The following is a 121,896-nucleotide window of genomic DNA, read 5'->3' as shown; positions in this document are numbered from 1 at the left end:
AAATCCTGACTCTGCCATTAGCATGACGCAACAGGAACCGAGATTCATCGGGCCAGGCGATGTTTTCCACTCCTCAATTGTCCAGCTTGCATGATACCTGACATTCTCTTTTGACGTTTCATCAACGAGCTGTTTTCACCCTAAAGTACTGCCACTGATTGGATGCTTTTTGTTTGTCGCAACATTCCCCTTGCTGACAGGTGTATAAAATCGAGCAAGCAACCACGCAATCTCCATAGACAAACGTTGGCAGAAGAATTGCCTTACAGAAGAGCTCAGTGACCTTCAATGTGGCACCTTCATAGGAAGCCACCTTTTCAACAAGTCAGTTTGTAAAAAGTCTGCCAGGAGAACGCTAACTGCCCGAATGCATAGTGCCAACTGTAAAGTTCGTTGGAGGAATAACGGTCTGGTGCTGTTCATGGTTCGGGCTAGGCCCCTTAATTCCAGTGATAAACAATCTTAACGGTGCTGCATACAATGACATTGTAGACAATTCTGTGCTTCCAACTTGTGGCATCAGTTTGGGGAAGGCACTATCCTGTTTCAGCATGACAATCCCCCCGTGCAGGTTTATCGAGATTGGTGTGGAAGAACTTGACTGGCCTGCACAGAGCCCTGACCTCAACCCCATTCAATACTTTTGGAATGAATTGTAACTCCAACTGTGAGCCAGGCCTAATCGCCTAAAATCAGTGCCTGACCTCTAATGCTCATGGCTGAATGGAAGCATGTCCCCGCAGCAATGTTCCAACATCTAGTGCAAAGCCTTCCCAGAAGAGTGGAGGCTGTTATAGCAAAAACAGGCCCAACTCAATGATTTTGGAATGAGATGTTTGACAAGCAGGTGTCCACATACTTCTGGTCATGTGGTGTGTGTTTTAGTTAGCAAATTATAGGCTGAACATTTCCTTACCCCTCAAGTTATTAATTCCCCTTCACCTAGGGCAATGATGTGAATCACCCATACTTTCATGCTAGCTAATACTGTACTAACCATGTTCATTTTCTGGCAAGTTGCCTCCAAATACTGGCATGAACATTAAGTACCCTAACAATGATTAGATTAGTCTGGCCCCAAAAGATCAGAAGGAAGCAAATGTAACAAAACCAGGAGATTTGAACCATATTTCATCAAGTCATCCTACAAGTTCTAATACAACATTTACTCATGTAAAGACCAAGAGCATGTACTTTATTTTACAGGATGATATAATGCATGAAGCAAACAATGGAATGATTTAGTGAAATGTGAAGATGTAGATTCAGTAAAGGGGTCTTTCATCCCTCTGTGGCCTGGAACAATTCTTCAGCCTCAGAGTAGCATGGTTCTGACTGTGGACTCTGTATATATTGGAATGACATTTTGATGTCTATGGAGGACCAAAGCTGCCATAGAGTTAAATGAATATATAAAGAGAAATCCACAAAAAAAGGAAATACTGACAGATTTGATTCCACAGTCAACGTCCTGCAATCAGAGTTAGGATGCTAATATTTGTAAACTCTTTCAGTTGTTTTCTGTGGGTGTCACTGAGTAACCTGATGCCCCATATCATGGACCCTAAGATCATAGGAGTAAAAAAAACAACCTTGCCTGTGCACGTGACTAACCCCACAACCCACTTCTAAACTGTCCATCTTTCTGATTTCCACCAATCAGAGTTAATGTCAGAGTGATTAGAGGGACAATAGAGTGCTGAGTACCAGGCAGTTAGCAAGTGTGGTAGGCTACTAATGACCATCACCAGCATCAGAGCTTGGAGAAGCCTAATTACTAAATGGTCACGTGGAATTTGACTGCCTTCATGTCCTGTAACCACCGGTGTGTGGGGGTAATACAGTCACCATAACAGCCCTACTCCTTCCTCCATTTCCCAGAACTGGACTGGTTCAGATAAATTGTTCAGCATATCACACCAACAATAAAGAAGCAAATCATCAACAGTTAAATCTCTGGATTTCTTTATTTATTTGTATGGAATGTGAATCAGTTCCTGTAGTACAGTAAAGAAAACTGTCAAAGTCTTTTCAACGTCTTCGTTCCAACATTTTTGTCTACGGCCACAGCTACAATTACAGACAAAAACAACAACAACATAAACATTAACATCCAGCTGCAAAGAAATAACATTTAGTGAATGAGTGAGAGTGTGTGTGTGTTTGTTTCTTTGTGTGTATATACACCTTGCTGGAACAGTTGCTAGCAGTTGATAGCAGTGCCTGGTGGGGTCTCCGTACCCTGGATCTTCTTTCCAGTACTGGTCACACACCAACAGTAACCTACCAGAAAAAGCCATGTTAAAAACCTGTTACAAATACAATATTTACACATTTTACTGTAACACATTGAATTGTCACATTCAACTGAATTGGAGAATTTACTGTGTGCTTCTGTGTATGTGCGTCAGTGGTAACCTGTAGAGCTCCAACATTGCTCAGGGGTGTATTGTCCATCGTCATCACAAGTCGGGATAAAGGCTCCAATTGGGCCATTTATCACGGCATCTCTAGCACGCTCACAGCGAGTCTTGTGTCGTATCATACCATCTGGATAAACAGGTAACATACATTGTAATGTTGACATAACATTGCTGGACATACATTCTGGATGCTTGGGCTGTCAATCTCAATCTTATACATCTCTGGATCAAGAGAAGTGGCAGGCGGTTAGAGAGTTGGGCCAGTTACTGAAAGATTGCTAGTTTGAATCCCTGAGATGAGAAGTTGAAATATCTGTCTATGTGCCCTTGAGCAAGGCACAACCTTAATTTATAGTGTCACAGCTGACCTTTTTAACCTCTCTAGGGTAAGTGGGATGAAATCGTCTATTCAACAGCCAGTGAAAAATCAGCGCACCACATTTAAAACCACAAAATGTCATAATTCAAAGTTCTCAAACATAGGACTAATTTACACCATTTTATAGATACACTTCTCCTGAATCGAACCACGTTGTCCGATTTCCAAAAGGCTTTACAGCGAAAGCAAAACATTAGATTATGTTAGGAGAGTACATCGACACAATAACCACACAGCCATTTTCTAAGCAACTAGCATGCATCACAAATACCCAAACCACAGCTAAATGAAGCACTAACCTTTGACGATCTTCATCAGATGACACTCCTAGGACATTATGTTATACAATACATGCATTTTTTTGTTCGATAAAGTTCATATTTATATATATAAAATCAGCATTTTACAGTGGCGCGTGACGTTCAGAAAATATTTTCCCTCCAATACTGTCGGTGAATCAACATCACTATGTACAAAAATACACGTCATAAACTTTGGTAAAATATTATACTATCATTCAAAGAATTATAGAATTAACATCTCGTGAATGCAACTGCATTGCCAGAATTCAAAATAACTTTACTGGGAAATCATGCTTTGCAATAATCTGAGCACTGCGCCCAGAAAAATACACTAGGCGATACAGATAGCCGCCATGTTGGAGTCATCTAAATTCATAAATAGTGTTAGAAATATTCACTTACCTTTGATGATCTTCATCAGAAGGCACTTCCATGAATCCCAGATACTCAACAAATGTTGTTTTGTTCGATAAAATCCATAATTTATGTGCAAATAGCTCCTTGTGGTTCGCGTGTTCAGTAGGCTACTCAAAATGTACGAAGCGCGCGGAAAATGTCACGACGAAAAGTAAAAACAAAATCTATTTACGTTCGTTCAAACATGTCAAACGTTGTATAGCATAAATCTTTAGGGCCTTTTTCAATCAGAACTTCAACAATATTCGAACCGGACCATTGCATTGTCTTATAAAACGCACGTCTATGTAGTGATGGCCCTCCCGTTGTAACCAACTTTCCAGGCTTCTCCTTTGGTCTGTGTTTACCGAAGAAGACTCAAAATGAACCCTAACTCACTGTGTGTTCGATTGGCAATGACTTGAAAGGACTACAAGCACCAGAATTCTCACTTTCTGCTTAGATTTTCTCAGGTTTTTGCCTGCCATATGACTTCTGTTATACTCAGACATCATTCAAATAGTTTTAGAAACTTCAGAGTGTTTTCTATCCAAATCTACTAATAATATGCATATTCTAGTTCCTGGGCCCGAGTAGTAGGCCGTTTAATTTGGGTACATTTTTCATCCGCCCGTGAAAATACTGCCCCCTACCCTAGTGAGGTTAAATATACTGAAGTATCAACATTAAATGTAATTGATCAAATATACTTAACCTGTTGGGGCTAGGGGGCAGTATTTGCACGGCCGGATAAAAAACGTACCCGATTTAAACTGTTTACTACTCTTGCCCAGAAACGAGAATATGCATATAATTAGTAGATTTGGATAGAAAACACTCTAAAGTTTCTAAAACTGTTTGAATGGTGTCTGTGAGTATAACAGAACTCATATGGCAGTCAAAACCCTGAGACAAATCCTAACAGGAAGTGGAAATCTGATGTGTGGAATCACATTCAAGCCTTTGCCTATGAAACACACAGGGACTGGTTACTCATTTAGCACTTCCTAAGGCTTCCACTCGATGTCAACAGTCTTTACAAAGTGGTTTGAGTCTTCTACGGTAAAAACTGACCAAACTAGAAGCCTGGAAACTTGGTCACAAGCGGAAGGCCATTACTACTATGGCGCGCATGCATGTGGGGACTGTTTTGTTCCGAAACGTTTTATAAGACAATGCAATTGTCCGCTTTGAATATTATTGAAGTTCTGATTGAAAAAGGCCCTAAAGATTTATGCTATACAATGTTTGACATGTTTGAACGAACGTAAATAGATTTTTTTTGTACTTTTAGTGGCGACATGTTCCGCGTGCTTCGTACATTTGGAGTAGCCTACAGAACGCGGAAACAACAAGGAGCTATTTCGACAAACCACCAGACCGAGCCTCCACTCCATTACGAGTTGGCTGAAGGTTTGACCATGCATTCCTCTTACTGAACTTTAACCTCTCTTGGGCAGGTGGCACCAAATCGTCCCACCTACGTAACAGCAAGTTGAATCCTGTGGCGCGATTTTCAAATACCTTAGAAATGCTATTATTTCAATTTCTCAAACATATGACTATTTTACAGCTATTTAAAGACAAGACTCTCATTAATCTAACCACACTGTCCGATTTCAAAAAGGCTTTACAACGAAAGCAAAACATTAGATTATGTCAGCAGAGTACCCAGCCAGAAATAATCAGACACCCATTTTTCAAGCTAGCATATAATGTCACAAAAACCCAGAAGACAGCTAAATGCAGCACTAACCTTTGATGATCTTCATCAGATGACACACCTAGGACATTATGTTATACAATACATGCATGTTTTGTTCAATCAAGTTCATATTTATATCAAAAACCAGCTATTACATTAGCATGTGACGTTCAGAACTAGCATACCCCCGCAAACTTCCGATGAATTTACTAACAATTTACTAAATTACTCACGATAAACGTTCACAAAAAGCATAACAATTATTTTAAGAATTATAGATACAGAACTCCTCTATGCACTCGATATGTCCGATTTTAAAATAGCTTTTCGGTGAAAGCACATTTTGCAATATTCTAAGTAGATAGCCCGGCATCACAGGGCTAGCTATTTAGACACCCACCAAGTTTAGCACTCACCAAAATCAGATTTACTATTAGAAAAGTTTGATTACCTTTCCTGTTCTTCGTCAGAATGCACTCCCAGGACTTCTACTTCAACAACAAATGTAGGTTTGGTCCCAAATAATCCATCTTTATATCCAAACAGCGGCGTTTTGTTTGTGCGTTCTAGACACTATCCCAATGGTAAATAAGGGTTACGCGCATGGCGCATAACGTGACAAAAAAAATCGAAATATTCCATTACCGTACTTCGAAGCATGTCAACCGCTGTTTAAAATCAATTTTTATGCAATTTATCTCGTAACAAAGCGATAATATTCCGACCGGGAATCTGTGTTTCGGTAAAAAGAGGGAAAAACAGAAAGGCGGGGGCGGCCAGTGCACGAGCATGAAGCCCTTTGTCCTCTGATAGACCACTTAGACCACTTGTGTTTCAGCCAGGGCTTTGAATTACGTCATTCAGGTTTTTCCCGGGCTCTGAGAGCCCATTGGAGCCGTAGGAAGTGTCACGTAACAGCAGAGGTCCTTTGTAATGAATAGAGATGACAAAGAAAGCCGATAAATGGTCAGACAGGGTACTTCCTGTACAGAATCTTCTCACGTTGTGGCCTGCCAAATGAGTTCTGTTATACTCACAGACACCATTCAAACAGTTTTAGAAACTTTGGAGTGTTTTCTCTCCAAAGCTAATAATTATATGCATATTCTAGTTTCTGTGCAGGACTAATAATCAGATTAAATCGGGTACGTTTTTTATCCAGCCGTAAAAATACTGCCCCCTAGCCATAAGAGGTTAACGTATGTAAACTTCTGACCCACTGGAATTGTGATATAATTCAGTGTAAGTGAAATAATCTGTCTGTAATAATATTTGGAATAATTACCTGTGTCATGCACGAAGTAGATGTCCTAACCGACTTGCCAAAACTATAGTTTGTTATCAAGAAATTTGTGGAGGGGTTGCAAAACGAGTTTTAATGACTCCGACATAAGTGTATGTAAACTTCCAACTTCAACTGTCAGTGTGAGGTATGTCACTCTTACCTATGGGAGCAAAGGTGTCTCCCAGAGCAAAAGCTGTGCTGACAAGCAGAATGATGGTCAATGCCACCATGGTGATAGTCTGGAGAGAGAGAGAGAGAGAGAGAGAAGTTGAGCATTCGAATCAGCTGTGCTTGTACTGGAATACTCCAAATCAGTGGAATGGCTGTGGGTACTAGAGGAGACGTTAGGAAATCCTGTGTTAGGTACATAACCTACTGTACAGCTGGGGGTACTAGAGGAGAGGTTAGGAAATCCTGTGTTAGGTACATAACATACTGTACAGCTGGGGGTACTAGAGGAGAGTGTCACGTTGTTATCAAGGAGACAGGAATGCATAATAGTTTTTTATTTATTTACCCAAATTACAGAGTACCATTTAAAGGCACGAGGACGAAGACCTAACAAACACGAATACAAAACACAGGGCTGAAACCCAAACAGAAGAGCGAGGTGTACCTTGAATAAATACACAGGACGAGACCAGATAACAAAAGCGCACAATCATACAACACGGGACAAGACCCGTAATCATCAGTGCACAAAACAAGCGGCACGAAAGCCAACACAACAAGGCACAGGTACTCACACGACCAACAACCAACGGACATTGGGACAATAATCGACAGCCCAATTGAGAACAAAGGGCACACTTATACAATTACTATTCAGGTGTGGGTAATGACACAGTTCAGTTCCTAGAGGCCGGTGACGTAGACCTTTGAAACTGGTGCACGGAAAGTGCAACAGTACCGGGGGGGTCCGTGACTGAGAGGTTAAGGAAACCCTGTGTTAGCTACAAAAATGATGCAACTGCTAAGGCAGCATTTTCTCAACTCGGTCCTGGTGATCCCAGGTATCATCTCTTCAACTACATACAATAGATTCACCTAGCACACAGGAACATGGATGCTTCCCAAATGGCTTCTTATCCCCTATGTAGTGCACTACTTTGGACCAGGGCCCACAGTGAACTAAATAGAGAATAGCTCAGGGCCACAAAGGTAATATGGACCCTTGTCTAAAGTAGCTCACTACATAAGGAATAGGAGGTCAGTTGGGACGCAGACAGGGACAGTATTAGATGAAGAGATGTAAAAATCTCACCTTCTGAAGTCTTCAGTTGTAGCTTTACTTCTTCAGAGATCTTCAAAGGTCTTCACTGGGTCTCTCTCTGTCCTGCCTGTGAGTTGAGTTCTATCTCTCCCTCCTCTCCTTTTTAAGGACCCGTCCAGTCAGACCCCTCCCTCTATTTTTCTCAATCTATCTCTCATCCTTCAAACCTCTGCATACTTTCTGTCCAGCCCAACACCTGCTGGACCTGTCCAACATCTACCGGTTTGACAGGGTTGGGGTCAATTCAAGGTGAAGGTATGCAACTTTTGTAACACATTCATGTGTTGCATATTGGGTCACAAGATGGTTATGAAGATTATCTTGAACACTGATGTCCTACTGAATGTTCTACTTAATTCTACCTAATTGAAGCTGATGAAGATGTAGTCTGAAGTGCATTATAATGTCTTGGAAACACAAATGACATTTCAGAAGGAGATAAATAATGAGGAGGAAAACCTTTTGTCATCATTGTGATGTCAGCAGATAGACTTTAGATGCAGCATAACGTTAACTATAAGCTCTGGAATGTTACATTCATTTTAATTAACTGCCAACCCTGCTGTCTGTCTTATTGACCTTTTGCCCCAGAATGTTGGGCATCTGATCGTAGAGCTCCAATGAATAGCAACTGTCGTCAAGTCCAACACCTTGGACAAGCTCATGTTTAAAACGCATGAAATCCATTGAGATGATTACAAAAAGGTAGAGTTTTCATTGAAAAATAAATAGTTCAAAATGGCTAAATATTTCAACAGTGCACCGGGGATACTTACTTCTGTGATTCCTGAAATGCCGTAGGACCAGCAGCATTCCTTTGTGAGGAGGAGAGAAGGTGGGAGAGGGTGAATAGCTAGCGTGCCTTTTCTTTGTGAGGGTCAAGCCGCTCTTTCACCAAACCTTGTCATCAAGGTGACTTTCTGTATTTCTGGAAGAACAGGACAATGGAATAGATGGATGAGTTGTGTCCCAAATAGAACCCTGTTCCCTATATAGTGGACTAGTTGTGACCCTATAGGCCCTGGTTAAAAGCAGTGTACTATGTAGGGAATATCTTGCAATAGGATTATTGTGAAAGATGGTTCCTATTGTACCCCTGTAGCAAAATATGTTGTCTTAAAAGGTTAATTTAAAGGGATGTTCAGTATTTCACATCAGTCATGTGTTGCCGTTTAAGAAAGTATCACCTTTAAGGTAATGTAAAGGAGCTGATTTCAACTGCACTGTTCAACTGCACTGCATCAAGGTGACTTTCTGTATTTCTGGAAGAACACGACAATGGATGACGTATGTCCCAAATAGAACCCTGTTCCCTACATAGTGGACTAGTTGTGACCCTATAGGCCCTGGTCAAAAGAAGTGTACTATGTAGGGTATATCTTGCAATAGGATTATTTTGTAAGATGGTTCTTATTGTACCCCTGTTGCAAAATATGTTGTCTTAAAAGGTTATTTGAAAGAGTCCTACTCCTTCCTTCATTTCCCAGAAATGGATAGGTTCAGATAAATTGTTCAGCATATCAAACCGACAATAATGATGTCACGTCCTGACCAGTAAAGGGGTTATTTGTTATTATAGTTGGGTCAGGACTTGGCAGAGGGTATTTGTTTAGAGTGTTTAGGGGTTTATTAGATTATGTGTTTTTGTAGAGGGTATTTGTTTAGAGTGTTTCGGGGTTTGATGGTTTATGTGTCTAAGTAGAGAGGGTATTGGTTTAGAGTGTTTCGGTGTTGTCGGGTTGTGTGTAGGTTGGATCTAGGTGATATAGTTCTATGTGCAGTTTTGATTTGACCTTCAATTGGAGGCAGCTGTTCCTCATTGCCTCTGATTGAAGGTCCAATGTATAGGGGTAATTTAGAATGGGGTATTGTGGGTAGTTGTGGTTGCATAGCTTTGTGTTTAGCCTGCAATCCTGTTTGTCCATACGGTTTCTTGTTTTGTAAAGTGTTTGTGGTTTTTTGTAATAAAACGTAAAAATGAGCGCTCAACCCGCTGCGCTTTGGTCCACTATCTATGACGGTCGTGATGAAATGGACAGGTTAATCTCTGGATTTCTTCATTTATTTTAATGGAATGTGAATCAGTTCCTGTAGTACAGTAAAGACAACTGTCAGTCTTCTCAACATCTTCGTTCCAACGGTTTTCATCTACGCTCACATCTACAATTACAGACAGAAACAGCATTCAGAATCTGCAGTAAAGAATTAACATTTAGTGAATGAGTGAGTGTGTCTGTGTACTTAGGTGAAACAGTTGATCTTGGTGGAGTATTATTACCCTGGATCTTCTGTCCAGTAGTGTTCACACACGAACAGTAACCTACCAGAAATGGACATGTTAAAAACATGTTACATATAAACTCAGCAAAAAAAGAAACGTTCTCTCACTGTCAAATGCGTTTATTTTCAGCAAACTCAACATGTGTAAATATTTGTATGAACATAAGATTCAACAACAGAGACATAAACGGAACAAGTTCCACAGACATGTGACTAGCAGAAATGGAATAATGTGTCCCTGAACAAATGGGGGGGTGGGGGTCAAAATCAAAAGAAACAGTCAGTATCTGGTGTGGCCACCAGCTGCATTAAGAAATGCAGTGCATCTCCTCCTCATGGACTGCACCAGATTTGCTCGTACTTGCTGTGAGATATTACCCCACTCTTCCACCAAAGCACTTGCAAGATTCCGGACATTTCTGGTGGGAACGGCCCTAGCCCTCACCCTCCGATCCAACAGGTCCCAGACGTGCTCGATAGGATTGAGACCCGGGCTCTTCGCTGGCCATGGCAGAATACTGACATGTGATTGAATCCCAAATAGCCCTCTATTCCCTATGAAATGCACTACTTTTGACCAGAGCCCATAGTGAATTTGTTGCCCTGGACAAATGTAGTGCACTTGTTTTAAAGGCTAATGCTAATTCCACAAACTCCCAATTACCCTCTGGACACACCCCTCTCCTGCTAACTCACCACACCTGAACTCACTCTGCTAATCACCAATTCCTCTTCCATTCCTTTGGTATATAAGCAGCTTGTTCTACCTGGGTTTGTTCTGCATTTGTGGTGTCCCAGTTCCTTTATTGGTTCTGTTGTTGGTTGGCTAAAGTACCTTCCTGCTATTGAAACATTTAAAGGGTTTTAATTTCCTGCATTGTGGCATAATATCCTGTTCATCCTAGCTTGTGTAGCATTATGGTGTTGCTAGCCCAGTATTAGACCTTTAATTTAACTGTAAGGGACTTGTTACAGCTTGTGAGATGAGACATGGTCCAATGATGGTACCTGCTAGCAGAATGTCTCTTACATCTATAATCCTGTAGACTGTTCTGCTCGGTTGCCCTTTGCACTGAGTCTCAGTGAACAAGAAACTATGAAATGCTGTTTTTTTTACCCCCCCCCACCCTCAAATTCAAACAGATTCATTCCATGTTTGCTCAGCTGTCTTGCTAACCCCCCTCACAACACGAGTTATTGATCACAGCTCAGTGCTGTAACTGGTGACTTACCAGAACCATCTAGCGTATTAAGGATGGATCTTCAGAGGTGGGACCCATGCTGCCAGCAGGTACCTCATTTAACATCTCCTGAATGCAAACGCTTTGACAGATTTCCAAATAACTTTACAGGGAGAGCACACTTTGCAACAATCTGAGTTATCACAGACTTTCCTGATGGCCATTTCACCTTACCTACAGGTGTTACAAGCCACTAAGCCTTACCTGCCAGCCTTTAATATTATGCTTTTATTTTTTGTTGGACAATAAAAGAACCAGAACTGAATATGGTTCAACCATAATGCCTGCATTCTGACAGATTTGGAAATAGCCAAAGCTGCAGGGCATTTCTACATTTGGGAACTAGGCTTCTGATTCTCAGTGCTGCCTTTGCTCTAGGAGATGCAAGTAAGAGTCCACTTTTCTTCACTCATTCTGTATTTTTATTGTAGAATAGGTGACTGACTGATCTTCAAATAACATTGTAGCTGTGATTTGTACACTGGCCTTTAAAGCCACATGTAACTTCTCCTTACAGATTCAATTCTAGAAGAAGACTTGTGTCCTTCCGGTTGGACCAAATATGGATCAAGCTGCTAAATGTTTGTAAAGACTACAAGGAGCTGGCCTGAAGCAGAGGTTTCGCCCTTACCATCTACTGTGAATTTGGAGGGACAGTGCAGTTGAAATTAGCTCCTTTTACATTACCTTAAAGGTGATACTTTCTTAAACGGCAACACATGACTGATGTGAAATACTGAACATCCCTTTAAATTAACCTTTTAAGACAACATATTTTGCTACAGGGGTACAATAGGAACCATCTTTCACAGTAATCCTATTGCAAGATATTCCCTACATAGTACACTGCTTTTAACCAGGGCCTATAGGGTCACAGCTAGTCCACTATATAGGGAACAGGGTTCTATTTGGGACACAACTCATCCATCTATTCCATTGTCTCTGTTCTTCCAGAAATACAGAAAGTCACCTTGATGACAAGGTTTGGTGAAAGAGAGGCTTGACCCTCACAAAGAAAAGGCACGCTAGCTATTCACCCTCTCCCACCTTCTCTGCTCCTCACAAAAGAATGCTGCTCGTCTTTAGCCTTAAGACATTGATCTATCACCTCTCATCTTGCAGACTGTTTTAAATTAAATCACACTGAGATTGTGGTATTTCTTGCACAATACTTTTGCACTACGATGATGTAAAAACGTACTACAAACGTCTGCTAACATTAGCCACCGCTAGCTGAGAATCATTGGGAGCGGTGGGGCAGGCTGTGCCGGTCCTCTTTTCTTTTCTTTTTTTTTCAACGGTCTGAAAGATGCTGGAAATTAATATCTTCTTAATGCAAAGACCAGGAAACTCTGGAAAAAATACACGGCGATTTATATAAATTAATGGCTCTGAATGCACTGTCAGCATGCAGCCAAAAGTTACCAACCACTTTTGGAGCTAACTAGCTAGTGCTCTCAAATGGAATCCTTATGTCGACAGCAGATGAGACTTGTGTTCATAACATGGCTAACTTACCTAGCTAACAAAACAAGTTATATTAACAGGATAGATAGCTGGCCATCAGCAACATTGGGTTGTCAATGAGACAGAGCTCGCTAACCAGCTGAGCCAGCAAACAAAATAATCATTTCGTATTTGAAAAAATACCCAACAGACTCTGCATTTCAGGAATCACAGTAGCAAGTATCCCTGGTGCGCTGTTGAAATATTTAGCCATTTGAAACTATTTGTTTTTCAATGAAAACTCTACCTTTTTGTAATCATCTCAATGGATTTCATGTGTTTTAAACATGAGCTTGTCCAAGGTGTTGGACTTGACGACAGTTGCTATTCATTGGAGCTCTACGATCAGATGCCCAACATTCTGGGGCAAAAGGTCAATAAGACAGACAGCAGGGTTGGCAGTTAATTAAAATGAATGTAACATTCCAGAGCTTATAGTTAACGTTATGCTGCGTCTAAAGTCTATCTGCTGACATCACAATGATGACAAAAGGTTTTCCTGCTCATTATTTATCTCATTCTGAAATGTCATTGTGTTTCCAAGACATTATAATGCACTTCAGACTACATCTTCCTCAGCTTCAATTAGGTAGAATTAAGTATCTTCATAACCATATTGTGACCCAATATGCAAGACATGAATGTGTTACAAAAGTTGAATACCTTCACTTTGAATTGACCCCAACCCTGTCAAACAGGTAGATATCGGACATGTCTAGCAGGTTTTGGGCTGGACAGAAAGTATGCGGAGGTTTGAAGGATGAGAGATAGATTGAGAAAAATAGAGGGAGGGGTCTGACTGGACGGGTCCTTAAAAAGGAGAGGAGGGAGAGGTAGAACTCAACTCACGGGCAGGACAGAGAGAGACACTAGAACTCAACTCAACTCAACTCACAGGCAGGACAGAGAGAGAGAGAGACCCAGTGAAGACCTTTGAAGATCTCTGAAGAAGTGAAGCTACAACTGAAGACTTCAGAAGGTGAGATTCCAACATCTGTTCATCTAATACTGTCCCTGTCTGCGTCCCAACTGACCTCCTATTCCCTATGTAGTGAGCTACTTTAGACAAGGGCCCATATTACCTTTGTGGCCCTGAGCTATTCTCTATTTAGTTCACTGTGGGTCCTGGTCCAAAGTACTGCACTACATAGCGGATAAGAAGCCTTTTGGGAAGCATCCATGTTCCTGTGTGCTAGGTGAATCTATTGTATGTAGTTGAAGAGATGATACCTGGGATGACCAGGACCGAGTTGAGAAAATGCTGCCTTAGCAGTTGCATCATTTTTGTAGCTAACACAGGGTTTCCTTAACCTCTCTGTCACGGATCCCTCCGGTACTGTTGCTCTTTCCGTGCACCAGTTTCGGAGGTCTAAGTCACCGGCCTCTAGGAACTGAACTGTGTCATTACCCACACATGGTCCCCATATTCTCCCCTGATTAATAAACGTTTAAGTGTGCCCTTTGTTCTCAATCGATGTATTGTTCCAATGTCCATTGGTAGTTGGTGGTGTGAAAACCTGTGCCTTGTTGTGTTGGCGTTCGTGCCGCTTGCATTGTGCATAGATGATTACGAGTCTCGTCCCGTGTATTTATTCAAGGTACTCTTCGCTCTTTTGAATGGGTTTCAGCCCTGTGTTTTGTATAAGTGTTTGTTTGATTATAAAAAAAATTGCATGCAGTGGGCATAATAAAGTTAAAATAAAAAACTTTGCTTTTATAATTAAAATATTGAAGCTTTATAGTTACGTGATGACATCACGTACTCCAACAAACAACGATTAATCAGACTCATTTTCCACAACAATTTGAAACCCTTTGTTCCATTCTTGGACTTCACTGTTCTCCATTCATCTTTTTCGCAAACTGTACTCAACTTGCTTTCAACTTCAAACGACACTTTTGATTCCGCCGTCTCCACCAACCTCCTCACAAAACTCGAGAGGGAGGGGTCTGACTGGATCTGTCCATAAAATAGAGAGGAGGGAGACTTAGAACTCAACTCACAGGCAGGATTTCAGAAAGTGAGATTTCAACAACTGTTCATCTAATACTGTATGTGAATGTATCCCAAATAGCCCTCTATTCCCTATGAAGTGCACTACTTTTGACCAGAGCCCATAGTGAATATGTTGCTCTGGACAATGTAGTGTACTTGTTTTGAAGGATAATGCTTATTCCACAAACTCCCAATTACCTTCTGGACACGCCCCTCTCCTGCTAGCTCACCACACCTGAACTCACTCTGCTAATCACCAATTACTCTTCCATTCCTTTGTATAAAAGCAGCTTGTTCTACCTGGGTTTGTTCAGTATTTGTAGTGTCCCAGTTCCTTTACTGGTCCTGTTGTTGGTTGGCTAAAGTAAGTTCCTGCTTTTGAAACATTATGTTTTTAATTTCCTGTGTTGTGGCATAATGTCCTCTTCATCCTAGCTTGTGTATTGTTATGGTGTTGCTAGCCCAGTATTAGACCTTTAATTTAACTGTAAGGGACTTGTTACAGCTTGTGAGATGAGACATGGTCCAATGATGGTACCTGCTAGCAGAATGTGTCTTACATCAATGTTCTGGTTGGTTGCCTTTTGCACTGTCTCAGTGAACAAGAAACTATGAAATGCTAATTTACTTTCACCCCCCCCCCCCCCCCCCCCCAAAAAAAACAAACATGGATTCCATGTTGTGCTCAGCTGTCTAGCTAATCCACCTCACCATATGGGCACCATGTTGGGCCATACTGAAGAAACATGGACGTGCAAAGCCAGAACACAACATTGGCAGCCATATTTGGATTGGTAGTGTATAAACTAGATTTAGTTATTGAACAGTGCTGTAAATGGTGATTTATCAGAACCATGTGTATTATGGATGGTTCTATAGAGGTGGAACCCATGCTGCTAGCAGGTACCTCATTGAACCATGTTGTCTAGCAAGCTGTTGCTATGGAATGTCCTTAGACCTTGCTTCATTAATTAATAGGTCTAATATTGGGCTGTGGTGTAACTTACTGGTCAGTCGTATGTTAATGTGTGTATTCCATCCAGCACCACATGTTATCACAGCCTTTCCTGATGGCCATTTCACCCTACCTACTGGTGTTACAAGCCACTAAGCCTTACCTGCCAGCCTTTAATATTATGCTTTTATTTTTTGTTGGACAATAAAAGAACCAGAACTGAATATGGTTCAACCATAATGCCTGCATTCTGACAGATTTGTCAATAGCCAAAGCTGCAGGGCATTTCTACAGTTGGGAACTAGGCCTGTTTTACCCCAGTGTGAGTGGAGAGAAATACCTGCCCAGAAGTTCTCCTCAGCCCTGCTTAGGGAATAGGTTGGCATTTAGGAGAGCAGATATATTCCTCTTCTAATCTACTGTATGTGGAGTTGAATCTGGTTTTGATGGCTTCACTCTTTATTCTCTCAGGAGACTCCATGACCATGTTGACCAGTCTTCTGATTCTCAGTGCTGCCTTTGCTCTAGGAGATGCATGTAAGAGTCCACTTTCCTTGACTCATTCTGTATTTTTATTGTAACATAGGTGACTGACTGATCTCCAAGTAATATTGTACCTGTGATTTGTACACTGGCGTTTAAAGCCACATGTAACTTCTCCTTACAGATTCAATTCTAGAAGAAGACTTGTGTCCTTCCGGTTGGACCAAATATGGATCACGCTGCTTAATGTTTGTAAAGACTACAAGGAGCTGGCCTGAAGCAGAGGTATAACCCTTACCATCTAGTGTGAATTTGAAGTGGAAGTGTAGTTGAAATTAGCTCTTTGACATTACCTTAACGGTAATACTTTCTTAAATGGCAACACATGACTGATGTGAAATACTTAACTTCCCTTTAAGATGGGAATTTTCTATACATATTTAATGTGGAGTCGTGCCTCCTGTATACTAGAAGCCACAGGACATGGTTTAAGACGGAGGTGAACTAATATCTTTTTAAGAGAATATTTTTAAAAGGTTATTAGTTGTGATGGTCAAGTCCAGAAGACAAATTCTCAGCAACACTGGCTTATACATGAAATGTCTTTGTTCCCATCTACTGCTTGGCTGTTGCTGTAGATAATGTTTTTTAATTGACTTGCCTAGTTAAATAAATACTTTCTTCTCTAGCGGAACTGTGTGTCCCTTGGTGATAAACTGGTGTCTGTACCCAACGTTGTGAAGTACCTTGGCGCAAACCTGTCATCTGTGCACAGCTCCGCGGAGGAGGAGTTTCTACAGGCTTTGGTCTTGGTCAAGACTGTTGGTTTCCCTCCTACCTGGATTGGTGGATTTTATTCTGTTAAGGTGGGACCATTAAGCACAGTGTTCTATAGAGCATTACTGCAAGGAACTCCGTTCCATCTCATATTGCTCAAGTGAAGAGCAGACCTGGATTAAAAAAATAAACGTGAGGTGTGGCATGTTGGCACCTGTAATTATTTTTAGTAATTCTATCTGAGTTGTGTAATGCTATATTGTGTGGACCCCAGGAAGAGTAGCTGCTGCTTGTTAACAGCTACTGTACTGGGTTCCACATAAAATATCAAGAGTACTTAGGTAGCCTAGCCGTTAAGACCATGGGGCCAATAAAGGCAAGGCTGGTAGTTTGAATCCCAGAGCTCACTCCGTGAAATCTGACGTGCCCTTGAGCAACGCCCTTAACCTAATTGATCCTGTAAGTCCTAGATGAGAGAGAATCTACTAAATTACATTTAACTGTCAACTTAAGTAGGAGGCTTTTATACAGATGTGAAACGGTTCTAGGTAAGTATAAATGTTCTTGTAAACATGTGTATGGTCTTTGAAATGCATATGGATGATTGCAGATGTGAGGATTAGACTCCACGTTGTTCTTTACACAAGCAACAGTCCCAGTCGGAGGGTTTTGAAGTAGTGGTAGCTTTAACTGTTTTGTTGTTTCAGGTGGTAGAGGAACGACTACATTTAGTTTGTATTCTGAATCCCACTTTCCCCCCTCAGGACAGGCGGTGGTTCTGGAGCGATGGCTCTGACTTTGATCACCAGAACTGGGCAAAAGGAAGGCCCGGCAATGTTGGTGCCGGAGAGACTTGTATTCATATCAACTTTGGAGGTACAGTAATCCCAGTATCATTCATTGATCCAGTCATCAAATTAAACTTTATTCCCAGTTCATTTAACAATTGACTCTCATGTACACTTTCCTACTGTTGTGTGTCTTGTGTACAGCTGAATATTTTGGTTCTGTGTTTCGTCTTCAGGTCAAAAGCGCTGGAACAATGCTTTATGTGGAAGGAGCTTGCCCTCGGTGTGCTCCCTGAGACTCCTGCCGCTTCGCCAGACTATACATTAAAAGCAGCAATGCTATTCCGTAGTGTCTGCATCCTCAATACTTCATGGTAACGTCAAATACTTTGCTGCTAAATGACGTTTCAGTTACTACACAAATGTTGAGGAGTTGTTTGCAGCCAATAAAACGTGTACACTATTTTGTCTCATGAGTCATTGAACATGAATGATGCGTTGTAGTTAGTACTTTCTCTTACTGGTCCCCTGTGGGACTCAAACCCACAACCCCAATGTTGCAAGTGCCATGCTTGACTGCGCCACCAGGACTTAACTTTATGTTAATGTAGACCTGTGAAATGCCGCAATATGTTTAGGATACTGACGGTTGAAAAGACATGTTTAACCTGTCATGAAGTTCTTTTGATTATAAATGTTTCTTAAGTTGTGTGTTAAAGAACTGAGAAGGTCATTAAGCGTTATGCCTGTCCTTTGTCACCACTCTAAAAACAGGTGGTTTTTATTCACCTAGGCAAGTCCACTTGTTTACCATGACAACCTACTCTGGACGGCGCTACGCCAATTGTGCGCCGCCCTATAGGACTCCGAATCACGACTGAATGTGCTACAGCCTGGAGATGAACCAGGTACTGTAGTGACTCCTCTTGCACTGAGATGCAGTGCCTTTGACATCTGTGCTGCGCAGGTTCCTGGAGTATCCTTTAGGGGTTCCCCCTAGTTACAATTTTAAAGAAACCCCATGTTCAAAGAACCCCTTTATAAGTGATCCTTGAAGAGAAAATAAAATCCTGAGGTGACATGCAAGGTCATCATTTGATATCTGGGGTGTTGCTGTTCTCTATCCATAGCCAGAATGTTCACCGTTGCCCTCTTTGAGCACAGTTGATCCCCTTGCACCATCTCCCTACCCAGGCCCTGTGAAGGCGGTCGTAAATTCCATAGGAAATGTCCTGCCTAACCGGCCACAGTTGAGACAGAGGGGTTTCATAGAGAGACAAAGAATTCTTCCAACTCACAGAATTGGAGAACCGAACGACCATTTATGTTCTGGAGAAGGTATAAAAGATCGGTGAAGGGTCCAGCTACGAACTGGTCCGCTTGGTACAATTTTGTGATACCCATTGGAGACAATAGTACCATACTAAGGTTTATATAATAGCCCCAGATATGGGACTTGCATCTAAATGGTTGTATTAATAAGGATAAAGCTTTTTGGAATACGTTGAGATGCTATGTAGTGATAATGTGAGAACATATTTCTGATCAAAGCTTAACCTGTCTAGGACCGGCGGGACGAATTTGTCCCACCTACGTAACAGCCAGTTGAATCCTGTGGCGCGATTTTCAAAACCTTTGAAATGCTGTTACTTCAATTTCTCAAACATATGACTATTTTACAGCTATTTAAAGACAAGACTCTCGTTAATCTCACCACACTGTCCGATTTCAAAAAGGCTTTACAACGAAAGCAAAACATTAGATTATGTCAGCAGAGTACCCAGCCAGAAATAATCAGACACCCATTTTTCAAGCTAGCATATGTCACAAAAACCCAGAAGACAGCTAAATGCAGCACTAACCTTTGATCTTCATCAGATGACACACCTAGGACATGTTATACAATGCATGCATGTTTTGTTCAATCAAGTTCATATTCATATCAAAAACTAGCTTTTTACATTAGCATGTGATGTTCAGAACTAGCATACCCCCCCAACTTCCGGGGAATTTACTAACAATTTACTAAATTACTCACGATAAACGTTCACAAAAAGAATAACAATTATTTTAAGAATTATAGATATATTACTCCTCTATGCACTCGATATGTCCGATTTTAAAATAGCTTTTCGGATGAAGCACATTTTGCAATATTCTGAGTAGATAGCCCGGCATCACAGGGCTAGCTATTTAGACACCCACCAAGTTTAGCCTTCACCAAAATCACATTTACTATTAGAAAAGTTTGATTACCTTTCCTGTTCTTTGTCAGAATGCACTCCCAGGACTTCTACTTAAATAACAAATGTAGGTTTGGTCCAAAATAATCCATAGTTATGTTCCAACAGCGATGTTTTGTTCGTGCGTTCTAGACACTATCCCAATGGTAAATAACGGTCATGCGCACGGCGCATTTCGTGACAAAAGATTTCTAAATATTTCATTACCGTACTTCGAAGCATGTCAACCGCTGTTTAAAATCAATTTTTATGCCATTTTTCTCGTAAAAAAGCGATAATATTTCGACCGGGAATCTGCAATTAGGTAAACAGCCGAAAGAAAATAGTGCACGGGGTCGAATCGGGCACGCGCCAAATTCCATTCTCCTCTGATAGATCACTTGGCAAAGGCGATTATGTCTTTCAGCCTGAGGCTGCCTCGTCATCGTTCAGGTTTTTCCCGGGCTCTGAGAGCCTATTGGAGCCGTAGGAAGTGTCAAGTTACAGCTAAGATCCTGACTCTTCAATAAACAGAAGCAAGAACAACACCTTGTCAGACAGGCCACTTCCTGCATGAAATCTTATCAGGTTTTTGCCTGCCATAGGAGTTCTGTTATACTCACAGACACCATTCAAACAGTTTTAGAAACTTTAGGGTGTTTTCTATCCAAAGCCAATAATTATATGCATATTCTAGTTACTGGGCAGAAGTAGTAACCAGATTAAATCGGGTACGATTTTAATTTGATGTGAAAATACTGCCCCCTATCCCAAAGAAGTTAAATCGGTCATTGGCACGCCCCCCCAGGGACACAGACAGGACCAGGCGTCATGTGACAAGCCTGTTCTATGTTCACGTATAAAACCCCCACCCTGATTTTCTTTCATCAGACCAGGCCTCCACTCCATGACGAGTTGGCCAATAGGTTTGACCATCCAATTCCTCTACTGAAAGTTAACTACACCACGTGGTTAACTTTTAGACTATCGATACCGACAGAATAAGAAGTCTATATTATTAGTCTGCAGCTAAGTACTCGATATCATCGAACGCGAAGACAGACGAAACACCCATTCTATAACGACATTAATGAATGTCGCTTTGAAAGACCCTTTCTAACGAAGAGAGAGAGAACTCCAACAGAACGACCTTTCCAACGAAGATCGACGACACACTGAGTGTAAATATATATATTGATCGCAATTGTTTCCGAATGAGTGAGCATTCACGTGCAAAGGATTAGCATATCAATTGTTAATATTTATCAACTCTGTAGTGTCTTCTCAGCTGCCCTTTATGACCCTTTGTTTTAAGACACCAGCCATGCCGGTTTAGCCCACTAGGGCACATTACTCCACCAATGCTTTGTAACGATAACCAACTGTTTGTATGCTTTCTGTGAATTACTTAGTTTAGTAAATCAATTATTTTAAGACAATTGATGTATGGATGACTTTTAGTAAAGGCTGGATTTGTGCAGATACAACAATTTACGACGTTTGGAATGAGACTGGACGCGAGGTAAAATACACCATTTAAACCAGAAGATAATCGGCCTATACTGTAATATAATATATGTTATAATATAGGAAAGTTATATTAGCAAAATTATAACTTTGTAATCTGAATATTTTCCTTGGTGCCCCGATCTCCTAGTTAATTACAGTTAAACGATTAATCAGTTTAAACGCGTAATAATAATAACAGGGAGTTATTTTGATAAACATGTCTTCAGTTAATGGTGCCCAAAGACACGACACCGTGCACTGCAGAACAGGATTCCCGTTATATTCAGCGGTGTAGGCAGGTCAAAGTCTGAACCCTGAACATTATTATACAGATTAACAAGCACACGACAGAATTCATGCCTTGATTTTTGTGGTGACAGAACTTTTGCTAATAGCTTTCATACCTTGTCCATAATGTAGAGTCCTATGTGGTATTCATTGAGTTAATCTAACCACGTTGTCCGATTTCAAAAAGGCTTTACGGCGAAAGCATAAAGTTAGATTATGTTAGGAGAGTACATTGACAATAGCTGTGTGTAATGTTTTGTCAATTCAAAGACAGGCATCACCAAAAGCAGAAAACCAGCTAAAATTATGCACTAACCTTTGACAATCTCCATCAGATGACACTCCTAGGACATTATGTTAGACAATACATGCATTTTTAGTTCTATCAAGTTCATATTTATATCCAAAAACAGCGTTTTACTATGGCGTTGATGTTCAGGAAGTCATTTGCCTCCAATAACCGCCAGTCAAATCAGCACAACAAATTAAATAATTACTATTCGAAAACATTGGTAAAATATTATATTGTCATTCAAAGAATTATAGATTTACATCTCTTGAACGCAACCGGATTGCCAGATTTAAAAATAACCTTACTGGGAAATCACACTTTGCAATAATCTGAGCACTGCGCCCAGAAAAATACGCTTTGCGATACAGACTAACCGCCATGTTGGAGAGATCTAAAATCGAAAATACTATGTAAATAATCCATTACCTTTGATTCTCTTCATCAGATGTCACTTCCAGGAATCCCAGGTCCATAACGAATGTAGTTTTGTTTGAAAAAGCTCATAATTTATGTCCAAAAAGCTCCGTGTTGTTAGCACATGATCTATGCCCGCCGGACTTTACTTCATGAACGAGGGGGAAAAAAATATTTACGTTCGTTCAAACATGTCAAACGTTGTATAGCATAAATCATTAGTGCCTTTTTTAACCAGAACATGAATAATAAAGGCGGACGATTGGAACGAGTACCCAACATGAACTCGCGCGCCAGAGTCTAATCGGCCACCACCGTTCCAAGGCTCTTGTTCGGTCAGATCTCACAGTATAAGACTCAAAACACTTTGTAAAGACTGGTGACATCTAGTGGAAGCCATAGGAAGTGCTCAACGATTAATAAGCCCCTGTGTGTTTCAATGGCATAGGCTTAAAGGTAATTCAACACATCAGGTATCCACTTCCTGTCAGAATTTGTCTCAGGGTTTTGACTGCCATATGAGTTCTGTTAAACTTAGACACCATTCAAACAGTTTTAGAAAATTCAGTGTTTTCTATCCAAACCTGAACAATATGCATATTCTAGCTTCTGAGTTGGTGTAGGAGGCAGTTAAAAATGGGCACATATTTTTTTCAAAATTCTCAATACTGCCCCCTAGCCCTAAGAAGTTAAAGGATGGTAAATGTGCTCTACATAACATTTGACATGCCTGATCTGTATACCTGCAGACAAGTCTTCTGCACGCAATACAGCTAACCTTATGATTATCCATTGAATTGTGTCCATTCTCTGTTTAACATGAACACACAGGAAAATAGATGGTATCAAACTATATTTAGATCATACAAGGGACAAACCTCACCTTGATCTTTCCATTTCAGTTAAGCGCCTGCTACTGTCCATTTAAATGTTTGTTGGGCAGGTAGGTTCCTTGATGAACCCCATCTTCTATGGGGTTCTTGGATTAACCTTCTAGGCCATTTTCAGTGCCAAGAACCGTAAGGTTCTTCAAAGAACTGCGGACCTTAGAACTCTAGTTAAACCCCACATTTTTATTGTACTCCGACTAGGATTCAAAAGGCACTCGCACATCTCTTTGTCTCATGGTTTTAGTTGCATAAGATGAGGAAGATCACCGTACATGCTAGTCTCACTGCTCTAAAGCTGTACGTATCGGCCTCGTTAGATCTTTCAGTGTTCACAACCTGCACCTCTATGTAGACTGCTCCAAACACAGCCGTTCAATGCAGCCAATGGGGTTGGAGTATGAGAGAATATAAGTGTTACCCAAAAATAACAATGTGCATGAGTATTCTAATAAAGTGTGTGCATAACGTGTCAAACAAGACATCGACCTATCAAGTAAGTTGTCATTAATCATTGGGTTCTGTACAAGAATAAAACATGAGTAGACTAAAGTGGCAGCATTAATTCATGTTCACATTTACAACATAAATAGGCATTTCATCATTAAGACCTTTTGGGAATAATGAGGGTGAAAATCCCAGAACATTCTTCAAAAGACACTGATATGACCCCACCATCAAAAGACACCAATAGCAAAAGACAAAATAGCAATTCTTTTGCTTTTCACACAAGCCTCATCTGAAGGTAGACAAGTTTAAATAATGAAGACATACAGTTTATTAGAGCATGTACTTTATTTTACAGGATGATATAATGCATGAAGCAAACAATGGAATGATTTAGTGAAATGTGAAGATGTAGATTCAGTAAAGGGGTCTTTCATCCCTCTGTGGCCTGGAACAATTCTTCAGCCTCAGAGTAGCATGGTTCTGACTGTGGACTCTGTATATATTGGAATGACATTTTGATGTCTATGGAGGACCAAAGCTGCCATAGAGTTAAATGAATATATAAAGAGAAATCCACAAAAAAGGAAATACTGACAGATTTGATTCCACAGTCCAAGTCCTGCAATCAGAGTTAGGATGCTAATATTTGTAAACTCTTTCAGTTTTGTTCTGTGGGTGTCACCGAGTAGGCTGACACCCCATATCATGGACCCAAGAGCCATAGGCATTAATAAGGCCTTGCCTGTGCACGTGACTAAACCCCACGACCCCCTTCTAAGCTGTCCATCTTTCTGATTTCCACCAATTAGAGTTGATGAGGGACAATAGAGTGCTGAGTACCAGGCAGTTAGCAAGTGTGGTAGGCTACTAATGACCATCACCAGCATCAGAGCTTGGAGAAGCCTAACTACTACATGGTCACATGGAATTTGACTGCCTTCATGTCCTGTAACCACAAGTGTATTGGCAATACAGTCCTACTCCTTCCTCTATTTCCCAGAAATGGACTGGTTCAGATAATCACACCAACAATAAAGTAAGTAAATCAACAGTTTAATCTCTGGATTCCTTCTTGTATTGAATGTGAATCAGTTCCTGTAGTACAGTAAAGACAACTGTCAGTCTTCTACATCTTAGTTCCAACACCTTTCATCTACAATTAGACACATCAAGAACCAGCTGCAAGAAGAAACATTTAGTGAATGAGTATGTATATACACACGCACCTTGCTGGAACAGTTGCTAGCAGTTGATAGCAGTTCCTGGTGGGGTCTCTGTACCCTGGATCTTCTGTCCAGTACTGGTCACACACCAACAGTAACCTACCAGAAATAGACATGTTGCATATAAACACATTGAATTGTCACATTCAACTGAATTGGAGAATTTAGTGTGCGTCAGTGTTAACCTGTAGAGCCCGAACATTGCTTAGGGGTGTATTGTCCATGGTGGTCACACGTGGGGATGTAGGCGCCATTTATAGCAGCATCTCTAGCATCCTCACAGGGGGTCTTGGGTCGTATCACCGCGCCATCTATAGCATCCTCACAGGGGGTCCTGGGTCGTATTATAGCATCTGGACACAGGTAACATACATTGTAATGTGGACATACAATAACACTGCAGGACAATGTAAGGGCAGAATATATATTAGCCAGAATAGAGTTCCATTTCAGATGCAACCTACGTACTTCCTGGCTAAATATTGAAGTTCAGCTACATGTTTATATTGCCTATGTAGTCAAAATTCAGTGTGTCTTTCATATAACAGCTGATGAAACTAAGACTGAAAGTGGGGGTAAATTGTAGTTATTGCCTGATGATTGGATTGTCTAGCAACTATACATCCAGTTCAAAGATCAAGCCATTCATATCAGAACACCTCAGTCCAGCATCTAGACACCAATATACATCTCTGGAACTAGACGAGTGGCAGGTAGCCTAGCAGTTAGAGATAAGGCCAGAAGTTCAAGTCAGTGAGCTGACAAGTTGATATATCCATCTATGTGCCCTTCAGCAAGGCACAACCTTCATTTCTCCAGTGTCACGGTTGATAATGGCTGACCCCTCAGAGGGTGTCCATTGGAGAACCGGGTATGAATAGAAACACATGTCCAATTCACACCTGCGTATTAATACCTACATGTGTGTGAAGTAGGACGGAGCAACACCAACAGATGTTTTTATTAAAGTGTTGGTGAGTAGGTGTGCGGTATGTCACGCTTACCTCCCAGAGCAAAAGCTGTGCTGACAAGCAGAATGATGGTCAATATTGCCATGGTGAAAGTCTCCTGAGAGAGAGAACAAGAGTGAGATTAGTTGAGCATTTTAAATCATCTGGAATGGCTGTGGGTACTAGAGGAGAGGTTAAGGAAACACTGTAAGTACAAACCTTAAATAACTGCCAAAGCAGCAATTTCTAAACCCAGTCCTGAGGACCCCAAGAACCAAGTAGTCGCAACACAGTGCTACTAGTCTTCTGACAGCCGCAAGTATCATTTCTTCAACCACATAGTAGATTAGCCTTGCACACAGGAATATGTATCCTTCCCAAATGACTCCTCACTCCTTATGTAGTGAACTACCTTTGACGAGGGCCTACAATGCACTACATAAGGAATGGGAAGCATTATAGATATTGTCAGAGACTACCCATTTACTGCAAAGGTACGGATTAGTCTACGCTATTAAATCCAGGGGGCCGCTCCACAAAATGTACCAAGTATATAGTGCACTACGTTTGACCAGGCCACATAACATTAAGGTACCATTTGAGATGCAGCTGAATAATGATGCACGCTCACCTTCTGCAGTCTTCCAAGGGATTCACTGGTTGTCTCTCTGTTGTCTGTGAGTTATGGTCTACATCTTCCACCTCTCCTTTTAAAGGACCTGTCACAGGTGTGACTAGTTGCCTCATTAACCCAACGAGAGATCCCGATGTTGGCCATTAGCTGGTGGTGTAAACAACTTAAGTAGAAATACTTTAAAGTAGTACTTAAGTCGTTTTTGGGGGGTAACTTTACTTTACTATTTATATTTTTGACAACTTTCACTTAACTACATTCCTAAAGAAAATAATGTACTTTTAACTCCATACATTTTCCCTGACACCCAAAAGTATTCGTTACATTTTGAATGATTAGCAGGACAGAAAAATGGTCAAATTCACACACTTATCAAGAGAATGTCCATGGTCATCCCTGCTGCCTCTGACCTGTCAGACTCACTAAACACAAATGCTTTGTTTGTAGATTGTGACTGAGTGTTGGAGTATGCCCCTGGCTATCCATAATTATATTTAAAAAAAACAAGAAAAGGAATTTGAAATGATTTATACTTTTGCTTTGATACTTAAGTATATTTGATCAATGACATTTAATATTGATACTTCAGTATATTTAAAACGGAATAATTTTAAACCTTTGCTCAAGTAATATTTTACTGGGTGATTTTAACTTTTACTTGAGAAATTTTCTCTGAAGGTATCTTCATAGGCAGTAAAGAGAGTAGTAGAGGAAGATGGCTCCAGTATCGAGGGATCCTGAGAGGCTCCTTGTGAGTATGCCGTTCCCAATAGAGAGTGATAGGAATAACGTGTTTCAGTAAGGTTGGTTTCTTAGCATTCATAGCCATGGTGATCAACTGTACCGCAGATTAGAACATAAATCACAGAAAATGTATGTTGTGGTGGCAGCTGCATAAAACTCCTTGGGTTACGAGATTTTACAGCAGAACAGTTACAAGGTGTGATGAACGATAGTGTCCCGTTCTCCCAGGCTGCCGGCCTGCTGTAGGATAAGATAGACCCAAGTAGTGGAATAGTGGTGAGGTTTTAATGGGTCTAGAATCAGATAGGGCCAATTAGTGGAATAGTGATGAGGTTATAATGGGTCTAGTATCAGATAGGGTCATGTAGTGGAACAGTGGTGAGGTTTTAATGGGTCTAGAATCAGATAGGGCCAAGTAGTGGAATAGTGGTGAGGTTATAATTGGTCTAGTATCAGATAGGGTCATGTAGTGGAATAGTGGTGAGGTTTTAATGGGTCTATAGTCAGATAGGGTCATGTAGTGGAATAGTGGTGAGGTTTTAATGGGTCTATGGTCAGATAGGGTCAAGTAGTGCAATAGTGGTGAGATTTTAATGGGTCTATAGTCAGATAGGTTCAGGTAGTGGAATAGTGGGAGGTTTTAATGGGTCTATGTTCAGACAGGTTCAGGTACTGGAATAGTGGTGATGTTTTAATGTGTGTATGGTTAGTTGGTAGGGCAATTTTTGTTTTCTGTTTTTTTTTCTATCCCTTTCCCCATTCTTTTATACCCTCCCCTTTTTTGTGTCACAAAATGTCATGAATTCACTCTCCAGAACAGGACACAGCCCACACGTTATAACTCAGTCCACGTAAACTTGCATCTCAGCCCATGTAGACTTGCGTCTTCAGAGCGTAGCTGGATTGTGCATCACTTGCAATCAATCAAATCAATCAAATGTATTTTTAAAGCCCTTCTTACATCAGCTGATGTCACAAAGTGATGTACAGAAACCCAGTCTAAAACCCCAAACAGCAAGCAATGCAGGTGTAGAAGCACGGTGGATAGGAAAAACTCCCTAGAAAGGCCAGAACCAAGGAAGAAACCTAGAGAGGAACCAGGCTATGAGGGGTGGCCAGTCCTCTTCTGGCTGTGCCGGGTGGCGATTAAAACAGAACATGGCCAAGATGTTCAAATGTTCATAGATGACCAGCAGGGTCAAATAATAATAATCACAGTGGTTGTCGAGGGTGCAACAGGTCAACAAGTCAGTAAATGTCAGTTGGCTTTTCATAGCCGATCATTCCGAGTATCTCTATCGCTCCTGCTGTCTCTAGAGAGTTGAAAACAGCAGGTCTGGGACAGGTAGCATGTGCGGTGAACAGGTCAAGGCTCCATAGCCGCAGGCAGAACTGTTGAAACTGGAGCTTCAGCACGGCCAGGAGGACTTGGGACGACACATATCTTGATGCTGGGGACCACCACCCATAAAAAAAAACGTTTCTGGCTAAAGAGACAAGACTAACAAGGGAAATCCATGAACTAATAGTACAGGTAGATAGCAATAAAAATGATACTACAGAGATACAAAATAAGTTAGAGGAAAAACAAAAAGAACTTGAGGAACTTATTCAAGAACGATCTAATGTAATCTATTACAAAAATAAAGCAAACTGGATGGAATATGGAGAAAAATGCACCAAATTCTTCCTGAATCTCCAATACAGGAACACTAACAAAAATAATTTGCAGAAACTCGTTACTGAAGACGGAGTCGTCTATGATTCTCCGAATTATCTTTTAAAAGAGGAAGTTAATTATTTTAGGCAGATGTTCACATTAGTAGCTTTGGATAGAAAACACTCAAAAGTTTCTAAAACTGTTTGAATGGTGTCTGTGAGTATAACAGAACTCAAATGGCAAGCCAAAACCTGAGAAGATTCTGTACAGGAAGTACCCTGTCTGACCATTTCTTGGGCTTCTTTGTCATCTCTATCCAAAACAAATGATCTCTGCTGTAACGTGACATTTTCTAACGCTCCCATAGGCTCTCAGAAGGCGCCAGAACGTTAAATGATGACTTTGCAGTCTCTGGCTGAAAAACAGTAGCGCACTTGGTAAGTGGTCGATCTGAGAACAATGAGACGGGCTTGCGCGTGCACGAGACGACTCCATTTTCAACTTTGAGACCTTTGAACGAAAACAGGGTTTCCCGGTCAAAATATTATCGCTATTTTACGAGAAAAATCGCATAAAAATTGATTTTAAACAGCGTTTGACAAGCTTCGAAGTACGGTAATGGAATATTTTGAATTTTTTTGTCACGATACGCGTCACCCTTCGTCACCCTTCGGATAGTGTCTTGAATGCCCGAACAAAACGCCGCTATTTGGATATAACTATGGATTATTTGGAACCAAACCAACATTTGTTATTGAAGTAGAAGTCCTGGGAGTGCATTCTGATGAACAGCAAAGGTAATCCAATGTTTCTTTTGGTAAATCTGAGTTTGGTGAGTACCAAACTTGGTGGGTGTCAAATTAGCTAGCTCGTGATGGCGAGCTATCTACTCAGAATATTGCAAACTGTGCTTTCACCGAAAAGCTATTTTAAAATCGGACACCGCGATTGCATAAAGGGGTTCTGTATCTATAATTCTTTAAAAAAAAATTATGTTTTTGTGAACGTTTATTGTGAGTAATTTAGTAAATTCACCGGAAGTGTTCGGTGGGAATACTAGTTCTGAACGTCACATGCTAATGTAAAAAGCTGGTTTTTGATATAAATATGTACTTGATTGAACAAAACATGCATGTATTGTATAACATAATGTCCTAGGAGTGTCATCTGACGAAGATCATCAAAGGTTAGTGCTGCATTTAGCTGTGGTTTTGGTTTTTGTGACATTACATGCTAGCTTGAAAAATGGGTGTCTGATTATTTCTGGCTGGGTACTCTGCTGACATAATCTAATGTTTTGCTTTTGTTGTAAAGCCTTTTTGAAATCGGACAGTGTGGTTAGATAAAGGAGAGTCTTGTCTTTTAAATGGTGTAAAATTGTCATATGTTTGAAAAATGGAAGTTTTCGGATTTTCGAGGAGTTTGTATTTCGCGCCACGCCCAATCATTGGATATTGGAGTGGTGTTCCGCTAGCGGAACGTCTAGATGTAAGAGGTTTTAAGAAAGTTGATGAGCTTAGAGCAAGGATTTCTTTCCAGAGAGACATCGGGTCCTGTAACATACTTTGTTTCACGGAAACATGGCTCTCTCGGGATACTCTGTCGGAGTCGGTAAAGCCAGCTGGATTCTCAGTACATCGCGCACACAGGAAAATATATCTCTCGGGGAAGCAGAAGGGCGTGTTTCACGATTAATGACTCATGGTGTAATTCTAGGAACATACAGGAACTCAAGTCATTTTGTTCAACCGACCTAGAACACACAATTAATTGCCAACCATATTATCTCCCAAGAAAATTCTCCTCCGTCTTCGCCACGTCCGTTTCCTTGCCACCTCAAGCCGAAACCGACGGCCGTCAAAAGAACTTGATTGGACTTTATGCAAACTGGAAACCACATATCCTGAGGCTGCATTTATTGTAGCTGGGGACTTTAACAAAGCAAATGTAAGGACTACGCTGCCGAAGTTCTATCAACATATTGACTGTCCAACTCGCGCTGCTAAGACAGTCGACCATTGCTATTTAAACTTCCGGGATGCTTACAAGGCCCTCCCCCGCCCTCCTTTCAGCAATTCTGACCACGACTCCATCTTGCTCCTCCTGTCCTATAGGCAGAAACTCAAACAGGAAGTGCCCGTGCTTCGTACTATTCAATACCCTAACCAGAAACTGTGGATAGATGGTAGCATTCGCACGAACCACCGCATTTAATAATCATTAAGCTCGAGGCCCTGAACCACACCCTGTGCAACTGGGTCTTGGACTTAGATACAGGCCGCCCCCAGGTGCTGAAGGTAGGAAACATCACCTCCACTCCGCTGATTCTCAATACTGCAGTCGCACAAGGGTGAGTGCTAAGCCCCCTCCTGTACTCCCTGTTCACCCATGACCGCGTGGCCAAGCACGCCTCCAACACAATCAAGTTTGCAGACAACCCTAAAAGGCTTGATTACCAATGATGAGACAGCCTACAGGGAGGGCGGCTCTGGGAGTGTAGTGCCTGGTTAACAACCTCTCACTCAATGTCAACAAAAGGAGATGATCGTGCACTTCAGGAAACAGCAGAGGGTACACCCCCTTATCTACATTGACAGGACCACAGTGGAGAAGGTGGAAAGCTTCAAGTTCCTTGGCGTACACGTCACTGACAGACAAATGAACCACCCACACAGTGTGGTGAAGGCACAACAGAGCCTCGTCAACCTTGTGGCTAAAGAAATTTGGCTGGTCACCTAAAACCCACACATTTTTACAGATACACAGTTGAAAGCATCCTGTCAGGCTGTATTGCCGCCAACGCTCGTCAGAGGGTGGTGCGGTCTGCCCAAGGAATTACCGGGGGCAAATTATCCCCCCTCCAGGAAACCTACAGCACCCAATGTCACCGACAGGCAAAAAAGATCAAGGGCAACCACCCGAGCCACTGCCTGTTCACCCCACTATCATCTAGAAGGAAAAGTCAGTACAGGTGCATCCAAGCCAGAACCGAGAGACTTAATAGCTACTCTCTCAAGGCCATCACTAGCACTTTAGAGGCTGCTGCCTATAGGAAGCGGCTAGGTCACTGGCCACGTCAATACTATTTACATATCTGCCATTCCTCATCTCATATGTATATACACTGTATCTTAAGACATTCCGCTCTGACTTCTTCTATAGGTTTATAGTCTTTATTCATTCCTACTTAAGTGTATACACGTTGTGTAATTTGTTAGATATTACTGCACTGTCGGAGCTAGAAGCACAAGCATTTTGCTACACCCACAACATCTGCTATTAACCTGCATGTGACCAATAGTTGATTTGCAATTACATTGATGTCAGTGATTAGAGGGATATAAAGTGCTGAGTACCAGGCAGTTATCAAGTATAGTAGGCTACTAATGACCATCAGCAGCATCATAGCTTGGAAAAGCCTAATTACCATGACTAAGTGGTCACATGGAAGTGACTGCCTTCATGACCACAGGTGTGGTGGTAATACGGTCACCATAGCCTTATTCCTTCCATTTCCCAGAAATGGACTGGTTCAGCATATCACACCAACAATAAAGAAATTGAAGCAACAATTTTAGATCTGGATTTATTCATATAGAATGTGAATCAACGCCCATAGTACTGTAAAGACAAGCATCAAAGTAATGCCAATGTTTTTGCAAAGTCTTCTCAACGGCTTGGTTCCACTGCCTCTCATCTGCGAGAACCACTATAATTAAACAAAAACAAATATTAACACTCAGAACAAGCTGCAAAGAATGAACATTTAGTGAGTGAGTGTACCTGCATGCACATTTGACAGAAGCAGTGCCTGGTGGAGTCTCAGTACCCAGGATCTTTTGTCCAGTTCTGGTAACACACCAAGAGGAACCTACCAGAAGTGGACATGTTAAAAAGCTGTTGCATAAGTCCCCACAAGAAAAGTAAACAAACATGTGACATTTTGTTAGTCCCCATGAGGTCAAATGCTATTTCCAAGGGGGTTAAGGTTAGAATTAAGGTACGGTTTTTGTGTTAAGGGTAGGGGAAATAGGATTTTAAATGGGACTGAATTGTGTGTCCCCACAAGGTTAGCTGTACAAGACTGAGTGAGCGGTAACCTGTAGATCCCCAGTGTTGCTCAGGGGTGTATTCTCCCTGGCAGTCACACGTGGGGACGTAGACTCCAGGCGGGCCATTTATCACAGCATCTCTAGCACGCTCACAAGGGGTCTTGGGTCGTTTCATTGCATCTGGACACACAGGTAACATACATTGTAACGTAGACATAACATTCTGGAAGCTTGGGCTGCATCCCGTGTGGGACCCTACTCCCCTATGGGCCCTGGTCAGAAGTAGTTTATACGGAACAGGGTTCCATTTCAGATGCAACCTAGGGACTTCCTGGCTAAAAAAATAGAAATTCTGCTACTTGTTTAAAGGGCCCATGCAGTCAAAATTCAGTTTCTGTGTTTTGTATAACTGCTGATGACACTAAGACTGTAAAAGTGGGGGTAAATTGTTCAGTGTCATTTCTTGATAGTTGCTAGACAAGCCAGTCATACATACAGTTGAATGATTAAACTATTCATATCAGAATACCTCAGTCCAGCATCTAGACACCGATATACATGTCTGGAACTAGAAAAGTGGCAGGTAGCCTAGCGGTTAGAGAGTTGGGCCAGTAGTTCATGTCAGTGAACCGACAAGTTGGTATATCCATCTATGTTCCCTTCAGCAAGGCACAACCTTCATTATTCCAGTGTCAGAGGGTGTCCCATGGAGAAGCGGTTATGAAAACATTTCCAATTCACACCTGCATGTGTGAAATAGGACAGAGCAACACCCACTAATGTTAATTAAAATGCAGGTGTGAGGCATGTAACTCTTACCTCCGAGAGCAAAAACCGTGCTGATAAGCAGAATGATGGTCAATGTCGCCATGATGATAGGTCTCCTAAAAGAGAGGATTAGATGAGAATTTTAATCAGCTGTGATAGTACTGGAATATTACAAGTCAGTGGAGTGGCTGGTGGAACTAGAGGAGAGGTTAAGGAAACCCTGTGTTAATTACAACACTTAAGCAACTGCTAAGGCAGCATTTTCTAAACCCAGTCCTGAGGACCCCAAGAACCGAGTATTGGCAACACGGTGCTACTAGTCTTCTGTCAAAACTCAGGTATCATCTCTTCAACCACATACAATAGATAAGCCTGGCACACAGGAATATGCATCCTTCACAGATGGCTCCTCATTTCTTATGTAGTGAACCATCTTTGGCAAGGGCCCATAATGCACTACATAGGGATTGGGAAGCAGCCTAGATGTAGTCAGAGACTACCCAGTTACTGCAAAGGTAACTATTAGTCTATGCTCTTAAATGCAGGGGGTCACTCCACAAAATGGCACCCTATATAGTGCACTACATTTGACCAGGGCCACATAAGATTAAGGTGCCATTTGAGATGCAGATAGTCTATTAAATAATGATACAATCTCACCTTCTGCACTCTTCCAAGGGATTCACTGGTCTTCTCTCTGTTGTCTGTGAGTTATGGTCTACTCTTCCACCTCTCCTTTTAAAGGATCTGTCACAGGTGTGACTAGTTGCCTCATTAACCCAACGAGAGATCCCGATGTCCGCCATTAGCCAATGATGTAAAGTACTTAAGTAAAAATACTTCAAAGAAATACTAATTTGTTTTTTTTGGGTATCTTTACTTTACTATTTATGTTTTTGACAACTTCACTACATTCCTAAAGAAAATAATGTACTTTTTACTCCGTACATTTTCCCTGACACCCAAAAGTAATCATTACATTTTGAATGATTAGCAGAACAGAAAAATGGTCCAATTCACACACTTAAAAGAGAACATCCCTGGTCATCCATACTGCCTCTGATCTGGCAGACTCCCTAAACACAAACGCTTTCTTTGTAAATTATGTCTGAGTGTTGGAGTGTGACACTGGCTATCTGTAATTAAATTAAAAACAACAAGAAAATGGTGCCGTCTGGTTTGCTTAGTATAAGGAATTTATATAAGGAATAGTATAAGGAATTTGAAATGATTTATACTTTTATTTTTGATACTTTAGTATATTTAAAACCGAATACTTTTCTCAAGTAATATTTTACTGGGTGACTTTCACTTTTAATTGAGTCATTTTCTATGAAGGAATCTTCATAGGCATTGAAGAGAGTAGTAGAGGAAGATGGGTCCAGTTTCGAGGGATCCTGAGAGGCTCCCTGTGAGTATGCCGAGGCCAATAGAGAGTGATAGGAATAACATGTGTTTCAGTAAGGCTCTATTTTTATGTCTGTTTTTTTCTAAACCATTTCCCCATTCTTTTTTACCTTCCCCTTTGTGTCACAAATTGTAATGAATTCACAAACCAGAACAGGACAGCCCATGCTGTAGGACTCAGCCAACGCAGTGCGACTCAGCCCACAAAGTATTTATTAAGTTATACGTTTTAAAAACATTACCATATATTCATTACAGATTTCACAACATATTAAGTGTGTGCCCTCAGGCCCCTGCTCTACTATCACATATCTATATCACAAAATCCAAGCAAGTGTACATGGGTGTAGTGTGTATGTTATCGTGTGTTTGTATACATGTGTCCATGTTTATGTTACTTCAGTCTCCACTGTTCTTTAGGGTGTATTTTTATCTGTTTTTTAAATACAATTCTACTGCTGGCATGAGTTTCTTGATGTGGAATAGATTTCCATGTCGTCATGGCTCTATGTAGTACTGTGCGCCTCCCATTGTCTGTTCTGGACATGGGGAATGTGAAGAGACTTCTTGTACCATGTCTTGTGGGGTATGTATATATATACTGCTCAAAAAAATAAAGGGAACACTTAAACCACACATCCTAGATCTGAATGAAAGAAATAATCTTATTAAATACTTTTTTCTTTACATAGTTGAATGTGCTGACAACAAAATCACACAAAAATAATCAATGGAAATCCAATTTATCAACCCATGGAGGTCTGGATTTGGAGTCACACTCAAAATTAAAGTGGAAAACCACACTACAGGCTGATCCAACTTTGATGTAATGTCCTTAAAACAAGTCAAAATGAGGCTCAGTAGTTTGTGTGGCCTCCACGTGCCTGTATGACCTCCCTACAATGCCTGGGCATGCTCCTGATGAGGTGGCGGATGGTCTCCTGAGGGATCTCCTCCCAGACCTGGACTAAAGCATCCGCCAACTCCTGGACAGTCTGTGGTGCAACGTGGCATTGGTGGATGGAGCGAGACATGATGTCCCAGATGTGCTCAATTGGATTCAGGTCTGGGGAACGGGCGGGCCAGTCCATAGCATCAATGCCTTCCTCTTGCAGGAACTGCTGACACACTCCAGCCACATGAGATCTAGCATTGTCTTGCATTAGGAGGAACCCAGGGCCAACCGCACCAGCATATGGTCTCACAAGGGGTCTGAGGATCTCATCTCGGTACCTAATGGCAGTCAGGCTACCTCTGGCGAGCACATGGAGGGCTGTGCGGCCCCCCAAAGAAATGCCACCCCACACCATGACTGACCCACCACCAAACCGGTCATGCTGGAGGATGTTGCAAGCAGCAGAACGTTCTCCACGGCGTCTCCAGACTCTGTCACGTCTGTCACCTGCTCAGTGTGAACCTGCTTTCATCTGTGAAGAGCACAGGGCGCCAGTGGCGAATTTGCCAATCTTGGTGTTCTCTGGCAAATGCCAAACGTCCTGCACGGTGTTGGGCTGTAAGCACAACCCCCACCTGTGGACGTCGGGCCCTCATACTACCCTCATGGAGTCTGTTTCTGACCGTTTGAGCAGACACATGCACATTTGTGGCCTGCTGGAGTTCATTTTGCAGGGCTCTGGCAGTGCTTCTCCTGCTCCTCCTTGCACAAAGGCGGAGGTAGCGGTCCTGCTGCTGGGTTGTTGCCCTCCTATGGCCTCCTCCACGTCTCCTGATGTACTGGCCTGTCTCCTGGTAGCGCCTCCATGCTCTGGACACTACGCTGATAGACACAGCAAACCTTCTTGCCACAGCTCACATTGATGTGCCATCCTGAATGAGCTGCACTACCTGAGCCACTTGTGTGGGTTGTAGACTCCGTCTCATGCTACCACTAGAGTGAAAGCACCGCCAGCATTCAAAAGTGACCAAAACATCAGCCAGGAAGCATAGGAACTGAGAAGTGGTCTGTGGTCCCCACCTGCAGAACCACTCCTTTATTGGGGGTGTCTTGCTAATTGCCTATAATTTCCACCTGTTGTCTATTCCATTTGCACAACAGCATGTGAAATTTATTGTCAATCACTGTTGCTTCGTAAGTGGACAGTTTGATTTCACAGAAGTGTGATTGACTTGGAGTTACATTGTGTTGTTTAAGTGTTCCCTTTATTTTTTTGAGCAGTGTATATATATTATGTATAGGTGTCTGAGCTCTGTGCCAGTAGTTCAGACAGATTGGTGCATTCAACACCTCTCACAAATACAAGTAGTGATGAAGTCAATCTCTCCTCCACCTTGAGCCAGGAGAGATTGACATGTATTTTATTAATGTTAGCTCTTTGGATATCCAAGTGCCAACCGTGCTGCCCTGTTCTGAGCCAATTGCAATTTTCCTAAGTCCCTCTTTGTGGCACCTGACCACACGACTGAACAGTAGTCCAGGTGCGACAGAACGAAAGGCTGTCGACCTGCCTTGTTAGTGCTGATAGTGCTTCAAGCTGTGTAAGGGCTATTTGACCAAGAAGGAGAGTGATGGAGTGCTGCATCAGATGACCTGGCCTCCACAATCACCCGACCTCAACCCAATTGAGATGGTTTGGGATGAGTTGGACTGCAGAGTCAAGGAAAAGCAGCCAACAAGTACTCAACATTTGGAAACTCCTTCAAGACTGTTGGAAAAGCATTCCACGTGAAGCTGTTTGAGAGAATGCCACAAGTGTGCAAAGCTGTCAAGGGAAAGGGTGGCTACTTTGAATAATCTCAAATATATTTTTTGTTTAATACATGATTCCATACGTGTTATGTCATAACTATTATTCTACAATGTAGAAAACATATATTTTATTTCACAAGTTCTCATTTACAATTGCGACCAGAATTGGATGTAGTCTATCACAGTGCTATCCGTTTTGTCACCAAAGCCCCATATACTGCGACCTGTATGCTCTCGTTGGATGGCCCTCGCTTCATACGCGTCGCCAAACCCACTGGCTCCATGTCATCTGCAAGTCTTTGCTAGGTAAAGCCCGCCTTAACTCGGCTCACTGGTCACCATAGCAGCACCCACCTGTAGCACGCACTCCAGCAGGTATATTTCATTGGTCACCCCCAAAGCGAATTCCTCGTTTGGCCGCCTTTCCAAACTCCAAGAATCACTGAAGCCTCATATCTCCCTCACTAACTTTAAGCAAACCCGTTGTCAGAGCAGCTCACTGCACATAGCCCATACTGTATTTATTTAGCCCCTTTGCACCCCAGTATCTCTACTTGCACAGCTATAGCTCGTGTTTAATTGCTATAATGTAATTACTTTGCCACTATGGCGTATTTATTGCCTTACCTCACCTGATTTGCATACACTGTATATAGACTTTCTCTACTGTATATTTGTTCCATGTGTAACTCTGTGTTGAACATTTGCTTTATCAAATGAGAACTTGTTCTCAACTAGCCTACCTGGTTAAATATATATTTTTAAAACACAACTGTGACCTGTTCAAATGCATCACTGGTACTGTAGATATTGTAGTGCTAGCATATAGAAAGCTGATGGGATTCTCCTGTTTTTCAAAGAAGCCATCATGCTGGTCTCACGCAATTGCATAGGTTATAGAAATGTTGCGCAACATGAGCTCATTAAGTAATTTCGATTTTCAAATGCCATTTGCATTGATGTCAGAGTGATTAGAGGGACAATACAGTGTTGAGTACCAGGCAGTTAGCAAGTGTGGTAGACTACTAACGACCATCACCAGCATCAGAGCTTGGAGTAGCCTAATTCCTACATGGTCACGTGGAATTTGACTGCCTTCATGTCCTGTAACCACCGGTGTGGTGGTAATACAGTCACCATAACAGTCCAACCCCTTCCTCCATTTCCCAGAAATGGACTAATTCAGATAAATTGTTCAGCATATCACACCAACAATAAAGTAAGTAAATCAACAGGTTAATCTCTGGATTCCTTCATGTATTTATTTGTATGGAATGTGAATCAGTTCCTGTAGAACAGTAAAGACTACTGTCAGTCTTCTACATCTTTAGTTCCAATGCCTTTCATCTACAATTAAACAAAAAAACCATCAAGAACCAGCTGCAAAGTAATAACATTTAGTGAATGATATATACACACACACACCTTGGTGAAACAGTTGCTAGCAGTTGATAGCAGTGCCTGGTGGAGTCTCGGTACCCTGGATCTTCTGTCCGTAGCTGGTCACACACCAACAGTAACCTACCAGAAAGACATGTTGCATATACAATATATACACATTGAATTATCACATTCGATTTTAGTGTGTGTATGTGCGTCCGTGTTAACCTGTAGAGCCCGAACATTGCTTAGGGGTGTATTGTCCATTGTCGTCACACGTGGGGATGTAGGCTCCAATTGGGCCATGTATAGCGGCATCTCTAGCATCCTCACAGGGTCGTATCATAGCATCTGGACACAGGTAACATACATTGTAATGTGGACATAACATTGCAGGAAAATTTATGGACAGAATATACATGTCTGGAATCTTGGGTTGTGTCCCATATGGGCCCTGGTCAGAAGTAGTTTATACGGAATAGGGTTCCGTTTCAGATGCAACCTAGGTAACCCCCCCCCCCCCTAAAGATTTAGATGCACTATTGTAAAGTGGTTGTTCCACTGGAGATCATAAGGTGAATGCACCAATTTGTAAGTCGCTCTGGATAAGAGCGTCTGCTAAATGACTTAAATGTAAAATGTAAATGTCTAAATATTGAAATTCTGCTACTTGTTTAAAAGCCCTGTGCAGTCAAAATTCTGTTTCCCGTATAACAGCTGATGAAACTAAGACTGGAAATTGTATCAGTGTTATTTCCTGATAGTTGCTAGACAAACCGATCGTAATTCCAGTTGAATGATCAAACCATTCATATCAGAATACCTCACTCAGTCCAGCATCTAGACACCAAAATACATCTCTGGAACTAGAGGAGTGGCAGGTAGCCTAGCGGTTAGAGAGTTGGGCCAGTACCGTAATTTCCGGACTATTAAGCGCACCTGAATATAAGCCGCACCCACTGAATTTTAAAAAATATATTATTTTGAACATAAATAAGCCGCACATGTCTATAAGCCACAGGTACATTGAAACAAATTAACTTTACACAGGCTTTAACGAAACACAGCTTGTAACAAAAAATTATAAGTAAGCTTTAGTTGTCTTTTTGCACCGAGTCAATACCTCACGCTGCCGATTCCAACGTCTTATCATCGACTCAATAAGACCAAGCTCCCGTGCAGCAGCTCTATTTCCTTTTCCAACAGCCAGATCAATTGACTTCAACTTGAAAGCTGCATCATATGCATTTCTCCGCGCCTTTGCCATGATGAGGGTGATAAAATGACTACCGTGATCAGAATGATGGGAAGTTTGAGAGCGCTCGATTTAATCTAAACAGTAAACCAAAAAGTTGTTTGACCTTAACCCGGTCGGCAATTTCGTTGGTCTAATGAAAGCTTCATGCAGTAAAAAAAAAAAACTGAGCACGTCACAGAATGTGTTTTTTTTTTAAACTTGAAAGCTGGAAAAATCCATATATTCGCCACGTCATTGTTTAAGCCGCGAGGCTCAAAGCCTGGGAAAAACAGTTGCGGCTTATAGTCCGGAAATTACGGTAGTTCAAATCAGTGAGCTGATATATCCGTCTATGTGCCATTCAGCAAGGCACAACCTTCATTTCTCCAGTGTCAAGGTTGATAATGGCTGACCCATGGAGAACCGGTTATGAATAGAAACACATGTCCAATTCACACCTGCGTATTAATACCTACATGTGTGTAAAGTAGGACAGAGCAACACCAAATAAGGTTTTTATTAAAATGTGGTGAGTAGGTGTGAGGTTTGTCACTCTTACCTCCCAGAGCAAAAGCTGTGCTGACAAGCAGAATGATGGTAAATGTCGCCATGGTGATCGTCTCCTGAGAGAGAGAACAAGAGTGAGATTAGTTGAGCATTTTAAATAATCTGGTACGGCTGTGGGTACTAGAGGAGAGGTTAAGGAAACCCACTGTTAGGTACAGAACTTACTCATCTGCCAAAGCAGCATTTTCTAAACCTAGTACTGAGGACCCCAAGAACCAAGTATGGGCAACACAGTGCTACTAGTCTTCTGCCAAAACTCAGGTATCATTTCTTCAACCACATACAATGGATTAGCCTGGCACACAGGAATATGCATCTTCCCAAATGGCTCCTCATTCCTTATGTAGTGAACTACCTTTGATGAGGGCCTACAATGTGCTACATAGGGAATGGGAAGCATTATAGATATTGTCAGAGACTACCCATTTACTGCAAAGGTAACTATTAGTCTATGTGATTAAATGCAAGGGGGGTGGGGTCACTCCACAAAATGGCACCCTATTTAGTGCACTACATTGACCTGTGCCATTTGAGATGCAGGTAGTCTATTAAATAATGATACAATCTCACCTTCTGCACTCTTCCAAGGGATTCACTGGTCTTCTCTTTGTTGTCTGTGAGTTATGGTCTACATCTTCTACCTCTCCTTTTAAAGGATCTGTCACAGGTGTGACTAGTTGCCTCATTAACCCAACGAGAGATCCCGATGTCCGCCAGAAGACAGTGGTGTAAAGTACTTAAGTAAAAATACTTCAAATAAATACTAATTCGGTTTTTTGGGGTATCTTTACTTTACTATTTATGTTTTGACAACTTCACTACATTCCTAAAGAAAATAATGTACTTTTTACTCCGTACATTTTCCCTGACACCCAAATGTACTCATTACATTTTGAATGATTAGTAGAACAGAAAAATTGTCCAATTCACACACTTAAAAGAGAACATCCCTGGTCATCCCTGCTGCCTCTGATCTGGCAGACTCCCTAAACACAAACGCTTTCTTTGTAAATGATGTCTGAGTGTTGGACTGTGACACTGGCTATCAGTAATTAAATTAAAAACAACAAGAAAATGGTGCCGTCTGGTTTGCTTAGTATAAGGAATTTATATAAGAAATAGTATAAGGAATTTGAAATGATTTATACCTTTATTTTTGATACTTTAGTATATTTACAACCGAATACTTTTCTCAAGTAATATTTTACTGGGTGACTTTCACTTTCTATGAAGGAATCTTCATAGGCAGTGAAGAGAGTAGTAGAGGAAGATGGGTCCAGTTTCGAGGGATCCAGAGAGGCTCCCTGTGAGTATGCCGTTCCCAATAGAGAGTGATAGGAATAACATGTGTTTCAGTAAGGCTGGTTTCTTAGCATTCATAGCCATGGTGATCAACTGTACCACAGAAATGGAACATAAATCACAGAAAATAGATGTTGTGGTGGTAGCTGCAGAGAACTCCTTGGGTTACGAAATTTTACAGCAGAATAGTTACAAGGTGTGATGAACGATAGTGTCCCGTTCTCCCAGGCTTCTGGCCTGCTGTAGGATCAGATTGGGCCAAGTGGTGGAATAGTGGTGAGGTTTTGATGGGTCTAGGATCACACAAAAGCACGAGTGCAAGCACGCACACACACACACACACACACACACACACACACACACACACACACACACACACACATACTAAATTATCCAATTTTAGTTAACCTCGGGATCGGTGTCCCCCATGCGGGGCGGTTGAGCTAACGTAGTCTTATGTGATTAGCATGAGGTTGTAAGTAACAAGAACATTTCCCAGGACATAGACATGTCTTATTTGGTCAGATAACTTAACTTCTTGTTCATCAAACTGCACTGTCCAATTTACAGTAGCTATTACAGTGAAAAAATGCCATGCTATTGTTTGAGGAGAGTGTACAGTTATCTATTTGAAAATGTATATATTGATCAATTAGGCACATTCGAGCAGACTTGAAACAACATTTTGAATAGAAATGTAAAACTTGCCATCTAGTAGCCAAAATATAAATTGCGCCTAGAGTCCTAAGTCAGATAATCTTCATTAATAAACACATTTGTTGATGCAACATTTTCAACAGAAATTAAATGGTTCATTGGATCAGCGTAAAACTTTGCACATACACTGCTCCCATCTAGCCAAATTCTAAATTCACCTGGGCAGGAATAATACATTATGGCCCCTGATTCGAGACAGGTGTATTACAATTGTCCATTGTAAATCAAAACAAATTTCATACATTTAGTATCTTTACAAGATTAAATCAAGAATAGTCTGATGGGTGACAATATTACCCTATAAACTGTGAATGATATATTATCACTTATGTCCAGTGTAATTCAAGAAACAGCACATAACTTTTTTTTGGCTACTTTTTCAAATCAAAGTGTAATTTAATGTTTTTATTTTACTTTAATTTAACTAGGCAAGTCAGTTAAGAACAAATTCTTATTTTCAATGACCGCCTAGGAACAGTGGGTTAACTGCCTTGTTCAGGGGGAGAACAACAGATTTGTACCTTGTCAGCTCGTGGATTCGATCTTGCAACTAGTCCAATGCTCTAACCACTAGGCTACCCTGCCGCCCGATATGTTTTGATAAGGTTTGTGTCACTACTAAAGTGGCCAAATAACTTCTTAAAAATGAAACACATTAATCCACTTTATAATGGGTGTAGAGCCTAACTGGAATACATTTGCAGCGCGTGAGTTTCTCATTTGGGGAAAATAATTTTCACTATAAAAATGCAGCTTGATAATAACAGCAAAATGAAAAGCTGAAAAGTATTAAACCTCTTTGTTACGGCAAACCAAAACAAGTTCAGGAGTAAAGGTTTTCTTATATAGTCACATTATAACTTGCATGGACTCACTCTGTGTTCAATAATAATGTTTGACATGATTTTTGAATGACTACCTCATCTCTGCACCCCACACATATAATTATCTGTAAGATCCCTCAGTGGAGCAATGCATTTCATACACAGATTCAACCGCAAAGACCAGGGAGTTTTCCAATGCCTTGCAACGAAGGGCACCTATTGATAGATGAGTAAAAATAAAAGAAGCAGGATATTGCAACAATAAGGTAATTTATCCATTTAATTGGGGATTTTGATGTGTGCTTGGGGTTATTGTCTTGCTAGAAGATCCACTTGCGGTCAATGTCAGCATTCTAACAGAGAGAACTCGTTTTTTTTGGGCTATAATGTCCTGGTACTTGGTCAAGTTTATGATGCCGTTGACCTCAAAATGCGTCACAGAACCAGTGGTAGCAAAATATCTTCATAAACGTTAAAGATGCAGAACCAAATTTTACTGTAGGTATGAGGTACTTCTCTGCAAATGCTTCTGTTTTTCCACACCAAAACCACCACTGATGTTCATAACTAAAGAGCTCTATTTTCATGTCATCTGACCATAGCACTGCCTGGAGTTTGATAAATGGCACTTGGATTGGAACCAGTGTTATTTCCTCCTTAAAGGGATAGTGCAATATTTTGGCAATTAAAACCTTTTTCTTCTTACCCAGTGTGGTGGATGAATCAGAATTAGTTGGGTAACATAGATAATGAAGATGTTTTATTAGTATAATATGCTTATGTGAGATACTTGTCATTAGAGAGTGTCCTTTGGACTCTGGTGTCTTTCAGTTGCACGTAACCCTTGGCTGGGGCTCAGTCATTTGGGGCTCAGTCATTTGGGGCCAACAGAGGGGAGAGGTCAGACTTGTTTTTTACATGTCTCTGTTGCTATGCAGAATATCAGCAAGAGAGGAGGACAGAATGAAACATTGTCTTCATATGTGAATGTGTCTTTACCTATTCTTAAACCATGGGGAGGGATGGCGTGATTAATGGGGAACCAATTATTTGTCTCCACAATGTCTGTGCGCAAGTTACTCCCCTCAGTGAGCTTGTCCAGGAGTGGGAACAAGAGGTGTTTTACTGAGGATGGGCCTCTATGAGATAGCACTGACAGAGGAGATTTATGGTGTATTTTGATAAGAACGCCTAAAAAGCATTCCAGAGGACATGAGCTAATGGTTTTGTTCAATACCGTACCAGGGAGGGACAGTTCTAGGGAGACCAGACACCGGTCTATATAATGAACACTGTTGAGATAGCAGTTGCTGTCTGCTGTGTTTTATATATATCTTTTCATACAAAACTTAACTGAACTGTTCCTAAGATCTGTGGTTTGTCATGTCAAAGGAGGGTGGATATTTCCTATAAAATATCTCAGTAGCCATTGTGTTGGAACCTCCCTTTTTCAATGGTTCATTCGAGAGAGTGCATTATTGAAGGTCAAGTGCTTTTGGAAAAGTATCTTAATTATTAAAGATGTAGTTTAAACTCAGACTGGTGTGTTTGTAACTCTCCTCATTTGGTAATGCAGAAATTAGCCACCACACCAGAGTCAGATTTTGTCTCTGTATGCAATTTGAAGGACTTTGAAGGTAGTTTTTCCATCGATCGCTAACTAGCGTCAGCGCAATGACTAGAAGTCTTAGGGATCTGCTCTCATAGTTAGCAATTGTGCTGAAGCTACAGTAGTTAATTAAAAAAACTTCCTTCAAACTAAAGAAAGAGGGCTAAATTGCCAAAATCTCACAATATCCCTTTAACACCTTGACCGGTCATCTTTCCTCCTCTTATCTCCTCACCTAACCTCTCCTCTTTCATATACCTCTCTTCCCTCCTCCTCTCCTCCCCTCTCCCCTCTCCCATACCTCTCTTCCCTCCTCCTCTCCTCCCCTCTCCCCTCTCCCATACCTCTCTTCCCTCCTCCTCTCCTCCCCTCTCCCCTCTCCCATACCTCTCTTCCCTCCTCCTCTCCTCCCCTCTCCCCTCTCCCATACCTCTCTTCCCTCCTCCTCTCCTCCCCTCTCCCCTCTCCCATACCTCTCTTCCCTCCTCCTCTCCTCCCCTCTCCCATCTCCCATACCTCTCTTCCCTCCTCCTCTCCTCCCCTCTCCCCTCTCCCATACCTCTCTCCCCTCCTCCTCTCCTAACAACACAAACCCTGGTCCTACTTTCACTCTCCCTCCTCCAGACCTTCAGCTTTAAACATTTTGTGGACATTTAGAAAGTTTGCATAGAAAAAATATGTGACAATTGCCTGCTACAGTGAGATTCCGTTGAACTGTCTTGTGTCGATAAAAACAACTGGACGTAATAACTTCCTTAAAAAGGAGAGGAGGGAGACATAGGACTCAATCTCAGCCAAAGGGAGAGTTAGAACTCAACTCACAGGCAATATTTCAGAAAGTGAGATTTCAACATATGTTCATCTAATACTGTATGTGAATGTATCCCAAATAGCCATCTATTCCCTTTGGAGTGCACTATTTTTGACCAGAGCCCATAGTGAATATGTTGCCCTGGACAAATGTAGTGCACTTGTTTTAAAGGCTAATGCTTATTCCACAAACTCTCAATTACCCTCTGGACACGCCCTTCTCCTGCTAACTCACCACACCTGAACTCACTCTGCTAATCACCAATTACTCTTCCATTCTTATGATATAAAAGCAGCTTGTTCTACCTGGGTTTGTTCAGCATTTGTGGTGACCCAGTTCCTTTATTGGTTTTGTTGTTGGTTGGCTAAAGTAAGTTCCTGCTTTTGAAACATTTATATGTTTTTAATTTCCTGTGTTGTGGCATAATATCCTCTTCATCCTAGCTTGTGTAGCGTTATGGTGTTGCTAGCCCAGTAATAGACCTTTAATTTAACTGTAAGGGAACTGTTACAGCTTATGAGATGAGACATGGTCCAATGATGGTACCTGCTAGCAGAATGTCTCTTACATCTATAATCCGGTGGACTGTTCTGATTGGTTGCCATTTGCGCTGCGTCTCAGTGAACAAGAAACTATGACATGCCGTGTTTACTCCCCCCCCCCCCCCCCCCCCCCCCCCCCAAAATCAAACATGGATTCCATGTTGTGCTCAGCTGTCTAGCTACCCCCCCCCCCCCCACACACAATATGTCCACCATGCTGGGCCAGACTGAAAGTAGAGAACATGGATGTGCAAAGCCAGATCACAACATATCACTGCATTTCCTGATGGCCATTTCACCCTACCTACTGGTGTTACATGCCACTAAGGCTTACCTGCCTTTTGTCTTCTGTGTTTATTTTTTGTTGGCTAATAAAAGAACCAGGATTGTATATGGTTCAACCATAATGCCTGCATTCTGACAGATTTGGCAATAGCCGACGCTGCAGGGCATTTTTACATTTGTGAACTAGGCCTCTATTACTCCAGTATGAGTGGAGAGAAATACCTGCCCAGATGTTCTCCTCAGCCCTGCTTAGGGAATAGGTTGGCATTTAGGAAAGCAGACATATTCCTGTTCTAATCTACTGTATGTGGAGTTGAATCTGGTTTTGATGGCTTCACTCTTTATTCTCTCAGGAGACTCCATGACCATGTTGACCAGTCTTCTGATTCTCAGTGCTGCCTTTGCTCTAGGAGATGCAAGTAAGAGTCCACTCTTCTTGACTCATTCTGTATTTTTCTTGTAGCATAGGTGACTGACTGATCTACAAATAATATTGTAGCTGTGATTTGTACACTGGCGTTTAAAGCCACATGTAACTTCTCCGTACAGATTCAATTCTAGAAGAAGACTTGTGTCCTTCCGGTTGGACAAAATATGGATCACGCTGCTTAATGTTTGTAAAGACTACAAGGAGCTGGCCTGAAGCAGAGGTATAACCCTTACCTTCTACTGTGAATTTGAAGAGGAAGTGTAGATGAAATTAGCTCTATGACTTTACCTTAACGGTAATACTTTCTTAAATGGTAACACATGACTGATGTGAAATACTGAACATCCCTTTAAGATGGGAATTTTCTATACATATTTAATGTGGAGTCTAGCCTCCTGTATACTGGAACCCACAGGACATGGTTTAAGACAGCGGTAAACTAATATCTTTAAGAGAATGTTTTAAAAGGGAATTAGTTGTGGTGGTCAATATTTGGTTGAGTCCAGAAGACAAATTCTCAGCAACACTGACTAATACATGAAATGTCTTTGTTCCATCTACTGCTCGGCTGTCATTGTAGATAATTTTCTTAACAGACTTGCCTTGTTAAATACTTTCTTCTCTAGCGGCACTGTGTCCCTTGGTGATAAACTGGTGTCTGTACCCAACGTTGTGGAGTACCTGGGCGCAAACCTGGCATCTGTGCACAGCTCAGAGGAAGATCAGTTTCTACAGCTCTTGGTCAAGATTGTTGGTTTCCCTCCTACCTGGATTGGAGGATTTTATTCTGTTAAGGTGGGACCATTAAGCATAGTGTTATATAGAGCCATTACTGCAAGGAACTCCGTTCCATCTCATATTGCTCAAGTGAAGAGCAAACCTGGATTCAAAAAATAAACGTGAGGTGTGGCATGTAGGCACCTGTAATTCTTTTTTGTAGTTCTGTCAGTTGTGTAATGCTATTTTGTGTGGACCCCAGGAAGAGTAGCTGCTGCTTGTTAACAGCTACTGATATGGGTTCCATACAAAATATTAAGAGTAGCTGTTAAGACCATGGGGCCAATAAAGGCAAGGCTGCTAGTTTGAATCCCAGAGCTCACTCCGTGAAATCTGACGTGCCCTTGAGCAACGCCCTTAACCTAATTGATCCTGTAAGTCATTCTAGATGAGAGAATCTACTAAATTACATTTAACTGTCAACTTCAGTAGGAGGCTTTTATACACATGTGAAACGGTTCTAGGTAAGTATAACTGTGATCAATTCTGGACAGTCTTCTTGTAAACATGTGTATGGTCTTTGAAATGCATTGGGATGATTGCAGATGTGAGGATTTGGCTCCACGTTGTTCTTTACACAAGCAACAGTCCCAGTCGGAGTGTTTTGAAGTAGTGGTAGCTTTAACTGTTTTGTTGTTTCAGGTGGTAGACGTAGGACTACATTTAGTTTGTATTCTGAAACCCCACTTTCCCCCCTCAGGACAGGCGGTGGTTGTGGAGCGATGGCTCCGACTTTGATCACCAGAACTGGGCAAAAGGAAGGCCCGGCGATGTTGGTGCCGGAGAGACTTGTATTCATATCAACTTTGGAGGTACAGTAATCCCAGTATCATTCATTGATCCAGTCATCAAATTAAACTTTATTCCCAGTTCATTTAACAATTGACTTATGTAGACTTTCCTACTGTTGTGTGTCTGTGTACAGCTGAATATTTTGGTTCTGTGTTTTGTCTTCAGGTCAAAAGCGCTGGAACAATGCTTTATGTGGAAGGAGCTTGCCCTCGGTGTGCTCCCTGAGACTCCTGCCGCTTCGCCAGACTATACATTAAAAGCGGCAATGCTATTCCGTAGTGTCTGCATCCTCAATACTTCATAGTAACGTCAAATACTTTGCTGCTAAATGAGATTTCAGTACACAAATGTTGAGGATTTGCTTGCAGCCAATAAAATGTGTACACTATTTTGTCTCATGAGTTATTGAACATGAATGATATGTTGTAGTTAGTACTTTTTCTTACTGGTCCCCTGTGGGACTCAAACCCACAACCACAATGTTGCAAGTACCGTGCTTGACTGCGCCACCAGGACTTAACTTTATGTAAATGTGGAACTGTGAAATGCCGCAAAATGTTTAGGATACTGACGGTTGAAAAGACATGTATAACCTGTCACGAAGTTATTTTGATTATAAATGTTTCATAAGTTGAGTGTTAAAGAGCTGAGAAGGTCATTAAGCGGTATGCCTGTCTTTTTTCACCACTCTAAAGAGGGTTTTTATTCACCTAGGCAAGTCCACTTCCTTGTTTACCATGACAACCTACTCTGGACGGCGCTACGCCAATTGTGCGCCGCCCTATAGGACTCCGAATCACGGCTGAATGTGCTACAGCCTGGAGATGAACCAGGTACTGTAGTGACTGCTCTTGCACTGAGATGCAGTGCCTTTGACATCTGTGCCACTCAGGCGCAGGTTCCTGGAGTATCCTTTAGGGTTTCTTCAAATTGCAGCTAGGGGAACCTTCATGTTCAGAGAACCCGTTAAGTGATCCTTGAAGAGAAAATATAGTTATGAGGTGACATGCAAGTCCAACATTTGGTATCTGGGGTGTTGCTGTTCTCTATCCAAAGCCAGAATGCTCACCGTGCACAGCAGAACAGGATTCCGGTTATATTCAGTGGTGTAGGGAGGTCAAAGTCTGAACATTGTTATTATACAGATTAACAAGCACACGACAGAATTCATGCCTTTATTTTTGTGGTGACAGAACTTTTGCTAATAGTTTTTATACTTTGTCCATAATGTAGAGTCCTTTGTGGTTTTCATTGAGTTAAAGGAGGATGGTAAATGTGATCTGCATAGCAATTGACATTCCTCGTCTGTATACCTGCACACAAGTGAGCAGTTCAGTCTTCTGCACGCAATACAGCTAACCTTATCTTACCTCATGATAATCCATTGAATTATGTCCATTCTCCTAAAATGAACACACAGGAATAGATGGTATCGAACAATATTTAGATCATGCAATGCAGCGGTCCCCAACCTTTTTTAGGCCACAAACCGGTTTAATGTCAGACAAAATTTTCACGGACCGGCCTTTAACCTCTCTAGGGTATGTGGGACGAACTCGTCCCACCTACGTAACAGCCACTGAAATCCAGTGGCGCGATTTTTGAATCGTTAGAAATACTATTACTTAGATTTCTCAAACATATGACTATTTTACAGCTATTTAAAGACAAGAATCTCGTTAATCTAACCCCACTGTCCGATTTCAAAAAGGCATTACAACGAAAGCAAAACATTAGATTATGTCAGCAGAGTGCCCAGCCAGAAATAATCAGACACCCATTTTTCAAGCTAGCATATGTCACATAAACCCAAACCACAGCTAAATGCAGCACTAACCTTTTATGTTCTTCATCAGATGACACACCTAGGACATGTTATACAATACATGCATGTCTGTTCAATCAAGTTCATATTTATATCAAAAACCAGCTTTTAACATTAGCATGTGACGTTCAGAAAAAACATACCCCCCGCAAACATCCGGGGAATTTACTAACAGTTTGCTAAATTACTCACGATAAACGTTCACAAAAAGCATAACAATTATTTTAAGAATTATAGATACAGAACTCCATGCACTCGATATGTCCGATTTTTAAATTGCTTTTCGGATGAAGCACATTTTGCAATAATCTAAGTACATAGCCCGGCATCACAGGGCTAGCTATTTAGACACCCACCCAGTTCAGCCTTCACCAAAATCACATTTCCTATAAGAAAAATGTTCTTACCTTTCTTGTTCTTCGTCAGAATACACTGTCAGGACTTCTACTTCAATAACAAATGTAGGTTTGGTCCCAAATAATCCATCGTTATATCCAAACAGCGACGTTTTGTTTGTGAGTTCTAGACACTATCAGAATGCTACATCACGGTCTCGCGCATGGCGCATGGCGTGACAAAAAATGTCTAAATATTCCATTACCGTACTTCGAAGCATGTCAACCGCTGTTTAAAACCAATTTTTATGCCATTTATCTCGTAGAAAAGCGATAATATTCCGACCGGGAATCTGCAATGAGCCTAAACAGCCGAATGAAATTTCTCCACGGGGACGAATCGTGCATGCGCCTCATTCAATGGTCCTCTGATCGGCCACTTACCAAAGGCGATAATCTGTTTCAGCCTGAGGCTGACTCGTCATCCTTCATGTTTTTCCCGGGTTCTGAGAACCTATTGGAGCCCTGGGAATTGTCACGTTACAGCTAAGATCCTTACTTTTCAATAAACAGATGCAAGACGCACGACTCCTTGTCAGACAGGCCACTTCCTGCATGAAACCTTGTCAGGTTTTTGCCTGCCATAGGAGTTCTGTTATACTCACAGACACCATTCAAACAGTTTTAGAAACTTTAGGGTGTTTTCTATCCAAACCTGAACAATAATATGCATATTCTAGCTTCTGAGTTGGTGTAGGAGGCAGTTAAAAATGGGCACATATTTTTTCCAAAATTCTCAATACTGCCCCCTAGCCCAAACAGGTTTTAAGGTGTGGCGGCTAAATACACAAACTAAAATGATACGACCGGCATAAAAACAGGTATTTTTTAATTATAATAAACGTGAATCCACTGTGTACTCGTATTCAACTTTATTAGTAGCGTCCTCGTAACATCGCAACATAACATGAGTAACGTCCTCTCTGCCCCCTAACGCTCTCTGGTCACTATGGTAACGTTTAAACATGCCTTAAAAATAAGATACAGCACAAAAATAAAGTGCATGAAAAATACAACTCACCATAACGCTAAATCAGTGGGAGCCCTGAGCTTGTTTCTCTGCAACGAGACAGTCCCATCTAGGGGTAATGGGAGACAATGACACCCGAAGTGTGTTGCTTATGTCTTATGTCCAGTCTACTCCGTAATTTTGTTTTGGTTGCTGTCACTGCAGAATATCCCGCTTCACGCAAATAGGATGTCGGAAATGGCAACAGGGTTTTCAATGCTGTTGTGGCGATCTCAGGGTTATTCTGCCGTGACTTTAATACAGAACACCGGCAGAGTTGTCTCGAACATACTTTTAAGGCCGCTGTCATTTGCGATCTCCAGCAGTTATTCTTCTTGCATAGACATGCTGGAATCACCTGGTTTGTTGACAAATGGGTCGCGGATCCATTCCTTGGCAGTTCCTGGGTCTTTTGTGGTTGGGAAGTAGCGCTCAAACTCTTTTAAAAGCAAAGACAGGTGATCGTGCACCAGCTCGGGCTCAGTCTCTTCCAAAATCCCCGCCAATGTTTGAAACATGTCAAATATACCTCTGTTCACGCGCCGTCCCCACGAATCCAGTTTGGCTTTAAATGCAGCTACTTTATCTGCCAACTTGAAGACAGTTGAAAACAGTTGTCATTTTCCCCTGAAGTGACCGATTGAGTTCATTGAGCAGGTTGAATATGTCGCACAAGTAAGCGAGTTTTGCAACCCATTCCTCGTCACTGAAATGTGCTGCCAGCGGTGATTTTTTTCCTGAGAGAAATCTCTGCAGCGGCTCTTGTAATTCAAACACTCTGGCCAGCGATCTCGCTCGGAATAACCATCTTATTTCTGTGCTTCGCGTTCATTTTTCATTATAAAACATTGTTCAGACTCAGATAATAAATAAAACGGAAATAATGTAAGTTATTTATTCTTTCTCTGCGGCCCGGTACCAAATGACCCACAGACCGGTACCGGTCCACGGCCCGGGGGTTGGGGACCGCTGATGCAAGGGACAAACCTCACCTTGATCTTTCCCTTTCAGTTAAGCGCCTGCTACTGTCCATTCAAATCGAAATGTTTGTTAGGCAGGTAGGTTCCTGCAAACCCCCCTCCAGCTAAGGAGGTTCCTTGATGAACCCCACCTTCTATGGGGTTCTTGGACAAACCTTTCTGGGGCTATTTTCAGTGCCAAGAACCGTAATGTTCTTCAAAGTACTGCGGACCTTAGAACTCTAGTGAAACCCCACATTTTTATTGTACTCTGACTAGGATTCAAAAGGCACTCGCACGTCTCTTTGTTGCAGGTGCATGGTTTTTGAATAAGATGAAGAACACTGTTCATGCTAGTCTCACTGCTCTAAAGCTGTACGTATCGGCCTTGTCAGAGCTTTCAGTGTTCACAACCTGCACCTCTATGTTGATATTGCTCCAACCACATCCATTCAATGCATCCAATGGGGTTGGAGTATGAGAGAAAATAAGTGTTACCCAAAAATAACAATGTGCGTTTCATGAGTATTCTAATAAAGTGTGTACATAACGTGTCAAACAAGACTAAAATCGCACAGAGTACATAGACCTATCAAGTAAGTTTCCGTACAAGAATAAAACATGAGTAAACTAAAGTGGCTGCATTAATTCATGTTCACATTTACAACATAAATAGGCATTTCATCATTAAGACCTTTTGGGAATAATGAGGGTGAAAATCCCTAAACAATCTTCAAAAGACACTGATTTGACCCCACCATCAAAAGACACTGATATGACCCCAGAATCAAAAGACACTAATATCAAAAGACAATATGGCGGTTGTTTTGCTTTTCACACAAGCCTCACCTGAAGGTAGACCAGTTAAAAAAATGAAAAGACATATACAGTTTATTAGGTACACCCCTCTAGTACTGGGTTGGATCCCCCCCATTGCCTCCAGAAAAGCTTGAGTTCTTCAGGGCTTGGAAACATTGCTCAATTGGTATCAAGGGACTTAACGTGTACCAGGGAAACATCAATCCACCTCCTCCACCAGCCTGTACCGTTGACACCAGGCAGGATGTGGCCGTGGACTGATGTTGCTTCCACCAAATCCTGACTCTGCCATTAGCATGACGCAACAGGAACCGAGATTCATTGGGCCAGGCGATGTTTTCCACTCCTCAATTGTCCAGCTTGCATGATACCTGACATTCTCTTTTGACGTTTCATCAACGAGCTGTTTTCACCCTAAAGTACTGCCACTGATTGGATGCTTTTTGTTTGTCGCAACATTTCCCTTGCTGACAGGTGTATAAAATCGAGCAAGCAACCACGCAATCTCCATAGACAAACGTTGGCAGAAGAATTGCCTTACAGAAGAGCTCAGTGACCTTCAATGTGGAACCTTCATAGGAAGCCACCTTTTCAACAAGTCAGTTTGTAAAAAGTCTGCCAGGAGAACGCTAACTGTCCGAATGCATAGTGCCAACTGTAAAGTTCGTTGGAGGAATAACGGTCTGGTGCTGTTCATGGTTCGGGCTAGGCCCCTTAATTCCAGTGATAAACAATCTTAACGGTGCTGCATACAATGACATTGTAGACAATTCTGTGCTTCCAACTTGTGGCATCAGTTTGGGGAAGGCACTATCCTGTTTCAGCATGACAATCCCCCCGTGCAGGTTTATCGAGATTGGTGTGGAAGAACTTGACTGGCCTGCACAGAGCCCTGACCTCAACCCCATTCAATACTTTTGGAATGAATTGTAACTCCAACTGTGAGCCAGGCCTAATCGCCTAAAATCAGTGCCTGACCTCTAATGCTCATGGCTGAATGGAAGCATGTCCCCGCAGCAATGTTCCAACATCTAGTGCAAAGCCTTCCCAGAAGAGTGGAGGCTGTTATAGCAAAAACAGGCCCAACTCAATGATTTTGGAATGAGATGTTTGACAAGCAGGTGTCCACATACTTCTGGTCATGTGGTGTGTGTTTTAGTTAGCAAATTATAGGCTGAACATTTCCTTACCCCTCAAGTTATTAATTCCCCTTCACCTAGGGCAATGATGTGAATCACCCATACTTTCATGCTAGCTAATACTGTACTAACCATGTTCATTTTCTGGCAAGTTGCCTCCAAATACTGGCATGAACATGAAGTACCCTAACCATGATTAGATTAGTCTGGCCCCAAAAGATCAGAAGGAAGCAAATGTAACAAAACCAGGAGATATGAACCATATTTCATCAAGTCATCCTACAAGTTCTAATACAACATTTACTCATGTAAAGACCAAGAGCATGTACTTTATTTTACAGGATGATATAATGCATGAAGCAAACAATGGAATGATTTAGTGAAATGTGAAGATGTAGATTTAGTAAAGGGGTCTTTCATCCCTCTGTGGCCTGGAACAATTCTTCAGCCTCAGAGTAGCATGGTTCTGACTGTGGACTCTGTATATATTGGAATGACATTTTGATGTCTATGGAGGACCAAAGCTGCCATAGAGTTAAATTAATATATAAAGAGAAATCCACAAAAAAAGGAAATACTGACAGATTTGATTCCACAGTCAACGTCCTGCAATCAGAGTTAGGATGCTAATATTTGTAAACTCTTTCAGTTGTTTTCTGTGGGTGTCACTGAGTAACCTGATGCCCCATATCATGGACCCTAAGATCATAGGAGTAAAAAAAACAACCTTGCCTGTGCACGTGACTAACCCCACAACCCACTTCTAAACTGTCCATCTTTCTGATTTCCACCAATCAGAGTTGATGTCAGAGTGATTAGAGGGACAATAGAGTGCTGAGTACCAGGCAGTTAGCAAGTGTGGTAGGCTACTAATGACCATCACCAGCATCAGAGCTTGGAGAAGCCTAATTACTAAATGGTCACGTGGAATTTGACTGCCTTCATGTCCTGTAACCACCGGTGTGTGGGGGTAATACAGTCACCATAACAGCCCTACTCCTTCCTCCATTTCCCAGAACTGGACTGGTTCAGATAAATTGTTCAGCATATCAGCACACCAACAATAAAGAGAGCAAATCATCAACAGTTAAATCTCTGGATTTCTTTATTTATTTGTATGGAATGTGAATCAGTTCCTGTAGTACAGTAAAGAAAACTGTCAGTCTTTTCAACGTCTTCGTTCCAACATTTTTGTCTACGGCCACAGCTACAATTACAGACAAAAACAACAACAACATAAACATTAACATCCAGCTGCAAAGAAATAACATTTAGTGAATGAGTGAGAGTGTGTGTGTGTGTTTGTTTCTTTGTGTGTATATACACCTTGCTGGAACAGTTGCTAGCAGTTGATAGCAGTGCCTGGTGGAGTCTCCGTACCCTGGATCTTCTTTCCAGTACTGGTCACACACCAACAGTAACCTACCAGAAAAAGACATGTTAAAAACCTGTTACAAATACAATATTTACACATTTTACTGTAACACATTGAATTGTCACATTCAACTGAATTGGAGAATTTACTGTGTGCTTCTGTGTATGTGCGTCAGTGGTAACCTGTAGAGCTCCAACATTGCTCAGGGGTGTATTGTCCATCGTCATCACAAGTCGGGATAAAGGCTCCAATTGGGCCATTTATCACGGCATCTCTAGCACGCTCACAGCGAGTCTTGTGTCGTATCATACCATCTGGATAAACAGGTAACATACATTGTAATGTTGACATAACATTGCTGGACATACATTCTGGATGCTTGGGCTGTCAATCTCAATCTTATACATCTCTGGATCAAGAGAAGTGGCAGGCGGTTAGAGAGTTGGGCCAGTTACTGAAAGATTGCTAGTTTGAATCCCTGAGATGAGAAGTTGAAATATCTGTCTATGTGCCCTTGAGCAAGGCACAACCTTAATTTATAGTGTCACAGCTGACCTTTTTAACCTCTCTAGGGTAAGTGGGATGAAATCGTCTATTCAACAGCCAGTGAAAAATCAGCGCACCACATTTAAAACCACAAAATGTCATAATTCAAAGTTCTCAAACATAGGACTAATTTACACCATTTTATAGATACACTTCTCCTGAATCGAACCACGTTGTCCGATTTCCAAAAGGCTTTACAGCGAAAGCAAAACATTAGATTATGTTAGGAGAGTACATCGACACAATAACCACACAGCCATTTTCTAAGCAACTAGCATGCATCACAAATACCCAAACCACAGCTAAATGAAGCACTAACCTTTGACGATCTTCATCAGATGACACTCCTAGGACATTATGTTATACAATACATGCATTTTTTTTGTTCGATAAAGTTCATATTTATATATATAAAATCAGCATTTTACAGTGGCGCGTGACGTTCAGAAAATATTTTCCCTCCAATACTGTCGGTGAATCAACATCACTATGTACAAAAATACACGTCATAAACTTTGGTAAAATATTATACTATCATTCAAAGAGTTATAGAATTAACATCTCGCAATAATCTGAGCACTGCGCCCAGAAAAATACGCTTTGCGATACAGATAGCCGCCATGTTGGAGTCATCTAAATTCATAAATAGTATTAGAAATATTCACTTACCTTTGATGATCTTCATCAGAAGGCACTTCCTTGAATCCCAGATACTCAACAAATGTTGTTTTGTTCGATAAAATCCATAATTTATGTGCAAATAGCTCCTTGTGGTTCGCGTGTTCAGTAGGCTACTCAAAATGTACGAAGCGCGCGGAAAATGTCACGACGAAAAGTAAAAACAAAATCTATTTACGTTCGTTCAAACATGTCAAACGTTGTATAGCATAAATCTTTAGGGCCTTTTTCAATCAGAACTTCAACAATATTCCAACCGGACCATTGCATTGTCTTATAAAACGTTTTGGAACAAAGCAGCCACCCACATGAACGCACGTCTATGTAGTGATGGCCCTCCCGTTGTAACCAACTTTCCAGGCTTCTCCTTTGGTCTGTGTTTACCGGAGAAGACTCAAAATGAACCCTAACTCACTGTGTGTTCGATTGGCAATGACTTGAAAGGACTACAAGCACCAGAATTCTCACTTCCTGCTTAGATTTTCTCAGGTTTTTGCCTGCCATATGACTTCTGTTATACTCACAGACATCATTCAAATAGTTTTAGAAACTTTAGAGTGTTTTCTATCCAAATCTACTAATAATATGCATATTCTAGTTCCTGGGCCCGAGTAGTAGGCCGTTTAATTTGGGTACATTTTTCATCCGCCCGTGAAAATACTGCCCCCTACCCTAGTGAGGTTAAATATACTGAAGTATCAACATTAAATGTAATTGATCAAATATACTTAAATTGTTTAACTTGGGTCAAATGTGTCTGGTAGCCTTTCACAAGCTTCCCACAATAAGTTGGGTGAATTTTGGCCAATTCCTCCTGACAGAGCTGGTGTAACGGAGTCAGGTTTGTAGGCCTCCTTGTTCGCACACGCTTTTTCAGTTCTGCCCACAAATTTGATAGGATTGAGGTCAGGGCATTGTGATGGCCACTCCAATACCTTGACTTTGTTATCCTTAAGCCATTTTGCCAAAACTTTGGAAGTATGCTTGGGGTCATTGTCCATTTGGAAGACCCATTTACGACCAAGCTTTAACTTCCTGACTGATGTCTTGAGATGTTGCTTCAATATATGCACATCATTTTCCGTCCTCATGATGCCATCTATTTTGTGAAGTACACCAGTCCCTCCTGCAGCAAAGCACCCCAACAACATGACGCTGCCACCCCCACGCTTCACAGTTGGGATGGTGTTCTTCGGCTTGCAAGCCTCCCCCTTTTCCTCCAAACATAACGATGGTCATTATGGCCAAACAGTTCTATTTTGTTTCATCAGACCAGAGGACATTTCTCCAAAAAGTACAATATTTGTCCCCATGTGCAGTTGCAATCCGTACTCTGGCTTTTTTATGGCGGTTTTGGAGAAGTGACTTCTTCCTTGCTGAGTTGCCTTTCAGGTTATGTCGATATAGGACTCGTTTTTACTGTGGATACTTTTGTACCCATTTCCTCCAGCATCTTCACAAAGTCCTTTGCTGTTGTTCTGGGATTGATTTGCACTTTTCGCACCAAAGTACGTTCATCTCTAGGAGACAGAACGTGTCTCCTTCCTGAGCGGTATGACGGCTTCGTGGTCCCATGGTGTTTATACTTGCGTACTATTGTTTGTACAGATGAACGTGGTACCTTCAGGTGTTTGGAAATTGCTCCCAATGATGAACCAGACATGTGGAGGTCTAAAAAAAAGAATTCTGAGGTCTTTGCTGATTTCTTTTGAATTTCCCATGATGTCAAGCAAAGAGGCACTGAGTTTGAAGGTAGGCCTCGAAATACATCCACAGGTACACCTCCACTTGACTCAAATGATGTCAATTAGCCCATCAGAAGCTTCTAAAGCCATGACATTATTTTCTGGAATTTTCCAAGCTGTTTAAAGGTACAGTCAACTTAACGTATGTAAACTTCTGACCCACTGGAATTGTGATATAATTCAGTGTAAGTGAAATAATCTGTCTGTAATAATATTTGGAATAATTACCTGTGTCATGCACGAAGTAGATGTCCTAACCGACTTGCCAAAACTATAGTTTGTTATCAAGAAATTTGTGGAGTGGTTGAAAAACGAGTTTTAATGACTCCGACATAAGTGTATGTAAACTTCCAACTTCAACTGTAAGTGTGAGGTATGTCACTCTTACCTATGGGAGCAAAGGTGTCTCCCAGAGCAAAAGCTGTGCTGACAAGCAGAATGATGGTCAATGCCACCATGGTGATAGTCTGGAGAGAGAGAGAGAATTGAGCATCTGGCTGTACTGGAATACTCCAAATCAGTGGAATGGCTGTGGGTACTAGAGGAGACGTTAGGAAATCCTGTGTTAGGTACATAACCTACTGTACAGCTGGGGGTACTAGAGGAGAGGTTAGGAAATCCTGTGTTAGGTACATAACATACTGTACAGCTGGGGGTACTAGAGGAGAGTGTCACGTTGTTATCAAGGAGACAGGAATGCATAATCGTTTTTTATTTATTTACCCAAATTACAGATTGCCATGTAAAGGCACGAGGACGAAGACCTAACAAACACGAATACAAAACACAGGGCTGAAACCCAAACAGAAGAGCGAGGTGTACCTTGAATAAATACACAGGACGAGACCAGATAACAAAAGCGCACAATCATACAACACGGGACAAGACCCGTAATCATCAGTGCACAAAACAAGCGGCACGAAAGCCAACACAACAAGGCACAGGTACTCACACGACCAACAACCAACGGACATTGGGACAATAATCGACAGCCCAATTGAGAACAAAGGGCACACTTATACAATTACTATTCAGGTGTGGGTAATGACACAGTTCAGTTTCTAGAGGCCGGTGACGTAGACCTTTGAAACTGGTGCACGGAAAGAGCAACAGTACCGGGGGGGTCCGTGACTGAGAGGTTAAGGAAACCCTGTGTTAGCTACAAAAATGATGCAACTGCTAAGGCAGCATTTTCTCAACTCGGTCCTGGTGATCCCAGGTATCATCTCTTCAACTACATACAATAGATTCACCTAGCACACAGGAACATGGATGCTTCCCAAATGGCTTCTTATCCCCTATGTAGTGCGCTACTTTGGACCAGGGCCCACAGTGAACTAAATAGAGAATAGCTCAGGGCCACAAAGGTAATATGGACCCTTGTCTAAAGTAGCTCACTACATAAGGAATAGGAGGTCAGTTGGGACGCAGACAGGGACAGTGTTAGATGAAGAGATGTAAAAATCTCACCTTCTGAAGTCTTCAGTTGTAGCTTTACTTCTTCAGAGATCTTCAAAGGTCTTCACTGGGTCTCTCTCTGTCCTGCCTGTGAGTTGAGTTCTACCTCTCCCTCCTCTCCTTTTTAAGGACCCGTCCAGTCAGACCCCTCCCTCTATTTTTCTCAACCTATCTCTCATCCTTCAAACCTCTGCATACTTTCTGTCCAGCCCAACACCTGCTGGACCTGTCCAACATCTACCGGTTTGACAGGGTTGGGGTCAATTCAAAGTGAAGGTATGCAACTTTTGTAACACATTCATGTGTTGCATATTGGGTCACAAGATGGTTATGAAGATTATCTTGAACACTGATGTCCTACTGAATGTTCTACTTAATTCTACCTAATTGAAGCTGATGAAGATGTAGTCTGAAGTGCATTATAATGTCTTGGAAACACAATGACATTTCAGAAGGAGATAAATAATGAGGAGGAAAACCTTTTTCATCATTGTGATGTCAGCAGATAGACTTTAGATGCAGCATAACGTTAACTATAAGCTCTGGAATGTTACATTCATTTGAATTAACTGCCAACCCTGCTGTCTGTCTTATTGACCTTTTGCCCCAGAATGTTGGGCATCTGATCGTAGAGCTCCAATGAATAGCAACTGTCGTCAAGTCCAACACCTTGGACAAGCTCATGTTTAAAACACATGAAATCCATTGAGATGATTACAAAAAGGTAGAGTTTTCATTGAAAAACAAATAGTTCAAAATGGCTAAATATTTCAACAGTGCACCGGGGATACTTACTTCTGTGATTCCTGAAATGGCGTAGGACCAGCAGCATTCCTTTGTGAGGAGGAGAGAAGGTGGGAGAGGGTGAATAGCTAGCGTGCCTTTTCTTTGTGAGGGTCAAGCCTCTCTTTCACCAAACCTTGTCATCAAGGTGACTTTCTGTATTTCTGGAAGAACACGACAATGGAATAGATGGATGAGTTGTGTCCCAAATAGAACCCTGTTCCCTACATAGTGGACTAGTTGTGACCCTATAGGCCCTGGTCAAAAGAAGTGTACTATGTAGGGAATATCTTGCAATAGGATTATTGTGTAAGATGGTTCTTATTGTACCCCTGTGGCAAAATATGTTGTCTTAAAAATTGTATTTAAAAGAGTCCTACTCCTTCCTTCATTTCCCAGAAATGGATAGGTTCAGATAAATTGTTCAGCATATCAAACCGACAATAATGATGTCACGTCCTGACCAGTAAAGGGGTTATTTGTTATTGTAGTTTGGTCAGGACGTGGCAGAGGGTATTTGTTTAGAGTGTTTAGGGTTTATTAGATTATGTGTTTATGTAGAGGGTATTTGTTTAGAGTGTTTAGGGTTGGTGCTTTATGTGTCTAAGTAGAGAGGGTATTGGTTTAGAGTGTTTCGGTGTTGTCGGGTTGTGTGTAGGTTAGATCTAGGTGATATAGTTCTATGTGCAGTTTGGATTTGATCTTCAATTGGAGGCAGCTGTTCCTCATTGCCTCTGATTGAAGGTCCTATGTATAGGGGTAATTTAGAATGGGGTATTGTTGGTAGTTGTGGTTGCATAGCTTTGTGTTTAGCCTGCAATCCTGTTTGTCCATACGGTTTCTTGTTTTGTAAAATGTTTGTGGTTTTTTGTAATAAAACGTAAAAATGAGCACTCAACCCGCTGCGCTTTGGTCCACTATCTACGACGGTCGTGATAAAATGGACAGGTTAATCTCTGGATTTCTTCATTTATTTTAATGGAACGTGAATCAGTTCCTGTAGTACAGTAAAGACAACTGTCAGTCTTTTCAACATCTTCGTTCCAACGGTTTTCATCTACGCTCACATCTACAATTGCAGACAGAAACAGCATTCAGAATCTGCTGTAAAGAATGAACATTTAGTGAATGAGTGAGTGTGTGTACTTTGGTGAAACAGTTGATCTTGGTAGAGTATTAGTACACTGGATCTTCTGTCCAGTAGTGGTCACACACCAACAGTAACCTACCAGAAATGGACATGTTAACCTCTTTGGGACACAACTCATCCCACTCAACAGCCAGTTGAATCCTGTGGCGGGTTATTCAAATACCTTAGAAATGCTATTACTTCAATTTCTCAAACATATGACTATTTTACAGCTATTTAAAGACAAGACTCTCGTTAATCTAACCACACTGTCCGATTTCAAAAGGCTTTACAACGAAAGCAAAACATTAGATTATGTCAGCAGAGTACCCAGCCAGAAATAATCAGACACCCATTTTTCAGCTAGCATATAATGTCACAAAACCCAGAAGACAGCTAAATGCAGCACTAACCTCTGATGATCTTCATCAGATGACACACCTAGGACATTATGTTATACAATACATGCATGTTTTGTTCAATGAAGTTCATATTTATATCAAAAACCAGCTTTTTACATTAGCATGTGACGTTCAGAACTAGCATACCCCCCGCAAACTTCCGATGAATTTACTAACAATTTACTAAATTACTCACGATAAACGTTCACAAAAAGCATAACAATTATTTTAAGAATTATAGATACAGAACTCCTCTATGCACTCGATATGTCCGATTTTAAAATAGCTTTTTGGTGAAAGCACATTTTGCAATATTCTAAGTACATAGCCCGGCATCACAGGGCTAGCTATTTAGACACCCACCAAGTTTAGCCTTCACCAAAATCAGATTTACTATAACAAAAATGTTATTACCTTTGCTGTTCTTCGTCAGAATGCACTCCCAGGACTTCTACTTCAATAACAAATGTTGGTTTGGTCCCAAATAATCCATCGTTATATCCAAACAGCGGCGTTTTGTTCGTGCGTTCTAGACACTATCCGAAATGGTAAATCAGGGTTACGAGCATGGCGCATTTTGTGACAAAAAAATTGTAAATATTCCATTATCGTACTTCGAAGCATGTCAACCGCTGTTTAATCAATTTTTATGCAATTTATCTCGTAAAAAAGCGATAATATTCCGTCCGGGAATCTGCGTTTCGGTAAATAGAGGGAAAAAAAGAAAGACGGGGGCGGCCAGTGCACGAGCCTAAGCCCTTTGTCCTCTGATCGGCCACTTGACAAAGGCGATAATGTGCTTCAGCTTGGGGCTGGAATGACGACATTCTGTTTTTTCCCGGGCTCTGAGAGCCTATGGGAGCCGTGGGAAGTGTCACGTTACCGCAGAGATCCTTTGTTTTTGAAAGAGATGTCAAAGAAAGCCAATAAATGGTCAGACAGGCCACTTCCTGTAAAGGAATCTCTCAGGTTTTTGCCAGCCATATGAGTTCTGTTATACTCACAGACACCATTCAAACAGTTTTAGAAACTTTAGGGTGTTTTATATCCATATCTAATAAGTATATGCATATTCTAGTTACTGGGTAGGAGTGTAACCAGATTAAATCGGGTACGTTTTTTATCCGGCGGTGTAAATACTGCCCCCTAGCCCTAACAGGTTAAAAACATGTTACATATAAACTCAGCAAAAAAAGAAACGTCCTCTCACTGTCAAATGCGTTTATTTTCAGCAAACTCAACATGTGTAAATATTTGTATGAACATAAGATTCAACAACAGAGACATAAACGGAACAAGTTCCACAGACATGTGACTAGCAGAAATGGAATAATGTGTCCCTGAACAAAGGGGGAGTGGGGGTCAAAATCAAAAGAAACAGTCAGTATCTGGTGTGGCCACCAGCTGCATTAAGAAATGCAGTGCATCTCCTCCTCATGGACTGCACCAGATTGCTTGTTCTTGCTGTGAGATATTACCCCACTCTTCCACCAAAGCACTTGCAAGATTCCGGACATTTCTGGGGGAATGGCCCTAGCCCCTCACCCTCCGATCCAACAGGTCCCAGACGTGCTCAATAGGATTGAGACCCGGGCTCTTCACTGACCATGGCAGAATACTGACATGTGATTGTATCCCAAATAGCCCTCTATTCCCTATGAAATGCACTACTTTTGACCAGAGCCCATAGTGAATATGTTGCCCTGGACAAATGTAGTGCACTTGTTTTAAAGGCTAATGCTAATTCCACAAACTCTCAATTACCCTCTGGACACGCCCCTCTCCTGCTAACTCACCACACCTGAACTCACTCTGCTAATCACCAATTCCTCTTCCATTCCTTTGGTATATAAGCAGCTTGTTCTACCTGGGTTTGTTCTGCATTTGTGGTGTCCCAGTTCCTTTATTGGTTCTGTTGTTGGTTGGCTAAAGTACCTTCCTGCTATTGAAACATTTAAAGGGTTTTAATTTCCTGCATTGTGGCATAATATCCTGTTCATCCTAGCTTGTGTAGCATATGGTGTTGCTAGCCCAGTATTAGACCTTTAATTTATCTGTAAGGGACTTGTTACAGCTTGTGAGATGAGACATGGTCCAATGATGGTACCTGCTAGCAGAATGTCTCTTACATCTATAATCCTGTAGACTGTTCTGCTCGGTTGCCCTTTGCACTGAGTCTCAGTGAACAAGAAACTATGAAATGCTGTTTTTTTTACCCCCCCCCACCCTCAAATTCAAACAGATTCATTCCATGTTTGCTCAGCTGTCTTGCTAACCCCCCTCACAACACGAGTTATTGATCACAGCTCAGTGCTGTAACTGGTGACTTACCAGAACCATCTAGCGTATTAAGGATGGATCTTCAGAGGTGGGACCCATGCTGCCAGCAGGTACCTCATTTAACATCTCCTGAATGCAAACGCTTTGACAGATTTCCAAATAACTTTACAGGGAGAGCACACTTTGCAACAATCTGAGTTATCACAGACTTTCCTGATGGCCATTTCACCTTACCTACAGGTGTTACAAGCCACTAAGCCTTACCTGCCAGCCTTTAATATTATGCTTTTATTTTTTGTTGGACAATAAAAGAACCAGAACTGAATATGGTTCAACCATAATGCCTGCATTCTGACAGATTTGGAAATAGCCAAAGCTGCAGGGCATTTCTACATTTGGGAACTAGGCTTCTGATTCTCAGTGCTGCCTTTGCTCTAGGAGATGCAAGTAAGAGTCCACTTTTCTTCACTCATTCTGTATTTTTATGTAGAATAGGTGACTGACTGATCTTCAAATAACATTGTAGCTGTGATTTGTACACTGGCCTTTAAAGCCACATGTAACTTCTCCTTACAGATTCAATTCTAGAAGAAGACTTGTGTCCTTCCGGTTGGACCAAATATGGATCAAGCTGCTAAATGTTTGTAAAGACTACAAGGAGCTGGCCTGAAGCAGAGGTTTCGCCCTTACCATCTACTGTGAATTTGGAGGGACAGTGCAGTTGAAATTAGCTCCTTTTACATTACCTTAAAGGTGATACTTTCTTAAACGGCAACACATGACTGATGTGAAATACTGAACATCCCTTTAAATTAACCTTTTAAGACAACATATTTTGCTACAGGGGTACAATAGGAACCATCTTTCACAGTAATCCTATTGCAAGATATTCCCTACATAGTACACTGCTTTTAACCAGGGCCTATAGGGTCACAGCTAGTCCACTATATAGGGAACAGGGTTCTATTTGGGACACAACTCATCCATCTATTCCATTGTCGTGTTCTTCCAGAAATACAGAAAGTCACCTTGATGACAAGGTTTGGTGAAAGAGAGGCTTGACCCTCACAAAGAAAAGGCACGCTAGCTATTCACCCTCTCCCACCTTCTCTGCTCCTCACAAAAGAATGCTGCCTCGTCTTTAGCCTTAAGACATTGATCTATCACCTCTCATCTTGCAGACTGTTTTAAATTAAATTACACTGAGATTGTGGTATTTCTTGCACAATACTTTTGCACTACGATGATGTAAAAACGTACTACAAACGTCTGCTAACATTAGCCACCGCTAGCTGAGAATCATTGGGAGCGGTGGGGCAGGCTGTGCCGGTCCTCTTTTCTTTTCTTTTTTTTTCAACGGTCTGAAAGATGCTGGAAATTAATATCTTCTTAATGCAAAGACCAGGAAACTCTGGAAAAAATACACGGCGATTTATATAAATTAATGGCTCTGAATGCACTGTCAGCATGCAGCCAAAAGTTACCAACCACTTTTGGAGCTAACTAGCTAGTGCTCTCAAATGGAATCCTTATGTCGACAGCAGATGAGACTTGGTTCATAACATGGCTAACTTACCTAGCTAACAAAACAAGTTATATTAACAGGATAGATAGCTGGCCATCAGCAACATTGGGTTGTCAATGAGACAGAGCTCGCTAACCAGCTGAGCCAGCAAACAAAATAATCATTTCGTATTTGAAAAAATACCCAACAGACTCTGCATTTCAGGAATCACAGTAGCAAGTATCCCTGGTGCGCTGTTGAAATATTTAGCCATTTGAAACTATTTGTTTTTCAATGAAAACTCTACCTTTTTGTAATCATCTCAATGGATTTCATGTGTTTTAAACATGAGCTTGTCCAAGGTGTTGGACTTGACGACAGTTGCTATTCATTGGAGCTCTACGATCAGATGCCCAACATTCTGGGGCAAAAGGTCAATAAGACAGACAGCAGGGTTGGCAGTTAATTAAAATGAATGTAACATTCCAGAGCTTATAGTTAACGTTATGCTGCGTCTAAAGTCTATCTGCTGACATCACAATGATGACAAAAGGTTTTCCTGCTCATTATTTATCTCATTCTGAAATGTCATTGTGTTTCCAAGACATTATAATGCACTTCAGACTACATCTTCCTCAGCTTCAATTAGGTAGAATTAAGTATCTTCATAACCATATTGTGACCCAATATGCAAGACATGAATGTGTTACAAAAGTTGAATACCTTCACTTTGAATTGACCCCAACCCTGTCAAACAGGTAGATATCGACATGTCTAGCAGGTTTTGGGCTGGACAGAAAGTATGCGGAGGTTTGAAGGATGAGAGATAGATTGAGAAAAATAGAGGGAGGGGTCTGACTGGACGGGTCCTTAAAAAGGAGAGGAGGGAGAGGTAGAACTCAACTCACGGGCAGGACAGAGAGAGACACTAGAACTCAACTCAACTCAACTCACAGGCAGGACAGAGAGAGAGAGAGACCCAGTGAAGACCTTTGAAGATCTCTGAAGAAGTGAAGCTACAACTGAAGACTTCAGAAGGTGAGATTCCAACATCTGTTCATCTAATACTGTCCCTGTCTGCGTCCCAACTGACCTCCTATTCCCTATGTAGTGAGCTACTTAGACAAGGGCCCATATTACCTTTGTGGCCCTGAGCTATTCTCTATTTAGTTCACTGTGGGTCCTGGTCCAAAGTACTGCACTACATAGCGGATAAGAAGCCTTTTGGGAAGCATCCATGTTCCTGTGTGCTAGGTGAATCTATTGTATGTAGTTGAAGAGATGATACCTGGGATGACCAGGACCGAGTTGAGAAAATGCTGCCTTAGCAGTTGCATCATTTTTGTAGCTAACACAGGGTTTCCTTAACCTCTCTGTCACGGATCCCTCCGGTACTGTTGCTCTTTCCGTGCACCAGTTTCGGAGGTCTAAGTCACCGGCCTCTAGGAACTGAACTGTGTCATTACCCACACATGGTCCCCATATTCTCCCCTGATTAATAAACGTTTAAGTGTGCCCTTTGTTCTCAATCGATGTATTGTTCCAATGTCCATTGGTAGTTGGTGGTGTGAAAACCTGTGCCTTGTTGTGTTGGCGTTCGTGCCGCTTGCATTGTGCATAGATGATTACGAGTCTCGTCCCGTGTATTTATTCAAGGTACTCTTCGCTCTTTTGAATGGGTTTCAGCCCTGTGTTTTGTATAAGTGTTTGTTTGATTATAAAAAAATTGCATGCAGTGGGCATAATAAAGTTAAAATAAAAAACTTTGCTTTTATAATTAAAATATTGAAGCTTTATAGTTACGTGATGACATCACGTACTCCAACAAACAACGATTAATCCGACTCATTTTCCACAACAATTTGAAACCCTTTGTTCCATTCTTGGACTTCACTGTTCTCCACTCATCTTTTTCGCAAACTGTACTCAACTTGCTTTCAACTTCAAACGACACTTTTGATTCCGCCGTCTCCACCAACCTCCTCACAAAACTCGAGAGGGAGGGGTCTGACTGGATCTGTCCATAAAATAGAGAGGTGGGAGACTTAGAACTCAACTCACAGGCAGGATTTCAGAAAGTGAGATTTCAACACTGTTCATCTAATACTGTATGTGAATGTATCCCAAATAGCCCTCTATTCCCTATGAAGTGCACTACTTTTGACCAGAGCCCAAAGTGAATATGTTGCTCTGGACAATGTAGTGTACTTGTTTTGAAGGATAAGGCTTATTCCACAAACTCCCAATTACCTTCTGGACACGCCCCTCTCCTGCTTGCTCACCACACCTGAACTCACTCTGCTAATCACCAATTACTCTTCCATTCCTTTGTATAAAAGCAGCTTGTTCTACCTGGGTTTGTTCAGTATTTGTAGTGTCCCAGTTCCTTTACTGGTCCTGTTGTTGGTTGGCTAAAGTAAGTTCCTGCTTTTGAAACATTATGTTTTTAATTTCCTGTGTTGTGGCATAATGTCCTCTTCATCCTAGCTTGTGTATTGTTATGGTGTTGCTAGCCCAGTATTAGACCTTTAATTTAACTGTAAGGGACTTGTTACAGCTGTGAGATGAGAAATGGTCCAATGATGGTACCTGCTAGCAGAATGTGTCTTACATCAATGTTCTGGTTGGTTGCCTTTTGCACTGTCTCAGTGAACAAGAAACTATGAAATGCTAATTTACTTTCACCCCCCCCCCCAAAAAAAAACAAACATGGATTCCATGTTGTGCTCAGCTGTCTAGCTAATCCACCTCACCATATGGGCACCATGTTGGGCCATACTGAAGAAACATGGACGTGCAAAGCCAGAACACAACATTGGCAGCCATATTTGGATTGTAGTGTATAAACTAGATTTAGTTATTGAACAGTGCTGTAAATGGTGATTTATCAGAACCATGTGTATTATGGATGGTTCTATAGAGGTGGAACCCATGCTGCTAGCAGGTACCTCATTGAACCATGTTGTCTAGCAAGCTGTTGCTATGGAATGTCCTTAGACCTTGCTTCATTAATTAATAGGTCTAATATTGGGCTGTGGTGTAACTTACTGGTCAGTCGTATGTTAATGTGTGTATTCTATCCAGCACCACATGTTATCACAGCCTTTCCTGATGGCCATTTCACCCTACCTACTGGTGTTACAAGCCACTAAGCCTTACCTGCCAGCCTTTAATATTATGCTTTTATTTTTTGTTGGACAATAAAAGAACCAGAACTGAATATGGTTCAACCATAATGCCTGCATTCTGACAGATTTGTCAATAGCCAAGCTGCAGGGCATTTCTACAGTTGGGAACTAGGCCTGTTTTACCCCAGTGTGAGTGGAGAGAAATACCTGCCCAGAAGTTCTCCTCAGCCCTGCTTAGGGAATAGGTTGGCATTTAGGAGAGCAGATATATTCCTCTTCTAATCTACTGTATGTGGAGTTGAATCTGTTTTGATGGCTTCACTCTTTATTCTCTCAGGAGACTCCATGACCATGTTGACCAGTCTTCTGATTCTCAGTGCTGCCTTTGCTCTAGGAGATGCAAGTAAGAGTCCACTTTCCTTGACTCATTCTGTATTTTTATTGTAACATAGGTGACTGACTGATCTCCAAGTAATATTGTACCTGTGATTTGTACACTGGCGTTTAAAGCCACATGTAACTTCTCCTTACAGATTCAATTCTAGAAGAAGACTTGTGTCCTTCCGGTTGGACCAAATATGGATCACGCTGCTTAATGTTTGTAAAGACTACAAGGAGCTGGCCTGAAGCAGAGGTATAACCCTTACCATCTAGTGTGAATTTGAAGTGGAAGTGTAGTTGAAATTAGCTCTTTGACATTACCTTAACGGTAATACTTTCTTAAATGGCAACACATGACTGATGTGAAATACTTAACTTCCCTTTAAGATGGGAATTTTCTATACATATTTAATGTGGAGTCGTGCCTCCTGTATACTAGAAGCCACAGGACATGGTTTAGACGGAGGTGAACTAATATCTTTTTAAGAGAATATTTTTAAAAGGTTATTAGTTGTGATTGTCAAGTCCAGAAGACAAATTCTCAGCAACACTGGCTTATACATGAAATGTCTTTGTTCCCATCTACTGCTTGGCTGTTGCTGTATATAATGTTTTTTAATTGACTTGCCTAGTTAAATAAATACTTTCTTCTCTAGCGGAACTGTGTGTCCCTTGGTGATAAACTGGTGTCTGTACCCAACGTTGTGAAGTACCTTGGCGCAAACCTGTCATCTGTGCACAGCTCCGCGGAGGAGGAGTTTCTACAGGCTTTGGTCTTGGTCAAGACTGTTGGTTTCCCTCCTACCTGGATTGGTGGATTTATTCTGTTAAGGTGGGACCATTAAGCAAGTGTTCTATAGAGCATTACTGCAAGGAACTCCGTTCCATCTCATATTGCTCAAGTGAAGAGCAGACCTGGATTAAAAAAATAAACGTGAGGTGTGGCATGTTGGCACCTGTAATTATTTTTAGTAATTCTATCTGAGTTGTGTAATGCTATATTGTGTGGACCCCAGGAAGAGTAGCTGCTGCTTGTTAACAGCTACTGTACTGGGTTCCACATAAAATATCAAGAGTACTTAGGTAGCCTAGCCGTTAAGACCATGGGGCCAATAAAGGCAAGGCTGGTAGTTTGAATCCCAGAGCTCACTCCGTGAAATCTGACGTGCCCTTGAGCAACGCCCTTAACCTAATTGATCCTGTAAGTCCTAGATGAGAGAAAATCTACTAAATTACATTTAACTGTCAACTTAAGTAGGAGGCTTTTATACAGATGTGAAACGGTTCTAGGTAAGTATAAATGTTCTTGTAAACATGTGTATGGTCTTTGAAATGCATATGGATGATTGCAGATGTGAGGATTAGACTCCACGTTGTTCTTTACACAAGCAACAGTCCCAGTCGGAGGGTTTTGAAGTAGTGGTAGCTTTAACTGTTTTGTTGTTTCAGGTGGTAGAGGAACGACTACATTTAGTTTGTATTCTGAATCCCACTTTCCCCCCTCAGGACAGGCGGTGGTTCTGGAGCGATGGCTCTGACTTTGATCACCAGAACTGGGCAAAAGGAAGGCCCGGCAATGTTGGTGCCGGAGAGACTTGTATTCATATCAACTTTGGAGGTACAGTAATCCCAGTATCATTCATTGATCCAGTCATCAAATTAAACTTTATTCCCAGTTCATTTAACAATTGACTCTCATGTACACTTTCCTACTGTTGTGTGTCTTGTGTACAGCTGAATATTTTGGTTCTGTGTTTCGTCTTCAGGTCAAAAGCGCTGGAACAATGCTTTATGTGGAAGGAGCTTGCCCTCGGTGTGCTCCCTGAGACTCCTGCCGCTTCGCCAGACTATACATTAAAAGCAGCAATGCTATTCCGTAGTGTCTGCATCCTCAATACTTCATGGTAACGTCAAATACTTTGCTGCTAAATGACGTTTCAGTTACTACACAAATGTTGAGGAGTTGTTTGCAGCCAATAAAACGTGTACACTATTTTGTCTCATGAGTCATTGAACATGAATGATGCGTTGTAGTTAGTACTTTCTCTTACTGGTCCCCTGTGGGACTCAAACCCACAACCCCAATGTTGCAAGTGCCATGCTTGACTGCGCCACCAGGACTTAACTTTATGTTAATGTAGACCTGTGAAATGCCGCAATATGTTTAGGATACTGACGGTTGAAAAGACATGTTTAACCTGTCATGAAGTTCTTTTGATTATAAATGTTTCTTAAGTTGTGTGTTAAAGAACTGAGAAGGTCATTAAGCGTTATGCCTGTCCTTTGTCACCACTCTAAAAACAGGTGGTTTTTATTCACCTAGGCAAGTCCACTTGTTTACCATGACAACCTACTCTGGACGGCGCTACGCCAATTGTGCGCCGCCCTATAGGACTCCGAATCACGACTGAATGTGCTACAGCCTGGAGATGAACCAGGTACTGTAGTGACTCCTCTTGCACTGAGATGCAGTGCCTTTGACATCTGTGCTGCGCAGGTTCCTGGAGTATCCGTTAGGGGTTCCCCCTAGTTACAATTTTAAAGAAACCCCATGTTCAAAGAACCCCTTTATAAGTGATCCTTGAAGAGAAAATAAAATCCTGAGGTGACATGCAAGGTCATCATTTGATATCTGGGGTGTTGCTGTTCTCTATCCATAGCCAGAATGTTCACCGTTGCCCTCTTTGAGCACAGTTGACCCCTCCCCTTGCACCATCTCCCTACCCAGGCCCTGTGAAGGCGGTCGTAAATTCCATAGGAAATGTCCTGCCTAACCGGCCACAGTTGAGACAGAGGGGTTTCATAGAGAGACAAAGAATTCTTCCAACTCACAGAATTGGAGAACCGAACGACCATTATGTTCTGGAGAAGGTATAAAAGATCGGTGAAGGGTCCAGCTACGAACTGGTCCGCTTGGTACAATTTTGTGATACCCATTGGAGACAATAGTACCATACTAAGGTTTATATAATAGCCCCAGATATGGGACTTGCATCTAAATGGTTGTATTAATAAGGATAAAGCTTTTTGGAATACGTTGAGATGCTATGTAGTGATAATGTGAGAACATATTTCTGATCAAAGCTTAACCTGTCTAGGACCGGCGGGACGAATTTGTCCCACCTACGTAACAGCCAGTTGAATCCTGTGGCGCGATTTTCAAAACCTTTGAAATGCTGTTACTTCAATTTCTCAAACATATGACTATTTTACAGCTATTTAAAGACAAGACTCTCGTTAATCTCACCACACTGTCCGATTTCAAAAAGGCTTTACAACGAAAGCAAAACATTAGATTATGTCAGCAGAGTACCCAGCCAGAAATAATCAGACACCCATTTTTCAAGCTAGCATATGTCACAAAAACCCAGAAGACAGCTAAATGCAGCACTAACCTTTGATCTTCATCAGATGACACACCTAGGACATGTTATACAATGCATGCATGTTTTGTTCAATCAAGTTCATATTCATATCAAAAACTAGCTTTTTACATTAGCATGTGATGTTCAGAACTAGCATACCCCCCCAACTTCCGGGGAATTTACTAACAATTTACTAAATTACTCACGATAAACGTAACAAAAAGAATAACAATTATTTTAAGAATTATAGATATATTACTACTCTATGCACTCGATATGTCCGATTTTAAAATAGCTTTTCGGATGAAGCACATTTTGCAATATTCTGAGTAGATAGCCCGGCATCACAGGGCTAGCTATTTAGACACCCACCAAGTTTAGCCTTCACCAAAATCACATTTACTATTAGAAAAGTTTGATTACCTTTCCTGTTCTTTGTCAGAATGCACTCCCAGGACTTCTACTTAAATAACAAATGTAGGTTTGGTCCAAAATAATCCATAGTTATGTTCCAACAGCGATGTTATGTTCGTGCGTTCTAGACACTATCCCAATGGTAAATAACGGTCATGCGCACGGCGCATTTCGTGACAAAAGATTTCTAAATATTTCATTACCGTACTTCGAAGCATGTCAACCGCTGTTTAAAATCAATTTTTATGCCATTTTTCTCGTAAAAAAGCGATAATATTTCGACCGGGAATCTGCAATTAGGTAAACAGCCGAAAGAAAATAGTGCACGGGGTCGAATCGGGCACGCGCCAAATTCCATTCTCCTCTGATAGATCACTTGGCAAAGGCGATTATGTCTTTCAGCCTGAGGCTGCCTCGTCATCGTTCAGGTTTTTCCCGGGCTCTGAGAGCCTATTGGAGCCGTAGGAAGTGTCAAGTTACAGCTAAGATCCTGACTCTTCAATAAACAGAAGCAAGAACAACACCTTGTCAGACAGGCCACTTCCTGCATGAAATCTTCTCAGGTTTTTGCCTGCCATAGGAGTTCTGTTATACTCACAGACACCATTCAAACAGTTTTAGAAACTTTAGGGTGTTTTCTATCCAAAGCCAATAATTATATGCATATTCTAGTTACTGGGCAGAAGTAGTAACCAGATTAAATCGGGTACGATTTTAATTTGATGTGAAAATACTGCCCCCTATCCCAAAGAAGTTAAATCGGTCATTGGCACGCCCCCCCAGGGACACAGACAGGACCAGGCGTCATGTGACAAGCCTGTTCTATGTTCACGTATAAAACCCCCACCCTGATTTTCTTTCATCAGACCAGGCCTCCACTCCATGACGAGTTGGCCAATAGGTTTGACCATCCAATTCCTCTACTGAAAGTTAACTACACCACGTGGTTAACTTTTAGACTATCGATACCGACAGAATAAGAAGTCTATATTATTAGTCTGCAGCTAAGTACTCGATATCATCGAACGCGAAGACAGACGAAACACCCATTCTATAACGACATTAATGAATGTCGCTTTGAAAGACCCTTTCTAACGAAGAGAGAGAGAACTCCAACAGAACGACCTTTCCAACGAAGATCGACGACACACTGAGTGTAAATATATATATTGATCGCAATTGTTTCCGAATGAGTGAGCATTCACGTGCAAAGGATTAGCATATCAATTGTTAATATTTATCAACTCTGTAGTGTCTTCTCAGCTGCCCTTTATGACCCTTTGTTTTAAGACACCAGCCATGCCGGTTTAGCCCACTAGGGCACATTACTCCACCAATGCTTTGTAACGATAACCAACTGTTTGTATGCTTTCTGTGAATTACTTAGTTTAGTAAATCAATTATTTTAAGACAATTGATGTATGGATGACTTTTAGTAAAGGCTGGATTTGTGCAGATACAACAATTTACGACGTTTGGAATGAGACTGGACGCGAGGTAAAATACACCATTTAAACCAGAAGATAATCGGCCTATACTGTAATATAATATATGTTATAATATAGGAAAGTTATATTAGCAAAATTATAACTTTGTAATCTGAATATTTTCCTTGGTGCCCCGATCTCCTAGTTAATTACAGTTAAACGATTAATCAGTTTAAACGCGTAATAATAATAACAGGGAGTTATTTTGATAAACATGTCTTCAGTTAATGGTGCCCAAAGACACGACACCGTGCACTGCAGAACAGGATTCCCGTTATATTCAGCGGTGTAGGCAGGTCAAAGTCTGAACCCTGAACATTATTATACAGATTAACAAGCACACGACAGAATTCATGCCTTGATTTTTGTGGTGACAGAACTTTTGCTAATAGCTTTCATACCTTGTCCATAATGTAGAGTCCTATGTGGTATTCATTGAGTTAATCTAACCACGTTGTCCGATTTCAAAAAGGCTTTACGGCGAAAGCATAAAGTTAGATTATGTTAGGAGAGTACATTGACAATAGCTGTGTGTAATGTTTTGTCAATTCAAAGACAGGCATCACCAAAAGCAGAAAACCAGCTAAAATTATGCACTAACCTTTGACAATCTCCATCAGATGACACTCCTAGGACATTATGTTAGACAATACATGCATTTTTAGTTCTATCAAGTTCATATTTATATCCAAAAACAGCGTTTTACTATGGCGTTGATGTTCAGGAAGTCATTTGCCTCCAATAACCGCCAGTCAAATCAGCACAACAAATTAAATAATTACTATTCGAAAACATTGGTAAAATATTATATTGTCATTCAAAGAATTATAGATTTACATCTCTTGAACGCAACCGGATTGCCAGATTTAAAAATAACCTTACTGGGAAATCACACTTTGCAATAATCTGAGCACTGCGCCCAGAAAAATACGCTTTGCGATACAGACTAACCGCCATGTTGGAGAGATCTAAAATCGAAAATACTATGTAAATAATCCATTACCTTTGATTCTCTTCATCAGATGTCACTTCCAGGAATCCCAGGTCCATAACGAATGTAGTTTTGTTTGAAAAAGCTCATAATTTATGTCCAAAAAGCTCCGTGTTGTTAGCACATGATCTATGCCCGCCGGACTTTACTTCATGAACGAGGGGGAAAAAATATTTACGTTCGTTCAACATGTCAAACGTTGTATAGCATAAATCATTAGTGCCTTTTTTAACCAGAACATGAATAATAAAGGCGGACGATTGGAACGAGTACCCAAGATGAACTCGCGCGCCAGAGTCTAATCGGCCACCACCGTTCCATGGCTCTTGTTCGGTCAGATCTCACAGTATAAGACTCAAAACACTTTGTAAAGACTGGTGACATCTAGTGGAAGCCATAGGAAGTGCTCAACGATTAATAAGCCCCTGTGTGTTTCAATGGCATAGGCTTAAACGTAATTCAACACATCAGGTATCCACTTCCTGTCAGAATTTGTCTCAGGGTTTTGACTGCCATCTGAGTTCAGTTTATACTTAGACACCATTCAAACAGTTTTAGAAAATTCAGTGTTTTCTATCCAAACCTGAACAATATGCATATTCTAGCTTCTGAGTTGGTGTAGGAGGCAGTTAAAAATGGGCACATATTTTTTTTCAAAATTCTCAATACTGCCCCCTAGCCCTAAGAAGTTAAAGGATGGTAAATGTGCTCTACATAAACTTTGACATGCCTCATCTGTATACCTGCAGACAAGTCTTCTGCACGCAATACAGCTAACCTTATGATTATCCATTGAATTGTGTCCATTCTCTGTTTAACATGAACACACAGGAAAATAGATGGTAACAAACTATATTTAGATCATAAGGGACAAACCTCACCTTGATCTTTCCATTTCAGTTAAGCGCCTGCTACTGTCCATTTAAATGTTTGTTGGGCAGGTAGGTTCCTTGATGAACCCCATCTTCCTTGGGGTTCTTGGATTAACCTTCTAGGCCATTTTCAGTGCCAAGAACCGTAAGGTTCTTCAAAGAACTGCGGACCTTAGAACTCTAGTTAAACCCCACATTTTTATTGTACTCTGACTAGGATTCAAAAGGCACTCGCACATCTCTTTGTTGCATGGTTTTAGTTGAATAAGATGAGGAAGAGCACCGTACATGCTAGTCTCACTGCTCTAAGGATCGGCCTCGTTAGATCTTTCAGTGTTTCACAACCTGCACCTCTATGTAGACTGCTCCAAACACATCCGTTCAATGCAGCCAATGGGGTTGGAGTATGAGAGAATATAAGTGTTACCCAAAAATAACAATGCGCATGAGTATTCTAATAAAGTGTGTACATAACGTGTCAAACAAGACATCGACCTACCAAGTAAGTTGTCATTAATCATTGGGTTCTGTACAAGAATAAAACATGAGTAGACTAAAGTGGCAGCATTAATTCATGTTCACATTTACAACATAAATAGGCATTTCATCATTAAGACCTTTTGGGAATAATGAGGGTGAAAATCCCAGAACATTCTTCAAAAGACACTGATATGACCCCACCATCAAAAGAAAAAATGGCAATTCTTTTGCTTTTCACACAAGCCTCATCTGAAGGTAGACAGAGTTTAAATAATGAAGACATACAGTTATAGAGCATGTACTTTATTTTACAGGATGATATAATGCATGAAGCAAACAATGGAATGATTTAGTGAAATGTGAAGATGTAGATTCAGTAAAGGGGTCTTTCATCCCTCTGTGGCCTGGAACAATTCTTCAGCCTCAGAGTAGCATGGTTTGACTGTGGACTCTGTATATATTGGAATGACATTTTGATGTCTATGGAGGACCAAAGCTGCCATAGAGTTAAATGAATATATAAAGAGAAATCCACAAAAAAGGAAATACTGACAGATTTGATTCCACAGTCCAAGTCCTGCAATCAGAGTTAGGATGCTAATATTTGTAAACTCTTTCAGTTTTGTTCTGTGGGTGTCACCGAGTAGGCTGACACCCCATATCATGGACCCAAGAGCCATAGGCATTAATAAGGCCTTGCCTGTGCACGTGACTAAACCCCACAACCCCCTTCTAAGCTGTCCATCTTTCTGATTTCCACCAATTAGAGTTGATGAGGGACAATAGAGTGCTGAGTACCAGGCAGTTAGCAAGTGTGGTAGGCTACTAATGACCATCACCAGCATCAGAGCTTGGAGAAGCCTAACTACTACATGGTCACATGGAATTTGACTGCCTTCATGTCCTGTAACCACAAGTGTATTGGCAATACAGTCCTACTCCTTCCTCTATTTCCCAGAAATGGACTGGTTCAGATAATCACACCAACAATAAAGTAAGTAAATCAACAGTTTAATCTCTGGATTCCTTCTTGTATTGAATGTGAATCAGTTCCTGTAGTACAGTAAAGACAACTGTCAGTCTTCTACATCTTAGTTCCAACACCTTTCATCTACAATTAGACACATCAAGAACCAGCTGCAAGAAGTAACATTTAGTGAATGAGTATGTATATACACACGCACCTTGCTGGAACAGTTGCTAGCAGTGATAGCAGTTCCTGGTGGGGTCTCTGTACCCTGGATCTTCTGTCCAGTACTGGTCACACACCAACAGTAACCTACCAGAAATAGACATGTTGCATATAAACACATTGAATTGTCACATTCAACTGAATTGGAGAATTTAGTGTGCGTCAGTGTTAACCTGTAGAGCCCGAACATTGCTTAGGGGTGTATTGTCCATGGTGGTCACACGTGGGGATGTAGGCGCCATTTGGGCCATTTATAGCAGCATCTCTAGCATCCTCACAGGGGGTCTTGGGTCGTATCACCGCGCCATCTATAGCATCCTCACAGGGGGTCCTGGGTCGTATTATAGCATCTGGACACAGGTAACATACATTGTAATGTGGACATACAATAACACTGCAGGACAATGTAAGGGCAGAATATATATTAGCCAGAATAGAGTTCCATTTCAGATGCAACCTACGTACTTCCTGGCTAAATATTGAAGTTCAGCTACATGTTTATATTGCCTATGTAGTCAAAATTCAGTGTGTCTTTCATATAACAGCTGATGAAACTAAGACTGAAAGTGGGGGTAAATTGTAGTTATTGCCTGATGATTGGATTGTCTAGCAACTATACATCCAGTTCAAAGATCAAGCCATTCATATCAGAACACCTCAGTCCAGCATCTAGACACCAATATACATCTCTGGAACTAGACGAGTGGCAGGTAGCCTAGCAGTTAGAGATAAGGCCAGAAGTTCAAGTCAGTGAGCTGACAAGTTGATATATCCATCTATGTGCCCTTCAGCAAGGCACAACCTTCATTTCTCCAGTGTCACGGTTGATAATGGCTGACCCCTCAGAGGGTGTCCATTGGAGAACCGGGTATGAATAGAAACACATGTCCAATTCACACCTGCGTATTAATACCTACATGTGTGTGAAGTAGAACAGAGCAACACCAACAGATGTTTTTATTAAAGTGTTGGTGAGTAGGTGTGAGGTATGTCACTCTTACCTCCCAGAGCAAAAGCTGTGCTGACAAGCAGAATGATGGTCAATATTGCCATGGTGAAAGTCTCCTGAGAGAGAGAACAAGAGTGAGATTAGTTGAGCATTTTAAATCATCTGGAATGGCTGTGGGTACTAGAGGAGAGGTTAAGGAAACACTGTAAGTACAAACCTTAAATAACTGCCAAAGCAGCAATTTCTAAACCCAGTCCTGAGGACCCCAAGAACCAAGTAGTCGCAACACAGTGCTACTAGTCTTCTGACAGCCGCAAGTATCATTTCTTCAACCACATAGTAGATTAGCCTTGCACACAGGAATATGTATCCTTCCCAAATGACTCCTCACTCCTTATGTAGTGAACTACCTTTGACGAGGGCCTACAATGCACTACATAAGGAATGGGAAGCATTATAGATATTGTCAGAGACTACCCATTTACTGCAAAGGTACGGATTAGTCTACGCTATTAAATCCAGGGGGCCGCTCCACAAAATGTACCAAGTATATAGTGCACTACGTTTGACCAGGCCACATAACATTAAGGTACCATTTGAGATGCAGCTGAATAATGATGCACGCTCACCTTCTGCACTCTTCCAAGGGATTCACTGGTTGTCTCTCTGTTGTCTGTGAGTTATGGTCTACCTCTTCCACCTCTCCTTTTAAAGGACCTGTCACAGGTGTGACTAGTTGCCTCATTAACCCAACGAGAGATCCCGATGTTGGCCATTAGCTGGTGGTGTAAACAACTTAAGTAGAAATACTTTAAAGTAGTACTTAAGTCGTTTTTGGGGGGTAACTTTACTTTACTATTTATATTTTTGACAACTTTCACTTAACTACATTCCTAAAGAAAATAATGTACTTTTAACTCCATACATTTTCCCTGACACCCAAAAGTATTCGTTACATTTGAATGATTAGCAGGACAGAAAAATGGTCAAATTCACACACTTATCAAGAGAATGTCCATGGTCATCCCTGCTGCCTCTGACCTGTCAGACTCACTAAACACAAATGCTTTGTTTGTAGATTGTGACTGAGTGTTGGAGTATGCCCCTGGCTATCCATAATTATATTTAAAAAAAACAAGAAAAGGAATTTGAAATGATTTATACTTTTGCTTTGATACTTAAGTATATTTGATCAATGACATTTAATATTGATACTTCAGTATATTTAAAACGGAATAATTTTAAACCTTTGCTCAAGTAATATTTTACTGGGTGATTTTAACTTTTACTTGAGAAATTTTCTCTGAAGGTATCTTCATAGGCAGTAAAGAGAGTAGTAGAGGAAGATGGCTCCAGTATCGAGGGATCCTGAGAGGCTCCTTGTGAGTATGCCGTTCCCAATAGAGAGTGATAGGAATAACGTGTTTCAGTAAGGTTGGTTTCTTAGCATTCATAGCCATGGTGATCAACTGTACCGCAGATTAGAACATAAATCACAGAAAATGTATGTTGTGGTGGCAGCTGCATAAAACTCCTTGGGTTACGAGATTTTACAGCAGAACAGTTACAAGGTGTGATGAACGATAGTGTCCCGTTCTCCCAGGCTGCCGGCCTGCTGTAGGATAAGATAGACCCAAGTAGTGGAATAGTGGTGAGGTTTTAATGGGTCTAGAATCAGATAGGGCCAATTAGTGGAATAGTGATGAGGTTATAATGGGTCTAGTATCAGATAGGGTCATGTAGTGGAACAGTGGTGAGGTTTTAATGGGTCTAGAATCAGATAGGGCCAAGTAGTGGAATAGTGGTGAGGTTATAATTGGTCTAGTATCAGATAGGGTCATGTAGTGGAATAGTGGTGAGGTTTTAATGGGTCTATGGTCAGATAGGGTCAAGTAGTGCAATAGTGGTGAGATTTTAATGGGTCTATAGTCAGATAGGTTCAGGTAGTGGAATAGTGGGAGGTTTTAATGGGTCTATGTTCAGACAGGTTCAGGTACTGGAATAGTGGTGATGTTTTAATGTGTGTATGGTTAGTTGGTAGGGCAATTTTTGTTTTCTGTTTTTTTTTCTATCCCTTTCCCCATTCTTTATACCCTCCCCTTTTTTGTGTCACAAAATGTCATGAATTCACTCTCCAGAACAGGACACAGCCCACACGTTATAACTCAGTCCACGTAAACTTGCATCTCAGCCCATGTAGACTTGCGTCTTCAGAGCGTAGCTGGATTGTGCATCACTTGCAATCAATCAAATCAATCAAATGTATTTTTAAAGCCCTTCTTACATCAGCTGATGTCACAAAGTGATGTACAGAAACCCAGTCTAAAACCCCAAACAGCAAGCAATGCAGGTGTAGAAGCACGGTGGATAGGAAAAACTCCCTAGAAAGGCCAGAACCAAGGAAGAAACCTAGAGAGGAACCAGGCTATGAGGGGTGGCCAGTCCTCTTCTGGCTGTGCCGGGTGGCGATTAAAACAGAACATGGCCAAGATGTTCAAATGTTCATAGATGACCAGCAGGGTCAAATAATAATAATCACAGTGGTTGTCGAGGGTGCAACAGGTCAACAAGTCAGTAAATGTCAGTTGGCTTTTCATAGCCGATCATTCCGAGTATCTCTATCGCTCCTGCTGTCTCTAGAGAGTTGAAAACAGCAGGTCTGGGACAGGTAGCATGTGCGGTGAACAGGTCAAGGCTCCATAGCCGCAGGCAGAACTGTTGAAACTGGAGCTTCAGCACGGCCAGGAGGACTTGGGACGACACATATCTTGATGCTGGGGACCACCACCCATAAAAAAAAACGTTTCTGGCTAAAGAGACAAGACTAACAAGGGAAATCCATGAACTAATAGTACAGGTAGATAGCAATAAAAATGATACTACAGAGATACAAAATAAGTTAGAGGAAAAACAAAAAGAACTTGAGGAACTTATTCAAGAACGATCTAATGTAATCTATTACAAAAATAAAGCAAACTGGATGGAATATGGAGAAAAATGCACCAAATTCTTCCTGAATCTCCAATACAGGAACACTAACAAAAATAATTTGCAGAAACTCGTTACTGAAGACGGAGTCGTCTATGATTCTCCGAATTATCTTTTAAAAGAGGAAGCTAATTATTTTAGGCAGATGTTCACATTAGTAGCTTTGGATAGAAAACACTCAAAAGTTTCTAAAACTGTTTGAATGGTGTCTGTGAGTATAACAGAACTCAAATGGCAAGCCAAAACCTGAGAAGATTCTGTACAGGAAGTACCCTGTCTGACCATTTCTTGGGCTTCTTTGTCATCTCTATCCAAAACAAATGATCTCTGCTGTAACGTGACATTTTCTAACGCTCCCATAGGCTCTCAGAAGGCGCCAGAACGTTAAATGATGACTTTGCAGTCTCTGGCTGAAAAACAGTAGCGCACTTGGTAAGTGGTCGATCTGAGAACAATGAGACGGGCTTGCGCGTGCACGAGACGACTCCATTTTCAACTTTGAGACCTTTGAACGAAAACAGGGTTTCCCGGTCAAAATATTATCGCTATTTTACGAGAAAAATCACATAAAAATTGATTTTAAACAGCGTTTGACAAGCTTCGAAGTACGGTAATGGAATATTTTGAATTTTTTTGTCACGATACGCGTCACCCTTCGTCACCCTTCGGATAGTGTCTTGAATGCCCGAACAAAACGCCGCTATTTGGATATAACTATGGATTATTTGGAACCAAACCAACATTTGTTATTGAAGTAGAAGTCCTGGGAGTGCATTCTGATGAACAGCAAAGGTAATCCAATGTTTCTTTTGGTAAATCTGAGTTTGGTGAGTACCAAACTTGGTGGGTGTCAAATTAGCTAGCTCGTGATGGCGAGCTATCTACTCAGAATATTGCAAACTGTGCTTTCACCGAAAAGCTATTTTAAAATCGGACACCGCGATTGCATAAAGGGGTTCTGTATCTATAATTCTTTAAAAAAAAATTATGTTTTTGTGAACGTTTATTGTGAGTAATTTAGTAAATTCACCGGAAGTGTTCGGTGGGAATACTAGTTCTGAACGTCACATGCTAATGTAAAAAGCTGGTTTTTGATATAAATATGTACTTGATTGAACAAAACATGCATGTATTGTATAACATAATGTCCTAGGAGTGTCATCTGACGAAGATCATCAAAGGTTAGTGCTGCATTTAGCTGTGGTTTTGGTTTTTGTGACATTACATGCTAGCTTGAAAAATGGGTGTCTGATTATTTCTGGCTGGGTACTCTGCTGACATAATCTAATGTTTTGCTTTTGTTGTAAAGCCTTTTTGAAATCGGACAGTGTGGTTAGATAAAGGAGAGTCTTGTCTTTTAAATGGTGTAAAATTGTCATATGTTTGAAAAATGGAAGTTTTCGGATTTTCGAGGAGTTTGTATTTCGCGCCACGCCCAATCATTGGATATTGGAGTGGTGTTCCGCTAGCGGAACGTCTAGATGTAAGAGGTTTTAAGAAAGTTGATGAGCTTAGAGCAAGGATTTCTTTCCAGAGAGACATCGGGTCCTGTAACATACTTTGTTTCACGGAAACATGGCTCTCTCGGGATACTCTGTCGGAGTCGGTAAAGCCAGCTGGATTCTCAGTACATCGCGCACACAGGAAAATATATCTCTCGGGCAAGCAGAAGGGCGTGTTTCACGATTAATGACTCATGGTGTAATTCTAGGAACATACAGGAACTCAAGTCATTTTGTTCAACCGACCTAGAACACACAATTAATTGCCAACCATATTATCTCCCAAGAAAATTCTCCTCCGTCTTCGCCACGTCCGTTTCCTTGCCACCTCAAGCCGAAACCGACGGCCGTCAAAATAACTTGATTGGACTTTATGCAAACTGGAAACCACATATCCTGAGGCTGCATTTATTGTAGCTGGGGACTTTAACAAAGCAAATGTAAGGACTACGCTGCCGAAGTTCTATCAACATATTGACTGTCCAACTCGCGCTGCTAAGACAGTCGACCATTGCTATTTAAACTTCCGGGATGCTTACAAGGCCCTCCCCCGCCCTCCTTTCAGCAATTCTGACCACGACTCCATCTTGCTCCTCCTGTCCTATAGGCAGAAACTCAAACAGGAAGTGCCCGTGCTTCGTACTATTCAATACCCTAACCAGAAACTGTGGATAGATGGTAGCATTCGCACGAACCACCGCATTTAATAATCATTAAGCTCGAGGCCCTGAACCACACCCTGTGCAACTGGGTCTTGGACTTAGATACAGGCCGCCCCCAGGTGCTGAAGGTAGGAAACATCACCTCCACTCCGCTGATTCTCAATACTGCAGTCGCACAAGGGTGAGTGCTAAGCCCCCTCCTGTACTCCCTGTTCACCCATGACCGCGTGGCCAAGCACGCCTCCAACACAATCAAGTTTGCAGACAACCCTAAAAGGCTTGATTACCAATGATGAGACAGCCTACAGGGAGGGCGGCTCTGGGAGTGTAGTGCCTGGTTAACAACCTCTCACTCAATGTCAACAAAAGGAGATGATCGTGCACTTCAGGAAACAGCAGAGGGTACACCCCCTTATCTACATTGACAGGACCACAGTGGAGAAGGTGGAAAGCTTCAAGTTCCTTGGCGTACACGTCACTGACAGACAAATGAACCACCCACACAGTGTGGTGAAGGCACAACAGAGCCTCGTCAACCTTGTGGCTAAAGAAATTTGGCTGGTCACCTAAAACCCACACATTTTTACAGATACACAGTTGAAAGCATCCTGTCAGGCTGTATTGCCGCCAACGCTCGTCAGAGGGTGGTGCGGTCTGCCCAAGGAATTACCGGGGGCAAATTATCCCCCCTCCAGGAAACCTACAGCACCCAATGTCACCGACAGGCAAAAAAGATCAAGGGCAACCACCCGAGCCACTGCCTGTTCACCCCACTATCATCTAGAAGGAAAAGTCAGTACAGGTGCATCCAAGCCAGAACCGAGAGACTTAATAGCTACTCTCTCAAGGCCATCACTAGCACTTTAGAGGCTGCTGCCTATAGGAAGCGGCTAGGTCACTGGCCACGTCAATACTATTTACATATCTGCCATTCCTCATCTCATATGTATATACACACTGTATCTTAAGACATTCCGCTCTGACTTCTTCCATAGGTTTATAGTCTTTATTCATTCCTACTTAAGTGTATACACGTTGTGTAATTTGTTAGATATTACTGCACTGTCGGAGCTAGAAGCACAAGCATTTTGCTACACCCACAACATCTGCTATTAACCTGCATGTGACCAATAGTTGATTTGCAATTACATTGATGTCAGTGATTAGAGGGATATAAAGTGCTGAGTACCAGGCAGTTATCAAGTATAGTAGGCTACTAATGACCATCAGCAGCATCATAGCTTGGAAAAGCCTAATTACCATGACTAAGTGGTCACATGGAAGTGACTGCCTTCATGACCACAGGTGTGGTGGTAATACGGTCACCATAGCCTTATTCCTTCCATTTCCCAGAAATGGACTGGTTCAGCATATCACACCAACAATAAAGAAATTGAAGCAACAATTTTAGATCTGGATTTATTCATATAGAATGTGAATCAACGCCCATAGTACTGTAAAGACAAGCATCAAAGTAATGCCAATGTTTTTGCAAAGTCTTCTCAACGGCTTGGTTCCACTGCCTCTCATCTGCGAGAACCACTATAATTAAACAAAAACAAATATTAACACTCAGAACAAGCTGCAAAGAATGAACATTTAGTGAGTGAGTGTACCTGCATGCACATTTGACAGAAGCAGTGCCTGGTGGAGTCTCAGTACCCAGGATCTTTTGTCCAGTTCTGGTAACACACCAAGAGGAACCTACCAGAAGTGGACATGTTAAAAAGCTGTTGCATAAGTCCCCACAAGAAAAGTAAACAAACATGTGACATTTTGTTAGTCCCCATGAGGTCAAATGCTATTTCCAAGGGGGTTAAGGTTAGAATTAAGGTACGGTTTTTGTGTTAAGGGTAGAGGAAATAGGATTTTAAATGGGACTGAATTGTGTGTCCCCACAAGGTTAGCTGTACAAGACTGAGTGAGCGGTAACCTGTAGATCCCCAGTGTTGCTCAGGGGTGTATTCTCCCTGGCAGTCACACGTGGGGACGTAGACTCCAGGCGGGCCATTTATCACAGCATCTCTAGCACGCTCACAAGGGGTCTTGGGTCGTTTCATTGCATCTGGACACACAGGTAACATACATTGTAACGTAGACATAACATTCTGGAAGCTTGGGCTGCATCCCGTGTGGGACCCTACTCCCCTATGGGCCCTGGTCAGAAGTAGTTTATACGGAACAGGGTTCCATTTCAGATGCAACCTAGGGACTTCCTGGCTAAAAAAATAGAAATTCTGCTACTTGTTTAAAGGGCCCATGCAGTCAAAATTCAGTTTCTGTGTTTTGTATAACTGCTGATGACACTAAGACTGTAAAAGTGGGGGTAAATTGTTCAGTGTCATTTCTTGATAGTTGCTAGACAAGCCAGTCATACATACAGTTGAATGATTAAACTATTCATATCAGAATACCTCAGTCCAGCATCTAGACACCGATATACATGTCTGGAACTAGAAAAGTGGCAGGTAGCCTAGCGGTTAGAGAGTTGGGCCAGTAGTTCATGTCAGTGAACCGACAAGTTGGTATATCCATCTATGTTCCCTTCAGCAAGGCACAACCTTCATTATTCCAGTGTCAGAGGGTGTCCCATGGAGAAGCGGTTATGAAAACATTTCCAATTCACACCTGCATGTGTGAAATAGGACAGAGCAACACCCACTAATGTTAATTAAAATGCAGGTGTGAGGCATGTAACTCTTACCTCCGAGAGCAAAAACCGTGCTGATAAGCAGAATGATGGTCAATGTCGCCATGATGATAGGTCTCCTAAAAGAGAGGATTAGATGAGAATTTTAATCAGCTGTGATAGTACTGGAATATTACAAGTCAGTGGAGTGGCTGGTGGAACTAGAGGAGAGGTTAAGGAAACCCTGTGTTAATTACAACACTTAAGCAACTGCTAAGGCAGCATTTTCTAAACCCAGTCCTGAGGACCCCAAGAACCGAGTATTGGCAACACGGTGCTACTAGTCTTCTGTCAAAACTCAGGTATCATCTCTTCAACCACATACAATAGATAAGCCTGGCACACAGGAATATGCATCCTTCACAGATGGCTCCTCATTTCTTATGTAGTGAACCATCTTTGGCAAGGGCCCATAATGCACTACATAGGGATTGGGAAGCAGCCTAGATGTAGTCAGAGACTACCCAGTTACTGCAAAGGTAACTATTAGTCTATGCTCTTAAATGCAGGGGGTCACTCCACAAAATGGCACCCTATATAGTGCACTACATTTGACCAGGGCCACATAAGATTAAGGTGCCATTTGAGATGCAGATAGTCTATTAAATAATGATACAATCTCACCTTCTGCACTCTTCCAAGGGATTCACTGGTCTTCTCTCTGTTGTCTGTGAGTTATGGTCTACTCTTCCACCTCTCCTTTTAAAGGATCTGTCACAGGTGTGACTAGTTGCCTCATTAACCCAACGAGAGATCCCGATGTCCGCCATTAGCCAATGATGTAAAGTACTTAAGTAAAATACTTCAAAGAAATACTAATTCGTTTTTTTTGGGTATCTTTACTTTACTATTTATGTTTTTGACAACTTCACTACATTCCTAAAGAAAATAATGTACTTTTTACTCCGTACATTTTCCCTGACACCCAAAAGTAATCATTACATTTTGAATGATTAGCAGAACAGAAAAATGGTCCAATTCACACACTTAAAAGAGAACATCCCTGGTCATCCATACTGCCTCTGATCTGGCAGACTCCCTAAACACAAACGCTTTCTTTGTAAATTATGTCTGAGTGTTGGAGTGTGACACTGGCTATCTGTAATTAAATTAAAAACAACAAGAAAATGGTGCCGTCTGGTTTGCTTAGTATAAGGAATTTATATAAGGAATAGTATAAGGAATTTGAAATGATTTATACTTTTATTTTTGATACTTTAGTATATTTAAAACCGAATACTTTTCTCAAGTAATATTTTACTGGGTGACTTTCACTTTTAATTGAGTCATTTTCTATGAAGGAATCTTCATAGGCATTGAAGAGAGTAGTAGAGGAAGATGGGTCCAGTTTCGAGGGATCCTGAGAGGCTCCCTGTGAGTATGCCGAGGCCAATAGAGAGTGATAGGAATAACATGTGTTTCAGTAAGGCTCTATTTTTATGTCTGTTTTTTTCTAAACCATTTCCCCATTCTTTTTTACCTTCCCCTTTGTGTCACAAATTGTAATGAATTCACAAACCAGAACAGGACAGCCCATGCTGTAGGACTCAGCCAACGCAGTGCGACTCAGCCCACAAAGTATTTATTAAGTTATACGTTTTAAAAACATTACCATATATTCATTACAGATTTCACAACATATTAAGTGTGTGCCCTCAGGCCCCTGCTCTACTATCACATATCTATATCACAAAATCCAAGCAAGTGTACATGGGTGTAGTGTGTATGTTATCGTGTGTTTGTATACATGTGTCCATGTTTATGTTACTTCAGTCTCCACTGTTCTTTAGGGTGTATTTTTATCTGTTTTTTAAATACAATTCTACTGCTGGCATGAGTTTCTTGATGTGGAATAGATTTCCATGTCGTCATGGCTCTATGTAGTACTGTGCGCCTCCCATTGTCTGTTCTGGACATGGGGAATGTGAAGAGACTTCTTGTACCATGTCTTGTGGGGTATGTATATATATACTGCTCAAAAAAATAAAGGGAACACTTAAACCACACATCCTAGATCTGAATGAAAGAAATAATCTTATTAAATACTTTTTTCTTTACATAGTTGAATGTGCTGACAACAAAATCACACAAAAATAATCAATGGAAATCCAATTTATCAACCCATGGAGGTCTGGATTTGGAGTCACACTCAAAATTAAAGTGGAAAACCACACTACAGGCTGATCCAACTTTGATGTAATGTCCTTAAAACAAGTCAAAATGAGGCTCAGTAGTTTGTGTGGCCTCCACGTGCCTGTATGACCTCCCTACAATGCCTGGGCATGCTCCTGATGAGGTGGCGGATGGTCTCCTGAGGGATCTCCTCCCAGACCTGGACTAAAGCATCCGCCAACTCCTGGACAGTCTGTGGTGCAACGTGGCATTGGTGGATGGAGCGAGACATGATGTCCCAGATGTGCTCAATTGGATTCAGGTCTGGGGAACGGGCGGGCCAGTCCATAGCATCAATGCCTTCCTCTTGCAGGAACTGCTGACACACTCCAGCCACATGAGATCTAGCATTGTCTTGCATTAGGAGGAACCCAGGGCCAACCGCACCAGCATATGGTCTCACAAGGGGTCTGAGGATCTCATCTCGGTACCTAATGGCAGTCAGGCTACCTCTGGCGAGCACATGGAGGGCTGTGCGGCCCCCCAAAGAAATGCCACCCCACACCATGACTGACCCACCACCAAACCGGTCATGCTGGAGGATGTTGCAAGCAGCAGAACGTTCTCCACGGCGTCTCCAGACTCTGTCACGTCTGTCACCTGCTCAGTGTGAACCTGCTTTCATCTGTGAAGAGCACAGGGCGCCAGTGGCGAATTTGCCAATCTTGGTGTTCTCTGGCAAATGCCAAACGTCCTGCACGGTGTTGGGCTGTAAGCACAACCCCCACCTGTGGACGTCGGGCCCTCATACTACCCTCATGGAGTCTGTTTCTGACCGTTTGAGCAGACACATGCACATTTGTGGCCTGCTGGAGTTCATTTTGCAGGGCTCTGGCAGTGCTTCTCCTGCTCCTCCTTGCACAAAGGCGGAGGTAGCGGTCCTGCTGCTGGGTTGTTGCCCTCCTATGGCCTCCTCCACGTCTCCTGATGTACTGGCCTGTCTCCTGGTAGCGCCTCCATGCTCTGGACACTACGCTGATAGACACAGCAAACCTTCTTGCCACAGCTCACATTGATGTGCCATCCTGAATGAGCTGCACTACCTGAGCCACTTGTGTGGGTTGTAGACTCCGTCTCATGCTACCACTAGAGTGAAAGCACCGCCAGCATTCAAAAGTGACCAAAACATCAGCCAGGAAGCATAGGAACTGAGAAGTGGTCTGTGGTCCCCACCTGCAGAACCACTCCTTTATTGGGGGTGTCTTGCTATTTGCCTATAATTTCCACCTGTTGTCTATTCCATTTGCACAACAGCATGTGAAATTTATTGTCAATCACTGTTGCTTCGTAAGTGGACAGTTTGATTTCACAGAAGTGTGATTGACTTGGAGTTACATTGTGTTGTTTAAGTGTTCCCTGTATTTTTTTGAGCAGTGTATATATATTATGTATAGGTGTCTGAGCTCTGTGCCAGTAGTTCAGACAGATTGGTGCATTCAACACCTCTCACAAATACAAGTAGTGATGAAGTCAATCTCTCCTCCACCTTGAGCCAGGAGAGATTGACATGTACTTTATTAATGTTAGCTCTTTGGATATCCAAGTGCCAACCGTGCTGCCCTGTTCTGAGCCAATTGCAATTTTCCTAAGTCCCTCTTTGTGGCACCTGACCACACGACTGAACAGTAGTCCAGGTGCGACAGAACGAAAGGCTGTCGACCTGCCTTGTTAGTGCTGATAGTGCTTCAAGCTGTGTAAGGGCTATTTGACCAAGAAGGAGAGTGATGGAGTGCTGCATCAGATGACCTGGCCTCCACAATCACCCGACCTCAACCCAATTGAGATGGTTTGGGATGAGTTGGACTGCAGAGTCAAGGAAAAGCAGCCAACAAGTACTCAACATTTGGAAACTCCTTCAAGACTGTTGGAAAAGCATTCCACGTGAAGCTGTTTGAGAGAATGCCACAAGTGTGCAAAGCTGTCAAGGGAAAGGGTGGCTACTTTGAATAATCTCAAATATATTTTTTGTTTAACTTCTTACATCTACACGTTCCGCTAGCGGAACGTCTGCTCCAATATCCAATGATGGGCGGGGCGCGAAATTCAAACTCCTCTAAATCCGAAAACGTACACTTTTCAAACATATGACTATGTTACAGCTATTTAAAGACAAGACTCTCCTTTATCTAACCAAACTGTCCGATTTCAAAAAGGCTTTACAGCGAAAGCAAAACATTAGATTATGTCAGCAGAGTACCCAGCCAGGAATAATCACACAGCCATTTTTCAAGCTAGCATATCATGTCACATAAACCCAAACCATATCTAAATGCAGCACTAACCTTTGATGATCTTCATCAGATGACACACCTAGGACATTGTGTTATACAATACATGCATGTCTGTTCAATCAAGTTCATATTTATATCAAAAACCAGCTTTTTACATTAGCATGTGACGTTCAGAACTAGCATTCCCACCGAACACTTCCGGTGATTTTACTAAATTACTCACGATAAACGTTCACAAAAAGCATAACAATTATTTTAAGAATTATAGATACAGAACTCCTCTATGCACTCGATATGTCCGATTTTAAAATAGCTTTTCGGATGAAGCACATTTTGCAATAATGTAAGTACATAGCCCGGCGTTACAGGGCTAGCTATTTAGACACCCACCCAGTGTAGCCTTCACCAAAATCACATTTCCTATAAGAAAAATGTTCTTACCTTGCTTGTTCTTCATCAGAATACACTGCCAGGACTTCTACTTCAATAACAAATGTAGGTTTGGTCCCAAATAATCCATCGTTATATCCAAACAGCGACGTTTTGTTCGTGCGTTCTAGACACTATCCCAACGCTAAATCTCGGCCACGAGCATGACGCAAAATATGACAAAAAATTTCGAAATATTCCATTACCGTACTTCGAAGCATGTCAACCGCTGTTTAAAACCAATATTTATGCAATTTATCTCGTAGAGAAGCGATAATATTCCGACCGGGAATCTGCCTGTCTGTAAACTGAGGAAAAAACCAAAAGCCGGGGGCGGGGCGTGTCACGCGCCTAAGGCTTAGTCCATTGACTGACCACTCAGCTTTTGCTCTCGTGTGCTTCAGCCAGGGCTTTGAATGACATCATTCCTGTTTTTCCCGGGCTGTGAGACTCCATTGTTGACGTGAGAAGTGTCACGTAAGAGCAGAGATCCTTTGTAAACGATAGAGAGAATCAAGAAGGGCAAGAAATGTTCAGACAGGGTACTTCCTGAACAGAAGCATCTCAGGTTTTTGCCTGCCATAGGAGTTCTGTTATACTCACAGACACCATTCAAACAGTTTCAGAAACTTTGGAGTGTTTTCTCTCCAAAGCTAATAATTATATGCATATTCCAGTTTCTGGGCAGGACTAATAATCAGATTAAATCGGGTACGTTTTTTATCCAGCCGTGAAATTACTGCCCCCTAGATGTAACAGGTTAATACATGATTCCATACGTGTTATGTCATAACTATTATTCTACAATGTAGAAAACATATATTTTATTTCACAAGTTCTCATTTACAATTGCGACCAGAATTGGATGTAGTCTATCACAGTGCTATCCGTTTTGTCACCAAAGCCCCATATACTGCGACCTGTATGCTCTCGTTGGATGGCCCTCGCTTCATACGCGTCGCCAAACCCACTGGCTCCATGTCATCTGCAAGTCTTTGCTAGGTAAAGCCCGCCTTAACTCGGCTCACTGGTCACCATAGCAGCACCCACCTGTAGCACGCACTCCAGCAGGTATATTTCATTGGTCACCCCCAAAGCGAATTCCTCGTTTGGCCGCCTTTCCAAACTCCAAGAATCACTGAAGCCTCATATCTCCCTCACTAACTTTAAGCAAACCCGTTGTCAGAGCAGCTCACTGCACATAGCCCATACTGTATTTATTTAGCCCCTTTGCACCCCAGTATCTCTACTTGCACAGCTATAGCTCGTGTTTAATTGCTATAATGTAATTACTTTGCCACTATGGCGTATTTATTGCCTTACCTCACCTGATTTGCATACACTGTATATAGACTTTCTCTACTGTATATTTGTTCCATGTGTAACTCTGTGTTGAACATTTGCTTTATCAAATGAGAACTTGTTCTCAACTAGCCTACCTGGTTAAATATATATTTTTAAAACACAACTGTGACCTGTTCAAATGCATCACTGGTACTGTAGATATTGTAGTGCTAGCATATAGAAAGCTGATGGGATTCTCCTGTTTTTCAAAGAAGCCATCATGCTGGTCTCACGCAATTGCATAGGTTATAGAAATGTTGCGCAACATGAGCTCATTAAGTAATTTCGATTTTCAAATGCCATTTGCATTGATGTCAGAGTGATTAGAGGGACAATAGAGTGTTGAGTACCAGGCAGTTAGCAAGTGTGGTAGACTACTAACGACCATCACCAGCATCAGAGCTTGGAGTAGCCTAATTCCTACATGGTCACGTGGAATTTGACTGCCTTCATGTCCTGTAACCACCGGTGTGGTGGTAATACAGTCACCATAACAGTCCTACCCCTTCCTCCATTTCCCAGAAATGGACTAATTCAGATAAATTGTTCAGCATATCACACCAACAATAAAGTAAGTAAATCAACAGGTTAATCTCTGGATTCCTTCATGTATTTATTTGTATGGAATGTGAATCAGTTCCTGTAGAACAGTAAAGACTACTGTCAGTCTTCTACATCTTTAGTTCCAACGCCTTTCATCTACAATTAGACAAAAAAAACCATCAAGAACCAGCTGCAAAGTAATAACATTTAGTGAATGATATATAAACACACACCTTGGTGAAACAGTTGCTAGCAGTTGATAGCAGTGCCTGGTGGAGTCTCGGTACCCTGGATCTTCTGTCCGTAGCTGGTCACACACCAACAGTAACCTACCAGAAAGACATGTTGCATATACAATATATACACATTGAATTATCACATTCGATTTTAGTGTGTGTATGTGCGTCCGTGTTAACCTGTAGAACCCGAACATTGCTTAGGGGTGTATTGTCCATTGTCGTCACACGTGGGGATGTAGGCTCCAATTGGGCCATGTATAGCGGCATCTCTAGCATCCTCACAGGGTCGTATCATAGCATCTGGACACAGGTAACATACATTGTAATGTGGACATAACATTGCAGGAAAATTTATGGACAGAATATACATGTCTGGAATCTTGGGTTGTGTCCCATATGGGCCCTGGTCAGAAGTAGTTTATACGGAATAGGGTTCCGTTTCAGATGCAACCTAGGTAACCCCCCCCCCCTAAAGATTTAGATGCACTATTGTAAAGTGGTTGTTCCACTGGAGATCATAAGGTGAATGCACCAATTTGTAAGTCGCTCTGGATAAGAGCTCTGCTAAATGACTTAAATGTAAAATGTAAATGTCTAAATATTGAAATTCTGCTACTTGTTTAAAAGCCCTGTGCAGTCAAAATTCTGTTTCCCGTATAACAGCTGATGAAACTAAGACTGGAAATTGTATCAGTGTTATTTCCTGATAGTTGCTAGACAAACCGATCGTAATTCCAGTTGAATGATCAAACCATTCATATCAGAATACCTCACTCAGTCCAGCATCTAGACACCAAAATACATCTCTGGAACTAGAGGAGTGGCAGGTAGCCTAGCGGTTAGAGAGTTGGGCCAGTACCGTAATTTCCGGACTATTAAGCGCACCTGAATATAAGCCGCACCCACTGAATTTTAAAAAATATATTATTTTGAACATAAATAAGCCGCACATGTCTATAAGCCACAGGTACATTGAAACAAATTAACTTTACACAGGCTTTAACGAAACACAGCTTGTAACAAAAAATTATAAGTAAGCTTTAGTTGTCTTTTTGCACCGAGTCAATACCTCACGCTGCCGATTCCAACGTCTTATCATCGACTCAAGACCACGCTCCCGTGCAGCAGCTCCATTTCCTTTTCCAACAGCCAGATCAATTGACTTCAACTTGAAAGCTGCATCATATGCATTTCTCCGCGCCTTTGCCATGATGAGGGTGATAAAATGACTACCGTGATCAGAATGATGGGAAGTTCGAGAGCGCTCGATTTAATCTAAACAGTAAACCAAAAAGTTGTTTGACCTTAACCCGGTCGGCAATTTCGTTGGTCTAATGAAAGCTTCATGCAGTAAAAAAAAAAAAACTGAGCACGTCACAGAATGTGTTTTTTTTTTAAAACTTGAAAGCTGGAAAAATCCATATATTCGCCACGTCATTGTTTAAGCCGCAAGGCTCAAAGCCTGGGAAAAACAGTTGCGGCTTATAGTCCGGAAATTACGGTAGTTCAAATCAGTGAGCTGATATATCCGTCTATGTGCCATTCAGCAAGGCACAACCTTCATTTCTCCAGTGTCAAGGTTGATAATGGCTGACCCATGGAGAACCGGTTATGAATAGAAACACATGTCCAATTCACACCTGCGTATTAATACCTACATGTGTGTAAAGTAGGACAGAGCAACACCAAATAAGGTTTTTATTAAAATGTGGTGAGTAGGTGTGAGGTTTGTCACTCTTACCTCCCAGAGCAAAAGCTGTGCTGACAAGCAGAATGATGGTAAATGTCGCCATGGTGATCGTCTCCTGAGAGAGAGAACAAGAGTGAGATTAGTTGAGCATTTTAAATAATCTGGTACGGCTGTGGGTACTAGAGGAGAGGTTAAGGAAACCCACTGTTAGGTACAGAACTTACTCATCTGCCAAAGCAGCATTTTCTAAACCTAGTACTGAGGACCCCAAGAACCAAGTATGGGCAACACAGTGCTACTAGTCTTCTGCCAAAACTCAGGTATCATTTCTTCAACCACATACAATGGATTAGCCTGGCACACAGGAATATGCATCTTCCCAAATGGCTCCTCATTCCTTATGTAGTGAACTACCTTTGATGAGGGCCTACAATGTGCTACATAGGGAATGGGAAGCATTATAGATATTGTCAGAGACTACCCATTTACTGCAAAGGTAACTATTAGTCTATGTGATTAAATGCAAGGGGGGTGGGGTCACTCCACAAAATGGCACCCTATTTAGTGCACTACATTGACCTGTGCCATTTGAGATGCAGGTAGTCTATTAAATATTGATACAATCTCACCTTCTGCACTCTTCCAAGGGATTCACTGGTCTTCTCTTTGTTGTCTGTGAGTTATGGTCTACATCTTCTACCTCTCCTTTTAAAGGATCTGTCACAGGTGTGACTAGTTGCCTCATTAACCCAACGAGAGATCCCGATGTCCGCCAGAAGACAGTGGTGTAAAGTACTTAAGTAAAAATACTTCAAATAAATACTAATTCGGTTTTTTGGGGTATCTTTACTTTACTATTTATGTTTTGACAACTTCACTACATTCCTAAAGAAAATAATGTACTTTTTACTCCGTACATTTTCCCTGACACCCAAATGTACTCATTACATTTTGAATGATTAGTAGAACAGAAAAATTGTCCAATTCACACACTTAAAAGAGAACATCCCTGGTCATCCCTGCTGCCTCTGATCTGGCAGACTCCCTAAACACAAACGCTTTCTTTGTAAATGATGTCTGAGTGTTGGACTGTGACACTGGCTATCAGTAATTAAATTAAAAACAACAAGAAAATGGTGCCGTCTGGTTTGCTTAGTATAAGGAATTTATATAAGAAATAGTATAAGGAATTTGAAATGATTTATACCTTTATTTTTGATACTTTAGTATATTTACAACCGAATACTTTTCTCAAGTAATATTTTACTGGGTGACTTTCACTTTCTATGAAGGAATCTTCATAGGCAGTGAAGAGAGTAGTAGAGGAAGATGGGTCCAGTTTCGAGGGATCCAGAGAGGCTCCCTGTGAGTATGCCGTTCCCAATAGAGAGTGATAGGAATAACATGTGTTTCAGTAAGGCTGGTTTCTTAGCATTCATAGCCATGGTGATCAACTGTACCACAGAAATGGAACATAAATCACAGAAAATAGATGTTGTGGTGGTAGCTGCAGAGAACTCCTTGGGTTACGAAATTTTACAGCAGAATAGTTACAAGGTGTGATGAACGATAGTGTCCCGTTCTCACAGGCTTCTGGCCTGCTGTAGGATCAGATTGGGCCAAGTGGTGGAATAGTGGTGAGGTTTTGATGGGTCTAGGATCACACAAAAGCACGAGTGCAAGCACACACACACACACACACACACACACACACACACACACACACACACACACACACACACACACACACACACATACTAAATTATCCAATTTTAGTTAACCTCGGGATCGGTGTCCCCCATGCGGGGCGGTTGAGCTAACGTAGTCTTATGTGATTAGCATGAGGTTGTAAGTAACAAGAACATTTCCCAGGACATAGACATGTCTTATTTGGTCAGATAACTTAACTTCTTGTTCATCAAACTGCACTGTCCAATTTACAGTAGCTATTACAGTGAAAAAATGCCATGCTATTGTTTGAGGAGAGTGTACAGTTATCTATTTGAAAATGTATATATTGATCAATTAGGCACATTCGAGCAGACTTGAAACAACATTTTGAATAGAAATGTAAAACTTGCCATCTAGTAGCCAAAATATAAATTGCGCCTAGAGTCCTAAGTCAGATAATCTTCATTAATAAACACATTTGTTGATGCAACATTTTCAACAGAAATTAAATGGTTCATTGGATCAGCGTAAAACTTTGCACATACACTGCTCCCATCTAGCCAAATTCTAAATTCACCTGGGCAGGAATAATACATTATGGCCCCTGATTCGAGACAGGTGTATTATAATTGTCCATTGTAAATCAAAACAAATTTCATACATTTAGTATCTTTACAAGATTAAATCAAGAATAGTCTGATGGGTGACAATATTACCCTATAAACTGTGAATGATATATTATCACTTATGTCCAGTGTAATTCAAGACACAGCACATAACTTTTTTTGGCTACTTTTTCAAATCAAAGTGTAATTTAATGTTTTTATTTTACTTTAATTTAACTAGGCAAGTCAGTTAAGAACAAATTCTTATTTTCAATGACCGCCTAGGAACAGTGGGTTAACTGCCTTGTTCAGGGGAAGAACAACAGATTTGTACCTTGTCAGCTCGTGGATTCGATCTTGCAACTAGTCCAATGCTCTAACCACTAGGCTACCCTGCCGCCCGATATGTTTTGATAAGGTTTGTGTCACAACTAAAGTGGCCAAATAACTTCTTAAAAATTAAACACATTAATCAACTTTACAATGGGTGTAGAGCCTAACTGGAATACATTTGCAGCGCGTGAGTTTCTCATTTGGGGAAAATAATTTTCACTATAAAAATGCAGCTTGATAATAAAAGCAAAATGAAAAGCTGAAAAGTAATAAACCTCTTTGTTACGGCAAACCAAAACAAGTTCAGGAGTAAAGGTTTTCTTATATAGTCACATTATATCTTGCATGGACTCACTCTGTGTTCAATAATAATGTTTGACATGATTTTTGAATGACTACCTCATCTCTACCCCACACATATAATTATCTGTAAGATCCCTCAGTGGAGCAATGCATTTCAAACACAGATTCAACCGCAAAGACCAGGGAGTTTTCCAATGCCTTGCAACGAAGGGCACCTATTGATAGATGAGTAAAAATAAAAGAAGCAGGATATTGCAACAATAAGGTAATTTATCCATTTAATTGGGGATTTTGATGTGTGCTTGGGGTTATTGTCTTGCTAGAAGATCCACTTGCGGTCAATGTCAGCATTCTAACAGAGAGAACTCGTTTTTTTTGGGCTATAATGTCCTGGTACTTGGTCAAGTTTATGATGCCGTTGACCTCAAAATGCGTCACAGAACCAGTGGTAGCAAAATATCTTCATAAACGTTAAAGATGCAGAACCAAATTTTACTGTAGGTATGAGGTACTTCTCTGCAAATGCTTCTGTATTTCCACACCAAAACCACCACTGATGTTCATAACTAAAGAGCTCTATTTTCATGTCATCTGACCATAGCACTGCCTGGAGTTTGATAAATGGCACTTGGATTGGAACCAGTGTTATTTCCTCCTTAAAGGGATAGTGCAATATTTTGGCAATTAAAACCTTTTTCTTCTTACCCAGTGTGGTGGATGAATCAGAATTAGTTGGGTAACATAGATAATGAAGATGTTTTATTAGTATAATATGCTTATGTGAGATACTTGTCATTAGAGAGTGTCCTTTGGACTCTGGTGTCTTTCAGTTGCACGTAACCCTTAGCTGGGGCTCAGTCATTTGGGGCTCAGTCATTTGGGGCCCAGAGAGGGGAGAGGTCAGACTTGTTTTTTACATGTCTCTCTTGCTATGCAGAATATCAGCAAGAGAGGAGGACAGAATGAAACATTGTCTTCATATGTGAATGTGTCTTTACCTATTCTTAAACCATGGGGAGGGATGGCGTGATTAATGGGGAACCAATTATTTGTCTCCACAATGTCTGTGCGCAAGTCACTCCCCTCAGTGAGCTTGTCCAGGAGTGGGAACAAGAGGTGTTTTACTGAGGATGGGCCTCTATGAGATAGCACTGACAGAGGAGATTTATGGTGTATTTTGATAAGAACGCCTAAAAAGCATTCCAGAGGACATGAGCTAATGGTTTTGTTCAATACCATACCAGGGAGGGACAGTTCTAGGGAGACCAGACACCGGTCTATATAATGAACACTGTTGAGATAGCAGTTGCTGTCTGCTGTGTTTTATATATATCTTTTCATACAAAACTTAACTGAACTGTTCCTAAGATCTGTGGTTTGTCATGTCAAAGGAGGGTGGATATTTCCTATAAAATATCTCAGTAGCCATTGTGTTGGAACCTCCCTTTTTCAATGGTTCATTCGAGAGAGTGCATTATTGAAGGTCAAGTGCTTTTGGAAAAGTATCTTAATTATTAAAGATGTAGTTTAAACTCAGACTGGTGTGTTTGTAACTCTCCTCATTTGGTAATGCAGAAATTAGCCACCACACCAGAGTCAGATTTTGTCTCTGTATGCAATTTGAAGGACTTTGAAGGTAGTTTTTTCCATCGATCGCTAACTAGCGTCAGCGCAATGACTAGAAGTCTTAGGGATCTGCTCTCATAGTTAGCAATTGTGCTGAAGCTACAGTAGTTAATTAAAAAAACTTCCTTCAAACTAAAGAAAGAGGGCTAAATTGCCAAAATCTCACAATATCCCTTTAACACCTTGACCGGTCATCTTTCCTCCTCTTATCTCCTCACCTAACCTCTCCTCTTTCATATACCTCTCTTCCCTCCTCCTCTCCTCCCCTCTCCCCTCTCCCATACCTCTCTTCCCTCCTCCTCTCCTCCCCTCTCCCCTCTCCCATACCTCTCTCCCCTCCTCCTCTCCTCCCCTCTCCCCTCTCCCATACCTCTCTTCCCTCCTCCTCTCCTCCCCTCTCCCCTCTCCCATACCTCTCTCCCCTCCTCCTCTCCTCCCCTCTCCCCTCTCCCATACCTCTCTTCCCTCCTCCTCTCCTCCCCTCTCCCCTCTCCCATACCTCTCTTCCCTCCTCCTCTCCTCCCCTCTCCCATCTCCCATACCTCTCTTCCCTCCTCCTCTCCTCCCCTCTCCCCTCTCCCATACCTCTCTCCCCTCCTCCTCTCCTAACAACACAAACCCTGGTCCTACTTTCACTCTCCCTCCTCCAGACCTTCAGCTTTAAACATTTTGTCGACATTTAGAAAGTTTGCATAGAAAAAATATGTGACAATTGCCTGCTACAGTGAGATTCCGTTGAACTGTCTTGTGTCGATAAAAACAACTGGACGTAATAACTTCACCCCCCCCCCCCAAAAGAAACATACCTAGAGTGTAGAATAAACAAGCGGTCTGTGCCAACGTACCGCCATGGTCTGTGCCAATGTATCATCATGGTCCGTGCCATGGTGGAACTTGCATTGTATGTCTGAAATAATTGTATGGTGAAACTTGCATTGAGCCTACCAGAAAAGCAAGGTGAAGCAATTCAGGCATTCTTGAAAGTCACAATAATCCTTGTCCTGAAAAAAAACTATTTTTATATTTGGTTATAAAAAAAATTGCATGCAGTGGGCATAATAAAAGCCAAATAAAACACTTTGCTTTTATAATTAAAGGATTTAATCTTTATAGTTACGTGATGACATCACGTACTACAACAAACAACGATTAATCAGACTCATTTTCCACAACAATTTGAACCTCTTTTTGTTCCATTCTTGGACTTTACTGTTCTCCACAATTTTTTCTCGCTAACTGTACTCAACTTGCTTTCAACTTCAAACGACACTTTTGCTTCCGCCATCTCCACCAACCGCCTCACATAACTCGAGAGGGAGGGGTCTCACTGGATGGGTCCTTAAAAAGGAGAGGAGGGAGACATAGGACTCAATCTCAGCCAAAGGGAGAGTTAGAACTCAACTCACAGGCAATATTTCAGAAAGTGAGATTTCAACATATGTTCATCTAATACTGTATGTGAATGTATCCCAAATAGCCATCTATTCCCTTTGGAGTGCACTATTTTTGACCAGAGCCCATAGTGAATATGTTGCCCTGGACAAATGTAGTGCACTTGTTTTAAAGGCTAATGCTTATTCCACAAACTCCCAATTACCCTCTGGACACGCCCTTCTCCTGCTAACTCACCACACCTGAACTCACTCTGCTAATCACCAATTACTCTTCCATTCTTATGATATAAAAGCAGCTTGTTCTACCTGGGTTTGTTCAGCATTTGTGGTGACCCAGTTCCTTTATTGGTTTTGTTGTTGGTTGGCTAAAGTAAGTTCCTGCTTTTGAAACATTTATATGTTTTTAATTTCCTGTGTTGTGGCATAATATCCTCTTCATCCTAGCTTGTGTAGCGTTATGGTGTTGCTAGCCCAGTATTAGACCTTTAATTTAACTGTAAGGGAACTGTTACAGCTTATGAGATGAGACATGGTCCAATGATGGTACCTGCTAGCAGAATGTCTCTTACATCTATAATCCGGTGGACTGTTCTGATTGGTTGCCATTTGCGCTGCGTCTCAGTGAACAAGAAACTATGACATGCCGTGTTTACTTCCCCCCCCCCCCCCCCCCCCCCCCCCCCAAAATCAAACATGGATTCCATGTTGTGCTCAGCTGTCTAGCTACCCCCCCCCACACAATATGTCCACCATGCTGGGCCAGACTGAAAGTAGAGAACATGGATGTGCAAAGCCAGATCACAACATATCACTGCATTTCCTGATGGCCATTTCACCCTACCTACTGGTGTTACATGCCACTAAGGCTTACCTGCCTTTTGTCTTCTGTGTTTATTTTTTGTTGGCTAATAAAAGAACCAGGATTGTATATGGTTCAACCATAATGCCTGCATTCTGACAGATTTGGCAATAGCCGACGCTGCAGGGCATTTTTACATTTGTGAACTAGGCCTCTATTACTCCAGTATGAGTGGAGAGAAATACCTGCCCAGATGTTCTCCTCAGCCCTGCTTAGGGAATAGGTTGGCATTTAGGAAAGCAGACATATTCCTGTTCTAATCTACTGTATGTGGAGTTGAATCTGGTTTTGATGGCTTCACTCTTTATTCTCTCAGGAGACTCCATGACCATGTTGACCAGTCTTCTGATTCTCAGTGCTGCCTTTGCTCTAGGAGATGCAAGTAAGAGTCCACTCTTCTTGACTCATTCTGTATTTTTCTTGTAGCATAGGTGACTGACTGATCTACAAATAATATTGTAGCTGTGATTTGTACACTGGCGTTTAAAGCCACATGTAACTTCTCCGTACAGATTCAATTCTAGAAGAAGACTTGTGTCCTTCCGGTTGGACAAAATATGGATCACGCTGCTTAATGTTTGTAAAGACTACAAGGAGCTGGCCTGAAGCAGAGGTATAACCCTTACCTTCTACTGTGAATTTGAAGAGGAAGTGTAGATGAAATTAGCTCTATGACTTTACCTTAACGGTAATACTTTCTTAAATGGTAACACATGACTGATGTGAAATACTGAACATCCCTTTAAGATGGGAATTTTCTATACATATTTAATGTGGAGTCTAGCCTCCTGTATACTGGAACCCACAGGACATGGTTTAAGACAGCGGTAAACTAATATCTTTAAGAGAATGTTTTAAAAGGGAATTAGTTGTGGTGGTCAATATTTGGTTGAGTCCAGAAGACAAATTCTCAGCAACACTGACTAATACATGAAATGTCTTTGTTCCATCTACTGCTCGGCTGTCATTGTATATAATTTTCTTAACAGACTTGCCTTGTTAAATACTTTCTTCTCTAGCGGCACTGTGTCCCTTGGTGATAAACTGGTGTCTGTACCCAACGTTGTGGAGTACCTGGGCGCAAACCTGGCATCTGTGCACAGCTCAGAGGAAGATCAGTTTCTACAGCTCTTGGTCAAGATTGTTGGTTTCCCTCCTACCTGGATTGGAGGATTTTATTCTGTTAAGGTGGGACCATTAAGCATAGTGTTATATAGAGCCATTACTGCAAGGAACTCCGTTCCATCTCATATTGCTCAAGTGAAGAGCAAACCTGGATTCAAAAAATAAACGTGAGGTGTGGCATGTAGGCACCTGTAATTCTTTTTTGTAGTTCTGTCAGTTGTGTAATGCTATTTTGTGTGGACCCCAGGAAGAGTAGCTGCTGCTTGTTAACAGCTACTGATATGGGTTCCATACAAAATATTAAGAGTAGCTGTTAAGACCATGGGGCCAATAAAGGCAAGGCTGCTAGTTTGAATCCCAGAGCTCACTCCGTGAAATCTGACGTGCCCTTGAGCAACGCCCTTAACCTAATTGATCCTGTAAGTCATTCTAGATGAGAGAATCTACTAAATTACATTTAACTGTCAACTTCAGTAGGAGGCTTTTATACACATGTGAAACGGTTCTAGGTAAGTATAACTGTGATCAATTCTGGACAGTCTTCTTGTAAACATGTGTATGGTCTTTGAAATGCATTGGGATGATTGCAGATGTGAGGATTTGGCTCCACGTTGTTCTTTACACAAGCAACAGTCCCAGTCGGAGTGTTTTGAAGTAGTGGTAGCTTTAACTGTTTTGTTGTTTCAGGTGGTAGACGTAGGACTACATTTAGTTTGTATTCTGAAACCCCACTTTCCCCCCTCAGGACAGGCGGTGGTTGTGGAGCGATGGCTCCGACTTTGATCACCAGAACTGGGCAAAAGGAAGGCCCGGCGATGTTGGTGCCGGAGAGACTTGTATTCATATCAACTTTGGAGGTACAGTAATCCCAGTATCATTCATTGATCCAGTCATCAAATTAAACTTTATTCCCAGTTCATTTAACAATTGACTTATGTAGACTTTCCTACTGTTGTGTGTCTGTGTACAGCTGAATATTTTGGTTCTGTGTTTTGTCTTCAGGTCAAAAGCGCTGGAACAATGCTTTATGTGGAAGGAGCTTGCCCTCGGTGTGCTCCCTGAGACTCCTGCCGCTTCGCCAGACTATACATTAAAAGCGGCAATGCTATTCCGTAGTGTCTGCATCCTCAATACTTCATAGTAACGTCAAATACTTTGCTGCTAAATGAGATTTCAGTACACAAATGTTGAGGATTTGCTTGCAGCCAATAAAATGTGTACACTATTTTGTCTCATGAGTTATAGAACATGAATGATATGTTGTAGTTAGTACTTTTTCTTACTGGTCCCCTGTGGGACTCAAACCCACAACCACAATGTTGCAAGTACCGTGCTTGACTGCGCCACCAGGACTTAACTTTATGTAAATGTGGAACTGTGAAATGCCGCAAAATGTTTAGGATACTGACGGTTGAAAAGACATGTATAACCTGTCACGAAGTTATTTTGATTATAAATGTTTCATAAGTTGAGTGTTAAAGAGCTGAGAAGGTCATTAAGCGGTATGCCTGTCTTTTTTCACCACTCTAAAGAGGGTTTTTATTCACCTAGGCAAGTCCACTTCCTTGTTTACCATGACAACCTACTCTGGACGGCGCTACGCCAATTGTGCGCCGCCCTATAGGACTCCGAATCACGGCTGAATGTGCTACAGCCTGGAGATGAACCAGGTACTGTAGTGACTGCTCTTGCACTGAGATGCAGTGCCTTTGACATCTGTGCCACTCAGGCGCAGGTTCCTGGAGTATCCTTTAGGGTTTCTTCAAATTGCAGCTAGGGGAACCTTCATGTTCAGAGAACCCGTTAAGTGATCCTTGAAGAGAAAATATAGTTATGAGGTGACATGCAAGTCTAACATTTGGTATCTGGGGTGTTGCTGTTCTCTATCCAAAGCCAGAATGCTCACCGTGCACAGCAGAACAGGATTCCGGTTATATTCAGTGGTGTAGGGAGGTCAAAGTCTGAACATTGTTATTATACAGATTAACAAGCACACGACAGAATTCATGCCTTTATTTTTGTGGTGACAGAACTTTTGCTAACAGTTTTTATACTTTGTCCATAATGTAGAGTCCTTTGTGGTTTTCATTGAGTTAAAGGAGGATGGTAAATGTGATCTGCATAGCAATTGACATTCCTCGTCTGTATACCTGCACACAAGTGAGCAGTTCAGTCTTCTGCACGCAATACAGCTAACCTTATCTTACCTCATGATAATCCATTGAATTATGTCCATTCTCCTAAAATGAACACACAGGAATAGATGGTATCGAACAATATTTAGATCATGCAATGCAGCGGTCCCCAACCTTTTTTAGGCCACAAACCGGTTTAATGTCAGACAAAATTTTCACGGACCGGCCTTTAACCTCTCTAGGGTATGTGGGACGAACTCGTCCCACCTACGTAACAGCCACTGAAATCCAGTGGCGCGATTTTTGAATCGTTAGAAATACTATTACTTAGATTTCTCAAACATATGACTATTTTACAGCTATTTAAAGACAAGAATCTCGTTAATCTAACCCCACTGTCCGATTTCAAAAAGGCATTACAACGAAAGCAAAACAGATTATGTCAGCAGAGTGCCCAGCCAGAAATAATCAGACACCCATTTTTCAAGCTAGCATATGTCACATAAACCCAAACCACAGCTAAATGCAGCACTAACCTTTTATGTTCTTCATCAGATGACACACCTAGGACATGTTATACAATACATGCATGTCTGTTCAATCAAGTTCATATTTATATCAAAAACCAGCTTTTAACATTAGCATGTGACGTTCAGAAAAAACATACCCCCCGCAAACATCCGGGGAATTTACTAACAGTTTGCTAAATTACTCACGATAAACGTTCACAAAAAGCATAACAATTATTTTAAGAATTATAGATACAGAACTCCATGCACTCGATATGTCCGATTTTTAAATTGCTTTTCGGATGAAGCACATTTTGCAATAATCTAAGTACATAGCCCGGCATCACAGGGCTAGCTATTTAGACACCCACCCAGTTCAGCCTTCACCAAAATCACATTTCCTATAAGAAAAATGTTCTTACCTTTCTTGTTCTTCGTCAGAATACACTGTCAGGACTTCTACTTCAATAACAAATGTAGGTTTGGTCCCAAATAATCCATCGTTATATCCAAACAGCGACGTTTTGTTTGTGAGTTCTAGACACTATCAGAATGCTACATCACGGTCTCGCGCATGGCGCATGGCGTGACAAAAAATGTCTAAATATTCCATTACCGTACTTCGAAGCATGTTAACCGCTGTTTAAAACCAATTTTTATGCCATTTATCTCGTAGAAAAGCGATAATATTCCGACCGGGAATCTGCAATGAGCCTAAACAGCCGAATGAAATTTCTCCACGGGGACGAATCGTGCATGCGCCTCATTCAATGGTCCTCTGATCGGCCACTTACCAAAGGCGATAATCTGTTTCAGCCTGAGGCTGACTCGTCATCCTTCATGTTTTTCCCGGGTTCTGAGAACCTATTGGAGCCCTGGGAATTGTCACGTTACAGCTAAGATCCTTACTTTTCAATAAACAGATGCAAGACGCACGACTCCTTGTCAGACAGGCCACTTCCTGCATGAAACCTTGTCAGGTTTTTGCCTGCCATAGGAGTTCTGTTATACTCACAGACACCATTCAAACAGTTTTAGAAACTTTAGGGTGTTTTCTATCCAAACCTGAACAATAATATGCATATTCTAGCTTCTGAGTTGGTGTAGGAGGCAGTTAAAAATGGGCACATATTTTTTCCAAAATTCTCAATACTGCCCCCTAGCCCAAACAGGTTTTAAGGTGTGGCGGCTAAATACACAAACTAAAATGATACGACCGGCATAAAAACAGGTATTTTTTAATTATAATAAACGTGAATCCACTGTGTACTCGTATTCAACTTTATTAGTAGCGTCCTCGTAACATCGCAACATAACATGAGTAACGTCCTCTCTGCCCCCTAACGCTCTCTGGTCACTATGGTAACGTTTAAACATGCCTTAAAAATAAGATACAGCACAAAAATAAAGTGCATGAAAAATACAACTCACCATAACGCTAAATCAGTGGGAGCCCTGAGCTTGTTTCTCTGCAACGAGACAGTCCCATCTAGGGGTAATGGGAGACAATGACACCCGAAGTGTGTTGCTTATGTCTTATGTCCAGTCTACTCCGTAATTTTGTTTTGGTTGCTGTCACTGCAGAATATCCCGCTTCACGCAAATAGGATGTCGGAAATGGCAACAGGGTTTTCAATGCTGTTGTGGCGATCTCAGGGTTATTCTGCCGTGACTTTAATACAGAACACCGGCAGAGTTGTCTCGAACATACTTTTAAGGCCGCTGTCATTTGCGATCTCCAGCAGTTATTCTTCTTGCATAGACATGCTGGAATCACCTGGTTTGTTGACAAATGGGTCGCGGATCCATTCCTTGGCAGTTCCTGGGTCTTTTGTGGTTGGGAAGTAGCGCTCAAACTCTTTTAAAAGCAAAGACAGGTGATCGTGCACCAGCTCGGGCTCAGTCTCTTCCAAAATCCCCGCCAATGTTTGAAACATGTCAAATATACCTCTGTTCACGCGCCGTCCCCACGAATCCAGTTTGGCTTTAAATGCAGCTACTTTATCTGCCAACTTGAAGACAGTTGAAAACAGTTGTCATTTTCCCCTGAAGTGACCGATTGAGTTCATTGAGCAGGTTGAATATGTCGCACAAGTAAGCGAGTTTTGCAACCCATTCCTCGTCACTGAAATGTGCTGCCAGCGGTGATTTTTTTCCTGAGAGAAATCTCTGCAGTGGCTCTTGTAATTCAAACACTCTGGCCAGCGATCTCGCTCGGAATAACCATCTTATTTCTGTGCTTCGCGTTCATTTTTCATTATAAAACATTGTTCAGACTCAGATAATAAATAAAACGGAAATAATGTAAGTTATTTATTCTTTCTCTGCGGCCCGGTACCAAATGACCCACAGACCGGTACCGGTCCACGGCCCGGGGGTTGGGGACCGCTGATGCAAGGGACAAACCTCACCTTGATCTTTCCCTTTCAGTTAAGCGCCTGCTACTGTCCATTCAAATCGAAATGTTTGTTAGGCAGGTAGGTTCCTGCAAACCCCCCTCCAGCTAAGGAGGTTCCTTGATGAACCCCACCTTCTATGGGGTTCTTGGACAAACCTTTCTGGGGCTATTTTCAGTGCCAAGAACCGTAATGTTCTTCAAAGTACTGCGGACCTTAGAACTCTAGTGAAACCCCACATTTTTATTGTACTCTGACTAGGATTCAAAAGGCACTCGCACGTCTCTTTGTTGCAGGTGCATGGTTTTTGAATAAGATGAAGAACACTGTTCATGCTAGTCTCACTGCTCTAAAGCTGTACGTATCGGCCTTGTCAGAGCTTTCAGTGTTCACAACCTGCACCTCTATGTTGATATTGCTCCAACCACATCCATTCAATGCATCCAATGGGGTTGGAGTATGAGAGAAAATAAGTGTTACCCAAAAATAACAATGTGCGTTTCATGAGTATTCTAATAAAGTGTGTACATAACGTGTCAAACAAGACTAAAATCGCACAGAGTACATAGACCTATCAAGTAAGTTTCCGTACAAGAATAAAACATGAGTAAACTAAAGTGGCTGCATTAATTCATGTTCACATTTACAACATAAATAGGCATTTCATCATTAAGACCTTTTGGGAATAATGAGGGTGAAAATCCCTAAACAATCTTCAAAAGACACTGATTTGACCCCACCATCAAAAGACACTGATATGACCCCAGAATCAAAAGACACTAATATCAAAAGACAATATGGCGGTTGTTTTGCTTTTCACACAAGCCTCACCTGAAGGTAGACCAGTTAAAAAAATGAAAAGACATATACAGTTTATTAGGTACACCCCTCTAGTACTGGGTTGGATCCCCCCCATTGCCTCCAGAAAAGCTTGAGTTCTTCAGGGCTTGGAAACATTGCTCAATTGGTATCAAGGGACTTAACGTGTACCAGGGAAACATCAATCCACCTCCTCCACCAGCCTGTACCGTTGACACCAGGCAGGATGTGGCCGTGGACTGATGTTGCTTCCACCAAATCCTGACTCTGCCATTAGCATGACGCAACAGGAACCGAGATTCATTGGGCCAGGCGATGTTTTCCACTCCTCAATTGTCCAGCTTGCATGATACCTGACATTCTCTTTTGACGTTTCATCAACGAGCTGTTTTCACCCTAAAGTACTGCCACTGATTGGATGCTTTTTGTTTGTCGCAACATTTCCCTTGCTGACAGGTGTATAAAATCGAGCAAGCAACCACGCAATCTCCATAGACAAACGTTGGCAGAAGAATTGCCTTACAGAAGAGCTCAGTGACCTTCAATGTGGAACCTTCATAGGAAGCCACCTTTTCAACAAGTCAGTTTGTAAAAAGTCTGCCAGGAGAACGCTAACTGTCCGAATGCATAGTGCCAACTGTAAAGTTCGTTGGAGGAATAACGGTCTGGTGCTGTTCATGGTTCGGGCTAGGCCCCTTAATTCCAGTGATAAACAATCTTAACGGTGCTGCATACAATGACATTGTAGACAATTCTGTGCTTCCAACTTGTGGCATCAGTTTGGGGAAGGCACTATCCTGTTTCAGCATGACAATCCCCCCGTGCAGGTTTATCGAGATTGGTGTGGAAGAACTTGACTGGCCTGCACAGAGCCCTGACCTCAACCCCATTCAATACTTTTGGAATGAATTGTAACTCCAACTGTGAGCCAGGCCTAATCGCCTAAAATCAGTGCCTGACCTCTAATGCTCATGGCTGAATGGAAGCATGTCCCCGCAGCAATGTTCCAACATCTAGTGCAAAGCCTTCCCAGAAGAGTGGAGGCTGTTATAGCAAAAACAGGCCCAACTCAATGATTTTGGAATGAGATGTTTGACAAGCAGGTGTCCACATACTTCTGGTCATGTGGTGTGTGTTTTAGTTAGCAAATTATAGGCTGAACATTTCCTTACCCCTCAAGTTATTAATTCCCCTTCACCTAGGGCAATGATGTGAATCACCCATACTTTCATGCTAGCTAATACTGTACTAACCATGTTCATTTTCTGGCAAGTTGCCTCCAAATACTGGCATGAACATTAAGTACCCTAACAATGATTAGATTAGTCTGGCCCCAAAAGATCAGAAGGAAGCAAATGTAACAAAACCAGGAGATATGAACCATATTTCATCAAGTCATCCTACAAGTTCTAATACAACATTTACTCATGTAAAGACCAAGAGCATGTACTTTATTTTACAGGATGATATAATGCCTGAAGCAAACAATGGAATGATTTAGTGAAATGTGAAGATGTAGATTTAGTAAAGGGGTCTTTCATCCCTCTGTGGCCTGGAACAATTCTTCAGCCTCAGAGTAGCATGGTTCTGACTGTGGACTCTGTATATATTGGAATGACATTTTGATGTCTATGGAGGACCAAAGCTGCCATAGAGTTAAATGAATATATAAAGAGAAATCCACAAAAAAAGGAAATACTGACAGATTTGATTCCACAGTCAACGTCCTGCAATCAGAGTTAGGATGCTAATATTTGTAAACTCTTTCAGTTGTTTTCTGTGGGTGTCACTGAGTAACCTGATGCCCCATATCATGGACCCTAAGATCATAGGAGTAAAAAAAACAACCTTGCCTGTGCACGTGACTAACCCCACAACCCACTTCTAAACTGTCCATCTTTCTGATTTCCACCAATCAGAGTTGATGTCAGAGTGATTAGAGGGACAATAGAGTGCTGAGTACCAGGCAGTTAGCAAGTGTGGTAGGCTACTAATGACCATCACCAGCATCAGAGCTTGGAGAAGCCTAATTACTAAATGGTCACGTGGAATTTGACTGCCTTCATGTCCTGTAACCACCGGTGTGTGGGGGTAATACAGTCACCATAACAGCCCTACTCCTTCCTCCATTTCCCAGAACTGGACTGGTTCAGATAAATTGTTCAGCATATCAGCACACCAACAATAAAGAGAGCAAATCATCAACAGTTAAATCTCTGGATTTCTTTATTTATTTGTATGGAATGTGAATCAGTTCCTGTAGTACAGTAAAGAAAACTGTCAAAGTCTTTTCAACGTCTTCGTTCCAACATTTTTGTCTACGGCCACAGCTACAATTACAGACAAAAACAACAACAACATAAACATTAACATCCAGCTGCAAAGAAATAACATTTAGTGAATGAGTGAGAGTGTGTATGTGTGTTTGTTTCTTTGTGTGTATATACACCTTGCTGGAACAGTTGCTAGCAGTTGATAGCAGTGCCTGGTGGAGTCTCCGTACCCTGGATCTTCTTTCCAGTACTGGTCACACACCAACAGTAACCTACCAGAAAAAGACATGTTAAAAACCTGTTACAAATACAATATTTACACATTTTACTGTAACACATTGAATTGTCACATTCAACTGAATTGGAGAATTTACTGTGTGCTTCTGTGTATGTGCGTCAGTGGTAACCTGTAGAGCTCCAACATTGCTCAGGGGTGTATTGTCCATCGTCATCACAAGTCGGGATAAAGGCTCCAATTGGGCCATTTATCACGGCATCTCTAGCACGCTCACAGCGAGTCTTGTGTCGTATCATACCATCTGGATAAACAGGTAACATACATTGTAATGTTGACATAACATTGCTGGACATACATTCTGGATGCTTGGGCTGTCAATCTCAATCTTATACATCTCTGGATCAAGAGAAGTGGCAGGCGGTTAGAGAGTTGGGCCAGTTACTGAAAGATTGCTAGTTTGAATCCCTGAGATGAGAAGTTGAAATATCTGTCTATGTGCCCTTGAGCAAGGCACAACCTTAATTTATAGTGTCACAGCTGACCTTTTTAACCTCTCTAGGGTAAGTGGGATGAAATCGTCTATTCAACAGCCAGTGAAAAATCAGCGCACCACATTTAAAACCACAAAATGTCATAATTCAAAGTTCTCAAACATAGGACTAATTTACACCATTTTATAGATACACTTCTCCTGAATCGAACCACGTTGTCCGATTTCCAAAAGGCTTTACAGCGAAAGCAAAACATTAGATTATGTTAGGAGAGTACATCGACACAATAACCACACAGCCATTTTCTAAGCAACTAGCATGCATCACAAATACCCAAACCACAGCTAAATGAAGCACTAACCTTTGACGATCTTCATCAGATGACACTCCTAGGACATTATGTTATACAATACATGCATTTTTTTTGTTCGATAAAGTTCATATTTATATATATAAAATCAGCATTTTACAGTGGCGCGTGACGTTCAGAAAATATTTTCCCTCCAATACTGTCGGTGAATCAACATCACTATGTACAAAAATACACGTCATAAACTTTGGTAAAATATTATACTATCATTCAAAGAATTATAGAATTAACATCTCGTGAATGCAACCGCATTGCCAGATTTCAAAATAACTTTACTGGGAAATCATGCTTTGCAATAATCTGAGCACTGCGCCCAGAAAAATACGCTTTGCGATACAGATAGCCGCCATGTTGGAGTCATCTAAATTCATAAATAGTATTAGAAATATTCACTTACCTTTGATGATCTTCATCAGAAGGCACTTCCATGAATCCCAGATACTCAACAAATGTTGTTTTGTTCGATAAAATCCATAATTTATGTGCAAATAGCTCCTTGTGGTTCGCGTGTTCAGTAGGCTACTCAAAATGTACGAAGCGCGCGGAAAATGTCACGACGAAAAGTAAAAACAAAATCGATTTACGTTCGTTCAAACATGTCAAACGTTGTATAGCATAAATCTTTAGGGCCTTTTTCAATCAGAACTTCAACAATATTCCAACCGGACCATTGCATTGTCTTATAAAACGTTTTGGAACAAAGCAGCCACCCACATGAACGCACGCCTATGTAGTGATGGCCCTCCCCTTGTAACCAACTTTCCAGGCTTCTCCTTTGGTCTGTGTTTACCGGAGAAGACTCAAAATGAACCCTAACTCACTGTGTGTTCGATTGGCAATGACTTGAAAGGACTACAAGCACCAGAATTCTCACTTCCTGCTTAGATTTTCTCAGGTTTTTGCCTGCCATATGACTTCTGTTATACTCACAGACATCATTCAAATAGTTTTAGAAACTTTAGAGTGTTTTCTATCCAAATCTACTAATAATATGCATATTCTAGTTCCTGGGCCCGAGTAGTAGGCCGTTTAATTTGGGTACATTTTTCATCCGCCCGTGAAAATACTGCCCCCTACCCTAGTGAGGTTAAATATACTGAAGTATCAACATTAAATGTAATTGATCAAATATACTTAAATTGTTTAACTTGGGTCAAATGTGTCTGGTAGCCTTTCACAAGCTTCCCACAATAAGTTGGGTGAATTTTGGCCAATTCCTCCTGACAGAGCTGGTGTAACGGAGTCAGGTTTGTAGGCCTCCTTGTTCGCACACGCTTTTTCAGTTCTGCCCACAAATTTGATAGGATTGAGGTCAGGGCATTGTGATGGCCACTCCAATACCTTGACTTTGTTATCCTTAAGCCATTTTGCCGAAACTTTGGAAGTATGCTTGGGGTCATTGTCCATTTGGAAGACCCATTTACGACCAAGCTTTAACTTCCTGACTGATGTCTTGAGATGTTGCTTCAATATATGCACATCATTTTCCGTCCTCATGATGCCATCTATTTTGTGAAGTACACCAGTCCCTCCTGCAGCAAAGCACCCCAACAACATGACGCTGCCACCCCCACGCTTCACAGTTGGGATGGTGTTCTTCGGCTTGCAAGCCTCCCCCTTTTTCCTCCAATCATAACGATGGTCATTATGGCCAAACAGTTCTATTTTTGTTTCATCAGACCAGAGGACATTTCTCCAAAAAGTACAATATTTGTCCCCATGTGCAGTTGCAATCCGTACTTTGGCTTTTTTATGGCGGTTTTGGAGAAGTGACTTCTTCCTTGCTGAGTTGCCTTTCAGGTTATGTCGATATAGGACTCGTTTTTACTGTGGATACTTTTGTACCCATTTCCTCCAGCATCTTCACAAAGTCCTTTGCTGTTGTTCTGGGATTGATTTGCACTTTTCGCACCAAAGTACGTTCATCTCTAGGAGACAGAACGTGTCTCCTTCCTGAGCGGTATGACGGCTTCGTGGTCCCATGGTGTTTATACTTGCGTACTATTGTTTGTACAGATGAACGTGGTACCTTCAGGTGTTTGGAAATTGCTCCCAATGATGAACCAGACTTGTGGAGGTCTAAAAAAAAGAATTCTGAGGTCTTTGCTGATTTCTTTTGAATTTCCCATGATGTCAAGCAAAGAGGCACTGAGTTTGAAGGTAGGCCTCGAAATACATCCACAGGTACACCTCCACTTGACTCAAATGATGTCAATTAGCCCATCAGAAGCTTCTAAAGCCATGACATTATTTTCTGGAATTTTCCAAGCTGTTTAAAGGTACAGTCAACTTAACGTATGTAAACTTCTGACCCACTGGAATTGTGATATAATTCAGTGTAAGTGAAATAATCTGTCTGTAATAATATTTGGAATAATTACCTGTGTCATGCACGAAGTAGATGTCCTAACCGACTTGCCAAAACTATAGTTTGTTATCAAGAAATTTGTGGAGTGGTTGAAAAACGAGTTTTAATGACTCCGACATAAGTGTATGTAAACTTCCAACTTCAACTGTAAGTGTGAGGTATGTCACTCTTACCTATGGGAGCAAAGGTGTCTCCCAGAGCAAAAGCTGTGCTGACAAGCAGAATGATGGTCAATGCCACCATGGTGATAGTCTGGAGAGAGAGAGAGAGAGAGAGAGAAGTTGAGCATTCGAATCAGCTGTGCTTGTACTGGAATACTCCAAATCAGTGGAATGGCTGTGGGTACTAGAGGAGACGTTAGGAAATCCTGTGTTAGGTACATAACCTACTGTACAGCTGGGGGTACTAGAGGAGAGGTTAGGAAATCCTGTGTTAGGTACATAACATACTGTACAGCTGGGGGTACTAGAGGAGAGTGTCACGTTGTTATCAAGGAGACAGGAATGCATAATCGTTTTTTATTTATTTACCCAAATTACAGATTGCCATGTAAAGGCACGAGGACGAAGACCTAACAAACACGAATACAAAACACAGGGCTGAAACCCAAACAGAAGAGCGAGGTGTACCTTGAATAAATACACAGGACGAGACCAGATAACAAAAGCGCACAATCATACAACACGGGACAAGACCCGTAATCATCAGTGCACAAAACAAGCGGCACGAAAGCCAACACAACAAGGCACAGGTACTCACACGACCAACAACCAACGGACATTGGGACAATAATCGACAGCCCAATTGAGAACAAAGGGCACACTTATACAATTACTATTCAGGTGTGGGTAATGACACAGTTCAGTTTCTAGAGGCCGGTGACGTAGACCTTTGAAACTGGTGCACGGAAAGAGCAACAGTACCGGGGGGGTCCGTGACTGAGAGGTTAAGGAAACCCTGTGTTAGCTACAAAAATGATGCAACTGCTAAGGCAGCATTTTCTCAACTCGGTCCTGGTGATCCCAGGTATCATCTCTTCAACTACATACAATAGATTCACCTAGCACACAGGAACATGGGATGCTTCCCAAAAGGCTTCTTATCCCCTATGTAGTGCACTACTTTGGACCAGGACCCACAGTGAACTAAATAGAGAATAGCTCAGGGCCACAAAGGTAATATGGACCCTTGTCTAAAGTAGCTCACTACATAAGGAATAGGAGGTCAGTTGGGACGCAGACAGGGACAGTGTTAGATGAAGAGATGTAAAAATCTCACCTTCTGAAGTCTTCAGTTGTAGCTTTACTTCTTCAGAGATCTTCAAAGGTCTTCACTGGGTCTCTCTCTGTCCTGCCTGTGAGTTGAGTTCTACCTCTCCCTCCTCTCCTTTTTAAGGACCCGTCCAGTCAGACCCCTCCCTCTATTTTTCTCAATCTATCTCTCATCCTTCAAACCTCTGCATACTTTCTGTCCAGCCCAACACCTGCTGGACCTGTCCAACATCTACCGGTTTGACAGGGTTGGGGTCAATTCAAAGTGAAGGTATGCAACTTTTGTAACACATTCATGTGTTGCATATTGGGTCACAAGATGGTTATGAAGATTATCTTGAACATTGATGTCCTACTGAATGTTCTACTTAATTCTACCTAATTGAAGCTGAGGAAGATGTAGTCTGAAGTGCATTATAATGTCTTGGAAACACAATGACATTTCAGAATGAGATAAATAATGAGCAGGAAAACCTTTGTCATCATTGTGATGTCACCAGATAGACTTTAGATGCAGCATAACGTTAACTATAAGCTCTGGAATGTTACATTCATTTTAATTAACTGCCAACCCTGCTGTCTGTCTTATTGACCTTTTGCCCCAGAATGTTGGGCAACTGATCGTAGAGCTCCAATGAATAGCAACTGTCGTCAAGTCCAACACCTTGGACAAGCTCATGTTTAAAACACATGAAATCCATTGAGATGATTACAAAAAGGTAGAGTTTTCATTGAAAAACAAATAGTTTCAAATGGCTAAATATTTCAACAGCGCACCAGGGATACTTGCTACTGTGATTCCTGAAATGCAGAGTCTGTTGGGTATTTTTTCAAATACGAAATGATTATTTTGTTTGCTGGCTCAGCTGGTTAGCGAGCTCTGTCTCATTGACAACCCAATGTTGCTGATGGCCAGCTATCTATCCTGTTAATATAACTTGTTTTGTTAGCTAGGTAAGTTAGCCATGTTATGAACACAAGTCTCATCTGCTGTCGACATAAGGATTCCATTTGAGAGCACTAGCTAGTTAGCTCCAAAAGTGGTTGGTAACTTTTGGCTGCATGCTGACAGTGCATTCAGAGCCATTAATTTATATAAATCGACTTGTATTTTTTTCCAGAGTTTCCTGGTCTTTGCATTAACAAGATATTAATTTCCAGCATCTTTCAGACCATTGAAGAAAATAAAAAAATGACCGGCACAGCCTGCCCCACCGCTCCCAATGATTCTCAGCTAGCGGTGGCTAATGTTAGCAGACGTTTGTAATACGGTTTTACATCATCGTAGTGCAAAAGTATTGTGCAAGAAATACCACAATCTCAGTGTGATTTAATTTAAAACAGTCTGCAAGATGAGAGGTGATAGATCAATGTCTTAAGGCTAAAGTATTGGAAGAGAGATATGCCGTAGGACCAGCAGCATTCCTTTGTGAGGAGGAGAGAAGGTGGGAGAAGGTGAATAGCTAGCGTGCCTTTTCTTTGTGAGGGTCAAGCCTCTCTTTCACCAAACCTTGTCATCAAGGTGACTTTCTGTATTTCTGGAAGAACAGGACAATGGAATAGATGGATGAGTTGTGTCCCAAATAGAACCCTGTTCCCTATATAGTGGACTAGCTGTGACCCTATAGGCCCTGGTTAAAAGCAGTGTACTATGTAGGGAATATCTTGCAATAGGATTATTGTGAAAGATGGTTCCTATTGTACCCCTGTAGCAAAATATGTTGTCTTAAAAGGTTAATTTAAAGGGCTGTTCAGTATTTCACATCAGTCATGTGTTGCCGTTTAAGAAAGTATCACCTTTAAGGTAATGTAAAGGAGCTAATTTCAACTGCACTGTCCCTCCAAATTCACAGTAGATGGTAAGGGCGAAACCTCTGCTTCAGGCCAGCTCCTTGTAGTCTTTACAAACATTTAGCAGCTTGATCCATATTTGGTCCAACCGGAAGGACACAAGTCTTCTTCTAGAATTGAATCTGTAAGGAGAAGTTACATGTGGCTTTAAAGGCCAGTGTACAAATCACAGCTACAATGTTATTTGAAGATCAGTCAGTCACCTATTCTACAATAAAAATACAGAATGAGTGAAGAAAAGTGGACTCCTACTTGCATCTCCTAGAGCAAAGGCAGCACTGAGAATCAGAAGCCTAGTTCCCAAATGTAGAAATGCTCTGCAGCTTTGGCTATTTCCAAATCTGTCAGAATGCAGGCATTATGGTTGAACCATATTCAATTCTGGGGCTTTTATTGTCCAACAAAAAATAAAAGCATAATATTAAAGGCTGGCAGGTAAGGCTTAGTGGCTTGTAACACCTGTAGGTAAGGTGAAATGGCCATCAGGAAAGTCTGTGATAACTCAGATTATTGCAAAGTGTGCTCTCCCTGTAAAGTTATTTGGAAATCTGTCAAAGCGTTTGCATTCAGGAGATGTTAAATGAGGTACCTGCTGGCAGCATGGGTCCCACCTCTGAAGATCCATCCTTAATACGCTAGATGGTTCTGGTAAGTCACCAGTTACAGCACTGAGCTGTGATCAATAACTCGTGTTGTGAGGGGGGTTAGCAAGACAGCTGAGCACAACATGGAATGAATCCGTTTGAATTTGAGGGAGGGGGGGGTAAAACAAAAACAGCATTTCATAGTTTCTTGTCCACTGAGACTCAGTGCAAAGGGCAACCGAGCAGAACAGTCTACAGGATTATAGATGTAAGAGACATTCTGCTAGCAGGTACCATCATTGGACCATGTCTCATCTCACAAGCTGTAACAAGTCCCTTACAGTTAAATTAAAGGTCTAATACTGGGCTAGCAACACCATAATGCTACACAAGCTAGGATGAACAGGATATTATGCCACAATGCAGGAAATTAAAACCCTTTAAATGTTCCAATAGCAGGAAGGTACTTTAGCCAACCAACAACAGAACCAATAAAGGAACTGGGACACCACAAATGCAGAACAAACCCAGGTAGAACAAGCTGCTTTTATACCAAAGGAATGGAAGAGGAATTGGTGATTAGCAGAGTGAGTTCAGGTGTGGTGAGTTAGCAGGAGAGGGGCGTGTCCAGAGGATAATTGGGAGTTTGTGGAATTAGCATTAGCCTTCAAAACAAGTGCACTACATTTGTCCAGGGCAACATATTCACTATGGGCTCTGGTCAAAAGTAGTGCATTTCATAGGGAATAGAGGGCTATTTGGAATACAATCACATGTCAGTATTCTGCCATGGCCAGCGAAGAGCCCGGGTCTCAATCCTATTGAGCACGTCTGGGACCTGTTGGATCGGAGGGTTAGGGCTAGGGCCATTCCCCCCAGAAATGTCCGGAATCTTGCAAGTGCTTTGGTGGAAGAGTGGGGTAACATCTCACAGCAAGAACGAGCAAATCTGGTGCAGTCCATGAGGAGGAGATTCACTGCATTTCTTAATGCAGCTGGTGGCCACACCAGATACTGACGGTTTATTTTGATTTTGACCCCCACCCCCCCTTTGTTCAGGGACACATTATTCCATTTCTGCTAGTCACATGTCTGTGGAACTTGTTCCGTTTATGTCTCTGTTGTTGAATCTTATGTTAATACAAATATTTACATGAGTTTGCTGAAAATAAACGCATTTGACAGTGAGAGGACGTTTCTTTTTTTGCTGAGTTTATATGTAACATGTTTTTAACATGTCCATTTCTAGTAGGTTACTGTTGGTGTGTGACCACTACTGGACAGATGATCCAGGGTACTAATACTCCACCAAGATCAACTGTTTCACCTAAGTACACAGACACACTCACTCATTCACTAAATGTTAATTCTTTGCATCAGATTCTGAATGCTGTTTCTGTCTGTAATTGTAGATGTGAGCGTAGATGAAAGCCATTGGAACAAAGACTTTGAAAAGACTGACAGTTGTCTTTACTGTACTACAGGAACTGATTCACGTTCCATTAAAATAAATGAAGAAATCCAGAGATTAAACTGTCCATTTCATCACGACCGTCGTAGACAGTGGACCAAAGCGCAGCGGGTTGAGCACTCATTTTTACGTTTTATTACAA

The 121,896-nt window shown here is 41.5% G+C and overlaps 5 protein-coding genes and 8 long non-coding RNA genes across 21 annotated transcripts; 5 read left to right on the top strand and 8 right to left on the bottom strand.

The window, feature by feature from the left end:
* Positions 1-1,226: 1,226 nt before the first annotated feature.
* LOC115194872 (uncharacterized) lies at positions 1,227-7,862 on the bottom strand. 2 transcript variants are annotated; one of them, XR_003878519.1, is made up of 5 exons: positions 7,755-7,862; positions 6,651-6,729; positions 2,419-2,550; positions 2,188-2,283; positions 1,227-1,344 (listed from the first exon to the last, which is right to left on the bottom strand). It is a non-coding gene; the product is annotated as an uncharacterized LOC115194872 (long non-coding RNA). The 2 variants fall into 2 exon arrangements; XR_003878518.1 differs by lacking the exon at positions 1,227-1,344 and adding an exon at positions 1,944-2,070.
* A 3,315-nt stretch (positions 7,863-11,177) lies between these two features.
* LOC115194893 (uncharacterized) lies at positions 11,178-12,157 on the top strand. Its single transcript, XR_003878546.1, has 3 exons — positions 11,178-11,334; positions 11,537-11,671; positions 11,802-12,157. It is a non-coding gene; the product is annotated as an uncharacterized LOC115194893 (long non-coding RNA).
* A 4,239-nt stretch (positions 12,158-16,396) lies between these two features.
* Positions 16,397-18,252, top strand: LOC115194827 (ladderlectin-like). Its single transcript, XM_029754744.1, has 4 exons — positions 16,397-16,509; positions 16,914-17,090; positions 17,766-17,877; positions 18,026-18,252. Exons 1-4 carry the CDS (start codon positions 16,471-16,473, stop codon positions 18,115-18,117), a joined length of 420 nt encoding a protein of 139 aa, XP_029610604.1. The 5' UTR covers positions 16,397-16,470; the 3' UTR covers positions 18,118-18,252.
* Positions 18,253-24,180: 5,928 nt separating this feature from the next.
* On the bottom strand, positions 24,181-25,330 carry LOC115194885 (uncharacterized). Of its 2 annotated transcripts, none has more exons than XR_003878537.1 (3): positions 25,260-25,330; positions 25,078-25,173; positions 24,181-24,344 (listed from the first exon to the last, which is right to left on the bottom strand). It is a non-coding gene; the product is annotated as an uncharacterized LOC115194885 (long non-coding RNA). The 2 variants fall into 2 exon arrangements; XR_003878538.1 differs by lacking the exon at positions 24,181-24,344 and adding an exon at positions 24,889-24,946.
* Positions 25,331-25,340: 10 nt separating this feature from the next.
* LOC115194887 (uncharacterized) lies at positions 25,341-26,688 on the bottom strand. The gene is made up of 3 exons (XR_003878540.1): positions 26,656-26,688; positions 26,079-26,142; positions 25,341-25,427 (listed from the first exon to the last, which is right to left on the bottom strand). It is a non-coding gene; the product is annotated as an uncharacterized LOC115194887 (long non-coding RNA).
* A 5,946-nt stretch (positions 26,689-32,634) lies between these two features.
* Positions 32,635-41,795, bottom strand: LOC115194839 (saxiphilin-like). The gene is made up of 5 exons (XM_029754762.1): positions 41,751-41,795; positions 41,173-41,236; positions 33,163-33,294; positions 32,846-32,933; positions 32,635-32,771 (listed from the first exon to the last, which is right to left on the bottom strand). Exons 2-5 carry the CDS (start codon positions 41,222-41,224, stop codon positions 32,756-32,758), a joined length of 288 nt encoding a protein of 95 aa, XP_029610622.1. The 5' UTR covers positions 41,225-41,236; positions 41,751-41,795; the 3' UTR covers positions 32,635-32,755.
* Positions 41,796-46,734: 4,939 nt separating this feature from the next.
* On the top strand, positions 46,735-49,657 carry LOC115194880 (uncharacterized). The gene is made up of 6 exons (XR_003878529.1): positions 46,735-46,812; positions 47,624-47,689; positions 47,820-47,920; positions 48,327-48,495; positions 49,178-49,289; positions 49,435-49,657. It is a non-coding gene; the product is annotated as an uncharacterized LOC115194880 (long non-coding RNA).
* Positions 49,658-55,807: 6,150 nt separating this feature from the next.
* Positions 55,808-61,329, bottom strand: LOC115194877 (uncharacterized). 2 transcript variants are annotated; one of them, XR_003878525.1, is made up of 5 exons: positions 61,230-61,329; positions 60,148-60,226; positions 56,973-57,104; positions 56,742-56,837; positions 55,808-55,894 (listed from the first exon to the last, which is right to left on the bottom strand). It is a non-coding gene; the product is annotated as an uncharacterized LOC115194877 (long non-coding RNA). The 2 variants fall into 2 exon arrangements; XR_003878524.1 differs by lacking the exon at positions 55,808-55,894 and adding an exon at positions 56,498-56,622.
* Positions 61,330-65,435: 4,106 nt separating this feature from the next.
* Positions 65,436-72,816, top strand: LOC115194825 (ladderlectin-like). Of its 4 annotated transcripts, none has more exons than XM_029754742.1 (6): positions 65,436-65,461; positions 70,780-70,845; positions 70,976-71,076; positions 71,480-71,655; positions 72,330-72,441; positions 72,590-72,816. In XM_029754742.1, exons 2-6 carry the CDS (start codon positions 70,788-70,790, stop codon positions 72,647-72,649), a joined length of 507 nt encoding a protein of 168 aa, XP_029610602.1. In that variant the 5' UTR covers positions 65,436-65,461; positions 70,780-70,787; the 3' UTR covers positions 72,650-72,816. The 4 variants fall into 4 exon arrangements, with proteins under 4 accessions (XP_029610602.1, XP_029610600.1, XP_029610599.1 ...); XM_029754740.1 differs by lacking the exon at positions 65,436-65,461 and adding an exon at positions 68,226-68,352; XM_029754739.1 differs by lacking the exon at positions 65,436-65,461 and adding an exon at positions 69,634-69,730.
* A 6,824-nt stretch (positions 72,817-79,640) lies between these two features.
* LOC115195019 (equistatin-like) lies at positions 79,641-81,290 on the bottom strand (the record flags this gene model as incomplete). Its single annotated transcript, XM_029754919.1, has 4 exons — positions 81,203-81,290; positions 80,626-80,689; positions 79,798-79,974; positions 79,641-79,711 (listed from the first exon to the last, which is right to left on the bottom strand). Coding segments are annotated over exons 2-4 (300 nt in total), but the record flags the coding sequence as incomplete, so codon positions are not given.
* A 5,840-nt stretch (positions 81,291-87,130) lies between these two features.
* Positions 87,131-97,736, bottom strand: LOC115194838 (saxiphilin-like). Its single transcript, XM_029754761.1, has 5 exons — positions 97,692-97,736; positions 97,114-97,177; positions 87,659-87,790; positions 87,342-87,429; positions 87,131-87,267 (listed from the first exon to the last, which is right to left on the bottom strand). The coding sequence occupies exons 2-5, from the start codon at positions 97,163-97,165 to the stop codon at positions 87,252-87,254; spliced, it is 288 nt and encodes a 95-aa protein (XP_029610621.1). The 5' UTR covers positions 97,166-97,177; positions 97,692-97,736; the 3' UTR covers positions 87,131-87,251.
* A 5,550-nt stretch (positions 97,737-103,286) lies between these two features.
* Positions 103,287-106,203, top strand: LOC115194882 (uncharacterized). Of its 2 annotated transcripts, none has more exons than XR_003878532.1 (6): positions 103,287-103,364; positions 104,170-104,235; positions 104,366-104,466; positions 104,873-105,041; positions 105,724-105,835; positions 105,981-106,203. It is a non-coding gene; the product is annotated as an uncharacterized LOC115194882 (long non-coding RNA). The 2 variants fall into 2 exon arrangements; XR_003878533.1 differs by lacking the exon at positions 103,287-103,364 and adding an exon at positions 104,049-104,076.
* Positions 106,204-112,352: 6,149 nt separating this feature from the next.
* LOC115194873 (uncharacterized) lies at positions 112,353-117,963 on the bottom strand. Of its 2 annotated transcripts, none has more exons than XR_003878521.1 (5): positions 117,856-117,963; positions 116,751-116,829; positions 113,518-113,649; positions 113,287-113,382; positions 112,353-112,437 (listed from the first exon to the last, which is right to left on the bottom strand). It is a non-coding gene; the product is annotated as an uncharacterized LOC115194873 (long non-coding RNA). The 2 variants fall into 2 exon arrangements; XR_003878520.1 differs by lacking the exon at positions 112,353-112,437 and adding an exon at positions 113,041-113,167.
* Between the last annotated feature and the right edge of the window lie 3,933 nt (positions 117,964-121,896).

The sequence above is a fragment of the Salmo trutta genome, chromosome 5, assembly GCF_901001165.1.
Source record: "Salmo trutta chromosome 5, fSalTru1.1, whole genome shotgun sequence".
Taxonomy (NCBI): Eukaryota; Metazoa; Chordata; class Actinopteri; order Salmoniformes; family Salmonidae; genus Salmo; species Salmo trutta.
The sequence above is the reverse complement of the archived record's forward strand: the minus strand, read 5'-3'. Positions and strand labels throughout refer to the sequence as shown.

Bases quoted from the DNA above. Each gene is read 5' to 3' on its own strand.
- LOC115194827 (XM_029754744.1), top strand. From the start codon at position 16,471: ATGTTTGTAAAGACTACAAGGAGCTGGCCTGAAGCAGAG. The intron at 16,510-16,913 runs GTATAACCCTTA...TTTCTTCTCTAG, and splicing joins GGAGCTGGCCTGAAGCAGAG to CGGAACTGTGTGTCCCTTGG. The intron at 17,878-18,025 runs GTACAGTAATCC...TTTCGTCTTCAG, and splicing joins TATTCATATCAACTTTGGAG to GTCAAAAGCGCTGGAACAAT.
- LOC115194839 (XM_029754762.1), bottom strand. From the start codon at position 41,224: ATGGCGACATTTACCATCATTCTGCTTGTCAGCACAGCTTTTGCTCTG. The intron at 33,295-41,172 runs GTAAGAGTGACA...CTGTGTGTCCAG, and splicing joins CACAGCTTTTGCTCTGGGAG to ATGCAATGAAACGACCCAAG. The intron at 32,934-33,162 runs GTTACCGCTCAC...CACTTCTGGTAG, and splicing joins GCAACACTGGGGATCTACAG to GTTCCTCTTGGTGTGTTACC.
- LOC115194825 (XM_029754742.1), top strand. From the start codon at position 70,788: ATGACCATGTTGACCAGTCTTCTGATTCTCAGTGCTGCCTTTGCTCTA. The intron at 70,846-70,975 runs GTAAGAGTCCAC...TTCTCCTTACAG, and splicing joins CTTTGCTCTAGGAGATGCAA to ATTCAATTCTAGAAGAAGAC. The intron at 71,656-72,329 runs GTGGGACCATTA...TTCCCCCCTCAG, and splicing joins GGTGGATTTATTCTGTTAAG to GACAGGCGGTGGTTCTGGAG.
- LOC115194838 (XM_029754761.1), bottom strand. From the start codon at position 97,165: ATGGCGACATTTACCATCATTCTGCTTGTCAGCACAGCTTTTGCTCTG. The intron at 87,791-97,113 runs GTAAGAGTGACA...CTGTGTGTCCAG, and splicing joins CACAGCTTTTGCTCTGGGAG to ATGCAATGAAACGACCCAAG. The intron at 87,430-87,658 runs GTTACCGCTCAC...CACTTCTGGTAG, and splicing joins GCAACACTGGGGATCTACAG to GTTCCTCTTGGTGTGTTACC.